The 144,179-nt window shown below is 40.2% G+C and overlaps 1 protein-coding gene across 2 annotated transcripts; it reads left to right on the top strand.

Moving 5' to 3' along the window:
• The first annotated feature begins 51,742 nt into the window (after positions 1-51,742).
• On the top strand, positions 51,743-142,605 carry KDM7A (lysine demethylase 7A). Of its 2 annotated transcripts, XM_020289701.2 has the most exons (20): positions 51,743-52,067; positions 92,093-92,178; positions 97,677-97,794; positions 101,296-101,456; positions 103,344-103,485; positions 103,826-104,012; positions 105,563-105,725; positions 108,907-108,994; positions 110,584-110,690; positions 116,218-116,309; positions 120,348-120,437; positions 123,746-123,955; positions 125,929-126,053; positions 126,266-126,420; positions 127,270-127,367; positions 127,864-128,012; positions 130,302-130,507; positions 132,372-132,454; positions 135,148-135,421; positions 136,053-142,605. In XM_020289701.2, the coding sequence occupies exons 1-20, from the start codon at positions 51,874-51,876 to the stop codon at positions 136,145-136,147; spliced, it is 2,823 nt and encodes a 940-aa protein (XP_020145290.2). In that variant the 5' UTR covers positions 51,743-51,873; the 3' UTR covers positions 136,148-142,605. The 2 variants fall into 2 exon arrangements, with proteins under 2 accessions (XP_020145290.2, XP_075862771.1); XM_076006656.1 differs by lacking the exons at positions 51,743-52,067; positions 92,093-92,178 and adding an exon at positions 92,210-92,740.
• The last annotated feature ends 1,574 nt before the right edge of the window (positions 142,606-144,179 follow it).

Raw genomic sequence — 144,179 nt, 5'->3', positions numbered from 1 at the left:
CCACCCTACCCATGACATTGATGATTAAACAGATGTTACTCCTTGTAGCCTTTTTCTTTGCAGACAGAAGAACCCTCAACACATGACTCTGTATTTTTATGGCAGCTATTTCCTTGGCAATTTTACTTATTTCCTTGGCAAATATATTCACTATTTCCTTGGCAATTTTGGCTCGTTCTTTTTCTAGTTTCCCACGGTCTTCCCTGAGGTGTAACCAGCACGCAGGACAGAAGTCCGTCTCCAACCACAGTCTCCCTGGTGCCGCATTCTGCTCTACTTGGATGAACTTCCAAGCACAAAATGAGAATGTCAGTGCAGTATATGCAGATTGCAGTGGTTGTGTTGAAGAGAACTAGAAAAAGGGGATTGGGAGCTGGTGGGAGAAAGGGGTAGGTGCTGCAAGCAGAGGAGCGCAGCAGGGGTTTTTCCATAGAGGTGTGGGAACAATAAAAGCGGGTGAGGTCTTAGAACTCCAACCCAGTACTCCACCCTAGAGCCACGGCACGCAACTGGGCAGGATGTGTCCTACCCAAGGACACCCTCCAACAGAACAGTCCTTACCCACTCACCAAGGTCCTGGGCACCAGGCTGCTGCAGCCAGAGGAAGTTACCTTTTCCTGATTTGCATAAAGACCTTATGGACCAGAGGTAATCCTGTCCCTTCCTGTATTGATTAGTATGGGGGCAGGGAGGACAGAAAAGTGCAGGTCAGAGCTTAGGCACTGGGCCCTGACGTGCTTTGGAATAAAGTGTTCATAGTCATTCACCCAGTGAATATTTACTGGGCATCTACTATGTGCCCAGCACTCTTTCAGATGTGGAGAAGACAGTGCTGGGTAAGTGCTCTCACAGACCTTGTATAATATTAAAGTCAGGGGAGCAAATTAACAAGGCAAAGTTAGATGGCACAAGCATCATAATGGTCTAGATTAGTAGTTGGCAAACTATGACCATTGGGCCAAATCCAGCCCTTGGCCTGTTTTGTAAGGCCCATAAGTTAAGGATGGCTTTTACATTTTGAAAGGATTGTCAAACAAAACAAAATAAAAAAGAAAGCCTTAGGAGTCATGCAAAGCCTAATTGTCTACTATTTGGCCCTTTACAGAAAAAGTTTGCAGAGCCCTGGTCTAGGAGGGGACTTGCGCAGGTGGGGTGATTTAGCAGACACTGCTGGTTGCCTTCCCAGAACCCACTCACATCTCCCAAATGCATGGCAGCCTTGAGATTTGCGCGGGGTGGGGCCATAAGCTTAAGCTTATTCAGGGTCCTTTCAGCTGTGGCTGGTTCAGGGACATGCCAGTGAATGTGTGAGATTCCTCTGGGCTTAGTGACTGGTCAGGTGAAGTACAGTGTTTTCCTTTGAGTGTTGGAAGACAAGAAACTCTCCTTCTGGAGGCCTGGGGTTGCTGCAGCTGTTTTGCTAACGTGCAAGAGGTCAGTGTGAAGATACATGGAGGAGGGGTGTGCCCAGAAAAATCACAGAGAAAAGGACCCAGGCTCCAACCATACCCTGGCTGGAGCCCAGTTTGCTTTTGGACTTTTTAGTTCCCAAGCCAATAAATTCTCTTTAATATTTAAGCCAGGTGGTGTTTCTTATTGCTTTTGACCAAAAGCATCCTGATAGAGGTGGTCAAGGAAAAAGGAGGTGATGCTTGAGCTGAGACCTGAATGATAACAAATAACTGGCCACATAAAGATCTAGAAGAAAAATGTTCCCGGCAGAAGAAAAGGCAAATGCCAATGCCCGAGGTGGGTGGGAAAAGGGCCACGTTTGAATAGCAAGGAGCCCGGGAGCCACAGGAAAGATGGTATGGGATGAGGTGGACGAGTAGGCAGGGTCTTGGTGGCCAAGGAAGGAGCTAAGATTTTACTTTAAATGCATCAGGAAGCCATTGTTGATTTGTTGTTTAATTTTTAAAACTGATTTCTATTTATATACAGCAGTAAAGAACACAAAGCTTAAGGGCACAGTCTGATGAATTTCAATACCCACACATACACATACATGCACACATATACTTCCCTCATCCAGATTAAGAATGTTCTCAGCTTCCAGAAACCATATATGTAATTTTAAAATGTTCTACTAGCCACATTGAAACAAGTAAAAAAAGAAACAGATGAAATTAATTCTAATAATGTATTTAGTCTTCTAAAAGATCCCAAATATTATTTTAATATGTCATCAATGTGCAAAGTGTCAATGAACTAGTACATTCTTTCCTTACTTCTTTGAAGCCCGGTGTTTGTTTTACACAAACAGCACAGCTCAGTTTGGACCAGCCACACTTCAAGTGCTCAGTAGCCTCATGTGGCTCATGGCTATGGTATTAGTACATGTCTAGAAAGCAAAGGGTGAGAAATGGAAAACGAGGCAAACAGCATCCATTGATAGGAACGTAATCTGTGTTAAGATACAAGACACTGACTTGTCTCTACTGAGAGTGCCAACTTCTTAAGTTTTGTTTTAGTGAAAATAAAATAAGTTCACACCCAATCTCAGTTCCCTAGCCCTATATTCCCCTAACGTCCTAGATTACTCAACACGGGATACACCTACAACAGAGGTTTCCAGTTCCCTTTCGGGCTCCCTTATGACTAGAGCTGTCCGTCTTCGCATTCTCAGGCAGTGTGGATACAGGAATCACAGTTTCCTCATTTGAGAACGAGCCTCCGATTTCACCCTTGAGTTATCTCAGGCTTTTCAGATGGAAGTCATTTTACATCTGTGGGTTCCAAACCTGGCTGCTCATCTACATCATTTCAGGGTATTTAAAACAGAACGAAACGCATAACACATGCCCCACATCTCCTGAATTCCAATCCAGAGACGCACTCAGTGCTGTGTATTTTTTAAAAGTTTGAAGCGCAGCTGTGATGGGCATTCAGCCTTGAGAACTGGGCATCATCTGCTTCGCTGAAAAGGCCCAGAGACCTCGGCTGGCACCGTGGCAGGCACAGGCCTTGGCCTGTTAAGAACCAGGCCGCACAGCAGGGGGCGAGCATTGGGCCAGCGAGCGAAGCTTCATCTGTATTTATAGCCGCTCCCCAACACTTGCATCACTGCCTGAGCTCTGCCTCCTGTCAGATCAGCGGTGGCATTAGATTCTGCATTATGGTGAGTGGTATAATTATTTCATTAAATATTACAGTGTAATAGTAATAGAGATACAGAGCACAATAAATGTAATGTGCTTGAATCATCCCGAAACCATCTCCTCCACCCTCGGGTCTGTGAAAATTTGTCTTCCATGAAACCGGTTCCTGGTGCCAAAAAGTTTGGGGACTGTGGCTCTAGGAGCAACACTCCTATTAACCATGTCATTGTAGCCATGGGGGTGAGGGGTGAGGGGCATTTTTGTTTCCTTTGTGCCAGGATGATGGCAGTGGCTGACATGGAGGCTTCAGGGGTCCCTTGGGTGTAGACTATTTTAGATAGGCAGAGCCCAGCCCAGGGGACAGGAAAAAGCGTCTCCAGGCCGGGCGTGGTGGCTCACGCCTGTAATCCTAGTACTCTGGGAGACCGAGGCGGGTGGATTGCTTGAGGTCAGGAGTTTGAAACCAGCCTGAGCAAGAGTGAGACCCTGTTTCTACTATAAATAGAAAGAAATTAATTGGCCAACTAATACATATAGAAAAAAATTAGCCAGGCATGGTGGCGCATGCCTGTAGTCCCAGCTACTCGGGAGGCTGAGGCAGTAGGATTGCTTAAGCCCAGGAGTCTGAGGTTGCTGTGAGCTAGGCTGATGCCACGGCACTCACTCTAGCCTGGGCAACAAAGCGAGACTCTGTCTCAAAAAAAAAAAAAAGAAAAAAGCCTCTCCAGTTGGGGACCAATGTGAGAGAAGACAGAGAGGACTACTGGTCTCTCAGTTGGCCTGAGGGTTTTCGTGAGGAGGAACCGCACAGCTGGTAACCCACCCTCATCACACCCATTCTGCTTTTATCTCTGATACTGGCTTTCCTGACAGTAAGTCAATGGCATCTCACAGGCGTGTGAGAGCAGAGCTAACCTGTGTTTCTAGGGGACAAGGTGAAAGACCAAAGACCGACAGGGTATAAAATTAACCCAGTCCTTCTGGATTTCATTTTAATCACTGGGTGTGCCCTTGGCACCAGGATCATAAAACCGGCCTGGTTTCCTTCCTTTGATGTGTTTAAAGAGACCTGGATTTGCAGCCAGGACACCTGAGTTCCAGTTCCAAACCTTACCAACCAGCTGTGTCACTGTGGCTCTACGATTTAACTTCCCTGAGCCTCACTTCCCCCACCGGGTAAAATGAGTAAGAAATAATTATCTTGTAGGTTACAGTGATTGGTCGCTAAAGTAACGCATGTGAAAGCAATTTAGAAACTATAAAGCACTGCACAGATGCAAGACGACCGTTTACAGTAATAGGGAAAGTGACGCAGGACACGGAACAGCAGGAGAAATCCTTCACTGGCTTCTAGGATTTCTCACCTCTGCAGGCCACACAGGGGCCTGACAAACAGCAGGCGCTCGAATCCCAACGGATGACCTGGGAACGCGCCTGGTGTTCCCATCCTTTACACGCACCTGTCCGGGGCATCTGGGAAGACAGCGTCCCGTCCCCCCTCCATGCTCTGGGCCAGGACTCCATGGGTGTTTCTAGTGGCCGGTCCTCACATCCCGTCGGGCTGCCATTGGTTCGGGAACCCCCTGAACCGCTTTTTCATTGGCTGCCTGCTGCTGGGATGAGGAGAGACAGCCCCATCCGAGGGTCACAGCCAAGCATCCCTTGGGGCTGCGTGCGCCTTTGCTGCCCGCACCCCCACGCAGGCCCCGCCGCGCGCCCCGCTAGTCCCGCCTTCCCTGCCTCCAGCCGGGCACCTGCGACCTCCGCTCGCTCGCGTGGCCTCCTTTGGAGACCCCTCCCCGCTAAGCCCGGTGATCGCCCGGCCCCTCAACGGACACCTTTCTGGTCCCCTACTCAGGGGCGGGCGTCCCTCCCTGGGCCGCGCGTGCGAGCTGGGCCTTAGTCACCTTCCCAGGCCCCTTCCTAGGTCCTCCCCTCCTGCCCCTGACCCCAGGTCGGAGGATGCCGCAGGCCTCCCGGCTCCGTCCCGAAAAACTCGCGGGTTTAAATGCACTGGGCCCCAGTCAACAACCGGATCAAGTGGGAACCATGTGCTCATCACTTACAGAAAGTATTCCCACCCGCGGGGACAGCAGCCACAGCCCTCCGAGCAAGCTTAGTGTAGCCCCCACCCCGACCGCCGCGCCCTCCCCAACGGGCTGTCATTGTTCCGCGACGACCCCCGCTGCAGCCCCGCAGATCAGGCGCGGCGGCTGCTGCACGGGACGCACCCTCCCCAGCCAGCCTCAGGGTTGGGGGGGGGGCGCGGGGCGCGGGTGGGGGACGCGGGGCGCGGGCGGAGCCGGCGCTGCCAATCACGGCGCGGCGCACGTGCGGCACGTCTGCGCGGCCGGCCCCCGCCCCGCGCCGGCTGGGTCAGGGTGCGGGGGACGCTCAGGGGAGGTCTGAGCGGGTGAGGCCGGGGATGCGCACGGCGGCCCGGGCTTGGGGTTGCGAGAGCCCGGGGTTGGGGGGCGGAAGAGAGTGTGAACACCTGGGGGTGGGGCGCGCAGGGATCTGGGCCACGGGGGACCCTAGGGCCCACGAGGGGATCCCCAGGCAATGAGGGGTGCGCCCGGGGACTCCCCAGTGTCTGTCCATTTCTGGTCCCGGCTCACTAAGGTGTGGGACACCAATAGGTGGGGACGGTCGGTTGACTCTCGTGTCAAGGGGGCAGCCAAGGGGGCAGGGGAGCGGACTTTAAGCACCTGTTAGGAGAAAGGCCCTCTTCCGCTTTAGGGCCCTCCTTTCCCCCCACCTCCCCGCCTCCAGCCCCAACGGGGAGGAGCGGTTTATTTCTGGGTGGCGATTTTCAAACAGAAAACCATCAAACGTGCAAACGTGTAAACGAAAGTGCCGGGAGCCCAGGAATCCAAAGAGCTGTTCCAGCTGCCCTGTGGTCTCGACAGAGGGCGAGGAAGTGGGGGCACCACCTGCTCGGGACAGTTACCGAAAGCTCGCTGCTGCGACAGGCTTCCCGGCTGCTCTTACTGCGAGGGGAAATGAGGAGGCAGCGGGGCCACGCTCCCTGTGCAGAGCGACGCTTTCATGCTTGCGTGTAGTGTTTGGGCCTCGGAAAGTCCCGCGTCCCGACGTGGAAGCCAGTGCGATGTGGCTGGAGCTAGCTTTGAGTTCCCCGGCTTTGAGTTGTTTACTCTCCTTAAAAGGAGCTCTGCAACAACTTCCGGAAGAGGGGGCCCTTTGAAGTGTGGGCAGGATTTGGGTTCTTCTGACTTCATGTCTTCTGTTGTCCCGGTGGCCCCTTTGATCTGGATGTGGGGTGATAGGCTTAGCAGAGACTGGCTACCTGGACCAAGAGCTCAAACACCTCTCCAAGTTCACCTCCGCCAGGAGGGGTGTATTGAAGGGCAGATTGAAATACTCCAGGAAGCATCTCAAAGATTTTCCATTTCCTGGTTGGTTGTTTTTTTTTTTCATTAATCCAGTGCATATTTTTCAGATGTATTACTCAATTCTTTATGCTTATGAAATTACCATGGAAAACCTTGAGCTAAAGTGCTCTACCTACATTATTTCATTTAATCCTCACCAATAACTACTAGGTGGGCATTTTCTCCACTGTGCAGATGAGAAGATGAGGGCCTAGGGTCACGCAGCTATCTGACAGAAAGCCTTCCTTCTTGAGCCCCTCCTTCGTTAAAAGTTAATTGGGTTGATTAAATGAATCAAACCACACAAAACAGTTACGCCGGTGCCTGGCACGCTGTAAGTGCGCAATGAACAGTTAGCCATTCTTATCACTATTATTATTATAAATATGAAACAGAAGTTCTCTCTTGTTGCCACAAGTTCTACAAGAAGCTCAGGCAGCAGATCTTGATGAATTCTATTAGAAATGTTTTAGGGTTTTGCTTTTCTGTAGTTGGAAGTGGTATTGGAGTAGAGTTCCTGAATCAGGTGCTCCAAGACAAACCACACAGTGTCTTCCCGCAGAGATACGCTCCCGGACTTCATCTGTTCCTTCCTTCCCCACCTTAGAACAGTATCAAAAACAAGCTGCTCAGCCCTTAGCTGGGTGCTTTGATGTCCATGAGTTTAGAATGGAAGGGACTGTGGGGTTTTGTTTTTATGATATGGATAGTGTAACTTTGTCTTAAAATTTTACCAAGCAAATCAACATCATTTACTAAATCACTTAAATTTTTAAAGTGTTTAAGAAGTGTTGCTTTGGGGGCAGAGGCTGGCCTCCTGAGGGCCCGACTGAGTTAAGAGACTAATAGGAGTAGTCTGAGTGAGGCCAGGTGTGATGGGGGCTGTCCTAGAACAGACAGATGTGCCCCAGGAGACCCGGCAGGACAGCGGGTGGGCTGAGCTGTGCTGCTGGGTATCAGCAGGACAGAATCGGGAGGACACAGAAGCCACAGAGGCACTGACATCTGAGATGCTCAGTGCAGCCCAGCGGGGGCCTCTCTTTTGGGTCAAAGGCTGATGTGGTCAGGCCACAGCCAGGCTTTGCTCTTGCTATGATACAATGAAAGAAGGCTTAGAGGAGTAACCCCTGGTAATAGTAAAAGTAATGACCAATAGCATTTATTGAGTACGTACTATGTTCTAGGCACTGCTGGGAGCTTCATGTGCCTTCTGTCATTTAACATGGGTTACTGTTATTAGTCCTGCTTGACAGGTAGGGAAACAGCACAGAGAAGTTAAGTTGCCCACCGTTACTCAACTGGAAAGCAGCCCCATGATTTCCCCCCTGGGGACCCCTGCTGGCTCATGGCAGTGTACCTGGGCCACTGGGGGATGGAAGCGTTTTGCCCCTCTGTGCTGAGATTCAGTTTACAAGTTCTTATCATGGGGGAAGTTAGGGGCTTCCTGGTCTAAATCCACTTAAGGAAAAAAAGATTTTGGAAAGGAGTGGCTGGATCACAGGGAGAGTGAGAGCACCACCGTCAGCTAGCCAAGCACGGAGCTGCGAGAAGGAAGGGGGTGAACTGCGAGGCCCGCTGGGACCACAGCGGGATGGGTATTGTTGGGGGGAGGGAGTGAGAACACCTTTTGGTGGGTGTGTGTTCAGGGAGGAACAGGAGGGCTGGGGCGTTTGCAGAGTTGAAGGGGGGGCGCTGGGGGCAGGCGTGCCAGTTGAGGTGTCATGGAGACCTTGAGATGCAGGACTTGCAGGGTGGCCGATTTGGTGTAAAGTAGGCAACAATGACACCTCACAATTTTAGCACAGTGTTATGGGCTGAATTGTGCCCCCCACCCCCAATTCCTATGTTGAAGTCCTCACTGCAGTACCTCAGAATGTGACCTTATTTGGAAATGGGGTCATTGCAGATGTATATAATTAAGATGAGGTCATGTTGGAGTAGGGTGTGCCCCTAATGCATTATGACTGGTGTCCTTATGAAAAGAGGAAATTTGGGCACAGACACACACACAGGGAGAATGGCACATGAACATGAAGGCAGAGATTGGGGTGATGCATCTACAAGCCAGGGAGACCCCAAGGCTTGCCAGCAAACTACCAGAAGCTGGTGGAGAAGCTCGGAACAGATTCTCCCTCCCAGCCGCAGAGGGAGCCAAGCCTACTGACACCTTGATCTCAGGATTCTGGCCTCCAGAACTGCGAGACAATACATCTCTGTTGTTTAAAGCACCCAGTCTGTGGCGCTTTGTTACGGCAGCCACAGAAGAGTAACACACAAGGCCCCGTATCCAATGACAGCCTGGCTGTGATGGAGCCCTAAGATTTTTGAAACCTGTTTTTGTAGAGACTGGGGAGACCTGTTTTCTATGAAATTATCTTCTCTCCCTCTCTCTGAGTGATACATGTAATAGTTTAAAGAAGCAAAATATAATAAATATATAAAAATTACAATGAAATATTACAATCACTCAGCCTCTTGCCCCCCAGGCTGTCTTCCCAGAGGCAACCATTGCCAACTCTACAAAGCCTTGTTTCATGGTATTTTCTGCCATGTTTTCTAAGCCATTTCCTTCTATTACTATTTCTCAATTTTCAATTTTGGGCATGACTTTTTGACTTCCAATCATGGTAGGCGAGGAGTTGTTCTCCTTCCCTCACCCCCTCCATACCCGTGAATCCCAGTGTTTGAGAAAATGACTACTGCTCGCATGGCTAGGACAAGGCAAACACCGTTCACCCCTGAGCCATGCGGTGTTCTAGGACAACACCCTCTGATTGTATCTCCAACCCTTCTCTCCCTACAGAGAAATAGTTCTGTGTTTTGCATTTGCCTGATTTTCTCTGAACCCATATGTTCCCCCAGTGCCCTGGCATCTCTGCCACACTACAGTCAACAGTGTTTCCCGAGTCCTCAATGCTTTACTTTTCTGGAGGCGGTGCCCTCTGGCCTCCTGCCGCGACATGGACAGGTGGCTTAGGCTGCGGCATGGCCCAGCTCTGGGGAGGAAGGAGGAGGCGTTTTTTTTTAAAAGTGGCTAGCAGTTTTCTGGTTTTTGATGGAGATGTTTCAGTTCACCTTTGGGGCAAAGTCTTTTTGTTTTACGAAGGCCACCAGGACAGGCAGGTATGCTTTCACTGTTGCAGGGGAGGGTGGCAAGCCACCGTTGTTCTCACCTGAGTGCAGAGCTTCACAGTTCTGGCTTGAGCATGTTAATCATGCCTTCAGGCAGAGCCTGTTCAAAATCCAGGGGAGATATTGTCTGAAGGTGTGAATGACTGAGCTCACTCCTGTGGAAATTGCTATTTTTATTGGTTGTTGGGTTTTTGGGGGGAGAGGGTGTTACTGGAAGTTGCTTGCAGGAGATAATGGAGTGGCCTGGAATGGAAGGTGCATTTTCTCCCCTGTGCACAGAGTCAGTACTGTTGGTCATGTGGCATGGGGGGGGGGGTCTAGAGCATGGACAAAGCCCCTCACCTGGAGCCTGACAGCCCCCCTGGGTACTGTGTCATTAGCAGTGGTGGCCCCAGCCACAGAGACCAGAGTAGGGGAAGGACATGGTTATGACTGGGTCTAATTGGTTAAACAGGTGTGGGGACCCTTTTGAGGACAGGAAATACTTTTGCAGGGCTGGGGCTGAGGGCCTCCATTTGGCTGGGACCTCGGAATCACTGTGATTGGGAATATGGGTGCGAAGCAATCTCGTATTTCCCCAGGCTGCTGGAAACTGGGTGCACAGGCACGTTTTTTTTTCCAGAACGATCCAGGGAGGCAGGCAGGGCATTTCCACCCTCATTCACAGTCGGGGAATCTGATCTCACAGAGGCTTACATCGTTAGGTGACAGGTGGAGTGAGACCTCACACCTAGTGCTTTTCCATGGCCACTGAGGATGGAACTCAGGGTGCTGGAAGGTAACAGAGGAAGTAACGGCCCCATTGGACATTTAGGGTCCTAGGTGTGAAGTATTTATTACATTCATTTCGGGGCATCGCAAAATTAAGAGAAACAAGAATAAATCTGAGCCCTTTGTAGACTAAAATAAACTTCATGAAAACAGATAAGGTCTGTCCTTTTTGGCTTTTGTAACATGGGAGGGTCCTCCCGGTCAGTGTGAGCCGCACCAGGAAGCAGGATCGTTAGGTCTTCCGCGTTGGGCATTCGGAGCCCCTGCCACTGCGCGCTCTGGTGTGCCCAGCATTGTGACGAGAGTGCCTTTCCCACGTGACCAGTCTCCTCCGTAGGCAAGTGCCCTTCTGCTGCAGCCTTTGTAGTTTAGGAGGTTGCAAACGTTGTGAGAGTTTACTTCTCAGGAAGTAGACTTCCTTTGTCCTCAGTTTCATACATGTGTGCCCAACACAGGCTCCCTCCCGTCCCAGGCAGCTTCCCCATCCGCTGGGACAAGGCAATAAGCTGCTGGGGTCCTTCTTGCTAACAGGGACACTTTCCCATGCCCGCTTCACTCCCAGCTCTGCTGCTGGGGCATGAAAGGGGGACAGCGCCCTAGGGACTGAGGGACTGATTTTCTCCTCCTGGGGCTGCGACCCTGGGATGCCTGTCACGGGTAGGAAATGAGTGGGCGTTTCCTACACGGTGGTCCCTCCGGGCCGGATGGAATTGTTGCTTTCATGGGAAACTCCCTACTGAAGTTTCGAGGTTCCCACTCTAACTATTTTTAATAGATTTCGGATTCTAATCTCTTTACAGATTTGTTTTGCCTCACTCACGGCTACTGTGTGTATTTTTACTGTGCTTCTTTGGACAAGGATAAGGAGTCTCTTTTCCTGCCTCCTTTTGATTTTCGGTGACCACTGTTTGGGGTTCCTACTCACACAACCTCAGGGCTTTTCTGAGGTTAGGGTAAAACAGAAGCTTGAAAGCTCAGGAAGTGGTTGGATTTTGGGAGGTCCAGAAATTAAGGCCAGAACATAGAAAACCGTGAGCAGCTTGCGTGACCTGGTCTGCCCAGGACTGAACGATGTTGCTAGACGGACCTCCTGCGTCAGGAAACAGCACACGGGGGCTTCCAGGGTGAACGGGAAGCTTTGGTCATACCTTCCCAGGACCCAGAGATGCATCTGGGCCACACAGTTGGGGATTGTCCTCAAGGCTTAGAGAAAATAGCTGAAGCTGTTCGTTTGTATCAGTTAGTTTAGATTTGGCCGCAACAACTGCAACTTAAACAAGGTATATTGAATGGTTTCTCATGTACTTAGTCCGGGTCTGGCATGTCAGCTTCGCCATCACGAGGGATCCAGCCCTTGCCAGTTTGTTATCTGCCCTTTCTAGGCATGTGTCCTCACAGTCCCTTGTATTGACTGCTGGAGTTCCAGCCATCGCATCTGACTTCTCTTTTGGTCTCACTCTATCACCCAGGCTGGAGTGCAGTGGCACAATCACAGCTTACTGCCCCTTCCAACTCTTGGGTTCAAGCAATCCTCCTGCATCAGCTTTCCAAGTATCTAGGACTACAGGCGCCCTCCACCACTCCTGGCTAATTTTATTATTATTATTATTTTATAGAGATGAGGTCTCACCATATTGTCCAGGCTAGTCTTGAACTCCTGGCCTCAAGCGATCCTCCCGCCTTAGCCTCCCAAAGTACTGGGATTACTGGCACGAGCCACTGCACCCAGCCACCTATACCTTCTTTGAAAGAAGAACCATCCTGTACTTTTGCTTACATCTCATTGGCTGGACCTTAATGGCCAAAGGTGAAGAGAGGCTGGGAAATTTAGTCGTTATGAGGGTGCGATGCTGCTCTGAATAAACTTGGGGTTTGTTAGTAAGGGAGAGAAGGAGCATTACTGTTGGGCTGGGTGAGCAGCCAGCAGTCTCTGTCAGAGAAAGCTGTGAAATAAATGGGTTATTGGGATTTGTAACTCTCTTTGTAATCCTAGACAGGTCACTTCACTTCCTTGAGACTCAATATCTTCATTTGAAAAAACAGAAAAGATGTCATGACTTATCGCTGTGGTTGTTAAACTGTGTCCAAAGAAGTCCTGGTGTTTCTTGGAGACATCTCAGAGTTTAATGGCAACAACTGGAGTGGAGCCAAGACAGCAGCCACACCAGGGCCCCGTCCCCGGGTGGCTCCTTTTCCACCTGCTTTTTTACGTTGCCACAGATCTCAGCAGCTGGAAAGCTCCATGCCAAGTGAGAAACTTCAGGAGCCATTGTGGAAAGTTTCTGGGTTTTGAGAGAAGCAAGTTGGACAGGTTCTGTGGGTTCAGGTTTCTGTGGTGCCAGAGCTAGAGGGCCATGTCATTGTGAAAATCCAGGGAGGCATCAGAGAAAAGGTTGGTCACACTTCTGTGATTCCATAGGTACTTGCATATAATTTTCATGACTCAGGGTGTGTTAGAATATATTCCACAAGGTCTGAGTGAAAAGAAAATGAACTTTGGGATAAGATCCAGGCTTGTTCCCTGCTTTGCTGCTTGTTATCAACCTCTCTGGGTGTCAACATGCTCATCTATAAAATGGGAAGAGTAATGCCGACTGTGAGGACTCCTGCAACAATTAAATGTAATCACATATGTAGAGCTTAGAAGACTATAAGTAAACATCTGTTTACTTCAATGTCACCTGTTCATCAGCAGGTCCCCCACCACCTAGGGGTTTAAAGTAGAGTAGAATGGCCTGGTCTTAATGATTCAGCTAGTTGGTTCCTAAGGCTCCAAACCGATGACATTGGGACCCTGTGAGCAGGTGTCTGGGACGAGCCCTATCTCACCGGGGTTCGGTGTTCTTCTGGTGTACAGTGTCCCAGGTCCAGCCGGATCCCACTGCTGCTGTTTACCTTCTCCCCGAAATCTTCAGTCTTTTCCTCTTTGCTGGTTTGTTTATCCTCATCATGAATTAAATATTCTGAAGTCTTTCCCACCTTGAAACAGAAGGAAACCCCTTCCCCTCCAGCAGGTGCCCCTGGCTGCCTGCGTGCTGCCTGGGTCTTTCCTGTCACAGCTGAGAACCTTGACCGAGCTTGAGCTTTCCACACCCGCGGCCTCTTCTTCCCAACCGTCAGCCGCCCGGGCTCACCGAGCCGGTCTGCGCGGAATCCCTCCACTGAAACTGCTCCGCCAAGGTTGCCAGCAGCCCCAGCGAGCAGCCTTAGTTCTTACGTGGCCTGAATGTCCCTGGTTCCTTGGGCTTCTGAGGTCGCCCTTTACTTTAACTGAGTTAAAGTTTGGTGTGAAATACAAATATATATAATTCCAGCGGGATCCCCAATATTTCTGAGGATCCCCACCTCAGAGTGGCTAGAGATAGATGTTTCTTTAAACCTTTTCACCTTTCTCTCTAAACTCCTGGTCCTGTCCCCATTTCCGAATCACCTGTCGGCTGGGCTGCCCGACCTCTCTCTGATTTGCATCACCCCCAGGTGTGAACACACCCCTTGTCTTCACACACAAGGACACCACTCACCCAGTGCCACTGGGTGAAAGAGACTATTAACACCGCCCCATGCCAGCTGGCCCCATGGGGTCTGGCACCAGTGCCCCTCCCTGTGGCCACTGTCTCCTATGTGGCTGGAGCCTCCTCGCTCCCTGCATGGAATTTCCTACCGTGTCTTAGCTTCTTTTAATCCCAAGGCCACCCCAAAAGTCCTGTCTCTGAGGTCACCAGGGGCTCGTGAAAATAACTCTTACTCTTCATGCTGGGCAATTTCAATTCCCCTTTCATTCAACTTTTCCTTCCAGGCTTGGGGGGGGGGGCACCTCTGTGGCTATTCTTGCTGTCTCCTCTTAGGGCTCCTCTTCTGCTGCCTTTTTCTTTTCTTTTTGTTTAACTTTTATCTTAAAGTAATTGCAGACTTCCAGGAGATCTGTTGTACAACCATGTAAATACACTCAACAGTATTAAACTGTACATTTAAAAATGGTTAAGGATGGTAAATTTAATGTTGTGTCTTTTTTTTAACCACAATAATAATACATAATAATAATAATAATGGAGAAGGCTATTTGAAGGCACAGTTGCATTGCAAAGTGGAGGGGATTGGAACAGTAGCAGTGGGAGTTGAAATTCTTAGAGGAACAATAAGTCAGTTTTCCACTCTATTTAATAAATATTAGTATTTAATATACATCTCAAAATAATTTCAGACTTACAGAAAAGTGGAAAAGAGTGCCACAAAGAATTCCAGTATACCTGTACCCAGATTCCCCAAATGTTAACATTTTATCACATTTACTTTATCATGTATCTACCTATCTGTGTATCAATATTACTTTTTTTCTAAACCATAGAGAATAAGTTGCACACATAATTTTCCTTTCCCCCTGAATATTTCAATTAGTATTTCCTAAAAAAAAGCATTCTTTTACAGTGCAATGATCAACATTAGAAAAATAAAACTGATACATTACTATTGTGTAATCTATAAACTTGATTTCAAATTTTGCTAATCATCACAAAGCAATTGTAGCAAAAAGCTTTATTTTTTGGTCTAAAATCTAATAGAGTATCATACATTAAATTATAATTATTTTTTTTGGTTTCAGAATATTACGGGGATACAAACATTTTGGTTACACGAGTTGCTTTTGTGCAGTTTGAGTCAAAGTTACAAGTTTGCCCACCACCAACTCAGCAGTGCATTCATGGAATTATTTTGTTGCTATGTTTGTTCTTTAGTCTTCTTTAATTCAGAACAGTTCTTCATTCTTTGTCTTTCATGACCTTGACATAGTTAAAGAGCTCAGGCCAGTCATTTTGTAGAATGTCCTTAAAAATGGATTTGTCTGACATTGCCTCATGATGAGATTCAAATTATACATTTTTGGCAGGGACAGTGCAGGAGCGATGTTGTGTCCTTCTCAGTATATCCCGTCAGGAGGCACAGGACGTCTCCCTGCCCCCGTACTGCTGAACGCTACCTGTGATCACTCGGGGGAGGGGGTGGTTGCCAGGTCTCTCCATTGTAAAGTCACTTCTTTCTTTATAGCTAATAAGTGTCATGAACGGGAGACACTTTGAGATTATGTAAATTTCTGTCTCTTGGTGCTGATGTTTCCTTGAGCTCCATCATCAGCCTTCTCTTGTCACTCTATAGCATTCATGTCTTCACCGATATCTCCCGCACCTACATTTTTGGCCAAGGTCACCCCGGAGACACATAGCCCCCTCACAGGTTGTCCTGGAGCCACTCAACATTGCCCTCCCCATCCGGGACCCTGTCTCCCTCCCCCCACCCCACAAACCTGCCCTTCCTCCTCTATTCCCTGGCGACAGTTCACAGCACAACCCTGGTCCCAGCCGTGGGTCAGCCTAGGCTCCTGGCAGCATTCCAGTCTCCTTCCTCCCTCTTGTACTTCACGCACCGTCAACCACCATGTCCCATGGGTCTCACGTTCCCAATAGTTTGTGGCACTCCCTTGGCTCAGGCCATTGTTGTCTCAGGTTTGGAATCCTGCCACAGTCCCCTCACTGTTCTCCCTGCCCAGGTCCTTGCCTCCCTGCAATTCATTCTCCAGTACGATGGCAGAGTGCGTGGCCTGAAGCGTATGTCTCAGCAGGAAGAGGACAGCAGGTGCATGGGTGCTTAGTTAGACCCCCTCGGTGGGTTTCCAGTGTCCTCAGATGCCAAATAACTCCTTCTTTATGGAGAGACCCTCCCCACTTCTCCAACTTGACCAGTCATAGGGATGTTTCTAGTTTCCCAGTTTTAGTTGCTCTCTCTCCTTGCGCTTTTATGCCTGAAATCTGGAATCAGCTTAGACGTCACATCACCCACTGTGGGAGATATTCCCTGTACCCCTGGGCATGATTTAATGCCCTGTCCAGGTGCTCCCCTGGTACCTTGAACTTGCCCCAACCCTACTGTGATACTTTTCATGCTTTGAAATGGATTATGTTTATTCTGATGCCTTAGGCCTGGGTGGCGAGCTCCTCTGGGTCAGGAAGCATGTCCTGGCCATTGCTTGTTGGGAAACTAACTCATTATCTGGCTCCAAGACACATGCTCCATAAACATTTGTTGAATGAATAAGTGGGTAAATGGATGGAGCGGGTGAGTGAAGGCAGGACTCTGAGATAGTTGCAGGTTTTTGTTGATCTAGGGAAAGTTACCAAGACTGCTGACTCAGAAACTTGAGTTCTGGAGACAGTGTGGCTAGTTTGGGGAGGCCAGCCCTCATAGGCCTAGGACATCCAGGAGGAACACCAGGAAAGAGACGAAATGCTTTGGAGTCTAATCGACTCAATAAGGGCAGGGCACTCATCAGATATCCTAGGTGCTCATGACCTAGAAGGGCTAGAACTACAAAGGAACAGGTTTCCAAGGCCCAGGTGACTCAGATAGGGTTGGGCTCAAGGCTTGGGAAGGGAAACTGCCAGATAAGAAAGCAATCAGCAGGGCTTCTGCCCAGGTGGCCAACCACATGGCCGAAATCCTCCATTGACTTGGCAGCCAGTTCAGCCTACAGTTTCCTAGGGAACCGAGGGCCAAGCAATCTGTAACACAACTTGGCATGGAGCCTGGGACATTTTATGAGGGCCAGATGGCTGGACTCGGTGCCTTGTCAGTGTTGCAGGGTGGGTGGCTGAGGGTCTTGGGGGTAGGACTGAGCACTAGGGCTAGGGGAGTCTGAGGAAGGCTGGAAACTCACATAGGCCACATAGGAGAAGGGACAGGAACATTTGGCAGTTAGGAGAGCATAGATCCAGAGCTGGGTGAGAAGTCCAGAGCCAGGATCACTGGTTCTAAAACATCAAGAAAGTGAGTTAAAAAAAGGGTAGGAGTGACCACATGCTTAGAATCTGGGTCAAGAATATTATAATATTTGCAGCTAGGCATGGTCACCAGAGCCTGTAATCTCAGCTACTCAGGAGGCTGAGATGGGAGGATTGCTTGAGGCCAGGAGTTCAAGAGCAGCCTGGGGAACATGGCAAGACCTAGTCTCTGAAAAAATAAAAAATTAGCTGGGCATCATGGTGCACTTGTAGAAAATGCACCTTCTACTCCCATCCACTCCATTATCTCTTGCAAGTAACTTCCAGCAACACCCCCTCTCCCCAAACCCCAATAACCAATAAAAACAGCAATTTCCATAGGAGTGAGGTCAGTCCTTCACACCTTCAGACAACATCTCTACTGTCTTGATTCCTGCCATTGACCTCTGACCTCTCAATTGCTTTTGGTAGCTCTTTCTGAGTAGCAGGAGAATATAGGGGATGGAAAAACATCCAAGTGTCTACCAAGCAGAAATAGAAGACATTTTCCTTTGATGAGAATCTGTTTAAACTCTGGCTATTAATTTAAATAAAAAAATGTCAGCCGGACTGGTGGCTCATGCGTGTAATCCTAGCACCTTCAGAGGCCGAGGTTGGAGGATCCCTTGAGTCCAGGAAATAGAGGTGAGCCGGGGCAACATAGTAAGATCCGTCTCTACAAAAAATATTAGCCGGGCATGGTGGCGGACGCCTGTAGTCCCAGCTACTCGGGAGGCTGAGGCAGGAGGATTACTGGAGCCCAGGAGTTTAAGGTTGCTGTGGGCTATGGTCACATCACCGCACTCCAGTCTGGGTAACAGAGCAAGACCCTGTCTTTAAAGAAAAATAAAAGAATACTATTTGCCCCTTTAGAGCAGGAATCTGGTCTATGTGTCTCTCTCTCCCTCTGATGTATCCATACTGGCTAAAACACGACCTGGAACAAGAGTCGCACGGGGCAGACTGAGAATCAGGAATTGGGAGAGCTAGCTACCTGAAGGTCAGAAGCTGGATCGCAGAAGAAATAGCTCTTTTGGCCCCAGGAAACAGAGTTCCCAGGAAAGAGCCATGTACTTTTTAGTTCGTTTACAAAGATTAATACCTAAGGGAAGCCCTGCTGGGCACCATAAGGAGTAAACATTTAACAATCATGGTACTAGGCAGAAGGTAGTCTTTGCTAAGGGCTTGATCTGCACCTTGGTCGCCGGAACCCAGGCGGGGGCGCCCCACTATTCAGCAGACCTGGAGCAGGGAGGGTGCTTCAGTGGGAAGGAATCTCGAGACCTGACTTGTCTCAAGAAGGCAAGAAATGACTAAAACGGAACCTAACCGACAGCTATTTTCTGTCTTGATCTTACTCAGTAGATGTGTAGATTAAAGTAGTTCAGAGCAGGCGTACTGTCAGTCTGCGGTAGGCTGAGTTACGTAACAGGGAGGGGAACCTGATTGTCATATGTAGTTGTAGACGGGCAAGAAATGCTCCAAAAATCTCAGGATTTTTTTTTTCCTGAGAGCAGCGAGAACGAGGACGTAGACGCATCTGGGCAGTGATGTGAGCGGCCGTCCTACAGGTGGAAAGGCCTGGACTGCTGCAGTCGGGAGGCTGGGGTGGAAGCGCAGTGAGAACGAGGAGCTCTGCGCTCAGGCTGCCAGGGCTCTGGGAGGAAGCCCCTTTGCACTCGGGGAAGGGCCAGCTCAGTGCCTGCGGGTAGGGGGCAGGGCGACAGGTGAGAGAACGGAGCAGACAGGGTGCTCAGGTGGAGGCCGGCATGTGAAGAAACCACCCCGTAGCCCGCCCAAGGCTCCTCGTTTTCGATAGAACTGTAAATGACTCACTCTTCTTTATGGGTTAGGCTCCCCATCATCATCATCATCATCATCATCATCATTATCAAAATACCATTTATTCGTCATTTCCCATTTGTTCAGTTACCCCACTTAATTCTCACAAAATGCTGTAAGCCAGGAACTATTAATATCCCCAGAAGGGGAAACCAAGGCCTAGAGAGGTTAAGTGACTTGCCAAAGGTCAAATACCTAGGAAGTGGCAACGCTAGACTGTGATTGGATCAAGGTCTGATGGACCCCAAACTCTGGAAGGTAGCCAAGAAGGTTAGGAGCACAGACTGTGGAAACAGGCTCACTGCTTTTATGGCCGCAGGCAACTCTTTGACTCAGTTTTCTCATCTGTAAAATGGGGATGATGGTGATAAGAGAACTGCCTGATAAGGAAGGACAGAGGATCCGGCGAGGAACTATAATATATAAGTACTCCAGGAGTAGGGTTGCTTGATTTAGCAAATAAAAATACTGGATGCCCCCCAGTTAAATCTGCAATTCAGCTAAACAGTGGATAATATTTTAGAATAAAAAGTCTTGCAATATTTGGGACATACTTATGCTAAAAATTATTCATTGTTTAGCTGAAATTCAAATTTGGCTGAGTGTCCTGTATTTTATCTGGCAACCCTAATGAGGGGACTTCTCTAGGCAGCTTGGCCCACACACCTGGGTCAGGTGCAGGGCTCTCTGCTCTGAGGAGGCAGTTGTCCCTGCAGTGTCATGTCCCCACGTGCTCTCCTGACTTTCCAGGCCTTTTTTGCCTTCAAGCCCCCTCCCCGTGATCTCCGCAGTTCCTCCCAGACAGACTGCACCTGGAGACTGGATCACATAATTTAGCCCTTGATGATACAGGTCAGCTGTATTTGGTGTTCTTCCAGGGGAGTTTCTCTGCTCTCCCTAACCAGGCTCTGGTGCCTTTTGCACAGGGACCATGTGCCCTGGGACCTGAGCATGTGTAGCTTTCAGTAGCCCCCTGCTGCTTGCAGAAACAGAACCGTCCATCTTCCAAGAACCAACTTCTGAGAGAAAGCAAGAACCCCTTCTATTTTCTTTGCACGCTGGGACCGTGCTGTCAGAGAAAACCAGCGAAGGCTCAGCACCAGCAGCTCACCCCCGGTTAGCCTTCCTTCCTCCCAGCCCACGGCCTGTTTCACTTCTCTTTCCCACAGAGGGGAGTGGCTTGGGCTGCAGCTTGTTTTTTCCCAGCCAAGAAAGTAGCACCCAGAGTGGAAGGGAGTGCACCTCCCTTCAACTGCAATGAGGAACTGACGACGAGGATAGAAACCCTTAGAATAGAACAGGAGTGGCTGGGCGTGGTGGCTCACGCCTATAATCCCAGCACTTTGGGAGGCTGAGGCCGGAGGATTGCTTGAGGCCAGGAATTAGAGACCAGCCTAAGCAACACAGTGAGACCCTGTCTCTACAAAAAGTAGAAAAATTGGCTGAGCCTGGTGGTGCACAGTTGTAGTCTCAGCTACTTGGGAGGCTGAGGCAGGAGGATCAGTTGAGTCCAGGAGTGTGAGGTTGCAGTGAGCTAGGAATGACTCCCGTGCACTCTAGCCCAGGTGACAGAGCAAGACCCTATCTCAAAAAAACAAAACCAAAACAAACAAACAAAAAAGAACAGGAGGGACAGCAATGTGCACCTTTGTGGTACCTCACCTCAGGTGGCATCCATCTGCGCTGACTGGCAGGGCTTGTCTACCTTTATCCAATAGCCAGGACGAGTGCTTGGATGACACACTAACCTCTGCTACTCTTTCCCTCTGCTCTTGTCCTGCTCTTCTCCTTGGCCAGGTGTGGCCCTTGCAGAGGCCGGACTCCCAGGCTGCCCTCCCACTTGCCGTGCTGCATTGCTAAAGCCATGTTTCTCAAACCAGTGGGCGGCAGAGTCCCTGGGAGATCACGTTGGAACACAGATTGCCGACCCCACGCCAGGAGTCTCTGACTCTGTAGTCTGGGGTGGGGTTGGGCACTGGCGTTCCTATCAAGCTCCCGGGTGATGCTGAGGCTGCTGGGCCCAGGACCGCTCTCTGGCCCCGCTGCACTAAAGCTTCTGGCCCGCAGGAGGTTGGGATTCTGAGAGAGTCCTGGCCCTCAGCTCCTGATTTTCAGCACTCTAGAATGATGAGGGATCCTAAGTCAGGTGACACTCCTCTGCATCCCGGTTTATTATGCTGCCATCCCTGTAGCAGGAAGGACTTTAGATATGGTAATTATAGACCCAGTTGGGAATCCTGTCTAGGAAGGGCCTGATATTTATTTATTTATTTATTTTCTGAGACAAAGTTTCCCTCTGTTGCCTCAGCTAGAATCTAGTGTATCATCATAGCTCACTGCAGCCTTAATCTCCTGGGTTCAAGTGATCCTCCCGAGTAGCTGGGACTACAGACGCATGCCACTGCACCTGGCTACTTTTTTTTTTTTTTTTTTTTTGAGACAGAGTCTCACTCTGTTGCCCAGGCTAGAATGAGTGCCGTGGCATCAGCCTAGCTCACAGCAACCTCAAACTCCTGGGCTCAAGCAATCCTCCTGCCTCAGCCTCCCAAGTAGCTAGGACTACAGGCATGCACCACCATGCCCAGCTAATTTTTTCTATATATATTAGTTGGCCAATTAATTTCTTTCTATTTATCTAGTAGAGACGGGGATCTTGCTCTTGCTCAGGCTGGTTTCGAACTCCTGACCTCGAGCAATCTGCCCACCTCGGCCTCCCAGAGTGCTAGGATTATAGGCATGAGCCACCGCGCCCGGCCACCTGGCTACTTTTAAAAATCTTTGTAGAGATGGGGGGTCTCACTATGTTGTTCAGGCTGATCTTGAACTCCTGATGTCAAGTGATCCTCCTGCCTCAGCCTCCCAGAGTGCTGGGATTATAGGCATGAGCCACCACAATTTTATCATGAGCAAGAGCATGGCTCCAGGGCCTGCAGCATTGGCCCAGCCTATTTGTTCATCCCCTTCCGCCTGCAAACGGCTTCCCACCCCAACTCATGTCCCCTCTCACCCTTCCATATACGAATGCATCTCCAAACCATGACCTCTTGTTAGCCCCATAAAAGCCACTCGGGTAGATGACATCTTCAAGAAGAGAGAAAGAGAGAAGAATCTGGAAGAAAAATGACACTCTGTAATGAATCTTAGTGGGGTTCCCCTGATAAGGTGCTCTGGGAGTTTATGACAAGCAAAGAAGCTCTTTAAAGTTAAATGTGAGGTTCCTAAAGGACTTCCAGATGTAGGAATCATTGTCCCAAATGACTCCCTGCCATGCCAAAAAAGAATGACTTCTAGGTCCAACTTAGGTAACTCCCCTAAGGAAATCAGGATAATTCTAACTTATTCTAACAGGATAATCCTACTTGCTCGGGCAAATAGTAGGCATTCTGCAAATACTGGGTGAAGAAATGGACAGGTGAGGCTGAGCATTTCTGTCAGTCATTTCTTTTCTTTTTTTTTTTTTATTTGTGACAGACTCTCACTCTGTTGCCTGGGCTAGAGTGCCGTGGCATCAGCCTAGCTCACAGCAACCTCAAACTCCTGGGCTCAAGCAATCCTCCTGCCTCAGCCTCCCGAGTAGCTGGGATTACATCTGTCAGTCATTTCTTAATGAATAATACAGATAGTATCAGCTAATTTTGAGACTGTAAAATAATTCTTACAGTGTTTCGGTGAGGCTTTTGCAAGCAGAGTCCCCACCCAGGTCTTACAGAATATGAACAAGAAAGGTCTATTTGGAAAGTGTATGTATAAAGGAATTAGCTTTCCTGACCCTCCCAGTAATCAGCCTTGTCTTCCTTTGGGTGGGCACTGTCCCCGAGCACCCTCCTCTCTAAACGCCGGGTGCGTCTATAACTTTTCAGTCCACTGGCATCTCTACAAGGGTCTCTCCCGCCCAGGGGGCTCCTCGAGGGCAGGGGCCATGTGTCTTTATGCCCCTGAGCACAGCGCTTGGCACGCTAGAGGCACCTTATATATATTTATTGAGTGACCAAGTGAATTACATATATTTGTGCCAGAAATAATCTAGCATGGGAAAATAGGGCAATCAATTTTCATCTGAACAAAACTTCTTTCTTCCAAAATCCTTAAAGGTGATAAAAATGAAACAGAAAAGCAGAAATTTCTGTTAGAGGCAGCACATAAAACAAGACTGATTAGACAAGTGGAAAAAAAGATGTTCTCTGTGAATCTGGGTTTGTTTTATTCTCAGCTCCTTTTCTGGAAACCAGGGCTTTTTCTGTGTCTTTTTGACACAGTGAAGGACATTACTGTGCAAAAAACATAATGACCTTTTTTTGTTTTACTGTAAGGTTGATTTTTTCCCTCAGTTTTTAGATTTTGTCTGATTTTCATAAATAGGTAAAATCTGACAACTTAGATTCCTTCAACATCTTAAAGCTCCATTTACAAGAAGAATTCAAAACATGTAACAGTAAAGTCAACTGATAGATTTATAGTTAATGCTTAGGTAAGCTATACTTTTTTTGTTTTTGGGGCAGAGTCTTACTCTGTTGCCCGGGCTAGAGTGCCGTGGCGCCAGCCTAGCTCACAGCAACCTCAAACTCCTGGGCTCAAACAATCCTTCTGCCTCAGCCTCCTGAGTAGCTGGGACTACAGGCATGTGCCACCATGCCTGGCTAATTTTTTCTATATATTTTTAGTTGGCCAATTAATTCTTTCTATTTTTTGGTAGAGATGGGGTCTTGCTCTTGCTAAGGCTGGTTTTGAACTCTGGACCTTGAGCAATCCTCCCGCCTTGGCCTCCCAGAGTGCTAGGATTACAGGTGTGAGCCACCACACCCGGCCATAAGCTATACTTTTACATTTACTTTGTGAAGCATTCTACAAACAAGTTATATATAGTACCTTTTAATATTTCCAAACATCAAAATGATTTCAATTTTTTACAGGGCATTTATATATATTCCCATTTAATATATTTCTCTTTCTTCCTAAGTTTCTCTCTTCCTCTTTCTTTTTTTTTCAGAAACATTTGTTTTATCATGACTTCAACTTTTTGTAACAATCTAAAACTCTAGCCCTCATAATTTCTGTAAATAAAACCAAATAATAAAAGGACATATACCGAGGACGTTCTGGAAAATAAAATAATAGCTAAAATTTACAAACATTATTGAGATTAATTATTGATTACTGAGCACCGGAGACGTTCTAAACACTTCACTCTTTGCCTCATTGGATCTTTTTTTTTTTTTCTTTTTTGAGACAGAGTCTCACGTCTGTTCCCTGGGCTAGAGTGCCATGGCGTCAGCTTAGCTCACAGCAACCTCAAACTCCTGAGCTCAAGCAATACTCCTGCCTCAGCCTCCGGAGTAGCTGGGACTACAGGCATGCACCACCATGCCCGGCTAATTTTTTAATATATATATATTTTTTTAGTTAGCCAATTAATTTCTTTCTATTTATAGTAGAGACGGGGTCTTGCTCTTGCTCAGGCTGGTCTCGAACTCCTGAGCTCAAGCAATCCTTCTGCCTTGGCCTCCCAAAGTGCTAGGATTACAGGCGTGAGCCACCGCACTGGGCCGCCTCATTGAATCTTTACAACCTCATAAGGTGGGTGCTATTAAATTCAGCCCCACCTTGCAGGTGCGAGTCTTGTCCACAGTATTAGGTATTGCCCACATTGGTGTTAGGTGGTGGGGCTGGAGTGCAGACTCTGGTCTGTAGCACTCTGGGCCTGTGCATTTACATACACAGCATCCTGCCTGCCTTCCAGGACTGAGAGGAGACGGGCAATGGGGGCTTTTGCTTTAGCAGTCACTGTCAGTGAGAACTGAGATCTTATTACTACTAAATAAGATTCTCTCCTGTGTTTGGCTGAGTCTATTTGATCTAAGGCTTCTTGGCTGTGTCTACTCTCAGTGTTCAATGAATAAGAAGGATCTGATACTTTCTCTCCCTCTCTTTCTCTTCCTCTTGCTCTCTCTCTTCCCCTGTGTTTTATTGCTATATATTTTTTGGCTTTTTATTAGATTCTCATCAAAGGAAAATTTCTTCTATTTCTCCTTGGTAGACACTTGAACTTTTTCCCATCCCCTATGTTCCCCCTGTACTCAAAGAGAGAAAGCTACCAAAAGCAATTGAGAGGTCAGAGGTCAATGGCAGGAATCAAAAGACACCCAGTTTCATCACCTAAACAATGGTTGTAGGTCAGACAATTAAAAACTGAAAGGATGATGGAAAATTCTGCATCTGTGAACCAATTAATTGGATCCCCAGTCCCTGTGCAATGAGTGTGAAACATCTCAGATCCAGTGTGGGCAGAGTTAACAAAATGCCTTGCTAAGATGAAACCATCACAGAGACACAGAAATTTCCAGAAGATTTGACATCTCAGAGACCTTCTTTTATCTTATCCATATATTCCATTCATTATTCCAATCAATATTCGTGTTCTGTCTGTTATGAGCAGGGCACAAGGAGGATGGCGTGAAAGGCATTTTACCCATGAAGTCAGGGAACCCTAAGGATGACCCTTCCTCTGCTGGAAGTGGAGCTTTGTCTCAGTGAGTCTGGCACCTACGCCCTCTCAAGTCTGCTCTCCCCTCATGCCACCAGCCATTTCTAACTAGACTTGCTTGTCATGCAACGAGACACCCTTGCTACCTTCCTTTTCTGCACAGGGAGTAATTTTTGTCCTGGAGGTTTTGTGGCCTGCCAACTAAGGGCAACCCACACCCTAAACGCTGATCAGGTATGGGCTCTTTAAGTAGGCTTTGGTTGTCCACACTCCTTATGTAGCCTCCTAGAGAAGGGGCTTGCTCATTAAACAGCTGCCTCTACCTGCTAAGCAGCCATTTGTTTTCCACTTAAGAGCAAAGGGAATACTCTGAGAATTCCTGCATGTGGTCCCTGACTCTTAAGCCCTGATTCACTGGTATTCATTCAAAAGTGTTTACCAAGTTAATAATAATAATTATAAATATATTCAGAAATGTATTCATAAGGAGAGTTATATATTTATAAAGAGAGGGTGATTACATAGCAAAAGGTGGGAGGATACGTGTGAGCTAGTTTTATTCTTTGTATTTCTTTGTGACACATAGATTAATTTTAAAATTAGAAAATAAAGATGCTATTTGATAACATTATTGATTGTTTCGATGGACAAAGCACTCTTCCTAGCATGATGGAGAGATGCATTTCTGCTTCCAGCCATAATAGAGAAGCAGGGACCAGATTTTCCCTCCCACCTAAAATAAAAACCAGACAAAATGTAGAAATAACTGTTTTCAGACATTTTACAACAGCCAAAGCAGGCCAGTGTTAGCTGAAAGAATGGAAACATCTGAGGGGCAGCATGCAATTCCTTCAGTTTACTACCTGCAGAGAGTTTGCAGTCTGCAGTGCAGAGGGGATAAACCCAAATGCAGCCCAGTGGTGTCCCTGAGTGGAGGAAGCAGACTGCAGAGTTTGGAGAAGCCACGGTGGCTAGAATTTGCTGGGCAGAGTAATGGAGAGGAGAAAGCCTCAAGTGCGTGCACGCACACACAGAAAGAGAGAGGGGGGGAGAGAGAACTCTGAAGATGAGGGCTCCCCATAAGTCTTCATATGAGTACTTTATCAGTGTTTGTGTGTGAGGAAACAACCAGGGGCTGGGGAAAGAATCACTTGAAAAGAACAGGACATACGACCACCACAGCTCACACAGAGCTGGGAATAATTTCTGCTCTTACCAGCCAGAGTAGAAATACAGGGCACTGAGTAGAAGCCTCAGAAAGGTATTATCTCAGTGTGGGGACCAAATTAGCTCCAGATTAACAGCTGTTCTGAACCCACTGGGCAAAGCTTAAAAGTAAGCCTTGAAAGGATTAAACTATTAATATTTCTAAGTAATTTAACTGCATCTCAGAATAAAGTACAAAAATAATCAAAGAAACACAGAAACTCCAGCGTCCAATAATATAAAATTGACAATGTCTAGCAGCCAAACAAAAATTATCAGGCAGCCACAAAAGTAGGAAGAGGATCCATAATGAGGAGAAAGATCAATCACTAGAAACAGACTCAGAAATGACACAAATGAGAAAATTAGTAGGCAACAATATTAAAGTGGCTATTATAAATGTATTCCATAAGTTGAAGAAGATAGGAAAAACCATGAGCATCATAAAGATAGACATGGAAGGTATAAAATGACCCAAATTTAATTTTTAGGGATAAGAAACACAGTATCTGAGATGAAAAGAATACGTAGGAATAGAAAAATGAATTACAGTTTTCTGCTTTTGAAGGCCAAAGACAATACGGGAGGACAGAGGGTTACATAACCCCTAATACTAGGCATAAGATGAGAAGCAGCTGGAGGGAAGACTCACCAGCAATTCCAGCTGAAGACATTAAATAGGGCTTCACGGGGAAAGGTAGCATTGGAGTTTGGCCCTAAGGGATTTCAACCAACAGAGATGAGGAGAGGGTGGGCATTTCACATGGACAGACTCCCATAGGCAAAGTGTAGGAGACAAAAACCTGAGCAGGCTGGGCGTGGTGGCTCACGCCTGTAATCCTAGCTCTCTGGGAGGCCGAGGCGGGCGGATTGCTCAAGGTCAGGAGTTCAAAACCAGCCTGAGCAAGAGCGAGACCCCGTCTCTACTATAAATAGAAAGAAATTAATTGGCCAACTGATATATATATATAAAAATCAGCCGGGCATGGTGGCGCATGCCTGTAGTCCCAGCTACTCAGGAGGCTGAGGCAGCAGGATCACTGGAGCCCAGGAGTTTGAGGTTGCTGTGAGCTAGGCTGACGCCACGGCACTCACTCTAGCCTGGGCAACAAAGCGAGACTCTGTCTCAAAAAAACCTGAGCAGATCAACTTGGCTGAGGGGTGAGGGGATGCGTGTCTGTGGAGCAGGGGAAAGCAGGTTGACAAATAGTCTGACTGCCATTTATTGCTCAATTGCAGCATGCCAGGCATTGCTCTAACTGCTTCATACAGATAAACTTGTCTATTCCTCAGCAACGTTATTGTTCAGCCCCATTTTGCAGGTAAGGAAACGGAGGCACAGAGAGGTTAGATTATTTACTCAAAAACACACTACTCAAACGTGGCAGTCGGGGTCTCAAGTCCAAGTCCTAGCTCTCAGGCATTCTATCCTGTCTCCAATGCTGCTGACTGAGCAAGATGGACCAGATTTGTTTGTATGTATGTGTGTATGTATATGTATTATGTATGTTTTAGTTGCTGCTGCTGCTGCTGTGGAATTAGCCAAGGAAGTACATTTTATTGGGGGTGGAGTGGGGATGGGAACCCACTCAAGTGTCCTGAGCAGGGCAGAGCAGAGCAGTGAGGGGGCGATTTGGGGGATGCTTCCAGCTGAACAGGAGGAGGGAAAGGCGACATTGGGGTGGGGACTGCAAGAATCCCAGCGAGTGGTAGAATGGACCAGGGAATGGGTGGGAAAAGCAATTTTAGAGAAAGAATTCCTAGGGCCTGGTAAGACTGTTGCTTCTGCATTTGACTGGGATGGGGGTGTTGGGGGTTGGGGGGCACAAGGCCCACATAAAAGTCAGGCAAGACGGAAGGGTGATGCTGGCGCCGTGGGAAGAAGAGAGAGGCTTGCAACGAGGTTAAGGAAGAGGAGCAGCCGCGGTCGGGGCAAACACGAAGACCTCGGCTGGCCGAGGACTTTGAGGGGCTGAGGGCACAGCTCCGGGGGCCCTGGGAGGGGGGCACGGAGTGGGGATTTGGGCAGCACCAAGGTGGGCTGGGGAGAAAGAGGGACCTGCTGAGAAGCCAAGACAAAGGGAAGGGGGTGGCGTGAAGGGACTACGCAGATGTTAGCGACATAATCAGGAGGAAATCCAGGGGCCATCACACGGAGAAGACAATCCGCCCAGAGAACCTGCCTTTGTCGCTGTCCAGGGTGCAGAGGGCGAGCAGGGTGAGGCTGGGCAAAAGGGCCCTCGTTTAGCAACCAGGTGGCCACTGGTGCCCCTCGGGGAGCCATCCCAGTGGTGTCCTGGGTGCAAACCAGAGCAGCAGGGACTGGAGAGCCGAGAGCCAGGGAACGAGCAGACTGGAGGCACTACAGTTCCTGGGGGGAAAGCAGGGGAAGGCCAGGTCCCTTCTTGGGGGAGTGACAGGCTCAGGGACAGCTTATTTAGAACTTCTTCAGTTTTTGTTGTCGTTTTCTCTGGGGCAAGCATTCTTTAAGCTGCCACTGCCATCAGACACCGTGCTGGGCAGTGCGTTGGGGAACCGGAGCCAGTAGGAAAAGGGGGAAGGGAGTCGCAGGGAGCAGGAGGTAGGGGACGCACAGGCAAGGAGGGGGCAGAGGATAGGACACGGGTGGCCAGGAACAGGGCAGCGCGTGGTACAGTTACCCTGCAGGGCTGTGCTGCTGCTTCCGAGAATGGAAGAGAGACAGAAATCTGAGGGAGGAGGGGAGCTGACAGACAAGACTGGGCTGCATGTGTCCTGTGGGCTGGGGGGGGGGGTGGCCCTGGGAAGCCTTCTCCCCCAGGACTGTTCGTGGAGGTCTGGTGACTGCTCGCTGGCCACGTGGCCCTGCTCTGCTGGAACGAATGACACCTCTGATTCAGCGAGGCCTGGTCAGCATGTGGTATTTGTTGTTCTTGTGAAAGAGGGTGATATCTGACCCCAAGCTATCCCAGGGTGCCAGGAAAAGGCACGTTTGGGACTGGAAAGAACTCCTCATTGCAAAATTTTCCTTGGGACATGGAATTCAAACTTTTGTCACTGACAAGAGTTTGCTCCTAATTTTTCCGGAATGACTCAAATGTTTGCTTCAGACAATGACAGAGTGTATCTTGCTTGAATCATTGGATTTCTGTTATTTTTGTAAGATGTGGGTGGGCAATATGACTCAGTATTTTTCCAAGAGATGTGAAAATTATATTGCCTATTTTGGATCATTTCATGCTGAGATCTGGAACATTTTTCTTGAATTTAGGATCTTGGAGCTTGGGGAATTTTTGTTTTTGTTTTGTCTTTCAATCATGTCAGATCTTTTCCAGATAAAATTTTAAGGGAAAATTACTTAGCATTAGCTCTAATTTATGAAGTGTATTTTGAATGATCATTTATTCTTACAATGTTAAAATAAAAGGTATGCTGAAGCTAGTGGTGTGTTTGCCATCCCAATAATGAAAAAATTAGAGAATGTGGGGCTTGATAGTGACTTGAAAGCATCTAATTCACAACTTTATCTGCTGTGTAAACATCCTCAGACCAGCTTTCTGGCTTCTGCTTCGGCACGTCCCTCTGACAACTGGATTGTTTGAATGTATCAGATGGTGGAGAGCTTGTTCAGTACAAGGCAATACCACTTCTGGACCACACTTTCACACCAAATTAAAATCTGCCTCCCTGCAGCTTCCAAACCTGGGTTCTAGTCCTGATCCCTATTTTATATGAATTTCTATAGAACAAATCTATAGCTGAATGATAATTTCTTTTTTTTTTTTTTTGAGACAGAGTCTCACTCTCTTGCCCGGGCTAGAATGCCATGGCATCAGCCTAGCTCACAGCAACCTCAAACTCCTGGGCTCAAGCAATCCTGCTGCCTCAGCCTCCTGAGTAGCTGAGACTACAGGTATGCACCACCATGCCCCACTAATTTTTTCTATATATTTTTAGTTGACCAGCCAATTTCTTTCTATTTTTAGTAGAGATGGGGTCTCGCTCTTGCTCAGGCCGGTCTCAAACTCCTGAGTTCAAATGATCCACCTGCCTCCGCCTCCCAAAGTGCTAGAATTACAGGCTTGAGCCACTACTCCTGGCCTGAATGATAGTTTTTGAAATACTGGTATATTTTCCTTCTTGATGAATTGAGGGGATTCTTTTCCAGCAGTTTGTGGCTGTTGTTGTTGTTGTTGTTTTTTTACTATTAATGCTAGGACAAAAGTCTGAAGCCTAATGTCTCTGGGAAGGGTAATTTGCGTATGAATAAGAGAGGCCCTTTCCTTTCCAACAGGAAGATTGGAGGGGAAAACGCAAAGTTCTTCCCTTGTATGTCTATTGAGTCCACAAGAGTGAGCACAGAGAAGCATGTCAGATGCAAGTGCTCTCACTGTCTACCCACCCCTGGAGTCGACCTCAGGTAGGAGCCTTCATGGGGCCAGTGGAAACACCCAGAGAGTTCTAGAGCAGAGGCACATGTTCCAGTAAACTAAGGAAGCTGAGGTTTCAGGGCCCTGAACTTGCTGGGGCTTCTTCCAACACCATACGGGGGGCCCTAGCAACGTGTTTACATAATCTTATTGTTTTAAAAATGTCAAAAGGTAGCTTAACTGCCATTGGTTAAAACTGCTGTCTCTTTCCATTCTGACTTCCTCTCCATTACACTTGTCCTCCTGTTGATGGTGTAGGAGGGGCTATAGCCACTGTTGGCACCCAGCTAAGGAAATTGAGTTGCATTTCATTTCGTTTGGGTTTTGTGACATGTATGTATATAGATTGTAGTCAAATCTGTGTGTAATTATGTTATGGCTGGCCTTCCCGGAGTAGGTATGACTACCGGGCAGTGGTATACCAGTAAATGTTTAATGAGATTTGTAGTGTTTGCTGATTTCCATGGTGTGAATACCCCCACCAAGGCCTATTCCAAGCCATCAATGGTCACTGGATATGAAATTGGGATGGGAGGAGTAGCACATCATTCTGTAGTATTTCACCAGATGGGTTTAATAGACGTAAATGACCTCAAAAGCTGAGTAATAGTAAAATGTAGTGAAATAATTGGGAAATGATGAGTGTTGAGTATTTATTATTTGTTTTTAATGTTACTTTATTTCATTTTAAGTTCACATAATTTAATTTTTAATAAAGACTAAGTTTAACGAGTGCCTTCCAAATTTCCTGAAAAGCTAACGGTGGGCCCTCATGAGCTGGGATGAGCCAGCTCCAGCACACCATTGTGAACTGGGAGTGCTACTGGCCCTTGTGTTCATTCACCCTGACTTATGGCATGAAAGTGTGGGGCAAGAGTTGGTAGTTTATAATGGAGTATGTGAGCAATGGAGGAGAAACAAGGTTTTGAAATGTATGGCACCAGAAGCTCAAAAATCCTTTCAATCATCGAGTATGTAAATTTGTACACAGAGAGTTTAATTCTCATCGGGATGCCTAGTCAAATGGAAGTTCTTGCCTGTCCAGATTATGCTTGATGACTAATTCAGTTTATAGAATTACAAATGCCCCATATATGTAAAAAAATCTTTTTCTAATCTCAAGATAGATTAGTGAAAAATTTTTTGATGATGTATTAGTTATTGCTATTGTTTGGATGTTTGACCCCTCCAAGCCACATGTTGAAATTTGATCCCCAATGTTGGAGGTGGGGCTTCATGGGAATTGTTTGTGTCATGGGGGCAGATCCCTCATGAATAGATTACTGCCCTCCCAGGAGGGGGAAGTAAGCAAGTTCTCACTCTATTAGTTCCCTTGAGAGCTGGTTGTTAAAGAGCTGGCACATCCCCACTTGCTTCCTCTCTTGCCATGTGATCTCTGCAAATGCCAGCTTCCTTTTACCTTCCACCATGCATGGAAGCAGATGTTGGTGCCATGCTTCTTGTATACCCTGCAGAACTGTGAGCCAAATTAACCTTTTTCTTTATAAATTACTGAGCCTCAGGTTTTCCTTTATGGCAACACCAAACAGACTAAGACAGCTATTGCTACATTACAAATTACTCCTAAATTTAGGGGTTTGGAACAATAAACATTATCTTACAATTTCCTTAGGTCAGGAGCTGGGTCTTCTCTTGTGAGGCTACAAGTAGGTGTCTGCTATGGCTGCAGTTGGCTTGGTGTGGGGAGGGGGTTCTTTTCCAAGCTCACTCAGTGGTTGTTGGCAGGACTCAGTTCCTCATGGGTTGTTGGACTGAGAGCCTCAGTTCCTCCCTGGCTGCTGGCAGGAGTCCTTCATTTCCTTGCCATGTGGGCCTCTCCACAGGGCAGCTCACACTGTGGCAGCCAGCTTCTATCAGAGTGAGAAAGTGAAAGAGGAAGAAAAAGAAAGCAAGGTGGAAGCCACAGTCTTTTTGTAACCCAATCTCAGAAGTGACATTCTGTCATTTTTGCTGTATCCTCTTAGTTAATAGCCACCTAGTTAAAGTCATTATGTCCAGCTCACCCTTAAGGGGCAAGTATTACGCAAGAATGTGAACACCAGGAGGCAGATGTCATCACTGTAGGCCATTCTAGAGGATTCCTACCACTGACAGCAGTGGTGTCTTTAATACTGCAATTTGGAAAATGCTTTAAGCATCTCAATATAAAATGTGAGAGAAATTATGGAATCCTGATTTGCATGTATATGAAAGGTACCTTCTTTTGTCAACCTTAAATGTGTTTATTAAAGATCTGAGAGAAAATTCAGATCAGCATTAATAGATGAAAATTAAAAATGCAAATAGACAATAAAATGTCAATTATTCTGACAGAAGTGGCTTGTAAGAAAAATATATTGAAATCACACCAAAAGTATTAATCCATTAAGAGGAAGAGACACCCTTCAAATAGAAGTAAAAAATAGATTTTGATTTCTGATACTTCAATTAAAAAAAGTGAAGCTTGGTGAGCCAGTGCATGCCTGGAGTCCCAGCTACTCAGGAGGCTAAAGTGAGAGGATTGCTTGAGCCCAGGAGATTGAGGCCAGCCTGGGCAACTCCATTTCTTTAAAAAAAAAAAGTAAATTACCTAAACACATTGAAAACGATTTTAATTTTCTAATTTAAGCCCAATAATAACATCAACAAACATAACAAAAACTGATAATATGTCAGTACAATGGGGTTATCAACTACAGACTGGTTAGTGAGTGCTATCAGTTCAAAGAGTATTTGAGATTAGTCCCCGAAAAAGAAAACTTGAATTGCCTTGAAATATTTTAGCTTATATATGAAAGAAATGAAATTGAGGCATTTCCAAAATTTAATAGTAATCCTAGGCTGGGCGCGGTGGCTCATGCCTGTAATCCTAGCACTCTGGGAGGCTGAGGTGGGTGGATGGCTCAAGGTCAGGAGTTCAAAACCAGCCTGAGCAAGAGCGAGACACTGTGTCTACTAAAAATACAAAGAAATTAATTGGCCAACTAAAAATACATAGAAAAACTTAGCCAGGCATGGTGGCACATGCCTGTAGTCCCAGCTACTCGGGAGGCTGAGGCAGAAGGATCATTTGAGCCCAGGAGTCTGAGGTTGCTGTGAGCTGGGCTGACGCCACGACACTCTAGCCTAGAAAACAGAGTGTGATTCTGTCTCAAAAAAAAAAAAATTGTAATCCTAAAAATCTACACATTTCTATCAATGATTTGTGGAACTGAAAGAAATTTTTCTAAGCTATCAACAATTCAAAAAAAAAATCAACTGTGGTTGGGGCAAGATTGAATTATCTTTCTTGTCTATGGAAAATGATATTCCAAAATTGTCATACAAAAATATAATTTAAAAATCTGATTCCTTTTATCATCCTAAACAGGTATTTGTCTTCAAACTTAATTTTTGTGTTTGTAATTTTGTATTTCTTTTCTTAAGGAAAAGAGTACTGTCACAAGGGAATATCACTTAGACTCCATAAAACTTGACCTGCTGTGGTCTGAGGGATTCCAGAGCAGGAGGGTTCATGATCTTTGCTGACTTTGGGGAAGAAAAGCTGAAGAGGGCAGCTGGAGAGCTTCCAGGACTAACTGAACTTAAATCCTGAGCTACTCAGTTAATACTCAAAAGAGACTGTTTTGAACCTGAACAGACAGAGTCATCTTTAATAAGCAAGCCCCACTGCACCCCAGAGTAGGAATGGCAGCTTAGGAGCATCATGAGAAAAATTATATAAATCGAGTTGAGTTTTTTTGCACATCCAAGTTGTGCTGTGTAAATTTTGGTCTCTTGCCTCATTCAAACCCTTTTCTATATGACAACTCTTAAAATATTAGGAAACAATAATGTCCTCCCCAGAGCCCTCTCTTTTACCTGGCTAAGCATCTGTAGGCCTTTGCCATTTCTCATATCACATGGTGCTATGATTTGAATGTGCCTCCCAAAAGTTCATGTGTTGGGAATTTAATCCCTAATGCAACAGCGTTGGCAAGTAAGGCCTAATAAGAGGTGCTTAGGTCATGGGAGGGGGGGCGGGTTCCATGAATGAATTGATGTCATTATCATGGAAGTGGGTTAGTTACCATGAGGTAGGTTCTTATAAAGTGAGTCCAGCCGCTGGTGCCTCTCTCTGTCTTGTTCATGCTTCCTCATCCACCAGGCCTCACTAGATGCTGACACCATAGATCTTCCAGCCTCCAGAACCTTGAGTCAAATAAACTTCTATTCTTTATAAATTACTCAGCTTGTAGTATTCTGTTATAGCAGCAGAAATGGGACTAAGACACATGAATTCCATGTCTTTTGTCAACCTGGCTGTCCTCTTCCAGGTGAGTTCTATTTTGTCAATGTCTATCTTTAAGTGTGGTAGCCAGGATAGAGAGATTGTGAAGTTTGGGGGCTTTGACATCACATGTTGATTCTTTTTTTTTTTTTTTTTTTTTGAGTTGTAATCCATGCACATAGCTTACATTCAAATGATTCCTTTAAGTTCTTTTTCATACATCCTGCTGAAGGACAGGTCTCCACAGTGCCCCACCCCCTACTCTTCATTCTATCTTAAAATTATGATGTTGCTTTGTGGGAATTATCTATAGGACTTATTTGATTATCCTAATCAAATCTTATTTTATTAGATTCTGCCCAGGTTCCAAACTTTCAAGATCTTCTGGAGTCCTAATTTGGTCACCTAACATTAGCTTTCCCTTCCAACCTCAGATCATGTAATGATTTTATCAGCATGCTGTCAAAATCCACATCAAACTTATTAATAACCAAGTTGACAAGGATGGGGTTAAGGATAGAGCCTGTGGCAGGCCACTGGAGACCATATTCCAAGTTAAAGCACATTTATCAATCAATACTCCTTGGAAAACATTGTTCAACTAGCAATGAATTTACCTCACTGTATAGCCCCTAGTATTCTACCTTGTTCATGAAAAATCAATGAGAAAATTTTATCAAATATCTTGCTAAAATTAAGCTGTCAAATTCTAACATATCTTTTTGTTGTCTTGATAAGTCACAAATTAAAGAATCCCTTTCTTTTTGAACTCCTGGCCTCAAGAGATCCTCCTGCGTTGGCCTCCCAAAGTGCTAGGATTACAGGCATGAGCCACCACACCTGGTCTCCCTCCTTGTTTAGGTATTACATATTGGTATTATATATTTTGGGCCACATAATACTGAACATGAAGTGAATAAATATAAATGACCTAATCCACCAGTCTTGAATAAATGCCAATGCTATCATAAAGCAAGTTTGGGGCTTTGTACAAATGGAGTCCATTGATTGTGTGTGTGTGTGTGTGTGTGTGTGTGTGTGTGTGTGTGTGTGTGTGTGTTTATTGTGGTAAAATATGCATAAAATAAAATGCGTCATTTTAACAATTTTAAAGTATACAGTTCAGTAGCATTAAGTACATCCACAGTATTGTGCAACCATTACCACTATCTAGTTTCAGAACGTTTTTATCACCCCAAACAGAAACCCCACACCCATTAAGCAGTGGCTCTTCTCCCCTTACCCTGGGCCCTGGCAGCCACTAATCTGCTTTCTGTCTCTATGAATTTACCCACTCTAGATATTTCACATAAATGTAATCAAATAATATATGACTTTTTGTGTCTGTCTTCTTTCACTAACCCTGATGTTTTCAAGGTTCATCCATATCATAGCACGTATCAGCATTTTATTCCTTTTTATGACTGAATAATATTCCATGATATGAACATATCACATTTGGTTTATCTAGTCATCAGTTGATGGACATTTGGGTTGTTTCCACCTGTTGTTGGCTCTTGTGAATAGCATTGCGATGGAGGCCATTGACAAATTTTAACTCTTGGCATGAAGAAATTCTTCCTACCAAAGGAGCTTTAAAACTCTGTTCCCATGACTTTCAGCCTCCAGAGCACAAGAACGTGGTCCCAGGCAGCTTGGGGACACAGAGGTGAGAGGAGAGAGTTGCAACCTCTCCCAGAGTTAACAAGCAAAGGCTTGTCCTCAAAACCACCCTGCAGCATGAATGTGAGTAAGGATTTAGGACTTTACAGTAAGAGACCGAAACACACAGGACACAGGATCTACGCAAAAAAGAGGCTCCTGAATGTCCAGGACAGAAATTTGTTTCATAGCTCCGCTACTTAAAGGTTGGCACCAGTTCCTTAGTGAGGACACTGGGCTGAAACTAGAACCTACAGTATTCCTGTAGAGTTTGTCATACAAACATATCTAAAGGAAATTGTGTGTAATTGCCAAGGATCATTGTGGGTCAAATTCCAATAGATGTTTCTGTCGTCTTCATGAAGTTACAGATGAAAGAACCCTCTCCTTCTTTAAGTATTGGATATCCTTATCTGAACCAAATAACCCTGTCTAACCGTATGAGTAAAGTCTCAAGTGCTCAGAGATTTTAAAGGTAGCTGTCCTCCTCTATTGAAAGCTACTCTAAGGAAGCTTATTTCTGTTAGAATGAGCTACCCTCGCTACTCACAGTGTGGACCAGCAGCATTAGTATCACCCGAGAGCTTATAAGAATTGGAGAATCTCAGTACTCAGCTCAAGCTAACTGGATCAGAATCTGTGTTCTAACATGACTCCCAGCTAATTCGTGTGCATGTTAAGTTTTGAGAAGTGCTGTGCTATACCACATTGCAGGGCCTTCCCTTGCTATCTTCTTCAGAATGAAAGCCACAGTCCTTCAAAGAGCTTGCATAATCCTAAATATCTCCTATTTTCTTATCTTCCTTAATTTGTAGGTCATTCTCAGGGACCACTGCTTCTGGTACTTCATGCCACTTTCTTTCTTAGAGACCTTTCTCATTTTTTCTGGAAACTCTGTTTTTCTGAAAGCTACGCAGATAATTTTTTCAGTAGGCTGGGTGTTGAGTAAATTTTCTAAAATTTACAAGTCTTTACAAGTCCAAAATTGTCTCTATTTGCCCCTCTACTTGATGGACAGTTTGGCTGAGTATAGAATTCTAGATTCAAAGCCTTTGCTTCTCGGAACTTGGAAGCAGGGCTTCTTCCATTGGCATGAGACCTGTGCACTCCAAGAAAGAATGTGGCATGCAATACAACAGGCTGAGAGTGACCTGGAAATAAAGGAAATAAAAGAAAATAAGAAGTCCCATGCTTAGGAGGCCTCCGTGCTTGGTTTGGTGCTCTGTTGTCATCATCTTGAAATAACTATTAATAATAATTTTTTAACAAGGGGCCTACATTTTCATTTTCACAGAGCCCTGCAGATTATGAAGCTGGCCCTGCTTGGAAGAAATTCAAACATCTAGCATGGCAGTAAGTCTGAAATAGGTAATATGCTTTCTCTTTCAGGAAACTTTCCGTATACATGCACACATATATTTTTATCATTAGAGTTCTGAATTTTCACCAAGATATGTCTAGCTGTGGGTCTTATCACACTGTTCTTGGCATTTAGTAGGCCTCTTAACTCTCAACTCATTCATTTCATTCTTACACTTAGCTATTTTTCCCCCTATTCTTTCTGTAATTTTTTGTTCCATGTCTTTGTTTTCTTTCCTTATAGAACTGAAAGATGGATGTTGGACTTCAGTCATCTTTTATGTTTCAATTTTTCTCTCATACCTTCCATTTCCTTGCCTTTTTGCATTATGTTCTGAAAGATGTCCTTTGTTTTATTTTCCAAATCACTAATTTGGTCTTTAACTTCATTCATTGTTCAGCTCATTCACTTTTTTAAAAAAATAAATTTTGGGGCCGGGCGCTGTGGCTCACGCCTGTAATCCTAGCTCTTGGGAGGCCGAGGCGGGCGGATTGCTCAAAGGTCAGGAGTTCAAAACCAGCCTGAGCAAGAGCGAGACCCCGTCTCTACTATAAATAGAAAGAAATTAATTGGCCAACTGATATATATATAAAAAATTAGCCGGGCATGGTGGCACATGCCTGTAGTCCCAGCTACGTGGGAGGCTGAGGCAGGAGGATTGCTTGAGCCCAGGAATTTGAGGTTGCTGTGAGCTAGGCTGACGCCACGGCACTCACTCTAGCCTGGATAACAAAGCGAGACTCTGTCTCAAAAAAAAAAAAAAAATAAATTTTGGGCCAGATGTGGTTGCTCATGCCTGTAATCCTCGCGCTTTGGGAGGCCAAGGTGGGAGGATTGCTTGAAGCCAAGGTTCAAGACCAGCCTGGGCAGTATGGCAAGACCCCATCTCTATAAAAACCAAAAAATTAAAAAAAGAAAAGAAAAAAGCTGGGCATGGTGGCATGGGCCTGTAGTTTCAGCTACTCTGGAGGCTGAGGCAGGAGGATGGCTTGAGCTCAGGAGTTGGAGTTTGCAGTGAGCTGTGATCATGTCACTGTATTCTAGCCTGAGTGACAGAGTGAGACCCTGTCTCTACATAAACAGATAAATAAATTTTGGCAGTCAACTAAAACTATGAAGGCGCTATGAAGTCTCCTTTTTCATAGCAGCTTGCTCTTGTTGCTTGAAATTTGCTCTCGAGTTTCTTTGAGGCTAGTCATTAGGATTAAGAAAAAAAAATTATTTCTCTTATGTTCCTGAATCATATGTCTTCAAGAGTGAGCTGTTTCTTTTTGTGTTTGTTTTTCATGTTAGTCCTTTTTAATGCAGTTGATTTTCTTCACATGCCTTTTTGGCACCTTCAAATTTATGAGTTTCTGTTTATTATTATGTAGCTGGGTTGGGCTTTTGCTGCAGTTTATTAACATGGTTCTTGCCCGAATGGGAGCCCTGACTCGGGGTTTTAGGTGGGTGGGTGCGGACTCTTTACAGGCATTTGCCTAGCCTGGTAGGTTGGCAGTCAGCCAGCAGGTTGGGGAACTTCTCCATTATCAAAGTGAGGACAGCTTTATTCTGGGAGTATAGAACCTGGTGTGTATTTATCCTTGCCTCTTATTCTTCCCTGTTCTCTTCCTTCTTCATTTACTTGGTGTCTGTTCTGGAGGCCTGGAGTTACCTTAAGCTCTGCCTCGTCTCTCTTCCAGCTCACAGTCCCCTTAGGAGTCCTCCTCGGGCACGGTGCCCGTTTTCTTTAGACAGCAGTGCCAGCTCCAGCCTAGACCAGTGGCTTTCGGTGTGGTCCCAGACCGGCAGCATCAGCATGACCTGGAAACTTGATAGAAATGCAAATTCTCGGCCTCACCCCAGACCTACTGGAACTCCTGGGGTGGGGCTCAACGCTCTGGGTTCTAACAAGCTCAGTGGTTTAAGAACAACTGGCCTCCGGCAAAGCCATTGCTGCTGGCAGTTCTGTCTCTGAGGCCAAGAGGCAAGGGCCCACTTGTTCAGGTAGTTCCAAAAGAGTTCTTTCATGAGTTACCCTGACGACTGTCCAATGGCTCACTCCTTTTTTTAAAAAAATGCATTGACTGGAGCGAGAAGCTTTGCTGAGGCTTTCTTGGGGCGACCCACAATGACTTTTGTGTGGTTTCTGTTTCTTTTTTCAAACAATCAAATCCCATCTGATTAAAAAAATAATGCAGTTAGCTGAGCATGGTGGGCCTGCCTGTAATCGCAGCTTTTTGGGAGGCTGAGGCAGGAGGATCGCTTGAGCCCAGGAGTTGGAGGCTGCAGTGAGCTGTGATCACACCACTGCACTCCAGCCCAGGTGACAGAATGAGACCGTGTCTCTAAAATAATAAAATAAGAAGTAGCAATTTTATCATAATAACACAGGGTTATAATTAATAAACCAAATAGCATTAAATGCCTTATAATGAAAAGCAGTCTCCACTCGAAATACTATACTCTGCCCTCTTCCCATCCTCCATGACACCCAGAGCCATTTTCTACTGGCAGCTACTTTGAACTGTTTTAGCCACTTTCTGTTATTTAACTCCATATTTCTCAATAAAATACTTCTGTAGCTCTTTCTCAATTTCTCCGTTTTGGACATTATCTACTGACTTCCTGTTATTGTTATTGAAGATTTAACTCTTTCCTCCATTCCTTCCTTTCTCCTCTTTCCATCTTCTAAGTACAGGCAGTTATATTACATTTTTTTTTTTTGAGACAAGGTCTCACTCTGTCACCCAGGCTGGAGTGCAGTGGTGTCATCATAGCTCACTGCAGCCTCCAATTCCTGGGCTCAAGTGATCCTTCTGCCTCAGCCTCCTGAGTAGCTGGGACTACAGGAGTGTGCCACCACACCCAGCTATTATCTTTTGTAGAGATGGGTCTTACTATGTTGCCCAGGTTGGCCTCAATTTCCTGGGCTCAAGGGATCCTCGGACCTCAGCCTCCCAAGGTGCTGGGGTTACAGTCATGAGCCACCAGTCTGGCTGACATTTTTTGGTTTAAATTAATAGCCAGAGTTTAAATGGGATTCACTATATAACCCCATAGTGTGCTATGATTTCTCTGTCTTAAAACTTCAGTTTGTTCTAAAGTTAAAATTGACTTTTCCTTTAATTTGCTTATTTTTCTAAGTGCTTACTTATTAATTTACCCCCAAATACTCCTATATATCTGCCAAACTCTTGTCAATTATTTTTTCTAATGTCAAAAAGACCATTTCAAACACTCTATCAGCTTCATTATGTTTTAATTCCTAGAGACTTTTGTCTTGTAGCCTTCTGTCCTCTCCAATCTGAGAGATTTTCCTCTAGGCCTCTGCTCACTCTGGTCCTGGGGTTTCCCTTTACCCTTCTCCCATGTTTCGTGAATCTCCGCAGGAAGCACTTAAGCAGCTCAGCATAAAATCACCCTTCCTTGAATTGTACTTCTAATTCCTGACCTCTGTCCTGATCCCTGTGAGTAGGTCATTCTTTTGATATATACAAGTCAATTTATGCCTAGTACCTAAGTTTGTTCTTTTTTAAAAAAAGAAAAAAACAGCTTTATTGAGGTATAATTGATATACAATAAGCTGCACATATTTAATGTGCACAATTTTATGAGTTTGGACATTTTCACATTCCCACAAAACCATCACCTTGCCCAGGGAGGGCCATCCTACCCCTAAACTCCAGCTCCATGATGGAGGCTCTCGCACAATTGCTCACAGACAGCTTTCATGCCCGCGGGCACCTCAGATTCTTGAGTCTACTGTCCCTTGGATTCCACATTACTGTGCCTGCTTCAGCATATAGAGGAAAATACAGACTGTGAAGAGCTCAGGTCAAATCTCACCTGCTCCTCTTACCTTAGGCAAATTCAGTCTTATTTTCTATATTAGAAAAGCCCAGGGATCATAGCACCACTTGTATTAAGGTTGTTGTAGGGATTAAATGAGACAATATATTCTAAGCAGCTTGGAGAGTTCCTGGTACAGAAATACTAGCTCTGTTTTCTATTCTCTGCTTTATTGTCTCTGGTCCCACTGCCAACTGCCTTTTCTGCATTGTCATCTGGTTTTAACATTTCCTTTGGACAATGGGCTTTATTTTTTTCCTTTTTATGACCACAAACTCACTCTCTCTCTCTCACTCACTCACTCTCTCCAAGCATCTGCACTTGGGTCTGTTTCCCTAGCACACCTGCCTCCACTTCTCCCATACCTTGATACATCCGTTTGGAAGTATCCCTTTGAAACTTAGTCTGATTTCAAATAGGGAAGCTTTCTTGTCTGCCCAATCCTGCTACAAGTAAGTGGGTCAAATCAATACTTAGTCTGATGTCCATTTTTTTGGTGGTATTTTCTAGCTCAAAGACAACTACTGGTAAGAAAGATGAAAACAAAATAGAAGTTGAGCAATTTTGCTTTATCATCTGTCAATATTACACCATCTGCCCCAAGCATCATGCCTACACCTTCCTTGTTCTTTTTGCTCATTCTAAATATAGATTAAAGAGTCCTTTTGGTTGTCCGTAACTTATTTTGACAAGGCTCTCCTCGTCCTAGGCTTTAATCTTCCTGACACCTTTTATACAAGTCTGTGCTGCAATTTTGTATTTGTTGTTGAGTGTCCCTTTCTCTAGTCCTCTGAAAATCTTGGCTCTTCAGGGCTCCCAGCAGACCTCATGATTAACCCTTTGCTCACCATTTTTACTCCTGTAAATTATCATTTTCTTAAAAGCAGGAACTATTTTTGTTTTTCTTTTATTTTCTTCTTGACATTCAGCATAGTGCCTTACATGCAACAGACCTTCATGAAATCTTATTAACCCAATTTGTTTTTGTCACTACATGCTAAAGGAATTCTTTTCAGTGTACTTGTTGACAGCATCTTTAAAGCTAATCTTTCTCAAACATATGGGAATACAAACTCCTTTGGGATAACTAGCCCTGAATATTAAGACTGATTATACATTTATGACTACTTTTAAGTACTTAGCAAAAGATAGCTGGGAATTCTGAACTCTATCTCCTATACTATGAAGAAATATATTTAGTAGTATTTTATAGCTTTTGTGCAAATTAGAAAACAACATTAAAACTTCCAATTCCTGGCCGGGCGCTGTGGCTCACGCCTGTAATCCTAGCTCTTGGGAGGCCGAGGCGGGCGGATTGCTCAAGGTCAGGAGTTCAAAACCAGCCTGAGCAAGAGCGAGACCCCGTCTCTACTATAAAATAGAAAGAAATTAATTGGCCAACTGATATATATATAAAAAAAATTAGCCGGGCATGGTGGCGCATGCCTGTAGTCCCAGCTACTCGGGAGGCTGAGGCAGAAGGATCACTCGAGCCCAGGAGTTTGAGGTTGCTGTGAGCTAGGCTGACGCCACGGCACTCACTCTAGCCTGGGCAACAAAGTGAGACTCTGTCTCAAAAAAAAAACAAACAAAAAAAAAAACAAAAAAAACTTCCAATTCCTTTGGACTTAATGTTAATTTCCTAATTAGGACCTATAAAGGAATAAATCTATGAGGCAATGAAATGAAGAGATAGGACTTACAATTGAATTAAATCTATAGATTTCTTAGGCCATAAATTAATTATCCATGTGGAAAAAGGGTTATAAGACATATATGAGAATTTTAAGGACAATGCACAATATCTGAACTTCTTACATATATATTTTGTGTTGCAATTTTCAGGTCACAAAATAATTACTTGTCATTTCGATTCAATTTGAAAGCAATTCTTTGCATTTGAAAAATATTTGTTTATTGATCATTAGGAGTGACTGTTGATCATATCAATTAGACGTATCAATTAGAACCAGGGATGACTGACTTCTAAAATAAGAATGGAAAAAAAAAATTTATTAGAAACTTGCCCAGAATTTTCTATTACAGTATTTATCAACGTTTTCTTTATATCTGCAATACTGCCAAACACACTACCTTCAGTGCTTAACAAATGTCTGTGGTTGTTGATAGACTAGAAATTTTGCAATTGTCACTCATTTAGTCTCCATCAAAGATACACATCCCAATCTTGTTTATTGGTAAATGCTACCTTATTTGGTTTGCCTTTTACAATGTAAAAAAACAAACACCTGACAGTAAAAAAAAAAAAAAAAAAAAAAAAAAAGCAACACAAAAAAATCTACTTGAGTTGGGACTAAAACTTTCTCATGTCGCTTGGAAAGTAAAATTTTTCATTTTCATAAATGGGGATGGTGAAAGATGTAGAATTTCTTTCAATGTTAATCTGTCATTTAGGACTAAACAGTCTCTGATTAACCTCAGTCTGGTTAGTTGTCCCTCCTTTGTGCTGCCACTGCTCTTTGTGTTTTTCTCCACCACCATGCTTAGCATACTATGTTGTAATTTTATATCTACTTGTCTATCTTTTTCACACAGCGGGAGCTAGCAACTACAATATGTGTGTAGTGGATGATAATGACTAATGAATGAATGGATGGAAGAATAAAATTTTAAATTTACTGCTACTTTTAAATTTACTAATGCCTCAGGCTAATAACAGGTATGCACACATATACACAGATATGCATAATTTTCCTGACTTAACCATTATTAATAACATGTTATTTACCCAACCAGATATATCTTCCCAAACTACAATGAAATGCCATAGAACTCAAAATGAAAAACCATCATAGTACCCCGCTTAACTATTCTTTATTAACTAGGTTAGCATTTGAAATGTAGAGACTTTGTAGATACTCTTTGTGTATAAGAGTGTTTTGATTAAAAAAGTAATATGCAAATTCAAAGCATTTATGATTTTGGGATAGCTTTGAATTATAGGTCCCTTAAGGTAAAACTTAAAAAAATTTTAAATAGACTTTTATTTAGAACAGTTTTACATTTACAGAAAAATTAAGACAATATGGACATACCCAGTTTCCTCCATTATTAATCTTACATTAGTCTGAAATATTTGTTATAATTAATGAGCTGGTACTGATACATTATGAACTAAAGCCTATAATTTATTCTGATTTCCTTAGTTTTAACCCAATGTCCTTTTTCTTTTCCAGGATCCCATCTAGGATGATACATGTCACATTTTTTTTTTTTTTTTTTTTTGAGACAGAGTCTCACTTTGTTGCCCAGGCTAGAGTGAGTGCCGTGGCGTCAGCCTAGCTCACAGCAACCTCAAACTCCTGGGCTCAAGCGATTCTGCTGCCTCAGCCTCCCGAGTAGCTGGGACTACAGGCATGCACCACCATGCCCGGCTAATTTTTTCTATATATATTAGTTGGCCAATTAATTTCTTTCTGTTTATAGTAGAGACGGGGTCTTGCTCTTGCTCAGGCTGGTTTCGAACTCCTGACCTTGAGCAATCCGCCCACCTCGGCCTCCCAGAGAGCTAGGATTACAGGCGTGAGCCACCGCGCCCGGCCTACATGTCACATTTAATTGTCATGTCTCCTTAGGTTCGACTTGGCTGTGACAGTTTTTCAGACTTTTCTTATTTTTTGTGACCTTGACAGTTTGAGGTTTACTGGGCAGGTACTTCGTAGAATGTGCCTCTGTGGGAGTTTGTCTGATGTTTTTCTCATGGTTAGACTTGGGTAAATGTGGAACTTTTTAAAATAGGAAGACATTAGTCTTATACAGTGGTTCTCAACTTTCTTCTGCTTCCACACTGTTCACATGTTTGGCACACTCTCTCAGGAGAGTGTAACGTTTCTCATTAGAGTAGGGATAGAGGCATGGGGGCATAGCACTAAGATTTAGGAGACTCTCTGGATATGTATATGTTAATCTTAAAAAGTGTCTTCTTTATCCCCATTTGGAAGGATCAAATTCTACCTCCTTATTTCATAATCCATTGGGGTTGTAAAGCTTGACAAAACAATTGCCCCATAACATTCTGATCCCTGGAAGACAAGTGTAACTTTAGAAGGTATTATAACAAGATTTAACTCCTGAACAGACTCAAGAAAAAGGCTATATTTAAACTTTTATTATAAAAATTTCAAAAATACATAAAAGTTGAAAGACAAGTACAATGAACACCCATAGACACATCATGACCTAGATTTAACAACCGTCAATATGACTGTATTTGCTTCATTCATCTCTATATCTCTCTCCCTCCTTTTTTTCTGTTGAATTTTTCAAAGCAAGTCCTGACATAATGTTTCACCTTTAAAAACCTCAGCATGAGTCTCCCCCAAATAAGGACATTCTTCTACAAAACCACAATATTACATGACACCAAAGAAAATTAATATTTCCTTAATATCATCTGATATCTAGATTATATTTAACAATTTAAATTTTCCTCAAAACTGTTTTTTATAGCTGACGTTTTAGAATCAGGGTATGTCAAGGTTCATGAATTATATTTGGTTATGTTTCTCAAGACTGTTATCTAGATTTAGAAGTATTCCTCCCCTTGCCTGTCCTTTTTTTTTTTTTTTTTACAACTTTTGAAAGAAACTAAGCCAGTTGTCTTGAGGAATGTTTCACATTTTGGATTTGTCTTATTTCCTTGCGGTATCATGCAACTTGTTGCTCTATCTCCTGAATCTCCTGTAAACTGGAAGTTAAGTCTAAAGGCTTAATTATATTCAGGTTAAAAATTTTTGGCAAGGATACTTCATAGGTGATGCTGTGTACTTTATCCTGTATCCTTTGACAAGTAATATAATGCCTTGGCTACATCTCTTATTCACTCTGCTTACTAATTTCACTACTTTCTCATTACTGTTTTATTCTTACATTTGCACTTTCATTGAGTATGTTCAACATGGTGACAGTCCTCTTTTAATAACATCTTAACCTTGGGCTGTCAGTTTAGAATTTTCCCCAGCTCTTGGGGGAGAAGCAAAGAAAATCAAACAATCAACAAAACTGCTGAGTTTTGTGTATTGGGTCCTGCTTTCTCTACTGGGACTCTGTTCTCCTTCCTCCTAGCACCAACAGTTCTTCAAGATCTCTTTTCCCTGAGCAATGTTTTCCATCCTCTTCCCTCCTGCTCAGTAAAATTAAAATTTCCCAGTCTTCCCACTACAACTTTAGGCAGGCTGTTCCCTGTTTACTCTACTTAATCTGATGAACAGGCTTTTGTGAGGATTAATACAAAGTGCTACATAAGAATAAATAACTACCATTTAATGCATGTCAGTGGTTTAATGTAGCATCCCCAAAGTATGTTTATTTCCTAAAGAAGAGAATAGCAGACATTGTTATGGAGATAGACAAGTATCATTAGTAGTAGGAAGCAGAACTGTTAGGTTAGAGCAAACATTCCTTGTCAGAGAAATGAGGTTTTATGCATACATAGAATGTTAAAAATAAACAACAGAACAGCTTAGATTTGATATGAAAATCAAGAGAGCTCTGCTGCTGGTAGTTGAATGCCCACAAAGGAGAAGGGTAGAAGGAGTCCCATAGTCATTGTCAACTGACAATGGCATGATGCTGGGTGTCTTTCTTCAAGGTATTTTCCTTCTGAAATTCTTTCTCCCTTGTTTCTGAAATAATACTCTGCTAGTCTAAAAAGGACTCTTGACTTTTTAGCTGCTCTTCATAATAGAGATGTCCTCTTTATTATTATTAATAAACAAATGAAATTATTCTTAATTATAATTAATAGCTATATGGCTTATTATGTGCTAAGAATTGTGCCCAGCGTGTTATCTTAACGCACTCAATCCTGTGAGGCAGATGTTCTTATAATTCCCATTAAAATAAGAAAACTAAAATCCAAGTGTTAATAAGTTGTCACAGTGGTAGTATGTTGTGAATCCAAACCCATGTGTTTAATTACTATGTATGGAGCTTGCCACTAAAATTTTGGCATTATCCAAAGTTCTAGCCTTCATTCCTTTCTTCTCAAGGTCAAATCTTTGTGTTTACAATTTCTTTAATCTTTCCTTACAGATTTGTATGCCTATTGTGTTTTTATTCTTTACCGATCTCTTCATGTACTTTTAAAACTAGCTACATTTCCAACTGGAGGGTCAAGTAGACGGGGCAGAAACACACAGAAGTAATGCTAGTATTCTCACTGAATCCTGTCAGGTGGCATGTGATCTCCATTTGTCCATTATTGATGGCACTTGATCACTTGAGTAAGATAGTACCTGCGAGGCTTCTCAACACTAAAATTGCTCTAGTTCCTTTTGCCATTAATAAGAGTTTTGCAGGGAAACGCTTTGAAATTATGTAAATATTCCAATTCTTAGCACAATATCAATTTATATATTTACTTAATCTATAGTATTCAATGGGTTAAAATACATGATCCTTTTTTTAGTTTGAAGCTCAATTTATCCCTGATTTGGCCAGTGGGACACAAGTTGGCCCCTGTCCTTTTAATATGCCCCATTATTCCTTGAGCATGTCCTCATTTTCTGGTATAACTAGAGGCTCCAGGCTCATCCTGTACTTTCTCTTCTCTAGTTCTGGAATCAATTACTTTTCCAAGAAGAAAATGGAAGTGGAGAATGGTATTTAGAAGCCAAGATCTTGGCTAGATGTTCTCATTGTTTCATGTGTCATCACTACTCCCAGATCCTCTCAGTGAACAGAGTACACATGTATGTATATACCTGTATCTATTTCTACAAATAGTAATAGATTGATACCTCCATTACTAGTCCACTATCAAAAGGTTCATTCTAGCTTTCTCTTTCCTTATTTGTAACTCTCTCCCTCTACAGTGAGAAATCTGGCTCCCATTTTCCCTAATATATAGTTATGTGCCATATAAAGCCATTGGTAGTGGTCCCATAAGATTATATTTTCACTGTATCTTTTCTTTTTTTTTTATTTATTTTTTATTTTTTATTTTTTTTGGCATTTTTCTGGAGTGGAGAACTGTATCTTTTCTATGTTTATTTTATTTATTTTTTTGAGACGGAGTCTCACTTTGTTGCCCAGGCTAGAGTGAGTGCTGTGGTGTCAGCCTACCTCACAGCAACCTCAAACTCCTGGGCTCAAGCGATCCTCCTACCTCAGGCTCCTGAGTAGCTGGAACTACCTACAGGCATGCACCACCATGCCTGGCTAATTTTTTTCTATATATATATATTTAGTTGGCCAATTAATTTCTTTTATTTCTAGTAGAGATGGCGTCTCGCTCTTGCTCAGGCTGGTTTTGAACTCCTGACCTTGAGTGATCCGCCCACCTTGGCCACTCAGAGTGTTAGGATTACAGGCGTGAGCCACTGTGCCCAGCCCTTTTCTATGCTTAGCTACACAAATACGTATCATTGTGTTACAATTGTCCATGGTATTCAGTTCAGTAACATGCTGTACAGGTTTGTAGCCCAGGAGCAATAGGCTACACCATTACAGCCTAGGTATGTGGTAGGCTACACCATCTAGGGTTGTTCGCACAACAATGAAATCACCTGATGATGAAATTCTCAGAAATACCCCTGATGTTAAGTGACACTTGACTGTGCTTAGTTGACCAAATCCTTATATAACCAATTTTTCATTGCTGCTGCTGCCTCCTCCACATATCCCCATGTTGACATCCTAAGGCCAGGTGGCCCCCAGAGAACATGGCACATCAGGCCAGTTTCATGCTTGGATTCCCTCCTCACCGAGACTCTAACATGATAACACATACCCTCTACAACAGGGGTCCTCAAACTTTTTAAACAAGGGGCCAGTTCACTGTCCTTCAGACCGTGGGAGAGTGTGAACTGTGGGCCCAGGACGAGTCAGCTGCTAAGCAGGACAGTCATCGGGGGCCTGATAAATGTGCTAGGCCGGGCAGTAGTTTGAGGACACCTGCTCTACAAAGTACATTTTAAAATACATTACCTCTTTGAGTAATTAAGGTATTATTATCCAAAATCTTTCTTTTAACAGATCTTCAGGGATTTAGTTCAAGAGAAATCGAGTGATTGGCTCAAGGTCACACAGCTTGTGTGAAGAAAGCTGGCTCTTTCCACACCACTAATCTGTGATGCCTCTAAACATATGCCAAAATTAGAGTAACTTCTTTTTTCTCCAATAGAAAGATGTTTCAAACTGATTCAGTGTGTGTGGTCAGCTATGATGTTCAAGTTTTTCTTTTCCTGTGATACGTGTGCCCAACAGCGATGTGTTAGAAAAAGGACTGTTTGGGAAACTTAAATTTCAGTTCCAGCTCCAATCTATGAGACATTAGGAAGGTTACCTCAACTATATAGCTTTCCTCAACTATATAACAAGGAGATTATCTGTCTGGAGGTGGGTGAGATGGACAACCCTCCAGCCTCCACTAAAAAAATTATTTAGGGAACTGTAGGGCTTTCCCTGGACACCAGCAGAAATTGAGCTATAAATCCTTAACCCTTCCAACTTTCGCAGTTATGATCCCAAGGCAATCTTTTTCTGTATTCAATATTTGTTAGCTGTCTTTATTCTTCAGTTTATCATCTCACATTTGGATCTCAATTTCATCCTTCATTCAAAAATTATTATTGACGGCCTATTACGCACCAAGTACCTTTCAATCCGCTTTCTGTAGTATCCCTCTTCCGAGGGAAAAGTCATTTAGAATTTTGCCCATATTTTTCCAACTTGGGAGTCGAAAGCATTCGCAGCTACGGTAAATCTCGTTATTTATAAACACGCCGGTTCTCCTCCATCCTTCTCTCCACCAACCCCATTTCAAGGTTGGTCCCCATAGGCGGACAGACGGAAATGGATTTCTCTTAGGGAAAACCCTCCAACCCTCCTCCACCTAACGGTGGCTCCATCAACACGCTGGTTTCCTAGCTGCTCGATGGGAATTCGGGTGGGATGTTTTCCAAAGTTTGAGTGGATTCCACCACACATTCCTCCACCTCGGAAAGGCATAACCGGCCCGGCGTGGCACCTCTACAAGGACGCACGTAGGTCGCGGGGCCGCATCTCCTGTCCTCAGCGGGCGGTTGCTAATTGATTTAAGACTCTCCCCCAGCCGCTAGGTGACCCAGGCAGGCGGAAACTTCCTCGCTTCCCCTGTGAACACAGACGCAACATCTGCCCTTTTTCACTCGGCAGGAACTTCCCCCGGCCTCGGCTTTCACTCCGAAATAACCCAGCCGGCTCTTGGCACGCTCCCGCCGTCCTCTGTCCGCAGCCGCGCGCCCGGCCCCGCGGCGCGTGTCCTCCCGGGCAGCCCGCTCCCCGGCCCGCGTGCCCTTCAGCGGGTCCCTCAGCCAGACAGCCGCGGAGCGGAGCAGGGAGCGCGCCGGCGGCCGGAGGACGTGCGCGAGACGCACGGCCCCGCGCCGAGCGCCGGAAGCCGCTGGGCTCGGGCCTCGCGCGTCGCGCGCGCCGCCTCCTCCCCCTGCGCCCGCCGTCGCGGCCTCGCGCGCGCGCACTGACGCGCCGCCGCCGCCGCCGCCGCGGCTGCTGCTCCGGCTGCTGCAGGGGGCGGCGCTGGCTGGCGGCTGCGCTCGCTCCAGTCGGCGAGCGGAGCAGCGAGCGAGCGTGTGTGTGTTTTTTAAAGATGGCCGGAGCGGCGGCGGCGGTGGCCGCGGGAGCAGCAGCTGGAGCTGCCGCGGCAGCCGTGTCGGTGGCGGCTCCGGGCCGGGCCTCGGCGCCCCCGCCGCCCCCGCCCGTGTACTGTGTGTGCCGGCAGCCGTACGACGTGAACCGCTTCATGATCGAGTGCGATATCTGCAAGGACTGGTTCCACGGCAGGTAAATAAACCCCTTCCAGCCCCGCCGCCGCCGGCCACCGACCAACCGCCGCCGGCCGGTCGGCCGGCCGCCGGTCCGCACCTCCCTCTGGTCCGGCCGCCGCCCCGCGTCCAGTGCCCAGGGGGCCCCCGGCGCGAAGCCCCCGGGCCGGGCAGCGGGGCGCGCGGGGCCCCGGGCTCGCCGAGCGCCGGGCGGGCTGCCGAGGGGAGCGGATGAGCTCGCCCGGCCCGGGCGAAGAGTCGCCACAACAATCAGGAACAAAGGGGGCCGGCGGAGAAGTTGGCAGGGGGAGCCGGGGGTGAGGGGACGCGGCCGGGAGGACGCGGCGGGGGCGGCGGACAGAGCGCTGGCCCGGTCCTCAGCCCCTCGCCCGGCCGCCGCCCGCCCCGCCCCGCGGCGCCCGGGGCTCCGGCCCGGAGTCGCCGCCCGGCCCGCCGCCCCGCGGCTCTGTCCGGCCGGCCGCCGCGCCTTCCTTCCTTCCGGGCGGCGACGGGCTCGCTCCGACCCCGCGTCTCCCCCCGCCGCGGGTCCTCGTCGCGCCCCCTTCCCAGTCTTTATCAAACTTCCTCGGCCGGTGGGACGGGGGCGGCGGTGGGCCTGGGACGCGGCGGGTCCGGGAGGCGACCGCGCCAGCTAGCTCGGCGGGGCTCCGCGGAGTAAACAGAGCAACAGATGAGGCACTCTCTCGGGGACTTGAAAGGTGTCGGGGGGAGTTGGGGCCCGGGCCCCGGCGGGCGGCAGGTTGCCTCGGGTCGTGGCCCACACCCTCAACACACCCCCTGCTCCCCGGGGGTGGGGCGGATGGAGTGGGCGGCGGGGGCCCGAAGGGACTGCTTCTCCTCAGACCCCCTGCGTCGCCCTCGCGCCGCGGCTCAAACTTTACTTAGAGTGCAGTTGCCGTCGCCCGAGGGCCGGCGACAGCGGGCGGCCGGCGGCAGTGCCCGGGGGCCGGTGAACTTGAGTGGGCCAGGCGGGCGCTTTGGGGCCGGCTGGCGGCGGCGGCGGACGTTGCCCTCTGATTCAGCCGCCGCTGCGCTCCGGGTTTGACGTTTGAGGGAGCTCGGGCCGCCTCCGCAGCCAGGCCGCCGACTCGTGTGTTTTGTAATCAAAGTGTGAGGCTAATAAAGGGCGGCGCCACAGCCTCTTGACTCCGGCGTGGGAGGGATTCGCAGGCATTTAAACAAAGAAACTAGTTGGGGTTGGGCTCCCAAAGTCCTTATTTGGGTGTTGTGGCAAAGCCTGCGGTCACATTTAGGTGAAGCAGGTTTCCCGGGTCCCGTTTGGTGTTGTATCTTGGCGACAGCACGCTCACGAGTAATAGCAGATATGGTGACTGTGATTGTAGGAAGTGTCTTTTGATTGACAGCAGGACATTTAAATACAGCCTCCACTTTCCCCCTCCCCAATTTTACAGAAATACTACACGACCAGGCCAGATGTCTTAGTCTCCCTCTACTGGTCCAGGGAGAGAAAACCATTTAAGTGACAGTGTTCTTTTCAGTGTTTAGTGCTAGGTTTTACTTAATTTTTAAGTACAGTTAGTTTTACTTAATTAGTTTTCTGGTTAGACAAATCTGACAACATAAAACAAGATAGAACACATTATCACTTTAAAAGAAGGGCTGCGTACTCGTTTTGTATATAGATAATCTTTAGCAGTCTGGTATCACATATACTAGACTCGAGTATATAATTGGGGAATATTATATTTTTGCCACTTGTAATTAAGAATAAATTATCCAGAGTTCTTTTTTATTACTTCAGACTGGTGTTTTTCTGTATTTTGATTACATATAAAAGTGAAATTTGAAGATGCCAAATTTTTCCAGTTCTATTTTCTACATCCTCTGTTCCCGTAACATATTCTAAGCAACCAGAATAGAGATTATCCAAAAAATTTAGGTTCTAGTTAGACTAAAATCAGAATCTCTGGTGATTATGTAAATGCTTATTTTTTCAAAGAACTATTTCATGAAATTGAGTTGAGGCGTTTTAAGCTGCATAAGAAATTTGTCCCATTATGCAATGTAGAGATTTGATAGGTTAGTAAATTTTAGACTAGAATTTTATTTATCTTAATTTAGGTAACTTAACACTATAACCATGAAAAGTCTCAGGTATTTTATGGAGACTTTTGCAATACATTTAAGTATTAATTTGTAAACAGGAGCAGTTGGGGAGGAACTAAAGAGGACATGGGGAAGGAAGGAGAGCAAGGCCAAAACAAGTATGCTGTCCCTGCTTTGTCACATAAATTTTTGTAACTTTCGTTATCTATGGAGGTGACTCTAAAATAAGTCCTTTTGACCATCAATTCTTGAGACTTTAATGTGGTTCAGAGGTCAGAAGTTAGAAAATTTAGCGATAATGGTCTGCAGTATCTTTTTAGTAAATTTAGGGGTCTATATGTTTTTCCTTTGATGAATATTTAATGTTCATTGTACCATGAAAAGAGTGATTATTTTTTTGAGCCCAGCAAAGTGAATCTTATGTATTAATTATTAAGCAAGTATTATTTACTTCCATGAGAATTGGCCCCTAAAGGACTAAGTTGTATCTTCAATCCCCATACTCCTCCACTTTCCTTTGGTTTCCAGAAGTGATCCATCTGCAGAGGAGCAAGGGGGAGTAGGAGGTTGGATCCAGAGAATTACCTTTGCCTGGATAATTTCTTGATAACATTTATTTGTTCAAGTAGAAGAACTTTTTAAATTCTGGAAATCATGTAAATTTTAGTTTACTCTGCCTAGAGTTCCTGACCTTAAGGAAATCTGAAACATTGTTGCCCTAATTTTTTCTGATGAAAAAGGAAGCCTGTCCTTTATGCTTCTCAGTCAGGTGGCAGGGTGGGTGGAACCAACTTCTTCCAGGTCAGAGGCTGTTAAATTTTGGCTCCATCCTGGGTATTCAGGGATTCCCATCCCTCAATCTGGCTAAGTCTTTTTGCAAGTGAGAGGAGAAAAGAACACTTGCTAGCCTGGGTCATAATGTATAATTGATACTCTAGGGGCATTGAGTTGAGGAATTAACAGGATTTTCTTGGGGAGGTTCCTTCCCACCTAGAGATGGAGTTCCCCCTCTCTTGAGTTCTCAGTGGAAGTAAGACAATGTGGAACTTTCCTGATAATGCCCACCACCCACTCTCTAGCTAGATGTCTTTCTGTAGTACTTTTATATCATCCTATGCAAAACTGCATCATTTCCCTAATTAAATTGTATTAGAGTGTTGTCTTCCCATTATAATGTAAACACCTTTGTTTATTAGTCTTTAATCACATATTCTTTTTGGTTGATAACAATAAATTATAGAAAAATTGGAAAGTGCAGAACAGTATAAAGAATATGAAAATACTCATGTCTTCCAGAGATCACCACTGTTTTAACATTTGAGTTATATGTATATCATTTTTTTTTTGAGGCAGAGTCTCACTCTGTTGCCCGGGCTAGAGTGCCATGGCATCAGCCTAACTCACGGCAACCTCAAACTCCTGGGCTCAAAAAATCCTCCTGGGCTGGGCGCTGTGGCTCACGCCTGTAATCCTAGCTCTTGGGAGGCCGAGGCAGGCGGATTGCTCAAGGTCAGGAGTTCAAAACCAGCCTGAGCAAGAGCGAGACCCCGTCTCTACTATAAATAGAAAGAAATTAATTGGCCAACTGATATATATAGAAAAAATTAGCCGGGCATGGTGGCGCATGCCTGTAGTCCCAGCTACTCGGGAGGCTGAGGCAGAAGGATCACTCGAGCCCAGGAGTTTGAGGTTGCTGTGAGCTAGGCTGATGCCACGGCACTCACTTTAGCCTGGACAACAAAGCGAGACTCTGTCTCAAAAAAAAAAAAAAAAAAAATCCTCCTGCCTCAGCTTCCCGAGTAGCTGGGACTACAGGCATGCACCACCATGCCCAGCTAATGTTTTTTCTCTATATATTTTTAGTTGTCCAGCTAATTTCTTTGTATTTTTAGTAGAGACAGCGTCTTTTTCTTGCTCAGACTGTTGTTGAACTCCTGAGCTCAAACAATCCACCCTCCTCGGCCTCCCAGAGTACTAGGATTGCAGGTGTGAGCCACCACGCCAGGCCTATATATCCTTTTTGAAAAATAGGAATTTATTTTATGCTTTCTACTGTTAACCTTTTTTCATTAATATGTACTTTTTCCTATATCTTTAATGTTGTTTAAAAACATTTTTAGTGACTGTATAGTGTTTAATTCCACAGAAGTACAATATATTTGAAAATCATTCCCCTGTTGTTAGTTATTTACCTTGTATACCGCTTTTTAAAATATCTGGCTAATAATGACATGATTGACATCTTAAATCATTGTGGGTATCTCTAATTATTTCCTTAGAATAAATCAAATTAGTGAATACATGTAAAACACAAGAACACCTGGCATGTGTGTTCTTATAAGAAATTTCTTTGAATAGGTATTATTGGTCAAAGGATACAGATGTTTTTAAGCTTCTTGTGCCTATTGCCATGTCATCCTCTAGAAAGGTCATTCCAGTTTATATACTAAGATACTATTAACCCCCATTCCCAAACAAGCAGCCAATCTGTAGATAAGTGAATATTCCCACCAGAAGACATGCGGGGAACATTGAAGGCAACATTATTCATTTTGTCGCCAAAGTGGATCAACCTAAATGTCTGTGACAGTACATTGGATAAATTAGTATATTCATAAAAAGGAATACTACTCAGCAATTAAAAAAATTTCCTATTGATGCACACAGCAACATGGCTGAATCTCACGGATTAAGTTGAACAAAAGAAGCTAGACACAAAAGAGTATACTGTTTGATTCCATTTATATGAAATTCAAGTACAGGCATAATTGGGGATAGAAGTCAGAATAGTGTTTACCTTTTTTTGGGTGTGTTAACCAAGAGGGAGTTTCTGAGGTGCAAGACACATTCTATATCTTGATTTTGGGTGGTGGTTACATGAGTGTGTCCAGGTGTAAAGATTTGCTGAGCTGCATTTATACTGAAGTTTTTTAAAAAAACTCTTTATTTTAATGTTTGAAGTGTATTTTAATCACTATAAAATGAAAAGTTTAAACAATTAAAAATTTGCCTATTTGGTAACTGATATATAGTATTTTATAATTTTGTTTCTTGTTTCTGACTTCAATGGGATTGCCTCTTGTGTTTTATCATTAAGTATGATATTGACTTTGGTCAAGAATTTGTAGTATACCAGGTATTGTTCTTGGTGCTAGGAATATAGCAATGAACAAAGTTCTTGCTCTCTTGTAACTTATATTCTACCAGGAGAAGAGAAATAAACAAATAAATGACAAATGAATGGTAAGTGCTGTGAGTCAAAATTAAGTGAGGGGAAAAGAGAGGGGGATAGGGCTGATGGTAATGCTACTTTCATATGGTGTGATAATGAAGGGCCTCAAGGAGACATTTGAGCACAAGTATGTGTAGGAAGAGAAAGCCAGGCCAAAGGAAAAAGAAGTATATCCTAAGGCTGAAGCATGTTTGTCATGTTCTATTAAGAGCAAAACATGCATGTGGAGTGAAGTGGGCCAGGTCATTGTTGGATCTTGTGGGCCAGGGTTAGTATTTTGGATTTTAGTCTGAGAAGATGGTTTGCTTTGAAGTGGATGAGTAAACGAGTTGATGAGTTGACGTAATCTTTAGAAAGATTGTTCTGGCTGCTGTATGGAGATGGACTGGAGGAAGGCAAAGGTGAGACCCAGGAGGTCAGCAAGAAGGCTATTGTAATAATCCAGGTGACAGAGGATTTTAAATTTTCTAGTCAGTTTGGGTAATTTACAAATGTCTTATATTAATTTCTGTTCCTGAAGCTTGAGTCAATGAACAGCTTAGTTCATGGAGATAGAAGAATTTTACCTAGAATAATACTGTTGGATGGGAATTTCTCAGGTACTTGTTCTACAGAGCCTGAGGAACTCTGGAACATTTATTGAATGTTTTGCTGAGTGCCCTGCACTCTTCTTAATTACATTAGATATTTATTAACTCATCTGATTCTCACAGTCACCTTGTTGTATAAATGCTATTATTATCATCCCATTTTACAGATGAGGAATCTGAGGGCTGGAGAGTTCAGTAACTTTCCAAGGGTTGAAAAGCTAGAAGTTGAGAGAGCTAGTATTTGAACTCAGGTAGCTAAATCAAGGCTCATGTTGTCAGCGGGTAGGTTGGTACTGGGTCTCCTTTTCGTCCTTAGCTACAGCCAGCCTCAGGAAGAAGATTAGATTTGAGTTGTTTGTCTCTATCTTGGCAGTGCATAGATGAACAGAGGTGACAGGGTTCCATAGAAAGATGCCCATAAACATCTGTTTTTGTTATTTATTAAAATTATTTTCTTTAGTATATGCAAAAATTATTATAACTGTTTTAGTGATAGAATGCATAAAATATTTACTTGAAAAGTTTTATAATTTAACTCTGCTTTCATCCTTGTTATAGATGAATTTCTTATTGGAGTATATTTTATTTTTTAAAATTGTTAGGGATTAGAATTATTTAAAAAATTTGTTTTTTCACTTGGCAAAGTAGTTAAAAAATAATAGAATGAAAACAAAAAAATTGTAAAGAAAAGAAAAAAACAAAAATTTGTTTTATATACAGTTCCTCTTCATGACTAAGTCTGTTGGTGTTGTAATATAAACTTATTAGCTGAACATTTATCTTTCCATAAGAAAACAAAAAACCTTCTATTGAACTTCTTCATTTTTTTTTGATGCAACAGCTTGTCATAGAATATGAGTATTTATGTGTTTTACTTATAAAAGTTTTATACATTGATACTCCATTTTGGCTATTGACCAAAATATGTCATGATATGGGAGGCTTATCTCAGGCTACTTGGAGTTATGGGACATAGTTTTCTCATCAAGCTTTTTTTAAACCATGAGTTTGGGGCAGATTTCTACTTGGTATACTCCCATATCCTGTATTTTTAGGTATGAAATTTGGTTTTCTAGGCCAGGCGTGGTGGCTCACACCTGTAATTCGAGCACTCTGGGAGGCTGAGGTGGGAGGATTGCTCAAGGTCAGGAGTTCGAAACACCCACCCTGAGCAAAAGCGAGACCCCATCTCTATTAAAAATAGAAAGAAATTAATTGGCCAACTAAAAAATATACAGAAAAAATTAGCCAGGCATGGTGGTACATGCCTGTAGTCCCAGCTACTTGGGAGGCTGAGGCAGGAGGATTGCTTGAGCCCAGGAGTTTGAGGTTGCTGTGAGCTAGGCTGATGCCATGGCACTCTAGCCCGGGCAACAGAGTGAGTCTCTGTCTCAAAAAAAAAAAAAAAAAGAAATTTATTTTTCTGGTCATCCAAAGGAAGGAATGCTTTTATTTTTGAAGATTTGAAGTGGAAGCTCATGAGTAAGAATAAAACAGGCATACAAGTATTTTATTATAAAGCAAGCCTTGGTTGATTTGAGCAACTTAAATTCCAAGATAATTTGCACAGTTTTTGAACAGCTGGCCAGTGCTGATCTTACAGCTGCTACCACGGTTTTGGTTCTTTTGGAAGTTACATTTATTACTGTAGTGATAACTTTCCATTCATAAAAATACTACATTTCCCGATAATTATAGTGTGAATTAAAGACATATAACACTAAACTGAGACTTTCTTCTTAACATAATGAGGATTTCTTGTATGATTTTCATGTATATTTGTGTGAGTCCTGGTTCCTTTTTATTGGTTTAAAAACCAAGATCTGGCGCCAGGCGCAGTGACTCACCAATCCTAGCACTTTGGGGGCCCTAGGTGGGAGGATTGTTGAGACCATGAGTTTGAGACCAGCCTGAGCAAGAACAAGACCCTGTCTTTACAAAAAATAGAAAAATTAGCTGGGTGCATGGCGTGTGTTTGTACTCACAGCCACTTGGGATCCTGAGGCAGGAAGATTGCTTGAGCCCAGGAGTTTAAGGTTGCAGTGAGCTATGATGATGCCACTGCACTCTAGCCTGGGTGATGGAGTGAGACTCTGTTTCAAAAAACAAAAACAAAAAAACCTCAAGGTCTGGCATTAGGTGGGCTCATTGCTTCTAGGCTTTCTTGGTAGACAGAGACATATATTAATGGCACACAAGCATGCATATCTGTATTTGTTTCTGTATCTGTGTTAAAAGCAGTGTGTTCTCATAATGATACCTTTGATTCTAATCCAACACCACAGGGTTCATTTTAGTCTTCCCCTTTACTTACTTGTAACCTTTTTTTCCCCAACAATGAGAAAGCTAGCTTTCATTATCTACAACGTATTTATCTATTTGTGCAATTCTAGTGTATACATAAAGTAGTCCTAGAATTGGTAATCTATACCCTTATGAGAAACAGATTTGCTAGGTAGCTTACAGTATTTGTGTATACAGTAGCTCTCTTTTGTCCTTAGCCTTATAATATCTAGTCACAAACTTTGTTTTCCAGAGTTACTTAGGTCAATTCTTTTCTCCCCTGCTTCAGTGTTAAGTCATTTATTAGTAATATAGTCAGGTTTATTTGTTACTGTTTGTATTTCATTTGGATTCTTCCTCTATTCTGGTTGTTTTTAACTGTTGGTTTATTTTTTGGATGTGTAAAACATTACTATGGTTCTAAGAAGTCAGATGAAAAGATAATACTTAGAAATGTCACTCCCTCTTTATCCCTCCTGTGACTTTCCCATTTCTACCTTCTTTCCACATCTTTTCCACCCACTCTTTGTATGTAATCAACCTTAGTTTCTGGTTTATCCTTTCTGTGTGTATGTGGTGGTGGGGGGCTGGTTTGAGCAGATGCATCTGTATTTTCTTATATCTAATTTCTTTACATAAAAGGTAGTATATTATAAATACTCTTGCCCTTTGCTTTTTTCACTTAACAGTATATACTGGAAATCACTCCATGTAAGTTTATAGAGATCTTTCTTACTCTTTCTTTTTAACTGCTATATAGTATTCTTTTGTGTGGATGTAGTTTTATTCAGCTACTCTCTTGTGTGTGGGCCCTTGAGTTGTTTACAGTACTTTGCAAGTACAAACACTGCTGCAACGAATAACCTTGTGCATATGTATTCTCATATTGTTGGAGGTATATCTTCAGGTTAGATTGCTAAAAGTGGTATTACTTGGTCAAAAGATAAATGCATAAGTTGCTGTATTAGGATTACTGGATTCCCCTCTAGAATGGTTGGGCAAATTGTCATTCCCACCAGCAGTCTATGAGCATGCCTCTTTTTCCACACCCTTGCCATCAGGGTTTGTAGTCATGTTTTTAATCTTTGTCAATCAGATAAATGAAAATGGTATCTGTTTTAATCTCCATATCTCTAATTATAGATGAGTTCGAACAACTTTTTGTTTTAGGACCATTTTCTTTCTTTCTTTTGAGATTATGTTACATTTTTTTTCTGATTCTATCAAGCTTTTGGTCCTTTGTCCCACAATTTTTAAGAGCTCTTTACATATTAGGGATATCAGCACTTTGTAGCATATGTATAAATAGTCTCTCCCAGTTTTTAGTTGTCTTTTGGTTTTGTTTATGGTGATGTTTTTTGCTGTGCAACAAATTTTAAACAAATACTAATATAGTCATCCCTTTCTTTTTTTGGCTTTGGATTTTGAGTCATAATTGGAAATTTTTTCTCTACTCCAAGATAAAGAGGATTTTACCTGTGTTTTTATTTTTAAAATTTAGATCCCTAATCCATTTGGATTTTATTCTTGTATATAGTGTAAAATAGGAATATACTTTAATACAATGACTAACAATTCCCAGCACTATTTATTAAAATGTCCATATTTTCCCAGAGACTTTGGATGCCAGAACACACACACACACACACACACGCGCGCGCGCGCATGTGTGTATGTGTATATATATATATGCTGAAAATTCCATTTATATTTGGGTCCTTTTCTATGCTTTCTATTCTGTTCTACTGATTGTTTGTCCTTTCATGTACCAGTACCACATCGTTTTAATGATAGAGGATTTTATAGTATGTTTTTAGGTCTGGTAAGGCTAGTCTTGTTCTTGGAGTTAAGTGAGTTAAGTGTTTGTTTTCAGTGTTTTTCTGGCTATTCTTGAAGATTGATTTTTCAAATGAACTTTAGTATCAACTTGTCTAATATCATTAAAAAGCTTATTGATATTTTTATTGGGATTATATTAAATTTTTGAGAACTGGCATTTTTACAATGTTGAATCATTCTCCCCAAGAACAGTACTACCTCTTTATTTATATCTACTTTTTTGTCTTTCATGTATTTCTTCTTGTGTAGTTTTTTTGTTTTTTATTTTATTAAAAAATTTGTTTTTTAACTTGGAAAAAGTAAGGTAGAAGTTTGTGTTTTAGAGGCAGGGTCTCTCTATGTTGCCCAGGCTGGTCTCAAACTCCTGGGCTCAAGGGATCCTTCCCCCTCAGCCTCCCTAGTAGCTGGGACTGCAGGTGTGTACCACCATGCCAAGCTTTGGGTATTATTGTAAATGGGATTTTCTCTACCATTTGTTTGCTATTGGTTATTATTTGTATATATGAAGACTATTGATTTTTTTTTTTTTTTTTTTTTGAGACAGAGTCTAGCTTTGTTGCCCAGGCTAGAGTGAGTGCCATGGCGTCAGCCTAGCTCACAGCAACCTCAAACTCCTGGGCTCAAGCAATCCTACTGCCTCAACCTCCTGAGTAGCTGGGACTACAGGCATGCGCCACCATACTCGGCTGATTTTTTCTATATATATTAGTTGGCCAATTAATTTTCTTTCTATATAGAGACGGTGTCTTGCTCTTGCTCAGGCTGGTTTTGAACTCCTGACCTCCAGCAATCCGCCAGCCTCAGCCTCCCAGACTGCTAGGATTACAGGCGTGAGTCACCACGCCTGGCTAGGACTATTGATTTTTTAATGTGGCTTTTATATCCTGCCACCTTGCTGGAAAAATTTTTTGAGTTAATTATGTCATCAACTCCCTAGAGGTTCATATCATATGCACGTAGAAATAGTTTTACTACTTCTTTAACCATTCTTATACCTCTGATTGATATCTCTTATATAATTACACAGGCTTATACCACTACTACCGTGTTGAATAGTAGCAAATAGTGAGTATGCTTGCTATGTTTCTGATCTTAGTGGAAATGCCTGTATTGTTCCTTCATTAAAGAAGATACTGGCTTTAGGACTAATTTATTATATTAAGAAAGTACTCCTCAATCCCCACTCCCTCTTTTTTTTTTTAGTATTTTTATCATGAATGAATGTTGAATTTTGTCTCAAGACTTCTTTAGCATCTGTGGAGAAAACCATATGGTTTTTTTCCTTAGATCTATTAATATGCATATATAGTAGAAACATATCTGCGGGAGATTGTTCTAAGACACCCAGTGGATGCCAGAAACCACAGATAGTACCAAACCCTATATATACTATGTTTTTTCCTATGTACATATACCTGTCATAAAGTTTAATTTATAAATGAGTCACAGAGATTAACAACAATAATAATAGAACAGTTATAACAGACTGTAATAAAAGTTATCATACATTGTGACTATAACTTGCAGTTTGAGTACAACAGCAAAACTAGTACAGATTTGTTTTTCTTTCTTCACAATTTTATAGTCAGGAGATTTTTTCTTACTGTAGATCTCAGCAACCTCAACATACTGTTTTTTCCCCGTAAGTTGAGAACTTTTACATTTTCATGAAAAGGAAGTACTTTATGGCTTCTCTTTGGTATATCCAGATTGCTAGTATCATGCCAGCATCACTGCTCTTGCTCTTTGGGATCATTATTAAGTAAAATGAGGGTTATTTGAACACAGACACTGTGATCCACGACAGTTGATCTGAAAGCTGAGCTGGCTACTGAGTGACTAAAGGGCAGGTAGTGTAGACAGTGTAGGTAGATACACTGGACAAAGGGATGATTCACATCTGGGGCATCCAAGGCAGGACGAAGCAGGACAGTGTGAGATTTTATCACTCAGAATGGCATGCAATTTAAAACTTAAGAGTTGTTTTATTTTTGGAATTTTCCATTTAATATTTTTGGACCTTGGCTAACCGCTATAACTGAAACCCCAGAAAATGAAACCATAGATAAGGGGAGACTACCGGAACATCTTTTTGGTGTAGTTTATCATTAGCTTCTGTGAAGAACAGCCTCAGGGAAAGATAGCCTTAACTACTTGGTTTACTATTGGATATTTAAGTCATATCTTGATGATGCTTTGTACCTAAATTTAAAAATATTATTCTGTATCTAAATTTTAAAAAAATACCGCTGCCTTTGGTAGTTTTTTGAACAAAACAAAATTGACAAATATAAATGACATAGAGGAACAAAGAAACACTAAGAAAGTAAATGAATTAAGAGTATTTAAAGCATTGAGGACCCAGGAATTTGCCTCAAGCAGCATTTTCTAACCTGTATTTTGTGAACTCCAGGGGTTTAAGGTTTCCTTGGGAGTTCACTTTTTTTTTTTTTTTTTTTTTTTTTTTTGAGACAGAGTCTCGCTTTGTTGTCCAGGCTAGAGTGAGTGCCATGGCGTCAGCCTAGCTCACAGCAACCTCAAACTCCTGGGCTCAAGCGATCCTCCTGCCTCAGCCTCCCGAGTAGCTGGGACTACAGGCATGCGCCACCATGCCCGGCTAATTTTTTATATACATATCAGTTGGCCAATTAATTTCTTTCTATTTATAGTAGAGACTGGGTCTCGCTCTTGCTCAGGCTGGTTTTGAACTCCTGACCTTGAGCAATCCGGCCCGCCTCGGCCTCCCAGAGAGCTAGGATTACAGGCGTGAGCCACCGCGCCCGGCCTGGGAGTTCACTTTTTAAAATTTGTCCTTTAAATTAAAAGACAGTGATTATTTTCCTCTTAAAATGGATTAGTCTGAGTGCCTTTGAATGTATATGAGCAAGCATACAGGGGATGGTTGGTGGAAACCAGTTGAATGTTCTCAAGATTCAGTCATCTGGTTGGTTTATCATTTAGCTGAATACTGCTAGCCACTGTGGTTTTCTTGACTTTAATTTTTTTTTTTAAGAGAGAAGATCAAATATGCAAAAGGAGATAGTATAATGTGCTTTCAGGTATCCATCGCTTTGCTTCAGTAATTATCAGTTCCTTGCCAGTCTTGTTTCATTTACTCCCCCCTACCTGGTATTATTTTGGAGCAAATTCCTAACGTCATATCATTATATCCATGAATATTTCAGCATGTATACCTGAACAATAAAGCCTCGATTAAAAAAAAACCCTACCTTTATTAGGGTTAACTAAAAATAGTTCACAATTCCTTAATATTATCAAATATCTAGTGTTTAAATTTCCAGTTGTCTCATAAATTTTTTTCACTGTATGTTTGAATCAAGATCCACATAAGGTCCATACATTGTGATTAGTTGCTACATCATGTAAGTTTCTTAATGTATAGTGGTGGTTCTCAACAAGATGGGATTTTGCATCCCAGGGGACACTTGGCAATGTCTAGAGACATTTTTGATTTGGGACAGGAAGGTGGTTGCTACTGGCATCTAGTATGTAGAGGGCAGGGATGCTGCTAAACATCTGCCCTAGATAGCCTCCACCAGAAAGAATGATCTATTCCAAAATATCAGTAGTGCTGCTGTTGAGAAACTTTGATCCTTTTCCTCTCAGGTCTCCCTTTTTCCCCCTTGCAAGCTCTTTGTTGCAGGAAGTGGCTATTTATCCTATAAAATTTTCCACATTCTGGATTTTGCAGATTACATCCCTACAGTGTCTTTTAACATGTTCCTCTCTTTTGTGTATATTGGTTGGATCTAGGGAAGCTTCATCAGATTCAGGCTTTCCCCCCCCAAGAATATTTCATAGGTAGGTGATATGATTTTATATCAGGAGGCTAATCAGGAGGCATAAAATATCTGTTTCCCTTTTTTCATGTTTGCAGCCATTGATCAATGCCAATATCCGCCGTTAGCAGTTGCCAAATGATATTTTAATTATAAAACTCCTTCATTTATTAGCTGAAGTACTTCTGTAAAGAGAAAATTTTCCTTCTTCTACTCTTTCATTTCCTAGTTGTACAGTTTGTATAGGAGAGGCAAAATTTAATGCTTGATCCTTTCCCATTATCACTTTTGTAAAATCAGTGGGCCCATTAGCAACCTCTATTGATTATTATTTAAGGGATAATAACTATTATTAGAGAAATACAATTTAATATATAATATTAAGCAATACAGAGAAGTAAAAAGATGAGTACAAAAAAGGATCCAGGTCTCCTTTGACCACGTAACCTGTCATTAAAAAAAATAAAACAAAACAAAAAAGATCTGGTAAGAAATTAAAGCAATACAGAGCCCTAAAAAAAAGTGAAAATCTCTTTTCTCCTTTCTATAGTCCCCTTCCACCAACAGTGAACACCATTAACAGTTTTGAGTTTCCATGTAGAAGGAAGGGATCATATTACTATATATGACTCCATATCTTACCCTTTTTTAAATTAAAATATTCTGGAGATGTAGGATAACATTTCATATCATATCAGCATATTTTAATTAAAATATTCTGGAGATGTAGGATAACGTTTCATATAATTCTTTTTAATGGCTTCATAGATTTCCATTCTGTGGATTTACCATAATTTTACTGGTCCTCTGTGAATGGATTCTTCAGCTGGTTTCTCTCTCTAATTTTTCTTACTACTTAACAATGATGCAGGATATGTATTTTTGTGTGTATGTTTATCTTTATTCTTGGTGAGCATTTGGGTATCTTTAAGGTAAGTTTCTAGTATTGTACATTGTGAAATTGTTTTTCTCTGTAGTCAGGTTTTAAAATGTATGTTCTAAAGAGACTGTTGATCAAACATAGGCATAAAGAATACTGATACTGAAAAACAAGTTTGAGCTTAAATATTAATATATCATACAAATTTAAGATTCTTCTTTACTGGAGATGTAAATTGCATTCATCTGATAATTCTAATATATCAAAAATCAATGTTAGAGAAAATACAGTGACATCATATCCAATTTGTATTTTATTATGCAAAAGGGGGGATAAAACACTTTGAGAATGTTTTGTGAGATGCTGAATTTCTCTTCCTTTATAGTTTAGACATGCCATTTTCCTTGAGCAGAAAACACAAGAATTTCAAACATATAATATTGACACCTGTTTATTAGTTAGTGATCATAACAGTTTGACTTCATGTGCGGTAAAATTATGAAATTGCAAAAGCTGGGGAAACCTATACCATTGTAGATGATTTGGTGTTTTTAATGTGCAAAAGCTGTTGTCAGATGAGTATTCACTGTTTCTCAAAGAAACTGAAATGTGGTCCAGTGTGGTCCTTTTGATTTATACTGCATCCCTTGGATTTTGTATTAATAAATACAAAAAGAAAATAAAATGATCCTAGAGATCTGCTTGCAAGTCCTGGTACCAGGACTTTTTTTTTTTTTTTTTTTTTAATCATTAACATGGGTCAGAAAATGAAACAGTTTGTTGAAAACAACAAGGGGGGAAGGGTGTGGGGGGTAAAAACTTACCTGTTGGGTACAGTGAACACTGTTTTGGTGACAGGCACACTAAAACCCCCAACTTAAACCTTATGCAAGGTATCTATGGAACAAAAACAGTTGTACACTCTTAATATTTTGAAGTAAACATAAAAAATAAAAGTATTTTACCCATTTTAAAAAAAAGAAAATGAAACAGTTTTTTAAATTTTGTTTTTAACCTCCACAGAAAAATGAAACAGTTTTGATAGATTTTATTATTATTTATTTATTTATTATTCTGTGTGTGGGGTGGAGGGATAAGGGAAGGATGGATAGCATTTTAATTGATCAAAAAAGTGACAAATTATGGGGCACAGGTATCCTTGAAGCAGAGGCTTTCTGGTCGTTTTTCCATCAGTGGCTTCAGAAACTCTATGTGGTGACACAGGAGCTTTCTCTCCCAAAGCCTGGGTTTGTGGGTTCATGGGATTTTTTTCTTCTCTATGAATTGCCCGAGTGCCTCTGGCACCAGAGTGCCTCACATGTGCTACAATGTAGACATGTGGTCAGTCCTTTTTACTTTACTACTTTTACAAAGTAATCTTGGGGTATAAACTGTATGCAGATTATAGGAATTTCAGTCTTTTTACTTAATTTAACTTTTGCAGGTCTGATTCATATTCCTGTCTTACATTCTTCTTATATCAGTACTTTTTTGTAGGCTAACTTTCTGTGTGCCTGATTCTTGGAGTCACTTGTCACTTTCCTTTTTGTGCTAGCTTGTCTCCTCCTGTCCTTTTCTGTATATCAAAGGAGCAACATTTTCATTAGATTCCGTGGTTACCGGGAGAGCATAGTTCCTTCTCTTTGCTTCAGGACAGCTTTCCTCAGACCTGCTTTTGCAATCATCCAAATGCCAAGTAGGCAGCACTGGACTCCACTCTCCTAATTTTCTGTTGTTTCCTCTACCTTTGTTTGCATCTAGCCTGTGGTAGGAGAGGTCAGATCCCTTGATCTGAACTTGCTTTCTCAGTTTTCTCATTCTTTGAGCCTCTTATTGGAAATGATCGTCCTGTGAAGCTCCAGAGTCCCACACCTCTTTCCCTTAGGATCAACTGTTGGGGCTGCCCATCTCTTCAGGAATATTACCACCTCAGCCCCGGGAATCTATATATAGATGCTTCTCCACTTACAATGCGATTGTCTCCTGACAAGCCCATTGTAAATTTGAAAAATCGTGAATCCATAAATTGGGAATTGTACTGTACTTATGTCTTGCCAGTCTGCAGAATATTTTATTTTTCAGTTTCAACCCTGGCCCCAGGGCTGCTGCTGATACATTCATTAGCTCTAACACTCTGAGAGGTTCTTTGGAGGACAGAATGAAGGAAGACTGTGGTATGATACAAGCTTCTTAGTACTTTAAGATCAAGTGATGTTAAAGCAGGGGTCCTCAAACTTTTTAAACAGGGGGCCAGTTCACTGTCCCTCGGACTGTTGGAGGGCTGTTGGAGAGTGTGGTGCACATTCCACACATGCGCACTGTGGGCCTGGACAAGTTGGCTGCTAAGCAGGACAGGCAGCGACGGCAAAAACATCCGGCGGGCTAGATAAATGTCCTGGGCAAGCCACATGTGGCCCGAGGGCCGTAGTTTGAGGACCCCTGTGTTACAGTATAGGTGACTTTTCTTCCCTTTTCATTCCTTCTTCTCAACCAGATCAAGATTTTTTTATTTCATTTACCACTATCCTATATCAAGCTTTCCTTGGCCACCATCACGGTTAACAACTTTAGATGGATTTAGTTTTTAAAATCTAGTTTTGTCCTAAACAGAGTTATCTGTTAAATCATGTCTGTGATGCTCATGATACATTTTAATATGTATAAGATATATTATTGAAATAAGGAATCTTTTTTTTTCTGAGACAGAGTCTTGCTCTGTTGCCCAGGCTAGAGTGCTGTGGCGTCAGCCTAGCACACAGCAACCTCAAACCCCTGGGCTCCAGAGATCCTCCTGCCTCAGCCTCCCGAGTAGCTGGGACTACAGGCGTGCGCCACCATGCCAAGCTAATTTTTTCTATATATTTTTAGTTGTCCAATTAATTTGTTTCTATTTTTGGTAGAGACGAGCATCTCGCTCTTGCTCAGGCTGGTCTCAAACTCTTGACCTTGAGCCATCTGCCTGCCTTAGCCTCCCAGAGTGCTAGGATTACAGGCGTGAGCCACCACGCCCAGCCGAAATAAGGAATCTTTATTAACTATAACATGTACCTGTAAGATTGTCAGAAGGGTAATGATGATTGACAGAAGAAGAATAACAGAGTGGAAGGGTACAGATTTTTTTTTTTTTAATGCAAGTAAAAGATTAAGGAACTTAACCAATTGAGAATGGCTGTACAAAGTAGGAGGCCCAGCAGAATTTGTCTCATTGGCAGGATAAGCTTCCTTGGCTTTCATGTCTCCGTAAAGGTGCCCTGTTGCCAATGTTAATGCTGACTGGGATCTGGATCCCATCAGGTCAAGCTGTTCTCATGGTGATGAAGGTGCTGGGGTCCTGTTGATTCCTCCTTATTTTGATGGTGACCTTGCCTGCCCCAACAGGTGTGAATAACATGCTTATAACTTCAGGACAGTCCTCGTATTTTTTTTTTTAATGGACCCTTTGGGGGGCAGGCCAGGGGCCCTCACTGCATGGCTTGTTCATTGGCACTGCTTCCTGACAGTCCTCATATTTATGGCAAGGTTGGATGAATTGAACATCAGCTTCTCAGGTGTCTCAGATATGCATAACTCTACACTTCAGTACACCTTGAATTAGATCAATGAAAAGTTACTAAGAAAGTTTGTACATACCCACTATAAAGAAGGAGTTCTTAAATGACTCAAAGTAACATATATTGTTGAAATAAATGATAATTTTTCCCTTTAGAATTTTTTATTCTAATAATTGTTCTTGAAGTGTCAGTGTTAAACATCTTGCATTCAACCATTTATATGTGAGCTACAGTTGCCAGAGTTTGCTCTATTCCATCCATGCTACTGACCAGAAAATAAGAAGAAAAGAAAAAAAAAAGTTTGTTCTAGTATGGAGAGATCTATTTTCAGATTTAGGAAATTTCTGGAAATATAATTTCAAAAAGAAAAGGAAACTGCTAAGTCATATAGATTGTGATCATTGGTGGTCGTTGGAAATTATCTTTAGGTGTATTAGATTCCATCCACTCATCTGTTCAGGGACTGGGCTTTAACAGTTGCCACCCCCCCCATCATTTTCTTATTAGTGTGCAAATTCTTTGCATATATCCTTCATTAAAAAAACAAAACGAAAAAAAAAAAAAAACTTCCTTGATTTGACACCTCTTTTCGACTACAGCCCCATTTCTTTGCTACTTTTATAACAAAATTCATTAAAAGAGTTGTTCATATTTGCTGTCTTTAGTTTTTTGGCTTTTTTCCTGTCTCTTTTTAATTGAGGTCCCATTGTCTCTTTTTCTTTTTTATGAGACAGAGTGTCACTCTGTTGCCTGGGATAGAGTGCCATGGCATCAACCTAGCTCACAGCAATCTCAAACTTCTGGGCTCAGTCGATCCTCCTGCCTCAGCCTCCTGAGTAGCTGGGATATAGTCATGCGCCACCATGCCAGGCTAATTTTTTTCTCTATATATTTTTAGTTGTCCAGCTAATTTCTTTCTATTTTTTTTTTTTTTTTTTAGTAAAGAGGGGGTCTCGCTCTTGCTCAGGCTGGTCTCAAACTCCTGAGCTCAAACAGTCCGCCCGTCTCGGCCTCCCAGAGTGCTAGGATTACAGGTGTGAGCCACCACACCGGCCCCCATTGTCTCTTAAACTCAAGCCAGTCAGGCTTTCATCTTTACCACTTGATTAAAACAGTTCTTGTCAAAGTCACCGGTGAGCTTCACCTTACTTGGCATTTAGGAAATCCCTGTGCTGGTTTTCCTTCTGTGTTGCTACCCCTCATTCTCAGTCCTTATTGCAGTGTCTTCTCACCTTCCTGATCTTTTAATGCTGGGTACCTCAGAGTTCAGTCCTCAATAGTTCTCTTCTTCTAGCACTCATCTGATTTCTTTCATAGCTCTCTCTTCTGAGCTTTAGTCTTCAGTACATAATTACCAACTTCATATCTCCACTTTGATGAGTAGTAGGCATGCCAACCTACTGTATCCAAAATCAAACTCCAGAACTCCCTTCCCAGTCAGACCCGCTCCTCCTGCAGTCTTCTTCATCTCACTTAATGGCAGTCCTTCAAGTTGTTCAGGCCAGAATCTTTGAAGTCATCCTTGATTCCTTTCTCATAATCTGCATTAAATTCTTGGGCCAAATTCTGTTGGGTTACTTCAGAATCTCACCACTTTCATCAGCTTCACCATCACTATCCTTGTATAAGATGGGATTATGACAGTAGCCTTCTAACTGGCTCCCCTCCTTCTTCTCTCTAGACACCAGAATGGTGCTTTTAACATGTAACTTGGGTCATTTTTTTTTTTTTTTTAAGACAGAGTCTCACTCTGTTGCCTGGGCTAGAGTGCCATGGCATCAGCCTGGCTCACAGCAACCTCAAACTCCTGGGCTCAAGCAATCCTCCTGCCTCAGCCTCCCGAGTAGCTGGGATTACAGGCATGCCCGGCTTATTTTTTCTATATATTTTTAGTTGTCCAGCTAATTTCTTTGTATTTTTGGTAGAGATGGGGTTTCTTTGTATTTTTAGTAGAGACCGAGTCTTTCTCTTGCTCAGGCTGGTTTTGAACTCCGGACCTTGAGCTATCCTCCTGCCTCGGCTTCCCAGAGTGCTAGGATTATAGGCGTGAGCCACCGTGCCCTGCTCTAATTTGGCCCTGACTCATCTTATGCTCCTGATTGATACCCTCCAAAGAATTTCATCTCACTTAGAGTCAGAGCCTTCCTATGGCTTGTAGGAACCTACAGATTGTCCCTGCACTCTCTGTCTGGCATCATTGCCTGCCACTGCTCCCTTGCTCACTCTCTTCCAGCTGCACTGGCCAGCCTTCTAACTGTTTCTCAGGCATATCAGACTTGCTCTTGCCTCAGGCCCTTGCATTTGCTTTTACTTGTGCTAAGGGCATTTTTCCCTCAGATATCCCAAGGCTTACTCCTGCACCTCTGCTAGTTTTTTCCTCATTGTCATCTTCTCAGTGAGTCCTTCCCTAACTACTGTAATATATTAATAAAATAGAAATTCCTCTACCCTCTGGCACTCTTTCCCTCCATAGCACTTGTTAGACACACTATACATCTACTTGTTTGTTTTTTAAGCTTTGAGAGTATAGACATTTGATTTGTTGGTTTTTATTATTGCTGAATCTAATCTAATCTTTTTCTTTTCTTTTCTTTTCTTTTCTTTTCTTTTCTTTTCTTTTCTTTTCTTTTCTTTTCTTTTCTTTCTTTCCTTTTCTTTTCTTTTCTTTTCTTTTCTTTTCTTTTCTTTTCTTTTCTTTTCTTTTCTTTTCTTTTCTTTCTTTCATTATGGGGGTACAAACATTTTGATTACATGTTATGACTTTGCCACACCCAAACCATGATTTGAGGCATGCCTTTTCTGCCCACAACACTCACCTCATCCATTAGTAGTGAGTTTACCCACCCCAGTCCCCCAGTCCCTGAAGAATATTGCTACTATGTGAGCACCATAGTGTTTATCAGTTAGTGCCAATTTGATGGCGAGTACACATGGAGCCTATTCTTCCATTCTTGTGATACCTCACTTCGGAGGATGAGCTCAAGCTGTATCCAGGATAATATAAGGTGCTAGTTCACCATCATTTCTTATAATTGGGTCATTTTCCATTGTATACATATACCAAATGTTATTAGTCCACTCATGAATTGATGAGCACTTGGGTTGTTTCCACATCCTTGCAATAGTGAATTGTGCTGCCATAAACATTCTGGGGCAGATGTCTTTATTATAGAAATGTGTTTTGTTCTTTTGAGTATTGCTGAATGTTCAGTGTCCTAATAGTGCTTTGAATGAATGAATGAATGAATGGCCAAGCCAATAATCGATATTTTGGGTTTGTTTTACAGTACAAAGCTTATCTCTTAATGAATAAAAGAAGTTGGCATCAAGTGTGTATTTTACCCGTGTAAAATATTATGGCATGCCAAACCAATAAACTAATATTAGGACATGTACCTCTGCTTCTTGATAGTTTTCCCTACCTTCTATGGTATACAGTGCCTTTTAGGTGTCTCTTCCTGACCTAATCTCTTCTTCCTAAGCCTAGCCTCCTGTTTTTCCTCCTTATTATCAGAGCCAGCCCTCTCCACAACTCCTTTTGTACCCTCCCTCCATGCCCCCACACCCCTATGCTTAAATGTTATTTAGTGGAATAATTGTCCTCTGAAGGAGAACTTCTCTGGAAATGCCCTGGTCATCACCATGATTTCCTCCTTTATTTTAAAAATAGTTCCTAAGTGCTACTTTCTCTGGGGAACTTTTCTTAAGATGGCTTAGATATTTTAATTCCTTTTGTCTGAAAGACTATTGTCCTTTTTCTCCCTGGTTCACATTTCAGTCTTCTACATAGTGGTCCAGTCTCACAAAAGATTCATGGTAGGCAAACCTACCATAGTTCAGCCTAGAGCTAGACTCCCATCAGTAGTGGGACAAAATTTGTCTTTAAAACCCATCAATTTTATGTGTGTCTCTGGAACTGACATATGTTAATAGTAAGTTTCTAGGAATGATTATTTTTCCCCTCAGAGAATTCCTAAGATCCACAGATGGTTCTCTTCCTCCTATACAAATCAATTGTGGACTTCCTTATCAAGTTGGACAGTTTTGTCTTTGAACTGTGTACAGGAAATAAGTATCAAATATTGCTTAAGTATTATTTACTTAATCTATACCTATTTACCTATAAATAAATATAAAATAAGTATAATACATAATAACTGTTATACTTTCTAATGTATATTCTTGTTCACTGTTTATCCCAGAGAGGATGCTGGGATAACAGAATGATAGAGTAGGAAGGTGAGCCTATGTAAACAAGGAATGGGCAAGTTCAGTGTGTGTGCATACAAGTGTGGCTAGACTAGAATTTTACATATGTAACAGGCCCTGTAGGATCCCCACCCATATCCTGGGTTTGTCTTCATCTCCGTCTCAGTCTCTGTCTCTGTCTGTGGAATACTTCTTGCTGAAAGCACCTAATACCTGGCATGAAGGCTTTCTCTTGCTATAGGACCTCAGCAGCTTGTAAACAGACTGGAAATGCTAGGGCGTTAATGCCTCTGGGATAGCCCTGGGAATCATTGTCAGAGATAGATAAATGTCTAGCTTCCTCTTCCCTTGGGTGGGACCACTCTGAAGCCCCTTCTACATAGTCCTCCATATGTCCCCGAAGGGGTAAATATTCATTATGGTACCTGCCATGGAGGCCTCTCCTTGTTTCTTTTCCATTCCCCTTCCAGGGATCATCTCTCATATGAATGCCTGCATTTAGATCCATGTCTCAGGATCTGCTTCTAGGGAACTCCAGCCTAAACCAGTAGATAGAAAATTTTTGTTTTTTTTTTAAGACAGAGTCTCGCTTTGTTGCCCGGGCTAGAGTGAGTGCCATGGCGTCAGCCTAGCTCACAGCAACCTCAGTCTCCTGGGCTCAAGCAATCTTTCTGCCTCAGCCTCCCGAATAGGTGGGACTACAGGCATGCACCACCATGCCCAGCTAATTTTTTCTATATATATTAGTTGGCCAATTAATTTCTTTCTATTTATAGTAGAGACGGGGTCTGGCTCTTGCTCAGGCTGGTTTTGAACTCCTGACCTCAAGCAATCTGCCTGCCTCGGCGTCCCAGAGTGCTCGGATTACAGGCATGAGCCACCGCGCCCGGCCAATAGATAAATTATTAATGAGGGAAAAGATCATAAGCAAGAGATATTGAGTTTGAAAATAGAGTTTGGATTTCATTGATAACAGATTTTTGACATGATGATCATATTTGTGTATTAATGCCTGTGTAATATGATTTCATTTACTTACACCTATGTGCGTATGCATTGTGAACATGGCTCTCAAAGTACAAAATGAAAGCTGTTTTCTTACCTCATTGAATAGTTTTCTGGTCCTGCTATCTTGAAAAGATATCCTGCCTTGAAGTTTACATGGGATATGATTTTAATTTGAAGCTGTTTGTTGCTGTTGTAATTTGTTTCTCCCTTCTTTTGGAATCCCTTCTTTTTCAAAACTCTAGAAACATCCCATAGTGGTAAGTAACTTTTAGCATGGGAAGTTGCAATAAAGTGTTATTTCACGGAGTAATTAGCATATAAGAAAACTAGCAACCACTTTACCATCTTTGAGGAAGGATATGGTCTACTTAAATAGGATTCTTGTATTTATTAACTGAAGGTGCTACTTGTGAAATTGTAGCTGAGTGTCCTCAGAAAAGTTACTCAGGAGATAAACTTCCTATGTGTCAACTGTTTTTAGGAGGATTTTGACATATATGTTATGCTGTTCTTAATAGAATAGAATTTAATTTTGATGACAGAGTATCATGTACCTTAGTTATTTTCTGTACCTTCTGGGCTGTTGGGCCGTTTGTGCACTAAATTGCCCCCAGACCAATGGGCATTTATTAATAATGTTTTATCTCCTTCCTTGCGATTTCTTTTTCCTGCTGCCTCTTAGTCGTCTTTGACTAGCCCTCACTGCCTGCTACTTATTTTCCATTTTCTAACTAGAGCAAAACTTAACATTTTCATGTGGAATCAGACAACAGGTCTTCTTAAATTGCCCACTCTGTATTCTGATACGTTGGTGAGAAGAGGATGGGCCTAGCCAGGAATGAAATCAAGCTATGCCAAAAGGATTTGGCAGATATCATTGAAATACATCTGGCAGACAAGGTTGGAATTTCTGAAATCAGAGTGCTTGTGGTGCTAGGTTGCAGCTTTGAATTCTTACCCTAGGACAGAAGCTCTGCCTTGGGGATAAGGGTAGTCCTGGCTCCTAGGTAATTTACCCAGGAAAAAATCAGGCGACTGGCTTAGAAATATGGTATATCTTGCTTCTTATGTAGGTATTGTATTTTGACAAAATTGGCAGCTCCTTCAGGTAAGAATACTAAGTCTTTATACTTCAGCTAGAAAATGCCCTATAAATTCTTGTTAATTACATTGTATTAAGGGTCATTGGAAACCAACATCTTCAATAAGTATCTTTTAAGATTAAAAAGGTAGTTTTAAAAAGTTTTAGTATGTGATCAGTTGTTGACTTCTTTTGTTTGTATACATTCCATTAACATGTACTTTGCTGGTATTCAGTAAATGCTTGCTAATGCTGCTGCTAATTTGGTCTCCTAAGTGTAGGGGGTAGTTTTACCATACATTTGATTTATTGATTTATTTTACAATAAATGTTTTTACAATACATTTGACTTATTACTTTGTACCAATTGTAAGATTCTGAAATGTTAAAATAATGTTTTAATTTTGTAAATTTAAATTATAAAATCATAACAATTATAATTATAAAAACATTAAATTTATAATGAACCTTTCACAGCTGGTGAATTTGAAAATTAATTTCTGAAGCAGTTTCCCAAGGTGGAAAATAATAGCCTGTGAAGTGTTTCGTGTAAAAAGAGAAAGACCTGAGGTCTAGTGCAGTTATTTCTCACTTATGCTAGATCCTCATCATGGAAATTCAAAGTGCTCATTAACTTGTTGAATTTTCTGAGAAGTCCTGCTAGTAGATAAAGGTGATTTGATCTCACTCCAGTTTCTCCCAATCTTATGAACTATGGAATTTTTGTGAATAACCTTGACTCCTGTGGGACACAGTTTAAAAAGTGCTCTTTAAGTGAATGCCATATAGGCTGTCCTTGCTTTACATGGTTCTGACGTGCACTGATTTCAGTTACCATGGCTTAGTTAAATAACACTAGTCCCCAGGATTCAAATTTCAGTCACCATGATATATTACCATGACTGCATGCAGTACAAATATTGCTGCCAGCTCTTCAGTATACAGATCAGAAATCACTGCATAAATAACAGACATGCATCTGTTCTTCAGTTCACACGTAGACGGAAAAATGTGTGTTTGTGTTGCTTCTTCTTCCCCTCCTCTCCCCATAATAAACCTGCATGACCTATTATCAAAATGGATAATTGAAAGAAGGAAGTGGCCAGTAAAGGTGAAAATGCAGCAAAGAAACAAAAAGTGATAACTCTGAAAGTGAAATCCAATTGAGCATAAATGGTGTAATAAAATAAGTAATCAACAGTGGGAGTGTTGCCGCTGCTGCTCTTTGAGAGACTCTAGACATGCAGCCAGAGGCACTTAGTGAAGGCGCACTAAATGGCATAATGTTTTAAATTACAGTGTACTAAAGAGATATTAGTTTTACTATTTTTTATTTCTCTATACATTGTAACCAACAGTAAGAGAGTTTTTAATGCTTTGACAAACATTTTTAAAGGTCACAGAACAGTTGTAATTTCCACCATTGATTATTAAGATTGCTTTGCATGATTTAAGCTTACATAATTATTTTTATGGTCCTGCACTATCATGCAAAGGACTGCCTGTATTTTTCTAACATTTGCCAGTCATCCATCATCTGACCTCTAGTGAAAATTAAGAATTACAAAATGAACTTTGAGGAAACTATAATGACAAATTATCCTTTGAAAGGATCCAACATGTGAATAGGTAAAAAGTCCTTCTTATATATTTTATACTTTACATATTGCCCTGACCTATATGTTTTGAAATAGGATGGTCCAGTGCTTGCTGTTGGCTTTTTCTGGACAACTCAATACTACCTACTTTGCTTTTGATGGATACTTCTGATTTGTAACTATATTGAAATTCTTTGAGATTTCTGGGTCATATATAAATAAAATGCCATGTAGGAATATTTGTTATGGGTTATATCAAGATTTCTATGGTTCAGATTCCAATCTGTAGTAGCTCATTCTTCATCAAGAGTAAGGAAGCATACTAAGGATATTAAGTCCCCCTTAGATGCTACCTTAGTCTCTGTCCCAACAGAAAGGTCTTTAATACGAATCCTTTCTTTTGGCTTGGCTTGGCATGTGGCCTTTCCCCTTAGATGTGGTCTCTGAAGATTATTTATGAGATGAGAACAGTTAGTGAGGAAACTGGATGTGCTTGATCTGCTTTAGTTGACTGTCCTTTGTAGTTGACTCATCCCTAAGTGTCCTTGATATATAAGTTGCTATTATCTCTTATCCCTGTATAAATCATCTATAGGTGTTTTTTTTTTGAGACAGAGTCTCGCTTGTTGCCCAGGCTAGAGTGAGTGCCGTGACATCAGCCTAGCTCACAGCAACCTCAAACTCCTGGGCTCAAGCGATCCTTCTGTCTCAGCCTCCCAAGTAGCTGGGACTACAGGCATGCGCCACCATGCCCGGCTAATTTTTTCTATATATATTAGTTGGCCAATTAGTTTCTTTCTATTTATAGTAGAGGCAGGGTCTCGCTCTTGCTCAGGCTGGTTTCGAACTCCCGACCTTGAGCAATCCGCCCTCCTCGGCCTCCCAGAGAGCTAGGATTACAGGCGTGAGCCACTGCGCCTGGCCCTATAGGTGTTATTAGGCCCTAGAAAATACAGCTTTCCTTCCTGCACTCACAGTGGAAAATAAAACTGTCAAACAGATTGGAAAGTTTCTTCTTCTTTTTTTTCAACATACCATTGCTGACTTGAATGGATTGTAAAGTTTCTGATGACTATTGGTTCATCCTTGGAAAATCTATTTGTTTCTATTTATAGTCTATCTATTCTTTTATTAGATATCCTGTTTGGAAAATCAAGTTAAGATAGGGACACTTAGGAGCTACAAGAGAGGAAAACATAGTAAATGGGCATAATATATACATTTGTACAACAGAATTGTACTTACAACTGAACGTAAACTGTCAAGAATACTGTATCCTTTTTCATTGACAAAATATACAGACATTTCAGAATAAGATCTTGGGAAAAAATTTCATCAGTTTTATATATTTTTTCCCCTCACATTCATTTTCTACCCTTTTCTATCTGCAAATTTGGACTTATTTGTTTATTTATTTATCTTTCTCCGACCCTAGTAAGAAGAAGAAAACAAAATTTATCTTTAAACAGGCTCCAGGATAGTAGCCCAAACTAATGCCTTCCTGATGTGCTTGGTATTCCTGCTTTGTGTCAATCAGTAAATATTTTATGAGGATCTACTATGTAATCAGCTTTAGGTAGATCTGTGGGGAATAGGAAATTCTGAATTATTAAATATTACCCATATCTTTAAGGAGCTTAAAGTCTAATTGGAGTAACAAAGTTTTCATAGGAAATGACTGTGAGTTAAGTGTTGTGCTAGCATTTATGCCAGGGTTTTAGATCAGTAGCTCCCCAATACCATTTCTCTGCTGAGCTTACAGCAAAAGAATCACCTGGGGAGCTTGTTAAGAATACAGATTATTGGGCCACACCCATTAACTTTTCCCTGTAGGTCGAAGGTGGGGCTCAGAATGTGTTTTTCTTTTTTAAAATAAACAATGCATAGTGCAGATTTCAGAAGGTATATGGAAGGTTATATATGGTGAAAACAGTTCTCTTTCTTGTCCATTCTGCATCCACTCAGTTTTCTTTCTCAGAGGCAACCACTGCTACCAATTTCTTCAAGACATATACCTTGCATTTATAAAGGGGAAGGGGCATATTATGCAAACTGTTCTGCACCTGGCTTTGGTTGCTTTACAGCATATCTTGGAGATCTTTTCATATCCCTTCTTAGAGAGGTGCTTCATTCTTTTGAGAGGTTGTATAGTAGCAGCTTGTAAAAAGCTCTACAGGGAATTATAATGCACAGCCAGGTTTGGGAGCTACAGGTAGACTGAGGGCAAACAGGGTTTTAGAAAGTTTTCTTGGAATGTTAATTTCTGAAATCCTTCATTTCACAGGAAACTGGACTCAGTAAACATTTCATGTACTTCTATATAGTAACTTTTGTATAATGTTTCTTCCTTGCTACAGTTATTAAGTGGAATTCATCAGTCAAAAATACACAAAGGCAGCAGGGTGTCTTTATTTATTTATTGAGGGGACACTGTGTGATGGTCAAATCAGGTAGAAACAGAAAGGTTTTTCCATTTTCCACTTTTGGGCTATAGGTGCTCACTGCTGTTTTACCTTTCCCTAACGTTTAAGAGTGGTGGAAATGGGCAGAGAAGCAGGTAGTAAATTACACCATAAAACTTGCTCTGCAAAAGGAATCACTTTCTTCTACATGTCTTTCACTCCAATACCTATGTGTAAGAGATGCATGTGAATATTCACATCTATTGTAGATCCTCATACTGATATATATACACTTCAGATAGACATTACTGATAATATGCTTTTTAATTCCTTCGTTAACTTAAAAACATTGCCAAGCAAACCTTTACAAAATTGATACTATTTATCCTTTATTATCATGGCAAGTTTTTTCTCCCCCAAGATGATTTACAAAGTTCTTAAGTTCTCACATAATATTTGGGATAGCATTTATTTGCTGTATTACTAGTTATAAATGAAAGAATGGTCATTTTATTATTATTTTCTTTCAGAGACAGCTAGTTTTGAATTCCAAGGCTCAAGCGGTCCTCCCACCTCAGCCTCCCTTCTAGCTACAATTCAGGTGCATGCCATCACGCCTGGCAGAATAGTCTTTATATTCACAAAATAGTAGATCTACTGGGTGCCGTTTGCGTTCTAGCTTCCCTTAGTCTCTATAAACATTCTCCATACATAGCCAGCTAGGCAAAAAGTAGATGGGTGAATGACTGGTGGAATGACCACAGGATACTGAAAAAAGCAAATATATTTAGGTTTTTGGATATTTCCAAAACGTTAAATACTGATTCCTTCTTTAGAATATTCTAATAGAAATCGTTACCTTCATGGGAGAATGGTTTATTTGTGCTTATTCATAAGGATCCATTTACTGTTTGCATTGCCCACTTTGTGTGCCAGGTGCCAGACAATGACAAGCAAAATAACAAGCATGTTTTCTGTACTCAAGCAAATAATTTACTCTCTTAACATGTAAATCATATTTGATGTATATGTTTCTCATATTTATCAGGGAACAAATTTCACTAGAAACTTGTCAACTGTATTTTCAACTTTTTTGTTTTTTTGAGACAGAATCTCACTTTGTTGCCTGGGCTAGAGTGCCGTGGTGTCAGCCTAGCTCACAGCAACCTCAAACTCCTGTGCTCAAGTAATCCTTCTGCCTCAGCCTCCCCGGTAGTTGGGACTACAGGCATGTGCCACCATGCCCGGCTAATTTTTTCTATATATTTTTAGTTATTCAGATAATTTATTTCTATTTTTAGTAGAGATGGAGTCTCACTCTTGCTCAGGCTGATTTCCAACTCCTGTCCTTGAGTGATCCTCCTTCCTCGGCCTCCCAGAGTGCTAGGATTACAGGTGTGGGCCACAATGCCTGGCCTGGATTTTCAACTTTTAAAAAAATGTTTATTTATTTCTTAAGACCAGTCAAGTGCAGTAGTGAGAAGAGGGGAAAGAGTAGTACAAGGAGTTCAATCTGTAAATGATTTGAACAATCAATTGAAATAACTCACTACTTTCGAACCAGCTGGATTTTCAGCTTTTTAAGGGATATATCTTGTGCCACTGAGTTTACCTCTTGGTTCTTCAACCCGCCTTATTTTCTTCTCAAGTTCTTTGTTCAGTTCTTTTTTCTATTGTCTTCTTCCCTTCACACTTATTAACATAGATGCTCTTAGTCAGCTGGTTGGAAATAACTTGGGGCGGGGAGTGGGTGCCTTGGGACAATTGGAAGCATGAGCCCAGCTGTCAGAGGTAGGCAAAGTGTCTCATCTTCCGAGATTATTGTGAACCAAAGAAAATTTGGTTCAGACTATGCACTTAATTCAGACCCCTTGTTAAATGTATAATAGTTAAGCACCTAGTATGTCAATAAATAGCTTTAATGTGTCAAACATATAATCTTCACAAAAGCCAAAATATGGCATACTCAATTTATAAAGAAAAGCATTTAATTTTGTGAAAATAGTTTTATGTGTCAGCAAGAAAATAATAGAAATTGCGTTTTTCTGAATTTAATCATTAATTACCAGTTTGATTTTTCACTGAAAATATTTCTTATGTATAACTTGTAAATTTTTACCTTAGGCAGTATCTGGTAATGAAGTGATATATCTTAGGATTAAAACATTGTATAAAACTGTTAATTTATAAGTGAAAGTGCCGTTTGGTGTCCTACTACTTTTAGTAAGAATGTCAACTTATTAAGTCAGTAAGTCTTATTCTTACTGGCTAGCATAATGAAGTTTTTTAATCAACAAAACCATTGGTCTATAGTTTCCATTCTAAGCATTTAATGTATATTAATTAATTTTCTTAACAATCCTTTGAAAGAGATACTGTAATCATCTTCCGTCTTTACAGATGAAGAGACTGAAAAACAGGTAAAATAAGTCACCCAAAGTCACACAGCTACTAAGTGGGTGAGCCAGGATTCTGACATAGACAGACTCAACCATCAAAACTCAATTAAAAGTTGAAAACAAATTCTCTTTTTTTCTTGAAACATAGCCATTCAAGTGCCTGTTATGTGCTGTGAAGAGACATCATTAAAGAAAAAAATATTAATCCCAATCATAAAAGCCCAGTTTCCTACTTAGGCTCAAGCCTCATAGCTAATAAGCTGTTGACTAGGGCAATGTGGATTGACTGGTACCGAACAGAGCCATGATAATAATTTTTTTTTATTGAAAAATACTTCTTTTCTCTTTATTTCGGCATATTATGGGGGTACAAATTTTAAGGTTTCAATAAATGCCCTTTCCCCCCTTCCCCCACAAGTCTGAGTTTCCAGCATGACCATCCCCCAGATGGTGCACATCTCACTCATTATGTATGTATATACCTGCCCTCCTCCCCCCCCCACCTGCCCAATACCCTATTACTGTAGTACCTATGTGTCCACTTAGGTGGTGATAATAATATTAATAATTGCCACTTATTACTTAATATATTTACTGTGCTGTTGCTTACTATATACGTAACCCTATGCTTTACATATTTACATGCACTGTCCTGTTTAATCCTAGGGGAGCTTCTGCTTAGGAAGATTATAAAACTTACCTAAAGTCAGAACAAGTAGAGCTAGAAATCAAACCAGATCTTTATAATTCCACAATCTATGCTTCCCACTAAAGCCAATTGATACTTGTTTATCTGGTAGCATGGAACTAGACGTGATAGGCTTTGCCTCACCTAAACTGACCCCCGAGTTAAGATATAAAAGGAAATATGAAGGACAAGTTATAAACTATCCTCTATATTCTAGTAGTTGATGCACCTCAAAGGCTATTCCCTGTCCCCCATTGTTGATATTTGTATGGACTTCAGTGGCACACAATGACTCAGCCCTCTGATTATGTCAGATGCCATAGTGAAGAAGAAATTGAGCAGTTAGGTGGTTTGGATGAGAAAGTGAACTTCTGATACACATGTGAAAACTAGTACTGAAGCAGAATTTCCTATGTCTAAATTTCATCACCATAGCCTTCTACCATCTTAGGAAAGATGAAAAATCTAATTTATATGTTGAAACATATTTTCCTTTTTACCAACTGTTGCCTTCAGTTTCTGTACCAAATTCTTAAAAAGTTTAAGCCAAACAGACTTTTAAAAAACTTTACTACAACAGTGGTTTTCAAGTGAGTTTGCAGCACAGTTAATAATAAACAGAAATCACTGTGATTGTGTACTTGGTACTGAGAAGTCTTAAGGAGCTCAATTCATGAAATAGGGTATATAAAATAGCTCAATATTAGGCCATAAATAAGTGGAAGTATGGGTTTTTTCTTCTGCCTTTCTCTTTTGGTAGGGAATGTATTATCAATAAAATGTTGAAGGATTTCTTTGGTGTGATCAATTGAAGTTTCACCAAGGAGGAAGAATTTGAGTTGGGCTTTGAAGGCTAGGTAGTGTAAAATTGCTTGGTGAAGAGTGGAGAGAGCATTTGAAGCAAGAAGAATATCTAATGAAGTCCACTGTCTATAAGATCTTAAAGAATTTGACCACCCACTCTTCTAACGCCAAGAGCAGAGACTATAAATGGGAGCATTATCTGAGAGGAAAAAAAGAATGTTTGGCAGAGCCTAGGGAATTCTTGTTAGTCATTAATTCAATTCAGTTCTCATCAAGTGTCAAAAAAAATGCTAGCTAAGCAACAATTTCAGAAGATTAAGACAATAGAAAGTGCTAAAGTTGTCACGGCCCTACTCACCAAATGGCAGTGAGGCTGTTTTTCTATAGATGGAAGGTATTTAGCAAAGGTCAGATTGTCACCCCATAGGAACCCCCCCTCCCCCCACACACACATACACACAATGGTTAATGAACATTGAGCATTTTGCTGTTAGGAAAAAGTGTGACGATTTGTATATGAAGAAAATTTTATAAGAAAAATAAATGGAATGGGAGAGACTAAAGAAGGTTATATGCCAGATTTGAAAGTGATTTTTACAAAATTTATTTTCTGAGTTGGGTTTTGTTGTGTCCTACTGCAGTTGTTCTTAACATACCTGCTAAAGCTATAGTAATTCTATAATTTTTTTAATGGGATTGAATGAAGGGTAGAATTGGTAGGTTTGATAAAGAGTAGGGAGAAGTTATCCCTCCCATTGAAAGAGAAACTTAAGCATATGTAGTAGTTCCTTTTAGTGCTCTTTGAAATAAGTTTCTTGGTTTAGGAACATTAACTTTTTATGTTTAATTTGATTTTTTAAATTATATTTTGTATGCTTAATTTAAATGGATTGTTTTTTCAAATTTACTAATTTATTAAATTTACTGTTTTTACTGATATACCAAATTTACTATTAAGGGTTGAAAGTTAAAAAGAAATGTAGCTATAAGTGTTTTACCAGTTGATTAGAAGTGGTCAAAAGCTGAAGCCACCACTGACTTCTTAGTAAAACAGATTATGTGGGGTGAGGGTGGGAGTGAAGAGTAGAAGCTGAAGCGAGGAACTCATGGATCTTAGAGGAGTAATAGCCAAGTTTTGCCCAAAGTGTTCTTAACTAATTGGAATGTCCCTGTCTGTTTTTTCTTCCTTAGGCCTCGTGGGAGTCACCTTATTTATGTATCTTAGATGTTCGTAGATGAGTTTATGATATATGGTGGTTTAGTTTTTTCAGGATATGTCTAACTTTTTTTTCTCACAATTCTTTTGGTATCACCATCATTTCCTAAGAGTAACGAATGTGGCCATAATCAAGGTAGGGTTGAGCAAGATGTGATAAGACAAACCATGTTTTTCTAGAAGTGCCAAATTGGCATCTGTAGCCTTGAGTTTCTGTTTTGGTAGGAGTGTGACATCTATTACTGACAGCTAATGAACCTCACTTTCAAAATCAGTTTGATTTTTAACTTTGTTTCATTGAATGCAGAGATAGCTCTTGCAAATCTCTTTTATCTGTAGTGATCTTTTTCTTTGCCTCATCTTAGCCACACACTGTTATCACACTTGGACTTTATCACTGTTATAGACTATACTTCCTCAGAAATATCAAATTCTAAACATTCTACTATGTGAGCATAACCTCTGCTGCTTACAGATCACCTCTCAGGGCTTTCCATGGAATCAATGCTGGGAGGACATGGAGACCCCTCAGATCATCTCACCATTTTCTCACTACCTTCTGTCTTTACACTTCTTTTGTCTTGCTTAAATTTCATGGGTAATCATTATATTAATTTCCTTGTAAATATCTGAGATTCCCTTTCTGGTCTTTACCTACAAAAAACCCAACTCTGGATGGACCCAGCGTCCTACTCTGGGCCTGTACCATATGGCTGAACACTGCTGAAAAAAAAATCATATAACTGTGCAGAAAGATTTGGAATTCATTATTACTAACCTCAGGTAGATTCTCAACATTACCTGGCAATGCTACTGTGTTTCTTAGTCTTTCATTCTCCAGATCAGTCATTTTATACTTTCTTTCTTCACCTCTCTACTTTGTTCCATACTTAGTCAATTTTCTCACACCAAACTAAGCTGAGAAACAAAAGCCTTCAGACTATAGTGTGAAGTCTAGTTTACCTATGTTTTCTTTTGTCCTGTGTGTTTTTGGTATCAGAACTGAAAAGCCATATCTTGATTAAAGGTCTTGAAGATTTTCTCTTAATGCTTTGTTTCAGGAGTTTTATAGTTTTAGCTCTTAAATTTAGGTCTATGATTCATCTGAGTTAATTTTCATATACAGTGTATGGTAGCGGTCTAGGTGCATTCTTTTGCATGTGAGTTATCTCAGTACCATTTGTTGAACAAACTATTCTTTCTCCATTAATGATCTTGGCCCTCTTGTCAAAAATCAGTTGGCCACAAATGTAAGGGTTTAATTCTGGACTTTCCATTCTGTTCCATTGATCTGTATGTCTGTTCATATGCCAGTACAATACTGTCTTGAATACTGTAGCTTTGTTAAGTGACTTTGAAATAGGGAAGTGAGAATCCTCCATCCAGTGATTCTTAAGGTTTTATTTGGGTTCCAGAAACCTTTTTGAGTCTCTTATAAGAAACTATGGACCAAAGGAATGGTACATAAATATATATATAATTTTGCATAAGGTTTATTTTATTGGATTGGAAATTTATAGTCTTCCAGTTCAAAAAATATTTTTAAACTATTAGCATATTTACCCTTTGCTTTTTGTGGGAAAAAGTGAAGTAAACCCAAACTGGACAAATAAAGTAAATTTCAGTTCTACTGAAAAGCAAATTGTTATTACCGTGTTTCCCCCAAAATAAGACCTACCCATAAAATAAGCCCTACCAGGATTTCTAAGCATTTGCACAATATAAGCCCTACCCTGAAAATAAGACCTAGTGATGGGCGTGGCTATGCAGCGTATGTGGACAACCCATGCATTTCATCGCGGAGTGGTAAGGAAGAGGAGCAGCCCTTCTCATCTGCCCCATGAGAGCTCTTTTGCTCAACATGAGAGATTGGGGCCAGTGGTTCTAAAGGAAATAGACTCGCAAGAAATTCAGGATGGAATTCGGGGTTTCAAGCGTTATGATGATGTTCTAGAAGAAGAAGACTTAACTGTATTTGAATAAATGTAGATTGTTGTACCATACTTAAAAAAAAATAACACATCCCTTGAAAATAAGCCCTAGGGTGTCTTCTTGAGGAAAAATAAATATAAGACCCTGTCTTATTTTCGCTAAAACACAGTACTTGATTTAGTTACATGGGTTCCATATTCAAACAGCAATGTCATGTTATTTTTTGACATCTAAGTTGGTTTTGACTTTTTGGGATTGCAGCAACCTCAAAGACCTTAAGGTTGTTAAGTATATTGGAGTTCTTTTGGGTGAGAAATAGGCTTGTTTTGGGGTACCTGGAGATCTCTGATTCATTGTTTTTAATATTTTGTTGTAGTTATCAGATTAATACATTTCAAGATTTTTGTTTGCTTAATTTTTTACATGGTTGTAGGTAGAATTTATCCTTAAAAGTATTTTAACTGTGAAGTAACAGTAAAGAAAAGTGTCTAAAACATAAATGATACGGTTTAATGAATAATTATCAAATATACACACATATAATAACAGTCACTCAGGACCCAGGACGCCTCTCCCATCCTTTCCAGATCACAACTCCCTATAGGAAACTATTATCCTACTGTTAAGAAAGTTCTGGCCGGGCGTGGTGGCTCACGCCTGTAATCCTAGCACTTTGGGACGCCGAGGCGGGCGGATTGCTCAAGGTCAGGAGTTCGAAACCAGCCTGAGCGAGACTCCGTCTCTACCAAAAATAGAAATAAATTAATTGACCAACTAAAAAAAATATATATATATACAAAAAAAAAATTAGCCGGGCATGGTGGCGCATGCCTGTAGTCCCAGCTACTCGGGAGGCTGAGGCAGTAGGATCGCTGAGCCGCGGAGATTGAGGTTGAGGTTGCTGTGAGCCAGGCTGATGCCACGGCACTCACTCTAGCCTGGGCAACAAAGTGAGACTCTGTCTCAAAAAAAAAAAGAAAGTTCTTTGCTTTTAGTTATAGTTTTATTATCCCTAAGCTCTGCTTTCCATGGTTTTGAACTTTATGCATAAATAAAATATACTGTATATATACTTTTTATATCTTTTTAAAACTCAGTGTTGATTAATTTGTAAAATTCGCTGATTTATTGCATGGGGCTATAGTTCTTTTATTTTCATTGCCATATAGAATTTTGTCATGAGAATATACTGTAATTTATTCATTTTACTGTTTATAGACTTCACAAATAATGATTCTGTAACCATCCCTATATAAGAAGGTATCTTAGTGCACATGTGTATGAGTTTCTTTTTTTTTTTTTATTTTTTTTTTATTTTTATTTTTTTGAGACAGAGTCTCGCTTTGTTGCCCAGGCTAGAGTGAGTGCCGTGGCGTCAGCCTAGCTCACAGCAACCTCAAACTCCTGGGCTCGAGTGATCCTTCTTGCCTCAGCCTCCCGGGTAGCTGGGACTACAGGCATGAGCCACCATGCCCGGCTAATTTTTTATATATATATCAGTTGGCCAATTAATTTCTTTCTATTGATAGTAGAGACGGGGTCTCGCTCTTGCTCAGGCTGGTTTTGAACTCCTGACCTCGAGCAATCCGCCCGCCTCGGCCTCCCAAGAGCTAGGATTACAGGCGTGAGCCACAGCGCCCGGCCGTGTATGAGTTTCTTTAAGGTGTATTTACCTAAAAGAGGAATTGCTTGGTCATAGAATATATGATTCTTCAGTTTTGATGCAAAATTGCTTTCCAAAATGGCTGTATAAATTATACTCCAGCCAGTAGTATATTAAAGTTCCTATTACTCCACATCATCTTCAATGCTTGGTATCATTAGACTTTTTAGTTTTAGCCTGTCTGGTGGGTATGCTGAAGTAGTTTATTGTGCTTTTAATTTATATTTCCTCCAGTTACTTATGAGGTTGCTGCACACCTTTTCATGTGTGTATCAGCCACTAGATTTTCTTGTATGAGGTGCCTATTCAAGTCTTTTGTTCATTTTTATATTGGTTCCCTTTCTTTCTTATTGATTTGTAGGAGTTGATTATATTCTGGGTATAATTCCTTTGGTGGTTATCTATATTGTAATGTCTTCTGCTACTCTGGCTTATTATTTCGCTCTTTATAGTTTAATGAACAGACGTTATTTTAATGTCTCTGAAGTTACCAGTTTTTCGCCTTATGGAAAGTGCTTTTTGTGTTTTGATTAAGCAACTCTTCCTGCAACAGAATCATAAAGATATTTTCTGTTATGTTATACACCTTTATACTTTGTCCTTTTGCATGTGTTTGGGTTTATAATCTATTTTGGAACCTTTTATGTTGCAAGATAGGTGTCTAATTTTGTTTTGTTTCCCTTACAGATGTATAAAAAGTGTCCAGGACCTTATATTGAAAAGTCTATTCTTGTCGTGTGCTCTTCAGTGCTCACATGTTATACATAAGTGTCCACATATACGTGCATCTGTTTTGGGACATTGGCATCTGTTCCATATTGCCTTGATTTTTGGAGCTTTAAAATAAGTCTTAATACCTGGTGGAGTTTGGGGGGATTTTTTTTTTTGTGTGTGTGTGTTTTCTAAGAATGCCTTGCATATTCATGGCCCTTTTACATTTCCACATTAATTTTAGAATTGGCCTGTCAGGTTCCACAGATCTTGATTGGAATTAAATTGAATCTATAAATCATTTTGAGGAGAATTAATATCTTTACATTATTGAACTTCAAATCCATGATCATGATGTATATCTTCCTTTATTTAGGTCTTCTTTTCAAGTGTCTCAATAATGTTTTATAATTTTCCCTAAAAGGTTTTGCATAGTTTTTGTTAAATTTACTCCAGTGTGCTTAGCAACTTTATACAGTTGTACATGATGTTTTATTTTACTTTTTAGCTTTATTTCACTTTTTTTGGTATATGGAAATATTACTTTTTATGTACTAATATTATATCTAGCAATCTTTTTATTGATTCTTATAATTTATTTATAGATTATTTTGCATTTTGTGCAAATGTAACCGTAGCATTTGCAAATGATAGTTCTATTTTTCTTTTCTAATGCCTATACCTTTTAATTGTTTTTCTTATTCTACTATACTAGCTAAGTCCTCCAGCACAGTGTTCACCAGAAGTGGAACATTAGCCGTTCTTGTCTTGTTCTTAAAGTGACTGCTTCCATGTTATTTGCAGATTATGGAAGTGTCCTCTAAGTTTGTTAAGTTTTGTTTGCTTTTTTTTATCATAAGTAAATGTTGAATTTTGTCAAATACTTGTTCTACATCTTTTTAAATGGTTATATGATTTTTTTTTTCTTTTAATCTATTAATGTGATGAGTTTCACTGATTAAGATTTTTAGCGTTAAAAACCACCTTGCATTCCTGGGATAGACCCAACTTGACATTTGCATCTTTGCTCATAAGTGAGAGCGACCTATAATGATCCTTTCCAAGTTGTGATACCATGGTTATGGTGTTATAAAATGAGTTAGTAAGTCATTTTGTCCTGCTCTCTGGAACAAATTTGATATAATATCAGAATTATTTATTCCTTGAATATTTGATAGAACTTGCTTGTGAGGTCATCTGAGCCTGGAGTTTTCTTTGTGGGTTAATTTAAAAATTACTAATTGATAGTTAAAAGACTGTGCACATAGTCTACTTCTTTATGATTCAGGTTTGCCCATATCTAAAATTTTAAATCTCTTAGCATAAAATTGTTCATACTATCCTCTTTTATAATATCTTCCTTTTCATTCCTAATGTTGATTATTTATGTCTTCTCTCTTTTACCTTGATCTTGCTTGAGGATTACCAATTTTGTAAATCTTTTCAAAGAATCTTTTTTTGGCTTTAATGCCCTATTACATGTTTGTTTTCTTTGTTATCAATTTCTCCCCTAACCTTTATTTTTCCTTCTGTCTCTGTTTTTAAGGTTTATTTTGCTATTCTTTTTGTAACTTCTTGAGGTGGGTGTTCAGCACATTAATTTCAGCCTCTTTTTTCTAACACATACATTAAAAGCTATACATTTCTGTTTATAAGCTCTTCATCCCACAAATTTTGATAATGTAGTATTTTCATTGTTCGGCTCAAAATAATTTTCAGATTTTCATTATGATTTATCTTTTGACTCATATCTTACTGACATTCATTCTATAACAGGTGGCATTTACATAATGGTTGAGGGTTTTATGGCATGCAATTAGTTATTTCTGATGTCTCTGCTGCTGCTAAGAGTGAATCACTTCACATATATTTGGGTACATTCTTCCCTACAATCATTTAGCAAGCTTGTAAAGACGAGGATAAAATTTCTCCTTATATATGTTTCTCTGTTCTACAAAATGTGTTGGTGAGGTTGTTGTACATTTCTTGGCTAAATTCTAACCACTGTATTATAGTTAAGTAAAGATTTTCAACTTATTGACATATTGACTTTATTTTTCTTTGTCTTAGCTGTGTTGGAGTAGAAGAACATCATGCTGTTGACATTGACCTGTATCACTGTCCCAACTGTACAGTTTTACATGGTTCCTCCTTGAGTAAGTACTAGATGCTTAAATAAAAATTGATATTTTGAACTTAATGTGTACCTGATATTACATCCACCAAGAACTATAGGGGAAGATTTTACTGAAGATTTTTAGAATGTAGTTTTTGTCTGAATTATTAAATAAGTCAAAAGATTAAGGGGAAGAATACTCTTAATTGCCAGCACAGAGCCCCGAAGCTCAAGTACATATTTTCAAAGCTTTCAATTTGGGAAGTGTGGTAAAGTAAAATTTTTCTTATTCTGGAAACTGATTTCAACTGTTTTTTATCTCTTCACAAATAAAAGATATTTCAGTGGTATTTTGGGACAGCATACAGAGTAAGACTTTATTCTAATGTACATATATGCTTTGTATCTTAAGGAGAAAATTAAAGCATTGATAAGCTAAAATATTACTTATATTTTCTGAATTTGGTTATTATATTGAATATGGCCTGGAGTCCTGCACAGCCATTCTCTCTGCTTGGAACCCCTCTCCTGAGGTCTGAGGAAGTAAGGTACGAAGGACAAGGCCAGACCAAGTCTCTGACCACAATGTTTTTCCTAAGAAGGTGGGTGAGGGCAAGGAGGCCTCATATATCCTCTGGAGTGTACATGATACATAAAATGATACTTATTTTTCAGTCTTTTAGAGATGCTTCAGAACCTTTTACAGATGCTTCAGAAGAATAAATTGAAATATTGTTGTTGTGCAAATGTGAGAAAATATATTTAAAAGGCTTTGGATTATAACTATTTCTTTTTAAACTTTAAGCTATGAACTAGCATTTTTGTGTTTACAAACTTAAAGGAAAAACTACAGACTTTGTCATTTTAAAACTGGAAGAAACCTTTGCCTGAACACACCTTGGTACACACTTGGGTTGAATGTAGGTAACCTGTATAACTTCTTTATTTTTTTAAGAGATGAGATCTCACTCTATGCCCAGGCTGGAGTGCAGTGGCTTGATCATAGCTCACTGTAACCTTGAACTCCTGGGCTCAAGCGATCCTCCTGCCTCAGCCTCCCTAGTAGCTGAGTCTGTAGGTGCGTATCGCCCTGCCTAGCTAATTTATTTTTTATTTTTTGTAGAGATGGGGTCTTGCTGTGTTGCTCAGGCTGGTTTTAAATTCCTGGCCTCAAGTGATCCTCCTGCCTCAGCCTCCCAGAGTGCTGGGATTACATACAGGTGTGAGCCACCATGCCTGGCTCTACCTTCTTTATTTTGAATGCAGCTTTTTCCTAGTACTTTTTTTTAATAGAATGGAAATTTTGTTCTGATGTTGTAAGTAAATAATTTTTGAAAAGAGACTAGTAGCTGACTGCTCATCTGTTTTATAAGGAATATTAATGATTTTCCTAATTTCTTTGTAAGAGACTTAGAAATTTAAGCCATCTGAATGCATTAAGATATTTCCTTATAAAATACAGATTATCTATTTTGTTATAACTTTATATGATATAAAACTTGAGGTTAGAAAATTGGTAGAATTATTTCATGTGTAATTGACTAGTTTATTGTCATAAATGTTTCTAAAGGATGTTACTCTGGGTAGCACTGAAGTATGTAGTTTGTAACTTGACATAATTGTTGACTGAGAGTAATTCTTGGAAGAAGTAAATAATACAATGTTGTTATCTCAAAAGAAATGAAACTAAAATTTATAACAATTTTAGTTTAGAATTTAAGTATATAGTGCCCAAATGTAATAATTTGAATTTAACTTCTATGAAATATTAAGTAAGTTACTATGAGCTAGAATAATGTACTACTACATGTGATGTACTCTATTTTCTATTTTTCCTGTATGATTTAATTTTTTTAAAAAAACTTGTCATACTCACTACATTGTGATTAAATAATCTGTAATGGGTCACAAACTGCACTTTGAGTAATGATGCCTCAGAGAGAAGCTTGCCTGCTACGGGGCCCTTTGTATGCTTCTCATCCCTGAGGAGCAAGTCAGGCACTGACGATCCTCTGGGCAAAGGCCCAACTCTGACTATTCATAGGGAAAATGCCTGAGATCCAATAATCTATTTTATCTTGATGTAAGGCTCACATTCCCCACCTCTCACCCTCAACCCCTAATTTGGGTAATTTCTGTTGATCCCTTTTCCTCTACTATTAAACCTCTGTTGCTTGCTACCCAAGGTTTCCTGTTCCTTTCAGAATTCTCCTGGGAGTCCTTACTATAGATACCACAGTATAATATCCACTCAATATGGTGAATTTAGATTTTACCCTCTTTTTTTTTTTTTTTTTTTTTTTTTGAGACAGAGTCTCACTAGAGTGCCGTGGCATCAGCCTAGCTCATAGCAACCTCAAACTCCTGGTGAGCTCAAGCAATTCTCCTGCCTCAGCCTCCCAAGTAGCTGAGACTACAGGCATGCGCCAACATGCCCAGCTAATTTTTTTCTATATATTTTTAGCTGGCCAATTAATTTCATTCTGTTTTTTTTTTTTTTTTTTTTTTTAGTAGAGATGGGGTCTAGCTCTTGCTCAGGCTGGTTTCAAACTCCTGACCTTGAGCAATCCGCCCACCTCGGCCTCCCAGAGTGCTAGGATTACAGATGTGAGCCACCAAGCCTGGCCGGACTTTACCCTCTTAATGGGAATTAAGAACTCTGTTTGAGGGCAGGTATCAAAAATAGCTCAACACTTAAATAAATATACATTCTCTGTCTTCTTCAGGCACATGCAATCCAAACAAAATTTTCTCTCCTTTCCCTATGACCACTACTAAAATATTCCTTCACTGGCCTACTTCCTTTAAGAAGTTCAATCAGCTGTTGCAGTGGCTGATTTTATATTTTAAGCATGTTGGCCCAACAGGACAATTGTATTCTTCTGTTAACTTCCTACAAGTCAGCTCATTTAAAAGGAAATGATAGTACTCGGCAGCTTATTACATGCCAGGCACTTTAGTAGGTAAGTAAGTACTTGACCTATGTTATCTCCTTTGATATTTATAACAACTGGGTCTGAGAAATGAGAAAAAATTATCTAATTAGCTTTTTTTGTAGTTGTTTGGCAGAGTTTGAGCTTGAACCCTTAACTGTTTAATTCCAAAGCCAATGTGCTTCACTGATAAATCTGCTCTGCAAAAATTAAAAGTAAAACAGTATTATATCATAATTCACCTATCAAATGGGTAGCTTTTTTTTTTTTTTTAATGATGATGCTCATCGTTAACCCAGTGCCTTGAAATAGGCTGCTTATATAATACTGGGAGGAATGTAAATTACTAGTACCACTTTTTTGGAGGCAGTTTTGCAACATGTAGCAAGTATCTTAAAGATGTTGATCTTCTAGCATTTCTAGGAATTTATCCTGAGGAGGTAATCAGGGAAAGAGATTAATATATATGAATATTAATCTCAACTTTGAAGAAAGAATCAGTATGAACTAAATATTTAAGAATAAAAAATGATTATAATATGGTACATGTACATCCTGAAATTCTAGGCTGCCTTTAAATTGCTTTTGAATATTTAATAAGGAGAAAATGCTCATGATAGAATAAGGTAAGCAGGATAAACATGTGGTCCCAGTTGAAAATAAAATGGAGTTACATAGAAATGCTGAAAAAAGGGATTAGGAAAAAAAAAAGTGGAGTTACATATCTATATATAGGAGGAAAAATCTGTAGTGGAATACCCTTGAATTGTAGGAGTGATTTTTTTTTTTTTTGAGACAGAGTCTCGCTTTGTTGCCCAGGCTAGAGTGAGTGCCATGGCGTCGCCTAGCTCACAGCAACCTCAAACTCCTGGGTTCAAGTGATCCTTCTGCCTCAGCCTCCCAAGTAGCTGGGACTACAGGCATGCGCCACCATGCCCGGCTAATTTTTTCTATATATATTAGTTGGCAATTAATTTCTTTCTATTTATAGTAGAGACTGGGTCTCGCTCTTGCTCAGGCTGGTTTTGAACTCCTGACCTGGAGCAATCCGCCCACCTCGGCCTCCCAGAGTGCTAGGATTAGAGGTGTGAGCCACCGCGCCTGACCTTGTGTAGGAGTGATTTTAAATGAGAAAAAAATTAACACATAAAGGATGCTTTAATGGAATTTTCTAGGAAGGTTGCTTTGTAAGCCTAAATTTTTCTCATGAAATTTTAAAAAATGGGACTTACTCTCTTCTGTATTGAAGATTTGGCTTTCATAAGTTACTTGGGAATCTTGTTTTAGACTCTTAGATATGAATAAGCCTGATTTCCATCCCTGTTAATTATTTAGTGTGACTTCTCCTTATCTATATGAGGACCCAATATTATTCATATTATTATGATCTTTGTAAGATGAATGTTTAAAATAATTTAGAATCATAAAGTTGTTCCCCCCCATAATATTTTGTTATGAAAATGTTCAAATGTATAGGAAAAGTTGAATTTTACAGCAAGTACCTATAAACCTTTACCATCCAGATTCTACTATTATCATTTTACATTATTTGCTTTACTACATTATCTATCCATGAACTATTCCACTGTCTTATTTTTGTGGATGCATTTCTAAGTAAGTTGCAGGCTTCAGTACATTTTCAAGAATCATGTAGGTTTTAGGCTTAAGAGTGATATTCAAGCTAAAAAAAAAAATGGGATTTATAATTGAAATCTTACCTTGATCCCACATTAAAGGTGCTACTCTGTTGGAAAGAGGAATGAGGGCCAGAGATTCTCCCTTGGCTTTTTCTCTGTCTCTTTGTTCAGAGTTCCTCCACACAGTTTGAAAAGAAAATCGGCACTTTAACCCACCCCTTCATTCCCACCTTGAGGAATCTGGATTCAGAGGTGTTAAGTGACTTGCTCAAGGTTGCAAAGGAAGTTAATGGCTGAACTAGGAATCAAATCCAAGTCTCCTGATTTTGATTGCTGAGAAGATTGTAGCTTCCCAAAGTTGTAGAATCAGAGGATCTTAGTGTTAGAACCAATGATAAAGTTATTTATTTTCTTTTACCGTCCATCTTCCTTTAATTACAACTCAGTCACCTGTTCTTCTTTGTGTCAGTGTAACCATGCTTACTTTGGAAGTAAATCTTTACATAGAAGAGAAGGGAATTATGCTGTTAAAATAGATTACTGATGTGAGATAAAAGGCCCTATCCTGAGAAGGTGATTTGGATCTGAATAATCATATTATGAGCAAATGTTCTAGTGAAAAATCGTAATTTTTTTTAAAAGTCGTAATTTTAAATAATTTGGAAATTTTATAGTATGTGTAAATGAGGATATTATAAAAGGCTCCATCTGCTGATTTGGATTCCTTAATTTAATTTTTAAATATTTTGAAATAAAAAGTAGATTTAAAAATCCACAGTTAATTGCTAGTAGTTGTAGCATTACATTAAGCAAAATTTACTTTTGTAGCCTAGAAATGCATTAAAAACTTGAGTGTTTTTGTACTTAGAATGGTTATTTCTGATTATGTAGATTATAATGATTAGAAACGTACATGGTATTACCAATTACCAAAAATATTTTCTTTTTTTAATTTTCTAAAAATCCAGTGAAAAAGAGGAGAAACTGGCACAGGCACGACTACACAGAAATTGATGATGGTTCCAAACCAGTGCAAGCTGGAACTAGAACTTTTGTTAAGGAATTACGATCCCGAGTCTTCCCAAGGTATGGAAACTTATTCAAAGAAAATGTAAGAATGTTGGCAGATAAAGTTGACGTTATCTAAAGCAATGTTTTCAAACTTTAGGCTACAACCCATTATCGTTGTCAACCAGCTTTTCACTTTTTTTTCTTAATGAGTTAGAATAGAAAAATACCAAGTAACAGAAGTAATAAGCATAGTTTCATGGAACTTTTGTTATAGTATGTGCACACCAGGTCACCGTGTTAAAATATATTTCTTAACTGTGGGTCACAGTCTAAAAAGTTCAAAATGTACTAGTCTGAGACACTTGTCCCAGTATTTGGTTCCTTATGATATGCAGCTGCTGCTTCTTTTTTCCTTTTACCTCACCACCTTCTGTTTTCCAACTGTGTTTTTCTCTCTTGTTGCTTTCCTCTCCTTCTATACTCTAGGTCCACCAGAAGCACACACAACTATTGCTTAGCCTCTGGTGGCAGCAGGACTGGGCTTTTTGATGTTTTTTTAATAATGGAATATATTTGAGTTGTCTGTGGCTCAAAGAGAGTCAAAAGCATTATAAAGCATTTAATCATGCTAATTTAGACCATTTCCTTCTCACTGCCTGACATCTATTTAAAGTGGTAACACTTAATAGGCTTTTACACAAGATCATATCCAGGCTTGTTAAAGGCGGAAGCACAATTTAAATTTAAATCACAGAATCACATGCAACCTATTATGAAATTATTTCAGATCCTGAGATGATAAAACCGCTGCTGTTTCTCCTCAGTCTTTGGGATTCCTCTCTATCCCCCTGCCCTTTAATTCTTAAACAGAAACATATAATGATAAGCATCTACTGTTGGTTCCCTCAGGTCTACCAAGAGACAGAAAGAAAACATATATGAAATATAGTGTTTCTGCATGTTTTTTATGGTGTTAAAGGCACTATTCTCAAATACTCTCCTTTTATCAGTTTTAAAATTGTAGGAGAAATGTTTGCTTGTTTCCCTTTTGTATTAGATAATGCTTGTTTGATTTGGAGCCTATGCCCAGCATTTTCAGTCTGGGTCTATTTGTGGGCTTGAGGAAGGTTTGCCAGCTCCCTAAAACTGTATATACAATTTAGTGCCAATGTGTGAGTGTGCATTTTTCAGGGAGAGGAACCATAGCTTTCATTTTTTTCCTAATAGGTTCCTGACCCAAAAAAGTAGTGTTAGAAACACTGGCCTAGTAATTCATGTGGCTTTTCTGCCAAAGTGAACATAAATGAGAACAGATTGTTGGGATGATCGCAAATGTCCAAACTATAATTACCATTGATTAAAGGTCTTTTTTTGTTTTGTTTTGTTTAACTCCATAAACCTTTGCGTCATTTAAAGCCATAGTAGAGTAACAATAATTACTAAATTACACACACTTGATGTGATTACACTGACGTGCATAAGATTAAGTGAATGGGTTATCTTCCCTCTCCCCTATGTTAAGACTTAGTGTAAGTTTTTTGAGGCCTTTTTCTACATAAATAATAAAATTTAAAAATTGATACATATATACACGTATAGATGCATAAAATTTTTTAATAAAATGGAGTTATGTACAATGACGATATGTATACCTTAAAAAAAAATGGAGTTATGTTATGCACAGTGTTGTGCAGCTTGCCATTTTTACTCTATTACATGCCATAGATGTCCTTCCATATATATACATAGATTAACCTCACTCCTTAACTGCTGTGTACTATGCAAGAATATATAAATACCATATGATATATGTTTAGTTTGTCTCCTATTTTTTCCTCTTGCAAATAATGTTGTACCTGTATTTTAAGCACTTGTATTTATATATTATTGATCAACAGGGGAAGTGAAACACTAAACATTTGAGATTAAGATGTACAGTTGATTTAAAATTCCCTGTTATTAATAGATTGAAGTTTAAGGCATTATCTAATCCTCAGAAGTTAGAGGAAGAAAGAACAATTGTTGGTGCTTATTGGGGAAACTAAAAAGTAGTAACAGAACTCAAGGGGAGGAGGCAGCTGAAGAAGAACGAAGCCATCCACTTTAAGACTGTCTAGGAAAAGTCTGTCTCAATTTTCTTAGGCCTCAAATAGCTCTTATGTTACTGAGAGGGTGGGAAGATCGGAGCCCAGTAATTCAGAGAACCAGCATTTCCTTTTTCTCCTGTCTTTTCCTTGCTACCTAGGCTGCAGACGACATCAAACAGTTCAGATCTGATTGTATAAATGGAAATTGTTCTGTTTTAACCTTTAAGGCAAGTGTTGCACTTAATTTTGACTGTACAACAGCTGCGTCCTATGAGCAATTGGAGATAAAATCTAGAATACTCCATTGAAAGAGATCTGGAGGACAGTGACAAAGGGACAAATCATACTTAAGTGTAATGCCTATAACATGTTGATCATCAGAGAGGGCAGCTGGAGGTCCAAACCTTCTTATTAGCTTAAAGTTGCTACCTAGTATTAAAACTTATGGAATACTGGTTAACAGATTATTTAAATTGGTAACTACCAGTGGGAGTGTTTTGGACACTTGTATCAATGGGTAGAGACCAGGGATGTTAGTCATACTCTAATATGCAGAACAATAATTAATTGGTTTGTGTCCTGTTAGACTTTGAAATGTCCGCAAATATTTGTGGGTTTTGGTTTTTTTACTTTTTCCTATTATTATATTTTAATTTCAGAATATTATGGGGGCACAAACATTTCAGTTACATAAATTGCTTTTGTACCCTTTGAGTCAGAGTTATAAGTGTGCCCATCTCCCAGGTAGTGTGAATTTCTAGCAGATATTTGTGTGAAATTTTATAGTCAAATAAAATCTGGTGTGTTTTTACGTATCCTAACTTGTGTTTTTATTTTAATGTACATCCTACCTTTTGTTCTCATGATGTCCTACACAGCTTATGTTGAGTGGCTTCTGATCTTTTTTACTTCTCTTAAATCTAACCATTCATTATAACTAGTTTTAAGCATTCTATTATTTTATGATGTCTTCTAGTAAGTTTACATGAACATTTACATATTGAAATACAGGTTGAGTATCCCTTATGCAAAATGCTTGAGACCAGAAGTGTTTCAGATTATTTTTTATTTTGGAATATTTGCATTATGCTTACCAGTTGAACATTTCTGATCTGAAAATCTGAAAATACTCAGCATTTCCTTTGAACATTATGCCGACACTTAAAACATTTTGGATTTTGGGATTAGGGATACTCAATCTGTACATATTTTGCTATACATTAGTTTAATTTTTTTTCTTTTTACAGTCAGAGCATTTTATGTATTTTTCTGATTATATGTGTTGAATTAAGTAGATTATGATATCACCTACAAATTTTACTCTAGCATAGCAAAAAGGGCTTTATAAAACATTTCTTATTAAAAGGAGAATTAGGTATGATAGGTTAATAATCATGGATATAGGTAATTATACAATATATGAATGAACTGATTATCACAGTATTATTTTTCAACTGAACTTAATGGCATTTTATTCGTTTTCCCGTAGTGCCGATGAAATCATTGTAAAGATGCATGGCAGCCAGCTGACACAAAGATATCTAGAGAAACATGGATTTGATGTCCCTATTATGGTCCCTAAATTAGATGATCTGGGGCTCAGGCTCCCTTCACCTACTTTTTCTGTGATGGATGTGGAACACTATGTAGGTACGAACTTGATTCCTTTAAGTACCTGGGAAGACACGGTAAAAGTAAAAATGATGGTCCTAATAATATTAAAAGTTAAGTGAAGAAATATGAATTTAGTTCAGTTTCCTGGGTCAGGAAAAATGAAACTCGGTATCACCTATGTAAAAAACTATATTTTCTCAGCTGACTTAGAACTGTTGGAAAACCAGAATGACACATTTTGCCTATTTTTACTCAGCCTCATTCTGCTGCTTTCTTTGGTGTCATTAAACTTTCTGATACATGGTTAGGGAAAACCATTCCTGAGGGCAGCTACAGATACCAAGAAGAAGACATGGGAAATTGGATTGGTTATAGGCATCTGTAGAATACAGCTGCAAAATTGTCAGAGCCCAGTACACCAGCTGCATGATTAGTCCTCTGGAATCAGCCTTGCGACCTCTTGCTGTTTAGAGGAGGGACTGTAAAAAGAGGAGATCATTTTCAAACCTGTTTTTACAGTAATGACTTGGTGAATGTTGCCATGTAAGGACATTTTGACTTAATTTGTGATTTTGAAGCCCAGGAAGGGATAAGAAGTAAGGGGGAGGTTTGCAGTTATACCATTCATTCTCATTTTGATAGTTACAGTAAAGCTGACTGTAGAAGTCATTCCTTGTCAGAGATAGATAGAGATTACTGGAGGATTAGATCCCAAATCTACTTTGACTTAAAGTTGTATATTCACTACAATATCTAATCTCCTCAGCATGGAATATCTGAGAACTTGTCCCTTTATTGAGCTGTTGGTTGACGGTTCTCATTGATAAGTGATTCACTAAGGAAATCCAATTAAATATCATGACTTCACATTCAGCTAAGTTTGAATATTTGATAAATTAGGGGATGAGGATGAGGTTTAACATAAACCTATTTGCATAGATAGCAACTGTAAAATAAATATTAATAGCTAGTGTAAATATAAGTATAGGAAAAAATGTTCAAACTGCTTTATAGCTAACTTTTCAAAACTGCAAAGCACTTCAGTTAAATATTAGTAGCAGAACTCTGTTGCCCCCTAAAAATAAAATAGTCTGTGAGACAATGCTTGCTTAAATTGTATAGAATTAAAGTAAAAAAATGGCATTTATTTGTTTTCTATTTCAGATTGGTTAAGTATTGCCATATTTTGAATTCCACGGTATCCTATAGTCCCTTATAAAACTGATTATGCTTCCTGCGGTGGCAATGCAATGGTCTATAAGCATCACTTCATGGTTTTATAAGAAAACTGTAAATTACTCACAATTCAGAACTTAGGTATTCAGACACTGACACTAATCTGAACTGATTTTTGCTTCCTAACCATTAATTTTTTCTTGAAAGAGAATATTAAAAGAGAAGACATTATCAAGAGAGCAGAAATTGTTTGTCCTGGTCAACTTGCTCACTAATTCCCCAATGACTGATCTGTTTTCTAAAATGATAGAATCTTAGGTATTATAGAAGTGAAAGGGAAAAGTCAATCTTCTCATTTTGTGTGTCTCAAAAAATTGGAATCCATAAAGTGTTGCACAATTTCCACATACAATATAATGTATTTTTTTTGTCATTATGAACTGCACATAAGATATTGTTGGTGTATGGAAAGCTTTGTAAGCCATATAAATTTTTATGCTCAGTGTTAGTTATGCATCTCTTATTGCTTTATTCTTTTACTCGAAAACTCTCCCTTTTTTTCTAAAGGTCCAGTTGAACTTCAAAAAGTAATAAGAATATAGGAAGAATCTTTGTCTAGGCTATATAGTTTTATAGTTGGTTTAATTATCATACCAAGTAAATATAGTCTTTAAAATATTTTTGTTTAGAGCATCTGTTTGATGTAATTCTTAAGCCCAATAATAAGACTATAATTTTTCTCTGCAGGTGGTGACAAAGTGATAGATGTCATTGATGTGGCAAGGCAGGCAGACAGCAAAATGACACTTCACAATTATGTTAAATACTTCACGAATCCTAACAGACCAAAAGTGTTAAACGTGATCAGCCTTGAATTTTCAGATACAAAGTGAGTAGCTCTGGACTACTGGCTTAGCATTCTGAGTGTTAGCTAAGTGTAGTTTAATGACATATTTATTTCAGTAAGAAACATAATTGTGACTTCTAAAGTCATCCAGTTGTAACAATGTTGTATTTTTTTCTTTTTTTAACAATGTTGTAAATTTTGCAGTGGCATGCTTAGAGACTATTTAGAAATAAGATGTGTTTTAAACTTTAAGTATTTTTGTTAACCTTAAGTTCCAGTTAGTTACTTGGTTTGGGTTGAGATGGGAGAAGCAATTTTACAAAGTTTTAATTTGCAAGATGTGGATGTGTGTATATGTATATGTTTGGTTTTTTTTTTAAAGGATGTCTGAATTGGTGGAGGTCCCTGATATAGCCAAAAAACTTTCTTGGGTGGAAAATTATTGGCCAGACGATTCAGTCTTTCCCAAGCCATTTGTCCAGAAATACTGCTTAATGGGAGTTCAAGACAGCTACACAGATTTCCACATTGACTTTGGTGGAACTTCAGTCTGGTACCATGTCCTCTGGGTAAGATTGGGTAGTTCTTTGTTCTCTTGTTGACAAAAACATATAGCCATATTTTTTCAGTGGTATATTCATTTGCTATAAATGACAGTTTGTAGAAGGGAAGGTTTTTCTACTTTTTTTGGGGGGGGGGAGGGCAGAGTCTCTCTCATTCTGTTGCCCAGGCTAGACTAGCTGTGGTGTCAGCCTAGCTCATAGGAACCTCAAACTCCTTGGCTCAAGCAATCCTCCTGCTTCAGCCCCCTAAGTAGCTGGGACTACAGGCATGCACCACCATGCCCAGCTATTATTTATTTATTTATTTTAGTTGTCCAGCTAATTTCTTTCTGTTTTTAGTAGAGACAGGGTCTTTGTCTTGCTCAGGCTGGTCTTGAACTCCTGAGCTCAAATGATCCTCCCTCTTTGGGCCTCCCAGAGTGCTAGGATTATAGGCATGAGCCACCACACTTGGCCTTTTTTTTTTTTTTTCTACTTTTTAAGTAGGAACTATCACTTTGCTTTTAAACATTATGATTTTTATTTTATTCCAAGTAATGAAAGAGCCATGATGTTTTTATTTACATTTAGATTCCATTTTTGCCCTCATCTTTTAAATTGGTTTCTTCGAGCCTTTTTGTCTCTCTTTGTTTCCTCTTCCTGCTAGTTAATTATCTCTTAATCCTTGACTCAAATACCTAAGAAGAAGCAAAATTATAGTAATAATTGCTTCTGGCTTTAAGGTAGGGCAAGACAGCTAGTTGGATCCAGAAATGCCCATAAAAATACCAATTCTTTGCAGTTTATATTCACCTTGCTTTATCTAGAACTGTACTGTTCAATGCAGTAGCCACTAGCCATGTGGGGCTAAATTTAATTAAAATTGAATGTAATTAAAAATTCAGTCCTCATCTGCACTCATCACATTGCAAGTGCTAAGTCACAACACATGGCTAGTGACTGCTGTATTGGATAGTGCAGATACTAAAAATTTTTCATCATTACAGAAAGTTCTATTAGAGAGTACTGATCTAGAACCAAATCTTCATCTATGTCAAACGTCTATGCCCTTGCAATACTCTGGACCATATTTGATGCTGTGTCCTTGGACTCTTGTTCCTTTTCTTCATGAAGAAGCAAAGAGTTAGTTTATTAAAGGAAGTTTATTTATAGGTCTTTAAAAATAATCTTTATGTTAGAGATCAAAAGGGAAAGGGCAAAGTTTACAGAAAGGACTCTGTAACCTGGAGGCCTGTCAACACATACTTACTTCTATACCTTGAAAATGAGAGGAGGTCAGTGGGATGTTTATGGTTCTCTGCACTCCTTTCTCACAGCTATTTCTTCAACACTACTTTATTGACTCCTTGTCAGTTGGGGAGGGCAAGCTTTAGCTCCTGTGAAAATGTTTCTTAAGTCAATAGCTATTGATCAGGTGTGTGAAATGTCTTTGAACCTAAAAATTCTGATAATTATCTAACTTAATTTAGATCATTATATTGGGAAATTGCATCAATGTAGGCCATCTTAAGAATGGCTTTTGCTTTTTCAAAAATAGTTCGATTACTTCGTTCTAGGGTGAGAAGATTTTTTATTTGATAAAGCCAACAGATGAAAATTTGGCACTCTATGAATCTTGGAGTTCATCTGTGACCCAGAGTGAGGTGTTCTTTGGAGATAAGGTGGATAAATGCTACAAATGTGTGGTAAAGCAGGGACATACCTTATTTGTTCCTACAGGTAAGGTTTTCATCCTACTTCCTACTCCCCAGTTGATACTCAGTCACATAGATTCAGCTTTTAGTTAGAACCTCTGGCTTCAGCATGTTTGGAAGGTAGTTTTTAGGCATTACATAAGAAATAATTCTGATCTTGGACTTTTTACTTTTCATCCCTTAGAGGGCTTGTCTTATAGTTAGGACTTCTTTTGACATTGTGTTATATCATTTGCCTTCAGTTTTATTTTTATGGAGGTAAAATTCACATACCATTATATTCACCCTTTGGAAGTATACAATTTAGTGACTTTTAGTAGAGATTGACAAGCTTGTACAACCATCACCACTGTCTAAATTTCAGAACATTTTCATTATCTCAAAAAGAAACCCATATACCCTTTAGCAGTCATGCCCCATTCCTCCCTCCCCTGAGCTCCTGGCAACCACTAATCTACTTCCTGTTTCTATGGATTTACCTGTTCTGGACACTTAATATAAGTGGAACCATACACCGTGGCCTTTTTTGTCTAGCTTCCTCACTTAGCATAATGTTTTCTAGGCTCATTCATGTTATAGCATATAATAGTACTTCATCTTTTTATGGCCCAATAATATTCCATTGTAGGGATGTACAGGTTAAGCATCCCTAACCTGGAAATCCAAACTCTGAAATATTCTAAAATCCAAGACTTTTTGAGCACTGACATAACACTCAAAGGAAATGCTGCTCATTGGAGTATTTTGGATTTTGGGTTTTCAGATTAGGGATGCACAACTGGTGAGAGTATAATGTTATATCTTCTTTGGAGAAATGTCTATTCAAACCCTTTGCCCATTTTTAAATTGGGTTGTCTATTTTTATTTTTGAGTTTATAAATGTTCTTTATGTATTCTGTATATTAGACCTGTATCAGATATATGATTTGCAAATATTTTTTCCCATTCTGTGGGTCAGTTTTTCACTTTCTTGATAATATCCTTTGATGCACAAAAGTTTTAAATTTTAATGACATTCCTATCAGTTTTAACTTTGGTCACTCTCCATTGCTGTTAAAGGGCAAATCTGCTATAAGAATCTGGGCTACTGTCCTGGGACAATTAAGAGACAAAGGATATGTCTTCAGAGATCCTAGCAAGGGACTGAGCATCATTCTTAGCTGTAGCCTCAAATACAGGTATCAGGCCTGTCATTTTGAGATGTGAATGGATACAGCGACTATATAGACTATCCAGACCAGTGGTTTTGAGACTTGTGTTCTTTTGGCTTGGGCAGCCTTAATGGCTGTGGAGTTCGTAGGGATCTGTTACCACAGGCTTTGATTTCTTGCCTTGCCTCTGGCATATATAATAATAAATGTGTGTTGAATAAATGAATGAATAAATACATAGAACTACCAGAATATTTGCCTGGATAAGTATCAATATTTTCATTGTGAATGGGCTAAGCTTCCCCCTTTGGTCCTCTTCCTAGTTCTTCCTTTTATAATAGATATTTTGTTGTGCTTTCTTCAAAGTCTTACATTGAAATTCATAGTTCATGCATAACTAATTAAAAAAATAAATGTAATGACCTAACTGGATATAAAGAAGAAATAAAAAGATAATTTATAATGAAATACTATTTCAGTATGTGCCTGTTTAGGCACAGCAGCATCAGAGAACTGAATGATATGGTTAGCTGTATAAACCAACAAACCAATGTAGGTGTGTGTTAGTGACAGCACAAATTCTGTCAGCATCATTGGTATAGGCTAGTGGTTCTCAGACTCCCTGGAGTATCAGAATCACCTAGAGGGCTTATTATAATACAGATTGCTGGCCTCATCCCCAGGATTCTGATTCTGTAGATCTTGAGTGGGCCTGAGAATTTGCATTTCTGACAAGTTCTTGACTGATGTAAGTGTTGCTGGTCTAGGGACTACACTTGGAGAACCACTGTTATAGGCAATGTAAATTTTTTTCCAAGGTAGTTGACAACTATAAATTTCCAAATAAACTGCAGTTCTTTTCATTTACAGAGTTGTCATGTTCTTGGAAATTGTGCCACAGCCATGCAAAAATACTTTGTTTAGGTAAATAATGGAGTACTAGTTTCTAGGCTCGGATAGTTAATAGACAGGCTTTGTACCTATGTGAATGCCCAGCAGAAGATGACAGTCCTGAGTGACGTGGGACAGTTTTTTATTATGTAGAACTATCTTTACACTTCTGGCTCTCAGTCACAAAATGCCAGTAGTGCTCTCTGATCATTGTGACAATCAAAAAAGCCTCCCAACTTTCCAAAACACCCTGTACAGGCAGTACTGCCACTATTGAGAACCACTGATGTGTAGAATTTGTAACTGGCACGGACAACTTCTGATTTGTGGTTTCGGGGTCAAACTCAAGTATTTGTGCTGTTGTACACACAAATGGGCACACTTGGAAGTGAGTCTTTTGGTTTTTTTGATATTGTGTTATAGCACAGTGAGGGGTCAAAGATGAAAAATATCAAGAAAATGGGATTTGTGTGTTTTAAAAGCTAATTTACTTACAAATGTGTGTGTATATATTTATTTACGTGAAATCTTTCTGTTAAGTCTACCAACATTTCTTTCAAAAGTTGTGCCATCTCTTAGAAATGATTCCCATTTTGAAAACATTTTTATGGGAAAACAAAACATCATTTTGATTGCCAACATTTATATCTTCAGGACCATAACCCTTCATACTTAAATGTGAGTGATCTGCCGTTTCCTTCTTACAGAGTTGGATCTCAGGTTGAGTCCCCTGATCCTCCCCTGCTTACTTTTTGGGGCACTCAGTTTAGGATGGCCCTGGGGAGGCTGAGTGCTCAGCCATTCCCAGTGCTCTTTAGTGGAAATTGTGCTTTCCTAATTCAAACCAGATTTGACTTGTCTCAAAGAAAAATCTTTTATATGAAGTTGGGTTATATTTTTAAACTAAACAATGAAAACAGCAACAACTGGAAAAAAACCTTCACCTTATTTCTCAAATTCTGCATATAGCCTGCAATATAAAATAAGCACTTTATAAATATTTAATTAAATGAATCTATAGATTGTAATAGACATTACCTTCTCTAGCACTGGAGTATGAAGTGAACTGATATTGGTGTTTCAAGTTACTTCACAGGTAGATATCATATTTATTTGATTTAAATATTGAAAAATTACTGATTTATATACTTTTAACCATTTCAGGGTGGATTCATGCTGTGCTCACTTCTCAGGACTGTATGGCTTTTGGGGGGAACTTTCTGCACAACCTTAACATTGGCATGCAGCTCAGGTTTGTGTCATCAGTATTTAAAGGATCTTTTGTCCTTTCTTAAATAGGACAGTCTTTTTTTAAGTTAAAAAAATTCACAGCATTTTATTTGAGATTCCATGGAGATAGGCCCTGAGAAATGATTAGGAATAAGAATTTTTTAACAAAAGTAGTATTTTAAAAATTTTGTCAGGAGGATACTTGATGTATTTCAAATCTAAAACAAAAAAAGTAACTTACTCAGTTTGATAATATCTCCCTAGATTTCAAAATTTTATAAAAACGTATGTGTTCTCCTTTGGCTATTCTTGCAATTAGGGAAATAAATGAAATCAGTTAGATTCAGATGTGACCTATGCTGCTGGAAAAAAGCAACCTTAAGTCACAATTGCTGTCAAAACATCTGCTTTAATTTTGCTGCAGGTAAAGGATTAACAGCTATTTCCCCCTCTGTGTGAGAATTTGATCTTTGCCTGACTCTGTTCCCCTGGTAGTGTAATGAAGGGAGAATGTTACTAGGCAACACTGCTTATGGTAAAAATGATTCCTAATTGATAAACTGTATCCGGACTGGAAGAACTAGAAATACCTGGTAGGAAGTCAGTATCTTTGGGCTTCCCTGAGTGCATGACTCTTGTCACTTGGCATGCACATGAGGATCCCTGGAAGCTGTGTATCTGTGTGTGGAGTTACTACAATAGACAGACTGGGCGCAGAGGCTTACACCTGTAATTCCACTTTTTAGGGAGGCTGAGGCAGGAGGATTGCTTGAGGCCAAGAGTTTGAGACCAGCCTGGGCAACATAGCAAGACCCTCTCTCTACAAAAAAAAATGAAATAGCCAGGCATTGTGGCATGCACCTGTAATGCCAGTTACTCAGGAGTCTGAGGTGTGAGGATCACCTGAGCCCAAGAGTTAGAGTTTGCATTGAGCTATGATCATGCCACTGTACTCCAGCCTCGGTGACAGTGAGATCCTGTCTCTAAAGAAAAATAAATAAAATAAGATACAATACTATTTAAAAAAGAGAGAGCAAGAGCGAGAGAGAGTGAGGCTGCTATAGGATGTGAGACTGTAAGCCAGCGCAGCTCCTACAACTACCAAATGTGGATCTCCTCTCTTTGCACTTGAGCTGCCCCTGAGGGGAAAGATGGCTCCTGCTGTATGAACTGCTACAAGGACTCTCACTGAAGACTAACACTGTGGCAAGCTATGGTTCCTGTCTTCTTACCTCTTAAGGTTGAATGCTTAGTTGAGACTAAACAGAACTTTCTGGGTGGGTGTTGCAGTATTGTCCAATATAGGGAGCTGTTTTCTAAATAGATTCCACTTACAGTGGAGCCCTTGTAAAATCCCTTTTGTTAAAACTAGGATGCAAATCCCAAGGTGTAATCTTTTATGAAACTCAATATAATTCTTAAGCATGCTATCAAATTTGTTAAAGTCAGAACCTGGATAAAGATAATTCAGTCTTGTCCAAATGTGGTGTTGTTGTTAAGTAATGTACAGTACTTGATTTGTCTTATGTTTTATTTTCAAGTTGGTTACCTTCATTAATATTGAAATACTAATATTAACATTAAATATTTTTTCAAATTTTATTCATTTAGGTGTTATGAGATGGAGAAAAGGCTAAAAACACCAGATCTTTTCAAATTCCCTTTCTTTGAAGCCATATGTTGGTTTGTAGCCAAAAACTTGCTGGAAACCCTGAAAGGTAATTAATTTATACTTTTTTATATGATATGATATATAATATTTGTAAATCCACTGAAAGCCACCCGACAGAGTCCCTTTTCTAGTAGAGTATAGATGTCACCCTGTTTGCTTTTTCAATACATGATTTCCTGTCTCCAGGAAGCTTTTTAGTGAATTAGAGTCTCTAGTCTATAACCTAACAATCTATGTTCTTAAAAAATCAAGTATGTGAAGGACTGTCAGAACAACGTAAGTAATGTTGGAAAGTGTTCATTACATCTAGTACTGTAGTAGCCCATACACATTATCAAGCATGTAAAAGTGCTTCCCACACCTTCTCAAAATTGTAGTTTATATCAAATGATTGTTACCTAATATGTGTTCCGAAACATTTGCTTTAAAAAATTGAGGGAATGATTTTCATGTACTGAGAGAATCAGGTAATATTTATGCCATAACCTTTTATGACCATTATGCTTGCTAGAATAATTCACTTGTTAGGATGCAAACCAACTTTTTCAATTAGCATGTTATGATTCTGTAGTTGAAGAAAAATGTTTCCTTTGAATATACCTTTATTTAAACTCAAATACTTTTTAAAATGTGGAATTTCAGATTTTGATATTTTTATATTTTGGCTTAATAATCCTTGACCAGTCAAATTGGAGACTGAGTATCATTTCTACTTCTATTCATTTTCTGCTTTTCAGTACTTGAGCCAGTGAGAATATAGTTTGGTTTTTGTGCTGTCTAAATTTTTCTAGTCGGTTTGCAAATAGTACTACTGTTATAATTTGTAACTCTCAGAAGAGCAGATATAAACAGATTAAACAGTAAAGTTTATTCTGAACATTTGTTTCTTTTTCCATTTAAAAGTTACATAAGAGGAAAAGGTAAAATGAAAAGAAATAACTAATAATCAACTTCCCAGGATAGCATGTATAAAACTTATAAAACTAAACTTATAAAACTTAGGCCGGGCGCGGTGGCTCACGCCTGTAATCCTAGCTCTCTGGGAGGCCGAGGCGGGCGGATTGCTCAAGGTCAGGAGTTCAAAACCAGCCTGAGCAAGAGCGAGACCCCGTCTCTACTATAAATAGAAAGAAATTAATTGACCAACTGATATATATATATATATATAAAAAAATTAGCCGGGCATGGTGGCGCATGCCTGTAGTCCCAGCTACTCGGGAGGCTGAGGCAGAAGGATCGCTCGAGCCCAGGAGTTTGAGGTTGCTGTGAGCTAGGCTGACGCCACGGCACTCACTCTAGCCTGGACAACAAAGCGAGACTCTGTCTCAAAAAAAAAACAAAAAAAAAAAACTAAACTTATAAAACTTGTGTATAGTTTTTTTCTCAAAAAAAAAAAAAAACCCTCTCTCTTTGAGAAGGAAATAACAGTGGCGCCCTAAACCCCACGCCCCACAGCAGTGTAGAGGGAGATGTCTACAGGTGTGGGTGAAGGAGGTAGGATCCCATAGATGGGGAGGAATAGGTACTTTCTTCCCAAGACCAGTCTCTGCTCCAGAAATAAATCATTATCATGAATCCCTGACTCATTTAGTGTTTTCAGGTATTTTTCCTGGCTATAAGAATGTCACAATGGACTGTAGAGTTGAGTTTTCAGTATAATACTGGACAGTAGAGTTCATAGTCTCCTATTTAAGTACAAGTCTAAAAAGCAGAAACACTTATACAAACTTACAAAAACACTTATAAATGTCTTTGTTTTGTGAAAAGAATACTACTAAACCCTCTAGTTAAGAGATTGGCATTTCTGTTTCTCCTGTCTCTTCTGTTCTTGTGTCCCAAGATGCCACATTCCTATCTTATAGTTAGCTAGGAAAAACTATCCATTCATACACATGTATACACACATGTGCACGCCCCTGGGGTGATGCACAATGGTCTCTTTTTCCCCTAATGTCTAAGAGAGGCTCATAATTCAACTTTTTAAAGCAAATTAAGAGCTTATTTGAAAGACAAAATTTTTCTGTTACTCTTGAAGCCACAGCAGCAATTTGCTTAGTCTTAGAAATAACTATTTAGTCTTTGTATTAGGCCATCAAAAGCAAGCAAGCAAGCAGATAAAAATGTGAGGATTTTAACACAGAACAAGTTAAATCTACAGATCAATTTTGGTAAAATTGTTATTAAATATTGAGTTATCTAAAAGTAATCATGGAACATCTCTATTTATTTAGATTTTCTTTAATATTTTTTATCATTTCATAAATTTTTGGTAAAAATCTGGCACATATATTCACTATATCTAGAATATATAAAATATATTCTATAAAAATATATAAAATATATTTTAGTAAATATATAAGATATATATTTACATGTTACATATAAATATGTGCATATGTATGTGTATTTTTTTTTTCATTTTGGCACATGAGTGATATTTGGACCATATTTTGTTTTCTCATTTTGTCCTTGTTAGGTTTTGGTATTAAAGTTATGCTAACCTCAGATAAAAGCTTGGGATTGTTCCTTCTTTTTCTGATCTCTGGAGAAGTTTATGATTGGAATGATTTCTTTCTTTTTTTTTTTTTTTTTTTTTTTGAGACAGAGTCTCACTTTGTTGCCCAGGCTAGAGTGAGTGCTGTGGCGTCAGCCTAGCTCACAGCAACCTCAAACTCCTGGGCTCAAGCGATCCTCCTGCCTCAGCCTCCCAAGTAGCTGGGACTACAGGCATGCGCCACCATGCCCGGCTAATTTTTTACATATATATATATCAGTTGGCCAATTAATTTCTTTCTATTTATAGTAGAGACGGGGTCTTGCTCTTGCTCAGGCTGGTTTTGAACTCCTGACCTTGAGCAATCCGCCCGCCTCGGCCTCCCAGAGAGCTAGGATTACAGGCGTGAGCCACCGCGCCCGGCCTCTTTCTTGAATGATTGCTAGAACTCACTGAGGAAGACATCTGGATCTATAATTTTCTTTATAGGAAGATTTTTGACTGCTGAGTCAGTATCTTTAGTAATTAAAGGACTATTACGTTTTTCTAGTTAATTATTGAGTCCATTATGATGAATTCGTTTCTAGAAATGTATCTGGCAATTTTATCTAAATTTTTACATGTGTTGGCATAAAGTTCATGTTATCCCCCTTAAGTACTTAATATCTGTAGATATACATACATAATGAGTGAGATGTGCACCATCTGGGGGATGGTCATCCTGGAAACTCAGACTTGGGGGGAGGGGGGGAAAGGGCATTTATTGAAACCTTAAAATCTGTACCCCCGTAATATGCCGAAATAAATAAAAGAAAGAAAAAAAAAAATATCTGTAGCATTTGTAATGGTGTCTCTTTTCTCATTCTTGATAGTTGCATATTTGTGCTATTTTATCTTTATCAGTCTTAATATCTTTTTTTTTCATTTTTTTTAGACAGAGTCTCACTCTGTTGCCCGGGCTAGAGTGCCATGGCATCAGCCTAGCTCACAGCAACTTTAAACTCCTGGGCTCAAGCGATCCTCCTGCCTCAGCCTCCGTAGTAGCTGGGATTACAGGCATGCGCTACCATGCCTGGCTAATTTTTTCTATATATTATTAGGTGTTCTGCTAATTTCTTTCTATTTATAGTAGAGATGGGTCTCGTTCTTGCTCAGGCTGGCCTTGAACTCCTGACCTCGAGTGATCTTCCTGCCTTGGCCTTCCAGAGTGCTAGGATTATAGGCGTGAGCCACCGCGCCTGGCCTCAATGTTAATATCTTTTTAAAGAACCAGTTTGAGACTTAACAATCCTCTCCATTTTCCGTTTTGTTAATTTTTGCTCATTTTCTTTTTTTAACATTAAAATGGTATTATCTTTATTGAGAAGAGACAAATGTTAACACCAAGTGTTATTTTCAGTACCTACTATCAACTGTTTATTGGACCTACCCATTTTGATTTTCCACCAGCATCTTTGGATAGATTAATTAATACTATATCCAAAACTAAGTCTACTGACTCATGACCTTCAGGTCAAAACCCCCCCCCCCCAAATCTGCTGTTTTTGTGTTCTCAATCCTGGCTAATGACACAACCATCCACTGAGTCTCCCAATCTTTTTTTCCCCCTCAGAATATTACAGGGGTACAAATGTTTAGTTTACATATATTGCCTTTGCCCTGCCCAAGTCTTTTTCATGGGTCCTCAGCTCATTAATTTTCAGCTGCCTTTTCTAACGTAAGCATTTAAAGCTATACATTTCCTTGTATGTATAATATACCACATGTTTTGATATAATGTTTTCATTATTATTTAACGAACATATTATGATTTCCAATGTATTGTTTTATTGTCTGTTTGTTTGGAGACAGAGTCTCGCTCTGTTGCCCGGGCATGAGTGCAGTGGCATCATGATAGCTCACTATAATCCCAAACTCCTGGTCTCAAGGGGTCGGCCTACCTCAGCCTTCCTAGTAGCTGGGACTACAGGCACATGCCACCATGCCCAGCTAATTTTTCTGTTTTTTGTATTGACGGAGTCTTGCTATATTGCTCAGGTTGGTCTCATACTCCTGGCCTCAAGTGATCCTCTCACCTCAACTTCCCAAAGTACTAGGATTATAGGTGTGAGTGACCATGCCTGGCCTAATATATATTTTTTGATCCAAATGTTAGTTAGCAGTCTGTTTATTAGTATTTGTGTTTCTTAATTTCTAAACATATGGACTTTCTCCAGTTATTGTGTTACTGATTTCTGTGTTATTGATTTCTAGCTTAATTGCACTGTGAACACGTCTGTGATTTAGATCCTTGGACATTTGATACGACTTGTTTATGGCCTTGGGATAGGGATGATTTTTTGTAAATGTTTTGTGTATGCTGAAAAGAATGAGTGTTCTGCAATTTCTGGGTATAATATTCTCTTTATGCCTATTGAATCAAGTTTTATATTGTTAAAATTGCATATATATATATGCCTACTGATTTTTTTTAGTTCACTTACTTTATTGTTTATCAAGAGAAATGTCTCAAAATTTTCCACTATGATTATGTATTTCTCTGTATAGCTCTGTCTAGTTATTGCTTTCTATATTTTTAGGCTATGTTACTGAGCACAAAATTTAAATGGTAATTTATGTCTCTCTGGTGAATTAAATCTTTTGTCATTATGAAATGACCCTTTATTAATGACAGTGTATTAATATGGCTACACCAGCTTTTTTTTCAAAGTTTGGTATCTTTTCCTCATCTTTTTATTTTAAACATTTCTGTACTTTTTAATATTTTATTTATGTACTTTTAGTTTATTTTTAAATCCAATGGAATGGTCTTTCTTTTTTCTTCTTTTTTAAATTTATTTTTCCCTTCTCTGCTCTGAAGGAATAGTCTTTCTTTTAACTAGAACATTTAGTACAATTACATTGAATGTAATTCTATTTCTTTTTCCTTCTTTTGGAATTTTATATTCCATTTTTTTGTCTTTCTATTAATTGGGAAGTCATACAGTTTTATACTTGATAGTTACTCAAAATCTAAAGTTAATCCCTTTATCTTTAGAACACTTTAACTGCTTTGTCCACCCTACTTTTGTTCCTACAGAACTGAGAGAAGATGGTTTCCAGCCTCAAACTTACTTAGTACAGGGAGTGAAAGCACTGCATACTGCTTTAAAATTATGGATGAAAAAAGAAGTAAGTTATTTTCTTTGGTAAAATCATTGTTGTTTTTTATGTGGCAAGATCAAGAAAATAGAGTCCTTATGCTGTTTTGGCAGCACCTCTGAGTGCCAGTAGTAGAGGGAACAGAGATTATGCTTTAACTACAACCCTGCATTTTATTATACAGTATATATGATGTACTGGTTTCTGTTCATATTTACGAGAATTAAGTACTTAGTTATGTCTTTATAATCTGGAAAAGAAAGTAATTCAAGTATATTTAGGATGTTGACTAAGAAATGAACATGTAGATACAAGATAATAATAAATAACCTTGAGCTCTTATATTGTGCTTAGTCTTTACATACATGATCTCATTTAATCCTTACAGCAACTATATGAGGTTGGAATGCTATTGGTATCCCTGTTCTACATATGGGAAAGCTGAGGTTCAAGAGTTTTTTTTGTTTTTTTTTTGAAACAGAGTCTCGCTTTCTTGCCTAGGCTAGAGTGAGTGCCGTGGCGTCAGCCTAGCTCACAGCAACCTCAAACTCCTGGGCTCAAGCAATCCTCCTGCCTCAGCCTCCCGAGTAGCTGGGACTACAGGCACAAGCCACCATGCCCGGCTGATTTTTATATATATATATATTAGTTGGCCAATTAATTTCTTTCTATTTTTATGGTAGAGACGGGGTCTCGCTCAGGCTGGCTTTGAACTCCTGACCTTGAGCAATCCGCCCGCCTCGGCCTCCCAGAGTGCTAGGATTACAGGCGTGAGCCACCGCGCCCGGCGGTTCAAGAGTTTTTTAAGTAACTTGCCCAAGAGAACTAGTAGAGCTAGAACTTAAAGCTTAGATCTGGGATTGCAAAGCCTATGCTCTTTACCATTCTGCTAGATTTATATAAAAATGAAGGATAGGAGAGGTCAAGGTTTAAGCATGAGCTTTTCCATTTTCACTAAAATGTGGTCCAGTTTGCAGTTTGATTCCCACCACCCAAAAGTCATCCCAGATTTCCATTTGGAATTAGTGTTAACTTCCCTTATGATTCCATAGCATATTTCTTGTGCCAGTAGGCTTACAACAACTGTATATAAAGTAATGGATCCATTTTTCCTTCACCAGGTTTTGAGCTCCTGAAAAATAGGGACTGTCTTTCTTAGCTTCATTTTAACTACATGGAGCTTTGCACATAATACTTTAATAAATGTGTGAGCTAATGAAAATACATGTCCAAATTAATTTCTTGAGTATCCCCTTGAAATAAAAATCCTGCTTTTAGGCCGGGCGCGGTGGCTCACTCCTGTAATCCTAGCACTTTGGGAGGCCGAGGTGGGCGGATAGCTCGAGGTCAGGAGTTCGAAACCAGCCTGAGCAAGAGCGAGACCCCGTCTCTACTAAAAATAGAAAGAAACTAATTGGCCAACTAATATATATAGAAAAAATTAGCCGGGCATGGTGGCGCATGCCTGTAGTCCCAGCTACTCGGGAGGCTGAGGCAGGAGGATGGCTTGAGTCCAGGAGTTTGAGGTTGCTGTGAGCTAGGCTGACGCCATGGCACTCACTCTAGCCTGGGCAACAAAGCGAGACTCTGTCTCCAAAAAAAAAAAAAAAAAATCCTGCTTTTAAAAGGAGATATTAGGAAACAGTAATTAGTAGGTTACTGTCCCAATAATTTTTTACTCCCTGTCACTTTATTATCATTGCTATCTACTAGAGCAAGGCAGTGTGGAAGCATTCAGAGAAACAAAAAGCATGTCTTCCACTGTAAGACTATCATCTAGATGACAAGGAAAGGCACAAGCAAATTTAAAACTATATAACAAAATAAAAACAGGCATATGTTGCAAAAACTGTATAATTTATTTCCTCCTGAAGGCTTTGGACAAGTGGTTCTCAAATTTGTGAGTTTATGAGAATTGCCTTTAGTGCTTTTTATAAAAATGAAACCCCTGGATCCTCCTCTAGAGATTCTGATTTAATAGCTCTAGGGTAGGATCTGAACTTCTGTTGTTAACAAACTTCATAAGTGATTTTGATGCATAGTAAATTCATTATCAATAATAAATACTGTTAATACATTACAGTTATAGTACATTTTAAAAAGCATGATGTGCTCGGCATGGTGGCTCACACCTGTAATCCTAGCATTTGGGGAGGCCAAGGTGGGAGGATCTCTTAAAACCAGGAGTTCGAGATCATCTTGAGCAACATATCGAGACCCTGTCTCTACAAAAAATGGAAAAATTAGCCTGGCATGGTGGTACACACCTGTAGTCCCAGCTACTTGGGAGGCTGAGGCAGGGGGATCACATGACCCCAGGAGTTTGAGGTTGCAATGAACTATGATGACGCCACTGCACACATGCACGGGCTATAGATATAGCAAGGCCCTGTCTCAAAAATAAATAAGTAAAAAGCATGATGTTTACATTAATATCTGTTAAATTTGCTGTAAGATGAGAGGCAGCTCAGCATAACGTTTAAGAGCATAGATCCTGGAGTCAAATGTTGGGAATCAAATCTTGGCTTTGCTACTAGTAAACCAGCTGTGTGACTTTGGGCAAGTTACCTAACTTCTATGCCTCACTTCCCTCAACTGTAAAATGGGAATAACAGTGATATTTATGTCATAATGTTGTTGGAAGGATTAAATGAGTTAATGTTTGTAAATACTTAACAGTATTAGAGCACTGAGTTGGCACTTATTATTACTGTTCTTATTACCTCGTTTTAACAAATGATGCTAAAACCAAGTATACAGCAAAAGTAGAAACTAGTATGTTGAATGTGTCTAAAGAGCCAAGATATTCTTAGATATAGAGATTAATATCTGACATACACATAATAAATAATGACAATAGTTTGTAGTTCACTAAATATGGTGACTCACCAATTAACTCTTCTTCACTATTGTTGGGATCTTTTTTCTATTTTGTTTTTGATTTTTTTTTGAGACACAGTCTCACTCTGTTGCCTGGGCTAGAGTGCTCTGACGTCAGCCTAGCTCACAGCAACCTCAAACTCCTGGCCTCAGGCAATCCTCCTGCCTCAGTCTCCCGAGTAGCTAGGACTACAGGCATGCTCCACCATGCCCGGCTAATTTCTTTTCTGTACAGTTTTAGTTGTCCAGTTAATTTCTTTCTATTTTTTTAGTAGAGACGGAGTCTTGCTCTTGTTCAGGCTGGTCTTGAACGCCTGACCTTGAACGATCCTCCTGCCTCTGCCTCCCAGAGTGCTAGGATTACAAGCGTGAGCCACCATGCCCTGGCCTGCTTTTGATTATTAAAAGAAAAAAAAAATTGACAAAAATTTATTCAAATTAGACTTCCCAAGAGAAACTAGGATTATGTTAGTGCTTGTGTTCCCCTTAAAAATATTTATGCATTATGAATTAAATGTTAGGCTTAATTAGCTACCTTACTAATTATTAGTAGTAAGAATTACAGTAGGCTTTGAGGTGTAGAGTATAAGGTTACTACTCCATATAAAGTAAAACTCACTGTGGAACAAGTTCATCTAAGGGGATTTTTGTTTGTTTCTTTTTTTTTTTTGAGACAGAGTCTCGCTTTGTTGCCCAGGCTAGAGTGAGTGCCGTGGCATCAGCCTAGCTCACAGCAACCTCAAACTCCTGGGCTCAAGCAATCCTGCTGCCGCAGCCTCCCAAGTGGCTGGGACTACAGGCATGCACCACCATGCCCGGCTAATTTTTTGTATATATATTAGTTGGCCAATTAATTTCTTTCTATTTATAGTAGAGAACGGGGTCTTGCTCTTGCTCAGGCTGGTTTTGAACTCCTGACCTGGAGCAATCCGCCCGCCTCGGCCTCCCAGAGTGCTAGGATTACAGGCGTGAGCCACCACGCCTGGCCATCTAAGAGGATTTTTATGTGTTAATAAGGAACTCTTTTGAAGGTATTATACCAACTTAATGAACTATGAGACATGGCTTACTAGTATTTGACTGTGTCTATAAAGTCTAGAGAACCCAAAAATTGGTTTAGAAAATTAGTTTTTACTTATAAAAATGTAAGTAACTCTGATTTTCTTATTTTTGTTAATCCACATACAGCTTGTATCTGAACATGCCTTTGAAATTCCAGACAATGTTAGACCTGGACATCTTATTAAAGAACTTTCTAAAGTAATTCGAGCAATAGAGGTAAGAGTAAAAACTATCATGTAAATGCTTCAGTACTATCTGTTTTGAGAAGCAGATGCATCTACCAGCACACTACAAACATTTGAAAACTCTTACACACTTAGAAGTAATAGAATGAGATGAGTCTTGGATGGATTCTTAGGTTTTCAGGCTTCTAAAGACTTAGAAAATTAGAATATTATATTGGAATGAAATAATAAGCAGTTATCAGATTACTTTAGGTTACTTTAAAAATGAAAAACACAACTTTCAGAACCAGTTAATTTCAGCTACTCAGAGATGAATACATGTTAAGTAATTACAGCAAGAGAAAAAATGTAGGAGGGATGAGTCATGCTAGGGAAGCTGGGTGGGAGAAAGCAATGAAGTTGGTGGGGTGGGACAGAAATAGAGCAACTTGGTCAGGTAAATGCCCTTTGATAAAAGCTCATAAAATCTGTGATTGGGTGTTTTAATTTATTAATTAAGGGCTCTTCCAGGTGTTTAAGAAAGGGTGTTTTTTTTTTTTTTTTTTTTTTTTTTTTTTGAGACAGAGTCCCGCTTTGTTGCCCAGGCTAGAGTGAGTGCCATGGCGTCAGCCTAGCTCACAGCAACCTCAAACTCCTGGCTCAAGCAATCCTCCTGCCTCAGCCTCCCAAGTAGCTGGGACTACAGGCATTCGCCACCATGCCCGGCTAATTTTTTGTATATATTAGTTGGCCAATTAATTTCTTTCTATTTATAGTAGAGACGGGGTCTCGCTCTTGCTCAGGCTGGTTTCGAACTCCTGACCTCGAGCAATCCGCCCGCCTCGGCCTCCCAGAGAGCTAGGATTACAGGCGTGAGCCACCGCGCCCGGCCAGGGTGTTTTTATTAAAGTAATTCTTCAGGAAGGTGGTTCTGTTAGTGTCTAGCTTGAACTGAGGAAATTAGTGGCGGAATGAAGGCCAACTGATAATTTCACAGCTTATCATGTTAGGGTTGTGTTTGGGAAATGGGAAGAGGTATATATCTAAGAAATATTAAAATGCTGAATGGATTTTAAAATGATGAATAGAATAGTTTGTGTAATTCTCAATGTGTTCAGCTATAGTAGAAAAATATTTTCTGTTTTTAAAGAGTGATAGTAATCATATTTAAATGAATTTAGTATCAAAAGTCATATATCTGATCTTATATATGTAAATGTATACATAGATAAATCTCATGTATGACAACTAAAACTAAGGATAAACTTAATAAAACAGGTATGAATCTATATGAAAAAAACTATAAATCTTTATTAAGGGAAGTAAAACAATACTTAAATAAATGGGAATGTCATTTCTGAGAATATGTCAACTCCAAATTAATATTACAATTTAAAGTGGTAAAATACACCTGGAAGAATAAGTCTGGCCCAGAAAGCAGCTAGTGCAGGATGGATCAAGAGACTGAAAAACTCCATATTTGTTGTTACCTGAAATTTAAGTTTAATTGGGTGTCTTGTATTTTATCTGGCAATCCTATCCAGGAGGTATGTCTCCAAAGAAAAACATAAAATTGATAGATTACTTAATGCGTTTGAATGTTTGCATTCTTCTAATGGAGAATTTGGGGATCAATTAGTGATACAAATTAATACATAGAAAACAAAGCAGATGGGAAGTGAGGCAGTGATAACTCAAGGGATTATGGAAGGATATAAAAGAAAGGAATGTAATATTATGTTATGTGTCATTGGGTTATTGATAATTTTTACTGAGCATAATTTAAATACAGAATATTGAAGGAAAGGGAAGTAAGTGTATGTTTACGAGATGTATGGATTAAGGATTAAGACTTCATCTTGCATAGTAGTAATCCAGTAATAACAGAAACTGAAAATAGTATATAAACATGTTATTTAGAAATTTGGAGGCAAAAAACTGGGGACAAACATCATAATTAGTAGAGTTGTGAGTCATGGCTACCCAATACCCAAAAGAATTAAAACCAGGGACTCGAATAGATGTATGTAAACCCAGGTTTATAGCAGCAGTATGCACAATGGCAAAAAGGTGGGCTGAGCAACCCAGGTGTCCATCAGTGGATGTACAGATAAACAAAATGTGGTACATACATACAATGGAATATTATTCAGCCTTATATTAACTAGAAGAAGGAAATTTTGACACATGCTACAATGTAGATGAACCTTAAAGATATTTTGCTAAGTGAAATAAGCCAGTCACCAAAGGACAAATATTATATAAGTCCACTTATATGAAGTTCCTAGTGTTGTCAAATTCATGGAGTGTAGGCAGAATGGTAGTTGCTAGGGGTCGAGGGGAGGGGAGAGAATGGGAAGTTATTGTTTAATGGATACAGTTTCAGTTTGTGCAGATGAGAAATTTCTGGAGATGGATGGTGGTGATAGTTGTACAACAGTTTGAATGTACTTAATGGCACTGAACTGTATACTTAAAAATGGTTAAAATAGAGAATTTTATGTTATATGTATGTTACCACAGTAAAACAAAAAAACAAAAATGGTTGTAGGTGATTGCCTCTGGAGAATGGGCATCAAGGATAGGGACGAGTAGATCACTACTTTTCATGATATGCTTATAGAGTATTTAATTTTAAAAGCTACATAGATGTGTGATTTTGGTTTAAAAAGTAAATCTTGGCTAGCACAGTGGCTCATGCCTATAATCCCAACACTTTGGGAGGCTGAGGCAAGAAGATCACTTGAGGCCAGGAGTTCAAGACCAGTCTGGGCAACATAGCAAGAGGCCATCTCTGCAAAAAAATTTAAAAATTAGCCAGGTGTGGTGGCACAGGCCTATAGTCCCAGCTACTTGGGGAGGCTAAGTTGGGAGGACTACTTGAGCCCAGGAGTTTGAGGCTGCAGTGAGCTGTGGTCATGCCATTGCACTCTAGCCTGGACAATAGAGTGAGACACTGTCTTTAAAAAGAAAAAATTTTAAAACGTGTTTTAAAAAGTAAGCAAACATATTTATGCAAATATGTATGTGAAAAGAATGCTTATTGTGGGAAAGAACTGGAAGCAGCCTTAATGGATACCAATGAGCATTAGGTAAGTAAATTATGGCATATCCATACAGTGGAATACAACACCACCTTTAATATGATATTAAAATTAAGGAAATATGTTCACAGTATCCTGTTTGGGGGAGAGAAGGGAATAAAGGTCTCAGCAAAGCTCTTTGAGGCTTATGATTTAGTCTTTTGTTTATATGATTAAACTGAATAGTTTTTGTTTTCTGAAATATCTTTATGGACGATTAGTCAGATGTGTATATAGTAATCTTGTCATAAACATACTCTGACTTTAATTCTTAAAGGAGGAAAATGGCAAACCAGTTAAATCTCAGGGAATTCCTACTGTGTGTCCAGTTTCACGATCCTCAAATGAAGCAACTTCCCCCTACCATTCCCGACGAAAGATGAGGAAACTTCGAGATCATAATGTCCGAACTCCTTCTAACCTAGACATCCTAGAGCTCCACACCAGGGAAGTCCTCAAAAGATTAGAGATGTGTCCATGGGAAGAGGCAAGTATTGTTTCATAATAACAAAAAGAGACTTCATTATTCCTTAAAGTTCTTTAAAGGGGTAATAAAAAGTGAACATTCTGACTATTCTTGTTATCTCATTTTTGCTGTAAAATTATAGGGGTCATCCAGTAGTTCTGCCTGTTTCAAGGAGTGGTGCTGAATCTTTCTAGTTATCAGTATAGAATTAGGATGAATAGACCTCATTGATTTCCTGACATGATTATTGAATGTTTACCACACACCACATGCTCTTCTAGGCTCTGGAGAAGATGCCAGAGAGAGCAAAACTCAAGTCCTTGCCCTCATGAAGCTTCCATCCTAGTTCAAGTTGGAAGGATGTAGAGGCACAGACATATACTAAAATAATATAATTTCAGATTATAAGTGTTTTTGAAAGAACCCACACAACAGAGCAGTAGAATAAAGAGGTATGGTGTGGCTGGGTACTTTAGCTAAGGTGGTCAGAGAGCCTCTCAGATTTGAACTGACACTTAAATCATTCAAGGTCAAATGAATACACAGACATTTGAGGAATAATGTTATAGGCAGAGAGAAGAACAAATGCAGAAAACCTATGCTTGAGCCAACAGCATCAGGCTAGATAACTGTTAGACTGGGAGACTGTTAGAATAAACTAATTAAAGTTTGGAAAGTGCTGGCCTACTGGACAAAGGGGGGGAGAGTGGGAGGCAGTAATAAGATTGATGTAGTGCCTTAATAAAACATGGTTACAAGTTTATGGTGAGATCTGTATCACCTATAATTTTATATCTTAAGTAGAGGATAGACAATAATTTAAAATGATGAGAGAGGCCGGGCACAGTGGCTCACGCCTGTAATCCTAGCACTCTGGGAGGCCGAGGCAGGTGGATTACTCGAGGTCAGGAGTTCGAAAACAGCCTGAGCAAGAGCGAGACCCTGTCTCTACTATGAATAGAAAGAAATTAATTGGCCAACTAATATATATATAGAAAAAATTAACCGGACATGGTGGCGCATGCCTGTAGTCCCAGCTACTTGGGAGGCTGAGGCAAGAGGATCGCTTGAGCCCAGGAGTTTGAGGCTGCTGTGAGCTAGGCTGACGCCATGGCACTCACTCTAGCTTGGGCAACAAAGTGAGACACTGTCTCAAAAAAATAAAAATAAATAAATAAATAAAATGAATGAGAGAGAAGAGTTGGATGTGGTGGTGTACACCTGCAGTCCTGGCTACTCGAGAGGTTGGTTGAAGCAGAACGATCCCTTGATCCTAGGAGTTTGAGATCAGCCTGGGCAATATAGCAAGACCCCCAACACTAAAAACATAAGAATAAATAGATAAATAAAATGAATCAGATAGGGGTATCTCTGAATTAAAATAGATATAAAGAAGTTACATAGAAACTTTAACTTTCTAAAATATTTTAAATTTTATATAATTGTTTTAGTATTACATTGTTCTAAACCTACTTAACCCATAGTCACTACGGAAGTTTTAGCTTATTTGGAAGTTCTGTTTATTATTAAGGGAAAAATTACCATGAAAAGGAAATCTTTTTTATGCATTAAAATCCAGCTACTATTGTACCTTGATGTCACATAGTAGCCTTTATTCCTGGTGGTAGCATTGTGGTGACCTGTTTGTTGCTAGGTAGATAGTAAGTGAAGGATAGGGTGAATGGAAAGGTCCAGGAGCTAGCACTTAGGCAGGAAGAAGCAAGGGGAAGAGAGTTAAAATACCTTAAGGCAGTGCTGCTCCAGTTATTCAGCTTTGTACAAGAGTGATATTTCTTTGAATTCACTTTATGCACATTTTATCTTCTACTTCGGGAACTCTGGAGTGTCATACTGCTACATGTCCCCACACCCTGGCAGCTGCGTGTCACCTTGAGATGCAGGGCCACAGGGGAGGTGGTGGTATACTGTATTCTTCAGTCAAACAGGGCTATCTGAGGGTGGAGGTTAAGTAACTTCTGCTTTTATACTTTAAGGACATCTTGGGCTCTAAACTAAATGGGAAATTCAACAAACATCTCCAGCCATCTTCCACAGTACCTGAATGGAGAGCAAAAGATAATGATCTACGATTACTGCTGACAAATGGAAGAATAATCAAGTATGTAAAGTAGATCAAAGTATAAAGTAGATTAATTTTCAGTAGATTCCCTTTGTTCATCATATCCCTAGTCCATACCGTTGCATAGCTGACTAAAATACGGGGACAGGGTCTCAGTTCTCTACTGTGTAAATTAAGGAGGTGGGGAATATCATTCGACTACATAGTCTTGCACTGTTTTCTGACTTGATTATTTTTCCTTCATGATACAGAGATGAGAGACAGCCCTTCACAGATCAGAGTCTTTATACAGCAGATAGTGAAAATGAAGAGGATAAAAGAAGGACAAAAAAGACAAAGATGAAGATAGAAGAGAGTTCAGGAATAGAGGGGATGGAAAATGAAACATCTCAAAAACCACTTAACAGTATGTTTGTTTTAATGGTCATTTTGAAGATTTCTTCATTACTAATTTGGTAATATGTTAAGTAACTTGCTAACTTTAAAGTTCTTAAGTTTATAGTAGGATTGAAAATTTCTGTGTCCCTAACACTGTTTTGAAAAATCAGAAGTATGTCTGAGTAGGTCACCCATCAGGGAGGTGCCTAATGATGTGAATGCCAAGTGAGGTATAGTAGCAAGGGAAGGTGTTATCAGTGAGGGGATTTGTGTGGGTCACATACCTTTGTCTAATCAGTTTTTAAAGAGTCACATGAAGGCTCATACATTTTATAGGCCTCTAATATCCAAAATAAAAATTTAAAGTTTAATGAATTTTATATATTATTTTAGTTAGCATGTATATAATTTTCAGGAGATATATAACTGGCTGATCTGAAGCTGTTAGGTATCCATGTATTGTGGTTTGACCAACTATGTGAATGCTTTTTAGGTTTAAGAAAGTTATCTTTTTTTTTCCTAATGATAGAACTAATACAAAAGGAGAAGTGAAAAGCATCTTGTAAATAGCTAGTTTTAGTTTTGGAAGCTTTTTATGGAAAGAAATATAAAATGGACAGCCCACCCAAATATATATAATCATGTTTAATAAATACCACACTTATATTTAAGTATATACTTCAGTTTGTATCTTGGTCAATTGGGGAGAAAGACCTGGAGGGGAGAAAGAAATGGAGAAAACATAAGTGAGAAAAGAGGATAAGAGGAGAGATTGGGAGACATCAGAGCCAGGTGGACTTTAGAGATCACCTTGTACCTTGTTCATCAAATTCTAATGACTTTCTCTTTTTTTCTCATCCTTTCCCTTCTTTCTCAGGGTTTTTTACACATGTGAAATCAGAACTCAGGAGTAAATCATCAGGATATTCCGATATTTCTGAGTCAGAAGACTCTGGACCTGAGTGCACTGCACTGGTACGTCTGAGACTCTGGCTTGTACATTATTTGATGGAAAGATGAGGAGGACGTATCATCACCTGGGAGGAAAGCAAATGACAGCTTTCCTCAAAGCTTGTCTCTGAGCTGTGTAGCACAGGGTCTTCCTGTAGTGGTCATTGTGGGTGTCACCCACAGTGTCACCCACTGTCATGTGACTGTTCACATTTGACAAACTTATTTTTGTCTGATTTTGGAAAGGGTGGAGAGAGATTCTTCTGCTTATACTGTTCTTAATGTTTCGCATATCTCTCATAGGTTATATTTCATTGTACCTTAAAGAAAGCCTGTGTGTTTTTTATAAAGTTAGTATGTTCCTATAGTTAATAGAGATTTTCACACGAAATACAGAATAGTTTCACGATAATTAAGATTTTGATTTTCCACAGATATATAAAATCTTTTGGATTAGTTTGTACAGACTTGGTCAATTTCTTATGTGGCTTTATTTCCATTTAATTATGGATTATTTCAGAAAAATAATTTTACCACTGAAGAGTCTGAAAGTTCAGGTGATGAAAAGAAACAAGAAATAACATCAAACTTTAAGGAAGAATCTACTGTGGTGAGAAACTTCCTTCAAAAGAGCCAGAAGCCATCTAGAAGTGAAATTCCAATTAAAAGGTAGGCTGATGGCAGCAGTCTTATTACATATAAAAAAATGAAAACATTTTTTTAGTTTTAAATTTTGCCAAAATTGAGCCTGGGGGTGACACTTATCACTTGTGTTCACATGCCATTGGTGGAAATTAGTCACCTGGCCAAATCCAACTGCAGGGGAGACTGGGAAATGCAGCCCACCTGTACCCCTGGAAAAGCATAATGATGGTGTGAGCAGTTAGTAGTGTCACATGCTCACCTGAGAATCATCACCTGATTGCATTGGCTTCCCTCCCTCCAATAATGCCTAATGTGTATTGCATGCTCACTAAACCCGGGCACAGTGCTATGCCCTTCCGTGTGTTATTTTAACTCACCCTCAAAGTGACCCTGCAAGAAAGGTTCTGTTACTACTTCCTTTTTACAACTGGAAAATGGAGGCACAGAGACCCCAAGCAACATCCCAGAGATCACAGAACAGGCCTGGGTCTCTCGATCACTTCTATGATCCTGCCTGAAACGTGGCAGGTTAAGTGCGGACCAGGTATGATATAAGCGGAGAGGAGTAATGAGGGGCAGGGCCACGACTGTGCTTGGAGGCCACTGTCCCATACCGTGTGGAAGGCAGCAATGATTCAAGTATGAATTCTGCCTCAGGAGGCTCAAAGGCTAGTGGGAGAGATAAGGCAGAGACACAGATATCCATGCTACTAGGCAGGACACGATCAACTCTCCGAGAGGAAGGAGCAGCGGGGCTGTGGGAATGGAGATGCGCACTGCAGAGGCTTCAGAAGAGGCATGGCATTGGAGTCACATCTTGTAGATGTGGTTGGGCTTGAAGTGAAGAGCTTGGGAGAGCACATACTTGGCTAAGGATGCTGCCTTCGCAATGGCTAGGAAGTGGGAAGCAATGTGGCCAGGCATGGGGCTGAGGCAACATTGCAAACTGCTGGGCCTGTTGCCCCTAGGGACTGGGAGGTGGCAGCCAGGCAGGCTGACAGGTGCCTCAACCAGAGCAATTACCCTTCTAGCTGCTCTATACATTAGGAGTCTGTGTAAATTCCTTTGGAAGAAAGGTTTCCAGCAACAGTTTATAATGTCTGGGTTCAGGCCTAGGTAGATGAGGATACAGCAAGGGATGGATGAAGAAAGGCAGGGACAGGCCTGATAGGAAAGGCCTTGAATGCCAGGCCATACAGGAGCATGGGCTTCCCCAGGCAGACTGAGAAACCCATGAGTAGCCTGCTCAGAGCCATGTATGAGGAAGCTTACGCCGGAGCAGAAGTGTGGCCGGGTCAGGGGTGCCCAGCTGCAGCTGGGAAGTCCAGCTGAGAGGCCACTGCACAGTCCTGTTGCAGGCCTGGGGGTGGCTGGATCACAAGAGCACTAGCTAACATGTATGTAACGTGTATATGACATGCTTACTGTGTGCCGAGTGCCATCAATCTTCACAGCAACCATGTGGAGTGGGTGCTATCATTGTCCCCATTTTATTTAGTTATTTTTTTTGAGACAGAGTCTCGCTTTGTTGCCCAGGCTAGAGTGAGTGCCGTGGCATCAGCCTAGCTCACAGCAACCTCAAACTCCTGGGCTCAAGCGATCCTCCTGCCTCAGCCTCCCGAGTAGCTGGGACTACAGGCATGTGCCACCATGCCTGGATAATTTTTTCTACATATATTTAGTTGGCCAATTAATTTCTTTCTATTTATAGTAAAAACAGGGTCTCGCTCTTGCTCAGGTTGGTTTTGAACTCCTGACCTGGAGCAATCTGCCCGCCTCGGCCTCCCAGAGTGCTAGGATTACAGGTGTGAGCCACCGCACCTGGCCTATTGTCCCCATTTTAGATGTGAGAACACTGAGGCAAAGCAGGCTAAGGGACTTGCCCCAGGTAATCCAGATAATAAGTGTCTGGTCTGTGAATCCTGTGTTAGGGCTGAGATCCTAACTGTTCAGGCAGAATGCTTCTCAGGGTGGACAGAAATGGAGGACAGATACTTGCTACAACTCATGATAAAAAAGAAAAAAAAAAAAAAAGAAAGAAATGGAGGACAGGGGCCACGGTGGGAGCCACAATGGAATGGGGGTGGCGCTGGCATGGCATGGCTCCTGACCTGGTGTGGGGGTCTGAGAGAGAGAAGATGGAGTCATGGCCAGCCTGGGGGTCATGGACAGAGAAAAGGACCCGGGGGAAGAGCAGTTTGGGGGACCGGAGCGTAGAGGGGAGTCCAGGATTATAAAAAAGGAAAAAAAAAATTGCCAAAAATTTTATCAGAAAAAATACACTCTTGTTTTTTTGTATCATCTGCTTTTTAGGGAATGTCCTACCTCGACGAGCACAGAGGAAGAAGCTATTCAGGGCATGCTGTCTATGGCAGGGTTGCACTATTCCACATGTTTACAAAGGCAAATACAAAGCACAGACTGCAGCAGTGGAAACTCTCACCGGGATCCCAGCAGCTGCCACAGCAGTAACCATGAGGTTAGGCAGTTGTATCGCTATGATAAACCAGTGGAATGTGGTAAGAAAAAAAATTTATCAGTCTTTAAGAAGTAACATATGATGCCCAACTTAGTAGCTCAATAATCCTGTTGAAGTTGGAGATTTTGATTAAGGACTATTCATTGCACACCTTTAGCTAGAAATGGTGTTAAGAATGCTGACAAAAAACTGTGTAATGCAGGCCGGGCGTGGTGGCTCACACCTGTAATCCTAGCACTCTGGGAGGCCGAGGTGGGCGGATTGCTCGAGGTCAGGAGTTTGAAACCAGCCTGAGCAAGAGCGAGACCCCATCTCTACTATAAATAGAAAGAAATTAATTGGCCAACTAATATATATATACAAAAAATTAGCCGGGCATGGTGGCGCCTGCCTGTAGTCCCAGCTACTTGGGAGACTGAGGCAGCAGGATTGCTTGAGCCCAGGAGATTGAGATTGCTGTGAGCTAGGCTGACCCCACGGCACTCATTCTAGCCAGGGCAACAAAGCGAGACTCTGTCTCAAAAAAAAAACAAAAAAAAAAAACTGTGTAATGCTGACAAGTCATGTAACACAGAAGCATAAGAACTCAAAATGTAAATTACCTGGAATTGAGAATTGTGTTCCGTAGCATAATTCTACCATTGCTATTGCAAGAGAGTTAGTATTATTGTCAGAGTGAAAAGGAATGTTTTGGTGTCTTAAATGGTCTGCTAAACTTGAATCCTATTTTCCTTTTAGGAAAGGGAAAACAAGTTTTGAACTGTTTCTTTTGGATTGAGGGCTATTACTCTACTTAAAGAAAGGAGTATTGAGAAAAGAGGGCAGACTTGATCGCTGTGTCAGACATGCCCCACAGTGTTTTCTGCTTTGTGCCTTCAGGGCAAATTTTTGTTTCCCTAAAAGCCTGAGGAAGATTGGAGAAAAAAGATGGACTACATTAAAATTGAATGCCTATGTAATAATTATGTTGGATCCCATATAATTGTTAGCGATGGACCAGGAACTTGGCATTCATTTCACTTAATTCTTGAAACAACACTTATGGTATAGGTAAAAATCCATTCCCATTTTACAGGTAAAGGAAACAAGACTTAGTAAAATTAATTTAATTTGCCCACACTTTACATAGCTATTACTCAATGGTGTTGGAATTTAAACCCAAGACCATCTGATCTCAAAATCTGTGCTTATTGTATAAGAGGAAACTGAAGTTTGGAGAGGATAAGTAACTTGCCTAAAGTTGCATTAGTAATGGAAGAACTCAAATTCAAATCTGAATTTCTCTGTCTTTCCATGGCATCATTTTTTCTTTCTAAGATCTCTTTGGTCCCTTGAAAAGAAAGTTTTTATGGAAATACTACAAAATTCAGGCAAACACCTGCTTTATTCTATATGGGAAAATATTGTACATGGAAAATACCATTTTTAGAGAAAGTATATTGCATTTGGTTTTACATATACAACAGATGGCCGTAGAATTTGATTATAGGTCTTCCAGCATGTGACCCAAAACCTGGGAAATTAAGAAAATCTTTGAGGCTGGACTGAGTACAGTGGTATTTACAACTAATTGGTCACAGTGTTACAGATTTCTTTGTTCCTTCTTCATGCCTACTACTGCTTCACTTACCTAGCCTTAAAAAAAAAAAAAAGAAGAAATATAGTATTAGAGAGAATCGAAAGAATTAACATGATCAGTTGTGAGCTGGTGATTGTTCTTTGCTTTTGAGAGGAAAAGGAGTATAGTGAAGGGGAAAGTATATGAATAAATATCTAAAGAGTTAATGTATTTATTTTTAAATAAAATGTCAATATAAATTTGTTTTCAATTTTAAGCATTAGCTTAATTTTATTCTTTCAGATCAAGTTTGTGCAAAGATAATTTAATTAAAACTTCTCTTTAGGATACCATGTCAAGACTGAAGATCAAGACTTGAGGACTTCTTCCTGGATTAAACAATTTGATACTTCCAGATTTAATCCTCAGGTATATTCAAAGATTGAAACATATAAGGACATTTAAAATTATCTGTTTTTGCTTTCTTTTTAAAACTGTAACAATTGGTTATCAACTATTAGATCTAGGGAGCCAAAAAATTACAATTAAATGCACATTTGAACAACTGTCCATTTTTAGAGATTCTGATATGATAACTAATATAATGTCATGGATAGAATGTGATCTGGAAAAGAATAATTTATTCAAAGAAGTAGTTTTAAAAACTAATGACTGCTGACACTTAGAGGTATGTCTGGTTAGAATGAAACATGAAAGGTAAAGAATACCAGGAGGATCTCTTTTTTAATCTCTGATGTTCTTTCTTTCTTTTTTTTTTCTTAAGAGACAGGGTCTTGCTCTGTTGTCTAACCTAGAGTGCAGTAGTGTGATCATAACTCACTGCAGCCTCAAACTCCTAGGTTCAAGTGATCCTCCCAGCTTAGCCTCCTGAGTCAACTGGGACTATCGGCACACGTCACAATGCCCAGCTACTTTTTTCTATTTTTTGTAGAGATGGGGTCTCGCTGTCTTGCCCAGCCTGGTCTTGAACTCCTGGCCTCAAGCAATCCTCTTACCTCAGCCTCCCAAAGTGCTAGGATTATAGGTGTGAGCCACTATACCCAGCCTGATGTTATTTCTTAAACATTTTTAGATACTAAATTCCTTTAAGAATTTGATGAAAGTTATAGATTCTCTTTCCAGAACAATGTTCACCATAAATATTGACTTTTGCTTACATTTTTTCATGTTTGTGCTGCTACCCACACCCCAACGCCCACCTCAGACTATCCATTAACTTCAGATTAAGAACCTCCACTCTAAGAGAAGAAACTAGATGTTTCTTTTTTTCTTTTTTTACATGGACAGAAATACAGAAGAAACCAGATGTTTTAGGATCCCAGCATATTAATGCTTACACTAAACAAAATGAAACAAAAATAGCATTTTTAAAAAACCTAAACCTTTACCAGAAGCACCAAATAAGGAAAGTGATATGATCTTTTGCTGCAAACCTTGGAAAATGGCAGCGAAAGAATCAAAATTCTTATGTGGTAGGGTAGGGCCCCTAAACCTCCCCAACCTGCATCATATTTTAAAAAGTAAGTAAATCAGCAAAAGCAGAAATATTGCCCCTAGTTTTCTCTAGTGTAAAGAAACATTTTGGGGGGGAAGGGGAACAGGGGAACTTGAGTAGGCAGTTAAGAAGTGGTGAAGGAAAAATCTCATGTAAATAAAGCTCTCTCATAGCACTGAAAGATCTCAGCAGAAGTGGAAAGGGCCTCTAGATTTTGCCATCTTCTAGAGCCCTGGGTTGAGTTGGTGGTATGAGATGTGTTTGTATATAGCCAGAAAAGACAATTAGACTCTCCACTAAATATGTAAGATCATTAATCTCTGAGTAATGGAATTATGGGTGATTTTTATTTCCTTTATTTGGCTTATCTGTATTTTCTAAATATTTAGCTATTATTACACTTGACCTTAGCCAAAAGGCCAAGAAGTGATATATTTAGCTATTACTTTTACAAGAAGAAAAACAGCCAAGTTATCTTTTTAAAGCAAGGCTTTGTGAGTATAAGTTCTTTATTGAATAGAAGGATATACTCCAGGTCAAGTACAAAATCTCTTAATTGTTATAATTTACTTTTTCAATATATTATTTTATAATTCCTCACTGTAGCTGGTCATAAGTTTATCACTTATTAACATTATAGGATTCAGTATTAAAAGTAAGCTATTATTTAAATCTGGCTGTTTTTATAATTCTCTTTGAAAATAAATGAAGAAGTGATAATTAGCAAGATCATATCAGAGAAAATTAAGTTTCTTTTGCTTTTACTCTAAATAGGTATTATAATGGCATGTCAAATTATAGCAGTTGCCTCTTCATGCTCAAGAATATTTCTGACACTAATCTAAAGCAAGTCTATGTTTAATAGTCTTTTTGAAACTTATTTGATCATGACAGAATCAGAGATATATTTTATATCTCTCTCATACACACACATGCATAATTAAAACTGGTTTCATGAAACATCATGCCACAGTGTATTCTTTTCATGTCCAGTCTATTCTTTTCTCTTTTTAATGCTGGTCTTGACCTCTCAGTTGATTGCAAGACTCACCAATCAGTAGCATTTTTTTTTCCTAAAAGTTTATTCAGTAGTCTTAAGAGACTGAAAGAGGAGTTGTATTTAAAGAAAAATACCAAGCTTGGGGCTCTGGATCTAAGGATTTTCTAGAAAACAAATTCAGTGGAGATGAAACTTAAAGAAGCTAGGTTCTAGAAAAGAATAGTACATTACACCATGAAAGGTAGAAGGGAGCTGTGGCATGCTGAGGAAGCATCAGTCCATTCCTCCTATCTTGGGTCCTCCATGGCACATGCTCACTGAGTGGAATGGCAGGCAGGGCATTCCTGCTTGTTTAAATTATTTTCTCTCCTTTTTCTTACTTAAGTTACGAAGCAACTTCAAGACCCAAATCCTTCAAACCTATTAGGTTTATGAACTGAGATAACCATCATGAAAGGGTAGTCATCTCTGGCTGATGGAAGTTAAGAAAACCAAAAATTCATTAGTTTATTTCTTCTCTCTTGATTTTCCTAATGCATAGAAAACTTAAATACCTCACTTTTCTTAAACCCTAAAAATTCAGCCTCATTTCCTTCGTTCTTCTAGGATCTAAGTAGAAGCCAGAAATGCATCAAAAAGGAAGGTTCATCAGAAACCAGTCAGAAGGTACCAAGTAGGAATTATGTGGACAGCAGTGGCTCAGGCCTTCAGAACGGAAAGTACATACAGAATTCAAGCTTGATTTCAGGGGCGTGCCAGATAAGTAATGGCAGTCTAAGCCCAGAAAGGGCAGTTGGTGAAACTTCCTTTTCAGTGCCCCTTCACCCTACCAAGAGACCTGCATCAAATCCACCACCTATCAGCAACCAGGCAACAAAAGGTAACTTTTACACAATTGTAGATTAGGTATATTTCTGAGTGTGTAGGATGGTAATAGTGGCAGTTTAGATACAGTCTCTGCACTCAAGTTGCTCACCATCTAGTGCATTATGGACAGCACAGCGATGACAGTGTCCACAGGCTGCTGTGGGAACAAAGGAGGAGGTACCTAAGTCAGCCTTAAGCATCAGGAGGCATACCCTAAAAAAGGATGCTAAGGGTTAGCCAGGCTGAGTTGGGGGGAGTGACAGAATAGGCAGCTTTGAAGGCAGGGCAAGAGCCTGAGCCAGAGCATGAAGGGCAGAAACAGGATGTGGTGTATTTGTGAAATTGCAGTGAGTTTTGTTGCCAAAGCACAGTTTGAAGCAGGATAGGTAAGAGTTGAGGCTGAAAAGCTAGGCAGAGATCAAACTGTGGGAGGACCTTGTAAGTCTAGCGAAGGAGGTTGGCCTTTAACCCTAATGTGAGCAGGTGGATGCGTTTTAAACAGTGGAAGTCCAGAAGTATGACTTTGTCCATTGAGAACTCTTACAGGACTTAACTTTCCATAAAGCTCTCCCTTTAAGTCTTCCAGGTGCTGTTTGCCAAGTGTGCTTTTCATTATTATTTACACTGTTGTTGGTGTTTTGTAGGTAAACGCCCAAAAAAAGGAATGGCAACAGCAAAACAACGTCTTGGGAAGATCCTTAAATTGAACAGAAATGGCCATGCACGTTTCTTTGTGTGACAGAGCTACTGTTGCAGCCACTTTTCCCTTTGGAGACCAGTCTCGGGGGTGCAGGAGCCTGGAGCTTCTGCCATCCTTCTGCCTGGAGCAATTTGCGTGTACAGTAAGAACACTGCCCGAAGAACAGAGCGAACCTGATGCTGCATTTTCACTGTGCCACACCCACTCAGCAATAACCATTTTGGACCTGGTGGGGGAGAGGAAGAAGGAGGGTAGAACCTTAAAAAGAGACCTTGAACTGGAAAGGGTCTCTTGTCAGGGCTTGAATTTCATTTTGTTGTTGGTAGTGTCTTGATTTATTTTCAGTGGTAGGATAAAGAATTATCAATAATTTATTTAACAGATTTTTTTAAAGTTAACAGCTTATAAATTCTTTCTTTTTTAAAGCTATTTATTTGGAAGATTTCTGGAGAAATATCTCACTAATTTAGATTTAAGAATGTGAAGGTTTTTAAATTATTTTTGATAGTGTGTGTGTTATATGTGGGGAAGAGCCACAGTAACAGTAACTAGTCTGGACTCTTAAATTTGATATTCAGGTTAAAGTCTTAAACAGGGATTTGATGCATTAATTATTTTAAATTAAGATGTATATGAAAATCATTTTATTTTATATATTTCATGTGTTTTTTATAAGCTATTAGCTTCGCTTTTGCTAACATCCAAGGTGCATACTGTTATCCAGGTTAATTACCTTATATCCCACCTTCCGTCTGCACTCCCAGTCATTCTGTGATGACCCAACAAGACTCTTCTCTTTGCAGGGAAACACTTTCATAGCCAATGTGTAAGAACTCCATAAAAGATTCCTCATTTCTCATTTCGTTTGACATTGTGATTTTCTTCTAAATATAAAAAAATAGGCTTCTTGCATTTTCATTTCTGCTGATGATATCTGGGTCCCAAAGAGAACAGCTTTAATATCTTTTTCCTACTTGTGGGAAAAGTATTATAAGTTTGGTTAAATTGTCATGTTTGTAGTTTTTCCAAATACATTTGTAACTATAGTGGGCCTTCTTCATAATGCTAGTGTTGGTGAACAGGACCAACACCTGCTGCAAAGGTTATATCTTACTGCTTTTATTCTCTATACCTAATTTGTTAGAAAATATGGTTTGACTGAGGATATTCAAATCTGCATAATAAGCCGTACTATAATAGAATTATATTAAGTTGTATAGAAGCAAGCATGTTGGAGATTTGTGTGTGTGTGTGTGTGTGTGTTTACTTTTTTAATTTTTTAACCTTCTAAAGAATTATTTAAGATATGGATTTGGAGTAAAATGGGTGCTTTTTGCAGTTTCTTCCATCTATCCTAACTTGACTAGTTCATGTTGAGGTTAAGTGTCTGGTTGAACTTTAATCATTTATCTCCTTTATGTACAATTTTACTAAATGCCAGTTTTCAGTTGCTTGTAATAGTTTCTATTTTCCCTTCCCTCCTTTCCCCCCATAGCATAAAAATAACTGAATTCTGGGAGTGGGCTGGAAATGTTCCCAGGTCTGACAATAGAGCATTTTACCAATTCCTACAAAGAAAATATAGGCAAATAGGATAAATTTTATTTTTATGGAAAAGAAATATGGCTATATTATAGATGTGTCTTTTTTTTTTTTTAACTCAGCAAGGTAGCAAGACTTTCTCCTCTATACTATTCAAGTGTCACTTGAATAGTATAAAAAAAACTATACCATCATCTTTTATGGTTGCATTCAAATGTATATTTTCAATGAGAAATATTTCTTACTCTGTCTCCATTCCAAAATTTTATGGAATAAATGTGAAATAGCTTATAAATTAGCCTTTTTGGTCCAGAGTGAGTGGATCAAAGTTTGAATCTCATCTGTGTGTCAGGAAGAATTGTTATGGAAATCCTCAGTGTCTATAAACAGCCTAATTAAATTCTGTCTACACTATGCCAAAACTAGTAAAGAGGTGGGTAGAGTCAGTCATTCACTGGTAGTTTTATCTCAAGATGTCACAAATTAGAATTTGACTGATTCTTCTACCTTCCCACACAGTGTATTATTGTAATGTCTTGGTTTTCTGTAGACCCTGTTCTGGTGTTACAGTACATGTTTTTATTTTGGATTAGGAAATAACAGCTATAATTCCTTTTTCCAGTTACATCATGATCTAGGGTAGGGTTTTTTCTTTACATTTTTTATAACTAAATATTTTCAATTACTTTTACTTCTTTAGCCATAAAAATTAGACAAAACTTAATTTTTTTTTATGAATTAAAAATGTGGCCAGTATTCATTCACCCTGTGTACTTAGGCCAATAAATACTAATTTTGAATAGCTAGTATGTGGGATTTTTAAGTGAAGTTACTGTGGATTCATTTTTGGCAGTTTTAGCCCATTAACTGATTAAGTTAGAAAACTCAAAACACAGTGATACAATCACTATAACAGAATACATGTATTCTTTTCCAAATTGGTGAAAATCTAGCCACTGATCCAGTCAAACTTTCCTAGTCAGACCTCTTATAGGGTTACTGGCGGTGATGCGTCCCTTTGTTTCTCGCAAGTGGCTGAACTTTGAGGTAACTACTGCCAGTATCTGGGCTTGACAGTGTAGTTCTACCACACAGACACCACAACTTAGATAGGAAGACAGTGGTGATAGCATTTAGCTAGTTGTAAGCAAATACAAATATGTAAAATTGAGAATTATGATTTAACATACGCAAGCTTAATAGTAATAGATGATAATTTTCCTATATTATTAAGTAAGTGACACTTAACCTGGAATCCACTGTACTGTAATTCACAACATCACATAATATTATACTCCTCAATACTAATGGACGGTGTAAACAATATAAAGCTGGCAGTTTAGAGTAGTTCAGTATCTTAGAAATACATCGAACTTCCTAAGTATCAGTTCTTTTTAAAACATACAAAATTGAAGATTCTGACTGAAATCATAAACTCCAAGAGGAATAAGCTCATTCTTATCACTAATTAAATACTTAGCTTAAATACTTTTTTATTTTTTAATAATCCTAATTAATGCCTTTTCAATGTACTCTACTGTATTTATTCATAGGAGATCAACAGGTACTTCTCATACGTCTGCTGTGTGCCCAGCACTACTTGGTCCTGTGGGGAGGAATGTAGAGTTGCAGTTTTGGTCTCTGCCCTTGAAGATATCTTCTCTAGGACATTAGCAATATTATTTTCACTTCTAAGCAAACTTTAGCAAAAGAGAGTCCATTCATAAAAAACATCATAACTTTATTAGTTTCAACCAAGATATGCCACTGTAGAAGTGAAAGTAAAACAAAGACCTGAGTTCTTTTTCAAAATTTAAGAAACATTTCAAAAGGTAGTAATTTAATGCAGCATACAGGGGCATGGGTATAGTGTAGAAGGAAGCAGAAGACCCGGGTTTTTGTCCACGCTCTGCCATTTAGGTGTCAGCTGTGTGACCTTGAATAAGTTGCTTATTCTATCTCTTAGTTTTCTCATTTGTTAAGTTTAGATTATAATGCTTATTATGATAACCAGCTAAGAAAAACATAGAAAAGCATTCCATAGTCTATTAACATATCATAGCGAATTTATTATTATTTAAGTTACAACTGATAATGAATGCACCTTTATATCCATTTTAAATTGAAAACTGCTATTTTCATAAAATGTATTTCATATCAAATATATGCCCAGGGCCTGCCACTTTAAAAATCTGAAGAATCTCTAACAAGGTGCTGAATTAAAATTGGATTCCATGCTTACAGTGAAGGAAGAAGAAATGAGTTGGATTATGGATAAGAAAGTGAGACTGTTTGTCCTCAAGTACATTAAGGTGACGTGAAGTAATTGAAAGATAACTTTACGTTTCTCTCAAAGAAGAATTAGGAAATACCTGATTTCCTGAGTCTGACCCCACAATTGAGCATACTCTTCACGTACTAGAAAAATGTGAAATAGGTGTGGAATGAAAATGATTTAGCAACTTTTCAGTGAAGTAGGGAAAACAGTAAGGTGGTTAGAAAGATTGGAATCCACAAAGACAGCTGTTGGGTGGGTAACAACAGCTTGTTGGTTAAAGTGAGGAAGCACTGCAATAGTGTAGGAAAGGAGACTCCACTGCACATCTTCAACAGAAAAGATTCTTTTAGCTATTTTCAAAAGATGCTCTCTGTAATGATAAGACTACCGAGTTGATTGGAATAATTGTATGACCCAGTGTGCTACTGCTAGAAGTAACTATCAAAAGTTCATTTTTCTCATTAAATATTAAGCTAATTGCTCACCAGTCCTTTCCTGATTTCCCTAGACCTTCATCTAAAGCAATCTTGAGAAGGTTGAACATCAGATCATTATCCTAGAAAAAGAATATCACTCATAAATAAAGGAGACAAATGAAACCCAGAGAGGGCAGTGTTTGCCTGGAGACACACAATCTGGGACCTCTGATACCTTGCTTCCTAAAACAGCCCCTGGTCCATGGTGCTGTGCAGCCTCTGCTTGTCCTCTGGTGGCTGATGCTCATGTGCTTACTGGAAGCCAAGTGGAAAGAAAGGGGAAGAATTAATTTACTCACTATATTGCTGTTGTAATGTAGTCTTAATACTGTAGCCTTACTAGACACTGTAGCCTTCCTTCCCTTATTTTAATTTTCTGGTGAACGTCAGGCCATAGTCAAGTATTTGACATCCCCTACATAAATTTTTAAGAATTAATGTCATTAGGAAGCAAATGCTTGTTTCCAAAGCAATTAGCTTATTGTGACTGACTGTGATTTTATTATTCTATAGTATTTTTTTCCTCTTTATGGAAAGGCGAAAATAATACTCTTTTGAAATACTCTTCGATTCTTCCTCTCACCCTTGGTGCCCTTTCTAGTGTCCTAAGGCTTTGTCTTAACAAGTACAACATAACACTTTTTTGTTAAAGCCTTTTTGAAACTATTCAGTGATTCTTCCAACATGTTTATCTACTCTGCACTGTTTCACTGATAATAAACCCTGGCTACCGCGTAGCCCTAGACCTCCAAGTAGCTTACCTATGCAAGACCTGTGACTTTCCGAATTCACTTTTCTTCATTTCAGAAAGCAGTCATCAATGGAACTTAATTATCAAGGTAAAACTTGTCTCCAATCAGTTTTATTTGGGCCATTTTCTTTTCAAAATGTCAGCTATTTTTTCTCAAGATTTTTCACCAAAACAATGATTTTAAGTGCTGGAATACATAATATTTTGCAGGAATAAAATAACCCAGACATACTCTTATGTTTCTTTGGTGGATTTTGGTTGCTAAAAATTACCAGCATTAAATGTAATATATAATAAGGAGTTGACTCCTTGCCTAGAATCATTTCTTCCCTCCGAGATTCATAAGTAACCTTTTATTTTTACAAAGCATGCATACAATTTCCACATCATAGTCAGGGACCTGAGGTGTAACTTACTAAGTGAACCCCAAGGTTATTTTATCTTGCAAAAGAAACCTAAACCAAACTAAGGGCCTTACAGTTTATGGTTAGACTGAATCAAAATCTATAACCTCAATTTTTCCAAAAACAGCTTCTGACTGCAAAAGCAAGTCATGCAGTTGTTAGGTATGAAATAGCACTGATCAGGAAATGCGTATGCATCTCCGCAGACTGTATTTCCTTCAGAAGAGACTTTTCTACTTTTAATATAAATTAAGCCATAACAGTTTCATGCTGTGGAAAGAGGGTGAAAAGGTTCATTTTAAGAGATAATATAATATGAACTTTCACATTTACTGTGAAATGTCTAACTTTGCCAGTGCTTCAGTAAGTTTTTTTTTCTTTTTTTTTTTGGAGGGGGGTGTTGATGGGGAGGGATAGTATTGGTTTTAGGGGTTTTAAATCTGTGAAATTTGAAAAGAGGACAGTTGTTGGCTATGTATTTACTAGTTTTGTAGTAACGTTTTGCTAGCCTGACTGATTTTTCCTTACTGACTTTTATGCCCACAGTCCAATGTGACTGTTTCTCCTTCTTGTTTGGTCTGCGGGGTAGTGTCGTCTGTTTGTATAGGCAGTCAGTGTGTGTGCACACGTGTGTTCTTTCAGCACAGAAGCCCACCGTGTGACAGTGGAGCAGGGTGTGGCTGGGAAGTGGGATGCTGAAGCTTGAAGAGCAATTTTTTTCGATTCATAACAGTATTTCCCATCTTTTGCCTGCAGGCAGGGAAAGTGTACAGTATTTATTTTGTTTCTGTTTTATTTTAAATTTGTAAGTCTTTAAGTAGCTTACATTGATTATTATAGGGGAAGACAAGTGACTTGTTTAAAGTTGTATTTGGTATTCTTTCCAATTTCTGTATTTTAAAATATTGAAATTAAAAATGTATTACTTCTGTTTTGATTTTTTTTGCACTCGGTGTATTTTTTGCTCATTTTGTTTGAAAGTATAAATGTTGGAAGTTGTATAAAATGTGTCTTTGAAAGAAAAAGAATCTGAATTCTATATCCAATCCTGAGTTTGTTCCCTTTTTCTGTTTATCGAATCACGAGAAATTATTTGAGAATGTGAAAAACTGTGTTATGCTTTTGCTCCTTACTACTTCTGAAGACTTAAATGTGAAAAGTAATATGTCTTCTCATTTTATGAGCCATATTCCTGGAGAAGAGCGATTGCTGACACAGAGGAAGAAATACAGAAAGGCAGTTGGCAAGATGAGAGGCAGAAATGAGTGTGGTGCTTAGTGATGAAAACTCCAGAGCACTCACTGTCCCCCACCTGAGCATCCCAGAAGTATTTACTAACCACCTGCAGTACACCAGGCACTGTTCTAGTGCTAGTGCCACAGGAGTGAGCAGAACTAAGTCCCATGCCTCGAGGAGCTTGTGTGAGACGGGCAAGGGAAGGGGGAGCAGGGCCAGGTGGCCTGGCTGGCTAGCTGGCTGGCTCAGGTAGGAGCCTCAGTGCAAGTTCCATGAGGAAGATGAGCTCAGTTTTTGACTGGGGTCTGAGAGATGGGTCAGGGATGATATGGATGAGGAAAAGATTTGGCCTTGGAGGGACAAGAGAGGAGCCATGGACCAAGGAGAAAGGAGCCCTGCAGGCACTGCTTTCAGGGCAGAAGAGAAGCCTGGGAAGGAGACTGGGAGTGGGCAGAGAGTCCACACTTGAGGAGGACCTGAGTGCAGAGTCTTGGAAACCAGGTGACCCACCACGAAGGACCAAAGGCCACGCTCTTCCTTACCCTAGTATTGGCAAAAGAATAGGGGTGCCAGGGCACACATGCCTAAACACACTGGCAGCTACTACGGCTGCTATAATGATATCCCCAAAAGCTGTTTGCACCTCCTCTGTCTTCTGATTGGCCTGCTTTTGTACAGCTGATTGAAACCTAAACCTGATCAAATCTTTTGTAAAAATACGTACGTTATTTGTAAATCCGTGGGATGTTTACCCTTCCTAAAGCTCATCTGTTACAGGGAAATAATGATCAGGACCTACTCTCCTTAGACTGTTGGCCTGATTTCTGTGTCTCCACCAAGCAGTGAAACAGTATGAAATACATCATTGTGAGATGTTGATGATAAAAACCAATTTTAGAGTAGGAAGAATCAAGTGCTATGCTAGAGACAGGGTTTGAAACAGAAGCCCTCATTATCTTTATTTCATTCCATTTGAGTACTTACTGTATACAAGGAATATTTTAATTTCTTCCTCACAATAACCCAGTGAGGCAGGTTCTATATTCCTTCTTCTACAGACGAAACCAAGGCGCAGAGAAATAATGTTTCTAGGTTCACACTAGTAAAAATTGAGATTTTAATCAAGAGTATGTGAAATACCTCTAAAGGCTATTCTGAATTGTTTCTTTCCAGTTATTTTTAATTATATACTTTTAATTATCAAGAAGGCATAGATGGTCCTTACGAATGGTTTGTGTTCTAAAAGTCTCTTTGTAGGCACCACCCATTTGGGATTTAAAATATAATTTCTTATAGAAATTTTCTGTCACTCAGGTAACTTTTGAGTCTGCACTTTCCCAGGAGCTGGGCACACTGAACAAACACTGGTCATCTTCTAGAATTG

Source organism: Microcebus murinus, chromosome 9 (genome assembly GCF_040939455.1).
Source record: "Microcebus murinus isolate Inina chromosome 9, M.murinus_Inina_mat1.0, whole genome shotgun sequence".
NCBI classification, from domain to species: Eukaryota; Metazoa; Chordata; class Mammalia; order Primates; family Cheirogaleidae; genus Microcebus; species Microcebus murinus.
Note: the sequence above shows the minus strand (reverse complement) of the source record. Positions and strands in the feature narration are given on the sequence as shown.

Bases quoted from the DNA above. Each gene is read 5' to 3' on its own strand.
- KDM7A (XM_020289701.2), top strand. From the start codon at position 51,874: ATGGCCGGAGCGGCGGCGGCGGTGGCCGCGGGAGCAGCAGCTGGAGCT. The intron at 108,995-110,583 runs GTTTGTGTCATC...TTATTCATTTAG, and splicing joins AACATTGGCATGCAGCTCAG to GTGTTATGAGATGGAGAAAA. The intron at 126,421-127,269 runs GTATGTTTGTTT...CTTCTTTCTCAG, and splicing joins ATCTCAAAAACCACTTAACA to GGTTTTTTACACATGTGAAA.